This window comes from Sardina pilchardus, chromosome 18 (genome assembly GCF_963854185.1).
Source record: "Sardina pilchardus chromosome 18, fSarPil1.1, whole genome shotgun sequence".
Taxonomy (NCBI): Eukaryota; Metazoa; Chordata; class Actinopteri; order Clupeiformes; family Clupeidae; genus Sardina; species Sardina pilchardus.
This window is the reverse complement of record NC_085011.1, coordinates 31,608,987-31,744,462: the sequence shown is the minus strand read 5'-3', so window position 1 is coordinate 31,744,462 and position 135,476 is coordinate 31,608,987. Positions and strand designations below refer to the sequence as shown.

The 135,476-nt window shown below is 39.9% G+C and overlaps 2 protein-coding genes and 1 long non-coding RNA gene across 3 annotated transcripts; 1 reads left to right on the top strand and 2 right to left on the bottom strand.

Annotated features, from left to right (window-relative positions):
* Window positions 1–16,854: 16,854 nt before the first annotated feature.
* On the top strand, window positions 16,855–77,477 carry LOC134064349 (pro-neuregulin-3, membrane-bound isoform). Its single transcript, XM_062520265.1, has 9 exons — window positions 16,855–18,426; window positions 45,892–46,021; window positions 46,149–46,222; window positions 54,090–54,116; window positions 56,647–56,749; window positions 57,400–57,520; window positions 65,730–65,848; window positions 74,466–74,639; window positions 75,628–77,477. The coding sequence occupies exons 1-9, from the start codon at window positions 17,724–17,726 to the stop codon at window positions 76,190–76,192; spliced, it is 2,016 nt and encodes a 671-aa protein (XP_062376249.1). The 5' UTR covers window positions 16,855–17,723; the 3' UTR covers window positions 76,193–77,477.
* A 4,690-nt stretch (window positions 77,478–82,167) lies between these two features.
* On the bottom strand, window positions 82,168–108,099 carry tspan14 (tetraspanin 14). The gene is made up of 9 exons (XM_062520264.1): window positions 107,821–108,099; window positions 96,157–96,251; window positions 93,803–93,853; window positions 93,344–93,490; window positions 93,037–93,207; window positions 92,710–92,844; window positions 91,972–92,025; window positions 87,221–87,334; window positions 82,168–83,253 (listed from the first exon to the last, which is right to left on the bottom strand). Exons 2-9 carry the CDS (start codon window positions 96,235–96,237, stop codon window positions 83,185–83,187), a joined length of 822 nt encoding a protein of 273 aa, XP_062376248.1. The 5' UTR covers window positions 96,238–96,251; window positions 107,821–108,099; the 3' UTR covers window positions 82,168–83,184.
* Window positions 108,100–125,639: 17,540 nt separating this feature from the next.
* On the bottom strand, window positions 125,640–126,317 carry LOC134064347 (uncharacterized). Its single transcript, XR_009936292.1, has 3 exons — window positions 126,260–126,317; window positions 125,974–126,140; window positions 125,640–125,742 (listed from the first exon to the last, which is right to left on the bottom strand). It is a non-coding gene; the product is annotated as an uncharacterized LOC134064347 (long non-coding RNA).
* Window positions 126,318–135,476: the final 9,159 nt, after the last annotated feature.

Genomic DNA, 135,476 nt, shown 5'->3' with positions numbered 1-135,476 from the left:
CAGCCTAGCATAGATCATTGAATCGGATTAGACCATTAGCTTCTCGCCTGCTAGCTTCATGTTTAAAAGTGACTAAGATTTCTGGTAATTTTCCCATTTAAAACGTGTCTCCTCTCAAGTTAGAAAGTGCAATAAGACCAACTGAAAATGAAACCTGGCGTTTTTCTAGGCTGATTTGACATGGAACTACACTCTCATCTGGCGTAATAATCAACTCCATAGTTCAACATTTTAAACTCAGAATAGCTTCCATTAAAGAAAACAGTTTGTGACCTATTATTTAAGTAACTTTCCATCCACTTTAAAACAGAATCTGAAAAGCCATAGTAATGCAATTTTTCAAGAAGTAACTTATGTTCTATAATGTCAAACGCTGCTGTGAAATCAAGCATGACTGCACCCACCAAGTTTTGCTCCTCTATAGCTCTGAGCCAGTCATCGGTCATTTGAGTTAGAGCTGTTGCAGTAGAGTGATCTTTCCTATATGCATGTTGGTAAGCAGTAATCAAGTTATTTTGAGAAGCATATTCTTGTATCTGATCACATACTGTACTATTCTCTCCATTAATTTGCTTAAAGAAGGCAACAGACTTATAAGTCTACTGTTTGGTCCTGAAAATGGTAATTTTGCATTTTTGGGCAAAGGTATTATCTTTGCAATCTTCCACTTAGATGGGCAAATACTCTTACTGAAACACAAGTTGATGATGTGGCAGATCCCAGGTGCTAAAATATCTGTAACCATTCTAATAAGTTTCTTTTCTAGTCCATCTATGCCAGCAGGTTTGTCTTTGCTAGTTGAGATAATATTTCCTATGTAGCTCTCACTGACATTACTAAAAACAAATTGGCAGTTTTTGTCCACCATGATTCCACTATTTATTTATTCATAACAATTTACACTCTCCATCAAAGGCATTTTAGTAGTTAGATAATTGATTTTTTCAACAAAATGATTTTAGATATGGTTTGCTATATCTGCCGGCTTAGTCAAAAAGAGACCTCCTTTTTCTAGATAAGATGGTGTTACTTTTCTCTTACGACCCATTACATCATTCAGTACACTCCACATTTTCTTGCTATCATTATTTATGCTCTTAAACCTATTTTCATAATATAATTTCTTTTTCCTCCTATTTAAAGATGTCACATAGTTACGGTACTTACAATAAACTTGCCAGTCTGATTTGAGACCAGAATCATTTGCCATTTGTTTAGCTCTATCACGCTCCATCATATGCTCTTTTAACTCATTGTCTAACCACGGTGTTCTGCAGCTACGAACTGTAAACTTTTTCATAGGTGCATGTTTCTCAACCACGGGTATAAATAGATCATCAAATATTTCCAATGCCTTTTCTGCATCTCCAGTTTCTTCCAATACCCTTGATAATGGTAGAAACTTGACTTCTTCCACAAAACATTCTTCTTTTTTTTTAAATGTTCCATCCATGTAAATCTTAAACATAGAAAAACAGTGTTTCCTCTGCGCTTCTGTAATTCACTATCTGGTACATCTACAGGGGAGGCCAAACTGTAGCAGAGAAAGTTTCACTGGAGCTACTCAGATGGGAGATATTTAGGCTATTTTAATTCATATTAGGACACACGTCGAAACGTTTGTCCTTTATGTTGGCACCTTAATTTTTAGCCTAAATAAAATATAAGATCTCCCATCTGAGCTGCTCCGGTGAAACGCCTCAGCTACAAATCTTAAACATGGGGGATGGCTTCTAACCTGGCGACATCTGGCAAGCTTATTGAGGTTTTCCTCTGTCGTGAATACAACAAACCCATGAACCGCATTGCGCTTGGAGAGGAAAGCCTCGCCACCCCACGTCTCGGCCCATTCCCCCTCCACGACCACCTCTTGAAAGGTGGCGGGGATGGGGGGCATGAGGCTGGCCCTCTTTCTCTCCAGCCTTGACCTTACTGCCTCGAACGGGGGCATATAGCCGCCACATCCGCGGCACGGGCCAGGACCTGGTTTAAGGTACCGTTTACTGTAATAACCACTCGGGGCAGCATGAAAACGAAATACATTTAGCATAATATAAAGTTATAAAGTAGATACCTGGTCATATACTCTCTTTGACGGTCAGGATGGATCAGCGGCCACCTGAACAAGCATCTGTTCAATTAAACCGGTGGTGGCCACTAAATCCGCCTCAGCCTCATGACCATGTTGGCCAGGTTGAGATAGTATATTGATGTGGGGATCGTCCCCGTCCACATCAAATACTCCCGTCTTTAGATAAACATTGCACCCAGTCCGGGCACAACGCCAGTATATAGATGCTTGTCTGGATTGGTTTCTTAAATACCGGTAGTTCTCCAAAATCAAGCATTTCCCACCCCGACTGTTGGCAATTTGTACATATGCCATCTCTCAACAGTCATGAAGCTACCATGAAGCTAAACTAATATGGCAGTTCGGCTAACTAGTTGAGGACCCTGGTGTCACGAGGTCATTCCTATTTGTGTGAAAGAGACAGAATAGAACACAATTGAATTTAACAGAAAATAAATGTAGGCCTAGGCCTACCATTGCAAGCACATAAGGATTTATTTGTCATATACATAGGCTATAGCCTACTAACACGTGAAATCCACAGAAATTGCAGAAAAAAAGGAAATCGTAATAAAGTTAATCAACTTTGTTTCAAGCATCATCAGGAAGCTCGTGATGTATGCCCGGTGTTGGTTAAGGATCCGCCTGAGAGAAGTTACAACAAGTAGGCTATAGTAAGAACACACAAACAAATATAGACTACATGATATAGAAGTTTAAAAGTATCGTTTATTCATTCAAAATATAGGGTAGCCTATAGGGGGGTCTTGAAACTTTCTTCTATCAACTAAAACTCTGTTCAAACTTGATTCAAAGACAGTTCGTACTTCAAATGGAATTATTTTCCAACGAAAAAAAATCCAAACCAAAGATTATAGAGTGGACAATAATGATGATCACGATAGCCTAGAGATTGTCATTAGGTTTACTTGCCACTCAAAGTGTGCGCTGTCTCTGGTGGCCAAAGAAATGCATATTCTTGACACGGACAATGTGTAAGCCTACAAGCAAATAGCCTACATTTCCGGACAGATGAGTAGGCTATGTCATCGTGACAAAGCATAAAGGTTATTTGCTGTGAGTGAATGTTAAAAAAGAATGGGGCCATAATTAAACGCATTATGATAGCCTATGGTAGTCTAGCCTACACAGCCAGACGACGCTCATTTGAAGAATGCACGTCCGTGATTATAGGCGACACTTTTAATAAGGCCTATTATTAAATAGGCCTTTAATTAAAAAAAAATAATTGACTTGGAAAAAAATAGGATTTGTTTAAACTGTCGGAATGGGGGTACTAAAATGTGTCGGATTGGAAGCATGTCTAAATAGCAGCATGTCGAAATAGAGGCATGTCTAAATGGAGGAATGTCGTAGTGGTGGCATGTCTGAGTGGCAGCATGTAACCCTCCCTCAGATTCCTCTTTCACTTGGTGAATCCTGATGTTGTTCTGCCTTGATTTATTCTCAAGATACTCAAGTTTATCAGCCATTAAAGTTTGTTGTATCAACAAATGCGTCAGTGCTTCATTCTTTGTAGGTTCTTTATCCTCCAACTCACTGATTCTTAGTTGCGCTGCCACAATTTCACCATTCGTCCTCTTGATCTCGGCCTGCATACCTTTCACTTCCAGCATCAGTTTCTCTATTTCATTTCTTGTTTCGGTAGAGTTCTTATTAAAGTCAGCCCGGAATGCTCCAAGTTCATCTTTGATGCTTAGAATCAAACTTTTTAGATCAGACTCTGCACTCTCCGTTTGTTCGCCTGCCATTGTGTTTGGCCTCAATTTGCACCTCCGTTTGGTTTTTGCTCTAGTTTGTTCGGGTTTCGTCTCCCCCGTACTCAAGTTCATGTCACCACTATACGTTCAATATGATTTTACAACTTTTAACTTTCAATCTTAAACTTCATTGCCACCGGGTATTTTCCAAACAATTTACGGCACAGCCTGTCTCCCGTCAATTCAACCGTGCACCATCTTGAATGGCAATGGAATTAATAGCAGTTCAGCATGCTGTCTTCTACGCAATGCTTCTATAGCCCTTTTCAGACAGGTTTTGCGCACATTTGAAGGTGGAGAAGGCTGCCCTTAATCTGTATGCAATGCAGGCTAGAATTGCGAAACATTATTGGCTAATGTCAAGAGTCAGACACCTTTGTAGGATTGTTTGAATGACGTGAAACGGTTCAGTGGTTTTAGTGTCATTAACCGTTGATTTTGGTCAGAAGATATAATGGTAACACTTTACTTGACGAGTTCGTTCATAACACATTCATAACAGCTGTCATGAACTGCACATGAAGCACTCATGACTGTCTCATGAAACATGACTCAACATTCATACCAACCCTTTCATGAATGTGGAAGACAAAGACGTCAAAAACTTCCAACAATCGCAAAGCAGCATTGCTGTCTTTTGTTTCAGCCAACCTGATCATGTCACATCTTAGGGTGTTTTCACACCTGGTCCCCTTTAAAAGAACCAAACTCAGTCCTCCTTAAGTGGACCAAAAAGTGGACCAACAGAAAAAGAACTCAGTTATTTTTGTGTTCACACTGTGAGTTTATGAGAAAGAGGACTGGGTTCTCTTCCTGGTCCAGTTAAGCTTTGTTGGGGCCTCAGTCCTCTTTCTGTTCACACCAGGTCCTCTAGAGCTCTCAGACCCCTACTGCACTGAATCAGAGAGGGTTAAAGCGGAGCAAGAGGCCCCAACGTTCGACCATTTCCACGTTCTACTATTTCAATGGGGTTGGGAGGGAATCCCCCTATGCAGACCAGAGTAAGCCCTCGCTGCATTAATGTCAATGGGAGACTTGTGGAATGTTATCAATGAATTGGTCAGTATGGCTTTCTGGATTTGTTGACGGTATTTTGGACAATTTTGTCATAATCTGTAAATTGTTCTGATCATTTGAAGCCTCCCGAGGTAGTCTCAGTTCGGTTCGTTTTAAAGGGGTCTGGGTACAGTTGGAGTGTTCACATATGCGCAAAAAATGCTGAGTCATCGATCTGAGTTTGTTTAGATGGCTGAAAGGGACCAAGTGTGAAAACACCCTTAGTCAATGGGAAAGGCCAAGGTCCAGGAGAATTTAGTTTTTTGTTTGTCTGTTTGTTTATTTTACGATAGTAACCTCTGAAGAATGCATAATTGTCTACACCAATGACTATATAGATATATAAAACAGGAATGTCCAACCATTCAGAGGTCCACAGATGGCTAGTTCACTTCCCAATATGATGAATACTTCACAACTCGTATAGTAAAGTGACATTTGAAGTAGACTTCATAAAATATTCATGAGATGTTTACAAACGCTGGAGAGGATTCATAATTCCCTGTATATGAATTACTAGATTGTTGGACTTTTTTGACAAGTTTTCATTGTTTTGTCTTCCACATTCATGAAAGTGTTGGTATGAATGTCGGGTCATGTTTCATGAATAAGTGATGAATGCTTCATGTGCAGTTCATGACAGCTGCTATGAATGTGTTATGAATGAACCCGTCAAGTAAAGTGTTACCGATATAATAATAAGAAGAAGAACAGTGATAACAGTACATTGCATTTACATGCAATGTAACTAGAAAAGCACTCAGAGAGCACAGACCTCCGCCTGTATTGTTCTTCCTACCTAGGTTGTCATACATTTGAACCTTAACTATTCAGATTGCCACCACGTGGCCATACCATGCCATTACACCACTAAGCGAAACACATTAAAGGGATAATCCGGAGTGAAATGCACTTTGGATCAATTTTTCGGACTATTAAGAGTACATACGTTGAGTTGACACCAAAATCATGTCATTCGGATGTATTTTGAGAAAGTTCGAGGTCACCGTTTTAAGCCAAAACTCGTTAGCCTGGAAGTGACCCGGGCATGTCCTTTCGCCTCTACAAAACGCTATTTTATACCTCTTCTACTGTTCCAAACAACACTACACTTACGTGGTAGTGAGTAGAGGGTCCCTAAAGCCAAACCGAAGTATCCCCACGTCTTTATGTGGTCGGATAGAGAGTCGGATGTAGACAACGTTACAAACAAAGTATTCTTAAGGCTCTTGGCGGGTACCATGACGAAAAGAAAGGCTGATCAGGTGCTCCAGAAAAAGGTCTGCCTAACATTTAAAAATGAGTGGCTAGATGAAATAGTCCAAACTGACACAAAAGATGGTCCAGGTAGGATAAAACTTTCAGAGATATTAGTCCGGGAGCCAAATGCCATAATTTAGGTGAACCTGGCTTTGTCGGTTAAAGTTTTTTTTTTTTGCAGAATCTAGTAGACTAAGGGTACCTCTTTAAGATTTAAGAGGGTGCCCGGTGATATCCCTTGGGCAATTTCATATATTAAGCCTTTCTTGTCCAATGTGTTGACTATAAGGCGGATATACTACAGGTGAATAGGGTAGAAAAATGAACAAGCAGATATCACTATGAAACTTCACCAGTTGATTACTTAGATCAATATGAAAAATAAATGTATTACAAGTTTTCTGAAATGTAATGTTTGAATATGCAAATTAGGTATGATGTAATTAAATATGCGCTGATTTGCATAAATGTAAAAAGATCAAATCTGAACATTGGACAAAGCCAGCTTAAATTTTTTTCTTTTCATTTTGTTGACATAAGAGATGAAAAGTATTTTAGAGAGGGAATTATGGATATCTCATTTAGTTATTCAGTAAATCAGAAAATACTATACCAGCCTTTAAAAAATCCATTTTCGCCATGTTTTTTGGAATAAAATGTCATGTAAATCAGGCTAAGAATCATATATCAACAAACCCCTCTGCAAAATCCTTCTAAACATGGTTAGGTATAAGACTGAAAAGTTTGGTGTATGTAGATGCTTGTGAAGTGGAGATTTTGTTCTCCGAGTGAGAGAGGAAACTCATCCATATCCGCCTTATATTCAACACATTGGACAAGAAAGGCTTAATATACAAAATTGCCCAAGGGATATCACCGGGCACCCTCTTAAATCTTAAAGAGGTACACCTACTCTACTAGATTCAGCAAAAAAAAAAAACTTTAACCAACAAAACCAGGTCTGACCTGGGTTGGTTGCAACCTGACCCCATGGCTTAGTGACTGGTCTGGTCTGCCAAAAGCTCACGAGAACCTTAAAGGAACACTTCACTTTTGTCGGTTAAAGTTTTTATTTTTGCTGAATCTAGTAGACTAGGGGTACCTCTTTAAGATTAAAGAGGGTGCCCTGTGATATCCCTTGGGCAATTTCGTATATTAAGCCTTTCTTGTCCAATGTGTTGAATATAAGGCGGATATGGATGAGTTTCCTCTCACTCGGAGAACAAAATCTCCACTTCACAAGCATCTACATACACCAAACTTTTCAGTCTTATACCTAACCATGTTTAGAAGGTTTTTGCAGAGGGGTTTGTTGATATATTATTCTCAGCCTGATTTACATGACATTTTATTTAAAAAAACATGGCGAAAATGGATTTTTTAAAGGCTGGTATAGTATTTTCTGATTTACTGAATAACTAAATGAGATATCCATAATTCCCTCTCTAAAATACTTTTCATCTCTCATGTCAACAAAATGAAAAGAAAAAAAATTAAACTGGCTTTATCCAATGTTCAGATTTGATCTTTTTACGTTTATGCAAATCAGCGCATATTTAATTACATCATACCTCATTTGCATATTCAAACATTACATTTCAGAAAACTTGTAATACATTTATTTTTCATATTGATCTAAGTAATCAACTGGTGAAGTTTCATAGTGATATCTGCTTGTTAATTTTTTTACCCTATTCACCTGTAGTATATCCGCCTTATAGTCAACACATTGGACAAGAAAGGCTTAATATACGAAATTGCCCAAGGGATATCACCGGGCACCCTCTTAAATCTTAAAGAGGTACCCCTAGTCTACTAGATTCTGCAAAAAAAAAAACTTTAACCGACAAAGCCAGGTCTGACCCCATGGCTCCCTGACTATATTTACATATTTGCTTGGAGGCAAAAGCAAAAGGGGAGTTCGCTAGTGGTAAAACTTTGTCCGAGTGGAAGCTTGATTACCTAAAGCAGGGGTGTCCAAACTACGGCCCGTTACGCACTTTAATGCAGCCCGCCGAGCATGCATTAGTTTATCATAGATTTTACCCGATAGGTTATCATTGGCTGTTCGCTATTTTTCCCAGCAACAGCGTTGGTAAACGTTACAGCAAACTGCTTTACACTATTCTTAGAGAACGTTTGCAATGTCAATGTCAAAACAGCATGTTACATAGAGATTATACTCTTGATAATCTCCATTGCAATAGATCTAATTTACGTTATGTTACTCATTTGATTGGGAACGCGTTTGAGCTGGCTTGTCATTGTTGATAACTGATATCTCCATTTTATAAGAAACGTTTAAAAGAAAAACGCAAAGAGTAATGCACTCCTGAGCATTATAATAGACTGTGAGAAGGCCATATAGGCACAGCAGAGTGTGCCGGCAAGAGTCTTAAAGTGACAGTGCACCATTATAAATGAATTAAACAGCATCATATTAACCGTCTTTAACAAAATTACTTTCTCATTATTGTCATGTAAATTATATATGTGTGTATATATATATATATATATATATGGGGGGGGGGCATGGTCATTTTTGGCAGGTCTCATGGTTGTGAATTGCTCACAGCGGTAAAATCTGCGCTCAGAAAAAAAAAAAATTTGCTCAGTGCTGAAAAAAATTAGAGAGAACATTGTCCTCAAGTGTGTTTTTCAGCTGCTGAGGTGGCAGAAATGTGTTGTCAACACATAAATGATGACAATAGCAGTGAAGACAGTGAAATAGGTGGCTTATCTAGTGGAAAAGAGTACGAGTTGGACCGTGAACTGGATGAAGACTTTTGTGACTGACTCCGACAACGACTAGCTGCTACGACGACAACGATGTAAGTAAACAAATAAAGTTCTTGAAACTCAAGATTGTATTTTACTACTACTTACACTACTTACAGCTTCATGAAACATTATATTTTCGTGGGATAACACTCTGAGTAGACTGTGCCTTTTGTATGGTGTGTTTTTTGTCTATCACAACTGAAAGAAATCGCGCCTCGTATAGCCCATTCCGTACACAGAAAAGTAACCCAATGTGCTTAACAAATCACATAGAATTAACAAATATTAAAATAACTAAAATAACTAGAAATGCAATTCCAAGGAATTACCAGTGCATGAAAATGCAAAAATAGATAGATAATGTAGATATGGTTACTAAGGTGTAGCTAGGGTAAACATGGTGGTTGCATAGTTTACAGAGAGTTGATAGTGTGAAGGTAGACAGTTTAAAGATGAAACGTTCCAGTTCTAACTTAACTAATGATTTCTATTCATGTTAAAATGTTGATTAGCTAAATTAGCTAATGATTTCTAGCAGTTACGCTAAAAATGTTTATTATGCTAGCAATGCTAACTTTACTAACAATGCTAACCAGGTTGATTAGCTAACTTAACCGATGATTTCTAGCAGTAATGCTAAAAATGCCAACTATGCTAACAATGCTAAATTTGCTAACAATGCTAACCAGGTTGATTAGCTAACTTAGTTGATGATTTGTTGCAGTTATGCTAAAAATGCTAACTATGCTAACAATGCTAACCATGCTAACTAGCTAACTTGCTAGTGAGGACTTTTATTTTGAAACATTTGTTGCTAGGGTATCCATGGTGGCCACTATCAGGAAACAAGAAGTTACTGCAGTATAATCATGTTGGTTGCTATGGAAACGGTCATAAACACTTAATTTTAATGGTGGCTATGTTGGTTGCTAGGTACATGGAGGTTTCATGTAGTTGACTGGAGGCATAGTGGATGATAACTGACAGTTGGAATGGTTGAACAGTTCAATAGTTGAGTAGTTTCAGTGGTTAAATGATTTAATAGTGTATTATTGCAGTGAGGACCTTTATTTTGAAACAGTTGTGGACAGAGGAAGTAGTGAAACAGGATCTGTAGTCTTAATGAGATTGTATGCTTAAAGCCTGAGACAGAAGGTGCCTCTCATATAGCGTTTACGCGTCCTCTCTCGCTCCTCACTGATCTACATAAAGAATGATGGAGCGGCAACAATGGGATAGTCTAGCCCTTCTTCTATCTTTCTTTATGTAGATCATTGAGGATCGAGGAGCGAGGGAGGACATATAAACGCTGCTTGAGAGGGACCCACAGTAAATACTTTAAAAGTTGTATGTAGATAGTCTAATTAATGTTGATAGACAGAATGTTTAATGGATGTTGATAGGCAGATTGTTTAATAGATATTGATTGACAGTTTAATGGGTGGATGAGTGAATGGTCTGAAGAAGATGAATGGATAGAGGGTTGGATGGAATGTGCCTTATATTCTTGTTAAGAGAGACACTGATACAGCTATCTGAGAGTAGTTGATACAGGTGTAATCAATTTAACTGGCTAGTCTTAAGAGAGCCAGAGTGTACTCTTAAAGCCTGAGACAGAGTAAATAATTTAAAAGTTGAATGTAGATAGTCTAATTAATGTTGATAGACAGAGAGTTTAATGGATGTTGATAGACAGATTGTTTAATAGATGTTGATAGACAGTTTAATGGGTGGATGAGTGAATGGTCTGAAGAAAATGAATGGATAGAATGTTGGATGGAATGTGCCTTATATTCTTGTAGAATGGAGAGACAGCTCTCTACTGAGAGTAGTGGATACAGATACAGGTGTAATCAATTTAACTGGCTAGTCTTAAGAGAGCCAGCCTGAGACAGAGTAGATTGTTTAAAAGTTGAATGTAGAGCGTCTAATTGATGTTGATAGGCAGACTGTTTAGAATGGGTGGATGAGTGAATGGTTTGAAGAAGATGAATGGATATAAAGTTGGATGGAATTAGGAGGACTTATTTTGATACTGTTGTGCGCAGAGGATACAGGGGAACAGAATATGTAGTCTTCAGAGAGGAGCCTGAGAGAAACTGACAGTTGGTGCCCAGGTGGCTGACCAGCTGGGGTAACATTCTAATTGCTGCCGTGATGTCATAATGAGCAATGTTAAGTCTATGGGGGAAATTGTAATAGTTTTTAACTAATAGTTTAAAAAGTATAAAAGTTACAAAGTTGAAAAGTCATAGCACACATGTCCTAAGTAAGACCTACGTAACGCAGTTTGAATGAAGTTTCTACGTTAAACGGTTCTAGCTGATTTGCGTGCGTTAGAAGAAGAATAATAAGAAGAAGAAGAAGCCTAGGAAGAACAGTACAGTGCATTTTCATGCACTGTAATTAAAACACACAAGGCAATAATAATATAAAAATATAGCTGCAAGCAGCGATGAAGGGGCCAAGCAGTAGGCCGGAGTAACCACGGCAACTCAACGCTGTTAGCTCATTGATGCAATGAGACATGTGGCCGTAAGCAGTCAGAGCAAGTTTCATGTCTAACACGTCAAAAGCTACAAGCCAACTTGCATTTGTGCTAATTGCAGGTATCCTAAAGGTCAAAGGTCACCAAATGTCTTGGGTGTCCTCCCAATCGGTTCACGAGTCCATACACCAAGTTTGGTTTTGATAGACGCAAAGGCTGCTGAGATATGTGCTCACTTCCTGTTTGGCGGCTTCACCACCAATTTAGATTGGCTACGACAGGCAAACGCTTCCGTCAATTGTTACAGAAATCAACGCAGTGACAAGGCATTGTCTGAAGATAGTCTGTGCCAATTTTGGTGAGGATCAGATGAAATTTGTGACCTCCGAAAACGTATTAATGTATTAACGCATCCAATATGGCAGCCGAATCAATTACGTTGATGTCATGAGTTGCCATCTTTCGACATAAAAATCTTCCGCAGTATTACCAGACACCACTAGTCCATCGTTATTCTAAGCACAACAGCTGCTACAGGCCAAAAAGCATGTTTCTGAATTATAGCGCCCCCTAGAGGTCAAAGGTCACCAAATTTCTTGAGCGTCCTCCTAATGGGGTCATCAGTCCGTCAGTGAAGTTTGCTTTTGATACATGCAAGGGTTGCTGAGATACGAGCTCACTTCCTGTTTGGCGGCTTCGCCGCCAACTTTGATTGTTGGCTATGGGCGAACGGTAATAGTTCCGAAGACAAAAAGCAATGCATTTATAAGGCATGGTCCGATGCTGATGTTTGTTAAATTTGGTGTCCATCGGACAAAATTTGTGACCTGTGATACGTTAGCTTCACTTTGGCTAAAATCCAAGATGGCGGAAAATCCATCATGGCGTAAAATTACGTCATAGGGTGCGTTGAACTCGGGCAAGTCAAAGGATTCCAACAACACCGGTTTTCTGAAAATCGGACCAACGGTTCAAAAGTGACGTGCGTGAACGCACGTCCAACTTTGACCTGTTGGTGGCGCTAGAGCGCTTGAGCTGCCGACATGAAACTTGGTTACATGACTCATGAGACAAGCCCCAATCAGTGTGCAAAATTGCACAACTTTTCACCAGTCGGTTCTATGGGCTGCCATTGACTTCCATGGCAGAGGAATAATCATACAAACACAATAGGTGCCTCCGCAGCTTCGCTGCTTGGCCCCTAATAAAAAAAGCTGGTCGTTTGCAGGCATATCCATTATAAACATATTGAATCTTGGGGGCCAGGTAGGCCACAAAGCATACACCAGATCCACACTTTTCGGGGGAAAAGAAGGGTGGGTTTATCGGCCAGATTCGAATAAAAAAAATTCAAAATAAATGGGATAGTACTAGTCACGCCACTATGGCGCAACCGGTCTACGAATCCGGCCTTAGAACCATGCAGCCCCTGAAATGAGCAGGGGTGTGATTCTTCCGTTTTTAAACGGAATTCCGTTTTTTTAGGCCTGAAAATGAGACCCACGCAATTCGTATAGATCCGCTGAGTTTTTTTTTAGGGGGGGGGGGGGGGGGGGGGGTTCAGAGGTTTATTTCTGTAGCCTAAACACAGACCATTGCTTTATAATAGGCCGCTGACAATGACGACGGGTTTGGTGCTTCTTTCATTCATATCACTCCGCAAGCTTAGTCCGTTCTCTCACTAGTGGAATTCATTGAAAGTGAAAGCAGACGGGTTGATGAATGTTTGATGCAAGTTCGATGTGTGAGTGTGTGGTAAACTATTTGTTTCTTAGCAGAAGCCATGAAACGGTAAAGGTCAAATTATTTGTTTAAGTACTATTATTAAGTTAAGTAGGCTAGTATTTATTAAGTCTTTGCTTCGCGTTCGCGTCCAGTTTGACGTGTCTGGATTTTCCGATAATGACGACAATCTCCTGGTGCTGATATTGACTTTTAATTTCTGCGCGTGTAAACTAGTCTAGGCTACTGTGCTTGAAGTTAGCTGTGACAGACTAGCCTATTGGTTTTCATCGTTTTCACCACAAAGCCCGTCTACCTTAGCTTAGGTCTACTAAATTGTTTAGTTAACACCTGTCATTCCGCGTTTGTCCAGCCGTTCACCTCCGTGCGCCCCATGTCATTCAAAACATATTTCGGGATAGACATCTCACTATGAGAAAACGTATTATGATATTGCTAAGAGATTGACACTTTGGCATTCTTGGTAAACATCAGTCTTGACTCTTGCACATAATATTGAGCTGATTTATTTTAGTGGAAATGGCCTATTGTAGCATTGTGCTGATACATGGAAAAAAGTTGCCTATTTAAAGGCACATTCTGAATTTTAATTCTAGCTCTCCATTGAGTGTGTGCACTTGAACAACTATGTAGCCTATACCAGTAGGGCCTGCCATTTATTTTAGGAGGAGAGGAGGACATGTTACCTTGGAAGGAGAGGGAGTGGTGCAATTTGATTTTCTTTCCAACTTAAATATCAATAACCTTCAAGCAACCTCTTCAATCAGCATCAATAGGCCTATATTGTACAGGACTAGACGACTGTAAGGGGGCAGGCTAAATGTTATCATAGGCCTATAGCCTACTAAATAATGTAGTCAACATTATAACTTTATGTTGGTTTAAGTTGAAACAAAACATGAACTGAGAAAATCCATAATTCTACATCATTGTTGGCAAAATGATCATGATAGCCTATATTTCAGCCATATCTGCTTTAGTCTTAAGTAGGCCCTTGACTACTTTGCTATAAATGAGTTTTCTTTAGGCCTTATAGACTATTTTGTAATATGTTATAATGTTTGAAATATATGTATCTCAGTCTATCAATAGTTCTCATAAAAGTCATCAGATGTCATCATTTAAGGGGTTATTTTTCAAAATTTTCTCCCGGGGGTGCATGCCCCCGGACCCCCCTAGTAAATTACATTGAAGTGCACAGTAGCCGATACTATAGTACCTTAGCTATACACTAGAGCAGCAGTTCACAAACTTTAGCCCCCAAGGACCACTGACTCGCGTATTAAAAGGGGTGGGGGGGGGGGGGTATATAGGGGTCGGATATATTTTCCTTTTTTTTTGTCCTTTGCCAATCACACCCCTGAATGAGACACATCTGTAGGCCCACCTGAATGGGCCTTCTCAACGTTCAGAGGTGTGATATTTCATGATACTAGGCCACTGACAAGTATAACAAACCACTGTCAAGGAGAATGGGTTTTGTGCTTCTTATTTATGTCTTTCATATCACTCACCAAGTCGTCTGGTCACTTTTTGCAATGGAACTTCATTCAGAGGTGAAAGCAGACGGTTGATCAGCTGTGTTCTAAAGAATGTTTGATTCGAGTTCAGCGTGCGTTGCCAACTATTTGTTTTTCACAATGAAACCATAGCAAATAAAAGTAAAGAGTCATAGCATGTGGAGTTTTTTTCCCTGTTTTGGCAAGTAGCCGTGAAGTAGTCGGGAAAATAAGTCCCTTCAGGAAAAAGCAAGGTGTGTCAGCATTCTGTTCGCCGTGTCAAGGCTTCATAGTGATTGATATAGACTTACAACTATATCACAATATAGTTGTAACGACCATGGTATACCTTGACAGGGTCAAGTCCCTGTAGATTACTCCCCCTCCGGACAATTGTACTACCCTATCCCACCCATAGCATCTATTTATTTGTAAATGTACATACTGTATTTATTCCGTTATTCTTTCATAGCTTACTGCCCTTATTCTTTTTACTGTTTTTCAGTAAAGCTGATTCTGATTCTGATTTTGATCTGGCCCATTCCTAAATACAATCAACCTGTAAGAAATTCCTATTAATATTTGTGTACATTTTTTTTAATTTTTTTTATGGGCCCATCTTCTCTTTTGTCTTTTTATTTCACTTTTATTAAGTGGTGTACAACTGTTTTCCTTGTTTTTGACTTTTGCTTGTACTGTGGTGACAATGTTTGTGTGTGTAGTTTTGTTGTGAAACTTTCAATAAAAAAAAAAAGAAATTCCTATCAAGTGGAATTGTGAAAGATAATCCAATCTCAAAGCAGCTGTTAGTATTAGCCTATGCCCATTTCCATTTAAATGATGTTTACTTCATGGAGAAAGCATACTCACTATTATTATTGTTTAACTACAGAGTATAATTTCATTTTCACAGCACCTATGGCCGCGTGTTGGAGGTTATCTACAGGAACAGGCACTGATTGTATGGACATTGTACTAGTATAATATTAAGACAACCTCAGTACAATCATATCATAAAATGCAAATAAATGTATGCAAAATGCATTTTTTATTATTATTATTTAAACTTACTGATATATAGCAGCTCACATACCAACAAATGACCGATTGGAAAGCCCTGTCATTAATAAACCTGCATCTGTTCAATTCCAATGAAAATGTGTGGGAGACTGCAATGGCAAAACTGCAGCATGATGAAGTAAAAAAAGAGAAACATGGAGACTAAGCATGTATCACATTTTGGAAGTAGGTCTCCCATCCTTTCTTCTTGTTTGTATGTGAAACAGAGGGAGGGGCAGAAAGGGGTTCCTTTATTGGAGGGACACCGAGGCAGACTGTGCTAGCCTATGAACTACTGAAGTCATCTAATGCATCATAGCAAGATTCTTTCTCTCGTTTGTTCATGATGCTTCCATGCAATACCTCAAGCTTTTTTTCTGATGTGTCTCTTTCAGCCTCATTCAGTCTGAGCAAATTGTCTCCCATCTGTACCTATCTCCTCTGTCTGCTTTGGTGCACTGACATTTTAACTGATCTATCCTTCTCTCATATCCTCTCCCTTTATTATTCTGAGCACACATGTCTCTCACATATACACACTCACAGCCCCTCCCATGATGGAGGCGGAGAATATTTCCTGAGCTGGTGGAAGGAGCAGGTGCAGAGCCCCCAACCCCCATCCCCCCTCACCCCACACACACAGCCTGATCCATCCCTGCTTCGTGGCGCCCATTTTCTCTCCTTTTTCCACCCAGCATAAGCTGCAGAGGGAAGCAGCTGTCTCCTTCCGAGGATCATCATAGCTACAGGAAGACTGGAACACTAGATAAACACTGCAAGGGATCGGGGAGTGCCATTGCTGCAAAATCCTGACATGGCTTAGTCATTGACCTGCCATTATTGTGAGTGAGGGGAGCCAAATGATACCCAAAATCATGAATTGGACTGCAGCTTTTTGTCCTAAAGAAAAGAACCATCAACCATCCCCCGCTCTCTCACTCTATTTTCCTCTCTCCCCCTCTATTTTCAATGGGCTGTTCCCTGTCCTACCCCTCCCTTTTTTCTCTCTCTCTTTTTCTCCCTCTGTGGCGGAATGTCGCAAGCGGATGCACACAAGCTACCCACCAAAGGCTGCATTAGCAGGCATTGGAAAAGCACTGCTTCACTGACCTAACTGCACCAGGGGACCATAGCTTTTAGTGGACAGATGTGACAGGATTACTCTGGAGATTGGTTTGGTGACACATTGTCTGTCCATTTCTCTGCTCTCTTTTGATTTTTTTTTCTGCTTGAATGTTAAACTGACGACTGTGGTATATGTATCTTTTCTACGAGGCTTGCATTTTATATTCATGAAAAAGCGGATATTGGATATGAAGATATACCACAGCTAAGTGGTCTAGTCCAGAATGGTGATCAAATGAGGTGGTGTATTCTCCAGCCAAAGAGAAGAAGCTTTCCAGGAGCTGGTGAGCTGACTCAGCGTTAGGAGCAGTAGCAACACCGAGAATGGGCTGCAAATCAATCTGATCCAAACAAGAGCTTTGAAAACGGGCTACTGTATAGCCAAGAAACGGAAATAATGTCATGCTTTTGGGTCATATTGTGGGGCTAATTCAATTCAGGAAAATATAGCCCGCAGAAATACGTGGGGATGTGTAATCTGCTTGGGTGTAGCAGGGTCAAGGAGCGACAACAGGATCCACAAGAGGATTATTTTTTTAGATTATAATGAAAGGTCCTTTCATTTACTTTCTATCTGTCCTTTCTACTGAGATGTTACAATTTTAGGTTTGACACACCTTTGCAGCTGGATATTGGACAAAGGATTAAATCCACCATTGCGACACTGCCAAATGTCTATGTCTGTGAGGGTGTGTATGGTGTGCGGTGCATATATATAAATGCTGTGAGTAAATGTCTGTTGCTGGTTTACGGATTTCAGCTGATGGACAGCACTGCATCACCATCATTTTAGTATTTGATGTTAGCATCCATAATTCCAACTAGCAAATGAGATTAACCCATGCTGCACCGCTGGAAAGATGAGTGAGAGTTCTGGTGTGGGTGTTACCTCCGGGGCCATGATTCTGGAGGAACCAGAAGAAAACCGGAGACCTGGGAGCAACCAGCAGGCTCCTGCCCGGGGACAGAGACACCTGCGCTGTGGTCCCTGTGCCCTGTGGCCCCGGCAGCAGACATGGCTGTGTGTAGTACCCCTCTTCATCGGATTCATTGGCCTTGGACTGAGCTTGATGCTTCTCAAGTGGATTGTGGTGGGCTCAGTGCGAGATTATGTGCCCACAGATCTGGTTAATGCCAAGGGCATTGGGCAGGATCCTATTTTCCTGTCAAAGCCCAGTACCTTCCCAAAGAGCTTCGATACTACTACCACCACTGCTGTCACACATTTAGTCAGCTCGACGATGTCGTATAGCACTACAGCTACTGTGGTGCGAAGCAGAACAAGGCCTGGTGTTCACCCAGTAGTGTCCACCACGAGCAGGGGTACTATGCCAGGCAAACAGGCTACACAAGGGAGCACCACCATGCGTCATGGGCCTAACACCCCCATATTCACTACCACCAGTGCAGTCAGCCCCAACTCCAATGAGGGCATCTCAACTTCCAGTACGAAAAGCTCCAACCCAACAGTGCTCCATGACTCCACACAGCTGTGGACACATAATCAAAACACCAAGTTGCTGGCCATCACGTCCACACCAACACACAACAGAGGGACAACACGTGAGTTTGCATTCTATATTGGATTTGAAATGAATACAGGATGGATGACCATATGTTTGTGACACGTTTGCACTAATATTTTAATCCATTCTTTAGCTTTGTCACGGCATTTGACGAATTTGCTATTTGTTTTTGTATTATAAGCATACTTGCAAATTCTTCAAATATTTCAGCAATAAGACCACTTATTTAGAGGGTAAATGGCAACAACAATCATTCAGAGCCTCTCCTTAATTGTATTTTTGTCAGATTGATGAGCAAGTCTTTATGATTATTCAAGTTAGATGAATATTTGACTCTAGCCTATAAAATTGACTGTATAGTGATGTATATCTTGGTCACTATGGATGGCTGAATCCAAATTATGAAGAAGGCTATTGTGTCTGGAATAAGGGACAGTCTGTAAATGTCCAATGTGGCATCAACTGTTGTTTGAGTTTGATTATCCAACACAACTTCAGGATGTCAGTATGATTTTGATACCTCATTAAAGGTCTTCTCTGGCCTACAGTCAAAGTCATACCTTCATCAATATGAAATAAATTGAACATGTTGTAAATTTACTCTGTAGTTCTGAGTATACTAGGCTAATGCAACAAGGCATTTCTGATATCAAAACTATTACTTATGATGTGCCGTGGACAATGTTCATTCAGCAATGATTTAGAGGCTTTGTTCTAGGGTCTCCTCCTCTATTAAAATGAATTCATATCAAAGATTGCAGGAAGGGTGGGAGCATGAGCAAACGAGCATGAGCAAGACAAGGGTTGAAATATATTAACTGTTTCAGTAGGAGCTTTGGTGCAAGTCCACAGGGTGCCTAAATAGGAACCAGTGCTAAGCTCAAACTGACTCTTTGCATAGGGCACCAAGTGTCAAACGGGGCACCACCATTTTCCAAATGAGTAGGAGTACCTTTAGGCTTTTTCAAACTGCTCCTCATTCTTACTCAAGAGCATCTACAATTTCAAAATGCACCAACACCATGTTATATTAGGATGCTAAATTATTTTTTTATTAACATGTGCACCGCACCAAGCCTAGAATGTACATGAAGATAGGCCAGGCCTCTGATTATTATGTCAACAGCGCTGCTTGGGCGCTGGACAGGAGAAATCCATGGAACTAACTTACTAGTTTAAGCAGCTCTAAAAACCTAATGATTATGGGCACCATTTGGAATGTTGCCAGCCCAGTCACCAGTCGTGTGTGTGATTGTGTGTTGGGGGGATGGGCATGTTGGAGACCAGCAACAGCCCTGTCTGCACATGTTGTGGTTTAAATATGACATGACCTTAATAATAGTGTCATGGATCATGGGATAACAAGTTAAGTTTATGTAGTGCATGTCATTCAGGTCATCCAATGTGCTTTACATAAACAAAAGCAAACAGTAAGAGCAAATAAAAGCATAGAATGGCAATAGTCACAGAATAATTGAAAGGTAAAGATCCTGTTAAAAAAAAAACATGAAACACACAAGGTAAAACTATTTTAAAATAAGAAATAATATAGAAGACAAAATAAAAGACACAAGGTAGAATAATTCAAAGACAGATTCAGAATTTCTTACTCAGTGCAGTTAGCAGAAGGCATCTGAGAAGTAAGGAATTTATAAATAGCTACAGTTAGGGCCATAACAATGTCTTTTTATGTGTTAAGAATGTTTTCAGTGTTGATAAAGGTGTGACATAGTAAAATACAATTTTACATTAGTTGTATTTGAAGTACAGTACAGTACCTTTTTAAAATTGAGTTGGATTTATTCCCTTTTATAGAACATAGATTTTAATTATTGAGGGAATATAAGCATTCAAAAAAGAGGCCCTGTTCACTGTTATGGATGGCTTAGTCAACGTAATTGATTAATTTGTGTTGCTGAAAAACAGCTACTCTTAACTATACTGTATGATCATTTCCATGGCATGGACTCACTCCCCTGGTATTTGCTCTTAAATATTTATCCATGGCACGGTCTGTCATTTGTTTGTTAGAAATACAGAAGCACATACATAGATACTTTATTGATCCCAGGGATATAGGCATTCTGCGGTTTAAATATGACACATATAAAATCAAGAAAAACATACAAGAATGATGAAAATTAAATTGCAAAGTCATCCTCCAGAGTAAATAAAGAATGCTGTGTGAAAGCAATGCATTATATGTCTTGATAGTGCATTATGTTAATGGGGGTAGTGCAAACGATGATTACAGTAAAATAGAAAACCGTGGAAGTTGGTCACGAGGGCAAGAATAATCATTTGGCCACAATTATTAGTTATTAAATATGAATAATTACACACTTCTTAAGAGATTGTTGGTAAACAATAGCTGGATACCGGTATTGACACTTGAAATGGTGCACCTGCACAAATGAAAAGTTCCGGTCCCAGCCCCCCCACTGTCTTTTACTTATGACTGGTGAAATTGACATGGGCTACCAGTAAACAGATTTCTATGTGTTTGTAAGCAGAGTAAATATCACTGATGTGTAACAGTGGTTAGGAAATTAACCAGAATAGTATTTTGTTAACAGTTTCTTTGTTTCATTAGGTAAACATTTGTTGATACTTGTGACAATGAAAATGACTAGATTGCGGATGGGCAACTTTCATGACTAAGAGGGCCACAATTTTTTATCATCACCATCAGAGGGTCAAATGTGGCCGCGCACTTCCGCTAATCTGACATGAGAGAAGCTGCAAAATAATTATAAATAGGAATGAAATTAAGTGTATATGTCGGTATGTTTATTGAACCAACATACATTCATTTCAATTTTGTCATGCTCAAATGCATTTTTAACATGTCTAGACTCTTGAATTTCCCCTTGGGGATCAATAAAGTATCTATCTATCTATCTATCTATCTATCTATCTATCTATCTATCATAATACAAGTACTTTACAGCCACATGAGTGATAAGTATGATTTTTTTTTTCAGTGCAAAGGGCTCACATAAATCACCAATCACCACAAATGATGGCACAAAACTGAAAAACAGTGACCCAACATTAAGTGCAACAACTAGCCTCATATTCAGTGCATTTTTGCTCCCATTCCATTTTTAAGAATGTAACATCCATCACATCTGTATTCTCATCCAACGCGAAGTACATTCAGTCATGCATGATTTGTCTCAGCTTCTCCTCGACATTATCAAAGTTTTTACATACGCCAAGGAGATTTTGTTTTCCTCGGGGTTTGTTGGTTTGTTTGTTTGTTTACAAGATAACTCAAAAAGTTATGGATGGATTTCGATGGAATTTTCAGGGAAGGTCTGAAAATGACCCAAAGAAGAAACGATTAAATGTTTGGGGTGATCCGTTTCACCATCTGGAGGAGGCGGTTATGTGTTCGCTTGGCGGAGGTTTCCGCTCTCTGAGTGCTTTTCTAGTTTCACCATGTTATCATCACCAAAAGCTTTGGCCATTTCCACTATACGCCTTAACAATTTTGCCATCAGACATAGCTTCTTTGCTTTGCAAAAGCCCAAGTGAAACAGCAAAAGACGCCTTAAATGCAGATTCCTGTGCAGTTTTGGCAAGAAGTCGCTGTTGTTGGTGTAGCCTACTTTTGATTTGAGGTCGGCTAGGACAGCGTCCCTAGAAGCTCCGGTGTATAGACTACTTCTGATATTTAAGGTGCAAGGTGTTGTAGTGGCGACTTAAGTTGAAATCTTTCATGGCTGACATTTTCTAAGCAAACTAGACACATGGGTTTACCTTAGCATGAACAGATAGGCCTACTCTGCTTCCATTTTTGACTGAAAGGCACAGATTTCTTAATCGAGTTTTCTTTTCATTTTTCCACTGTTCTTCCACACCGATGGGAAAGGTCCGAGGCCCCGAGATTGTTTGCATAGGAAGCGCTACCTATTGGCGAACAGTATAATTACAATGATGGGTCCGGTATTGGGCTCATTTTTATTATACAAATGATCATGCGGCCAGCGGCCCGCCAGTTGCCCATCCCTGGACTAGATTTAACCACAATCGCACCACTCCACAGTCATGGTCAACCCAGTTCATTTAAAAGGGCTGTATGCAGTTTTTTTTCTCTCTCTACAGAGCTCTTTCTACAGAGCTCCCCCTACTAGCCTGGCATGCCCTCCCAGTGACGTAGCCTTCGCCGTTGCTGTCGCTGGTCTGGGCAACTGCTCATCGGGCAGGATTTCTGAATTCCGCAAAACTGCGGAACTGCCCCCTTTGGTCGAGAACCAATCAACTTTGAGCAGCTCCAACGGCTCTGGATAGAGGCGTGTTCAAGGCAGAGGATTGGTTTAAACTCGGCAAACCCCTTTCTGACATCGACCAGTAGCAAATCGAGGCACTTAAAGAGGCGGGTCAACCAAGCACTTGGAGAAACTGTTTAGCACAGGCTCTTGGTCAGACTAAAGTCTCGCAGAGCCTTGAAAGTTGAAAGTCAGGCTATCCCCCCTACAGCTTGAGAGTAGATATTTTACAACGCTTGTCAGTCTGCCATTTTGTCTTTCTCTGTTCTCTCGACAACAGTTTCTCGCTTTCTACTTCTTTTTGCCGGCTCTGTCATGACAAATGTCTTGAGAAACTCCATTGCTACCTTGTTTTAGCTAGTGCCTGGCGTGTATATGTGTAGTGCCATAAAGCAATTTGTTAACTTGCGAGACCTGAGACTTTCTAAATCCGAGGCCAGCGGTGTGCCAGACCAAAGTTGCAAGGCTGTCGCCAGGCTTAGGCTTCTTCACAGATTCTAGGGGGAAGTGAGACGGCCACCATTCAATCTGGAAAAAATAATATAACCATTCCAATGACTCTGAAGCTAAAACAACTGCATAGTTCCTCTTTGACAGGGAATACTGGGGACAGATGTAACACAAGGACAGTTGTTATTGGCATACGTTCTCAGGTACTGTCTAAAATGCAGTGATGAAACTCAAACACAATGAACCCTATTTTGATGGTCTGCAATATACTGTATGGTCTGAGACGTATGGTGTAAGCACATTTAGGGTGTGTCCAGCCCGGAATTGCTGTCATAATTAGTTCACCAGATACCAGGGGCATTGCTCAAAAGGGTTGTGCTTATGTCTCTTAATTAGTCATGGTTGTGTTTTGGCTGAAATATCCATTAAACCAATGGGAGTGGCATCTGTCATTCCCTTTAAGAGCAAGGAATGCACAATCAAACAATGTGTTGGAATTTTGACAACGAGTGAGCACATCTCTGCAGAAGGAATCTGCTTGCATGCAAGACCGTGTATGCAACACCAAGATCCCACTAAACCTTGCTCTACTAAAATGTGTGTGACTAGCAGTTGCAGAGTTTAGCCAACGCCCTTATAGGCAAATCCCCCCACTAGGCGGCCATCTTGCAACACACAGTTTTCGTGCAGCTATTTTCCCATTCACGTGATTGGGGAGGCATGCACGAAGGGGCGAGATATGTACAGAAATTACTGCCATATTGGCATTATGAACTAACCTCATGCATTTCTATGGAGGATTCTTTGACTAATGTGTCTATGAGAAAGTTTCTGGTAAAGCCCACATCAGAGCTATTAAATTAGTGGTCTGGATTTTACCTGTGACCGCCTGCAAACTGCCTTCAAATTTGGCTTTCATGACTGCTATCAATAAAACCAGATGTACCACATAGCGGTACAAAATATGACCGCTGCTCAGTTCTGCATATATATTCTCCCCACTCATATATAAATGAGTGTGTGCATGAATGACTTTGTTTTTGTGAGAGTATGTGTGTGTGTGTGCGTGTGTTCGTGTGTGTGTGAGTGTGATAGTATCATCCTTAACCAGCAACCATTTGCTCACTAAACGTACACATAATTTTTATTTGTACAATTTATTTATAACCCCCCCCCCCCCCCATGGATGAAATTCCACAAAACTTGGCATACACCCAGAGGATGTCAGGTCAATCATACACGTGAAATTTGGTGCAACATTTCATCTTAAGATAGGGGCGATTAAAGCAATATAATAATGCATTTTAATTTTTTACCATGGGGTGCAAATCATAAATGACTATGTTGATGGGGGCTCTTGAGACCAACATACCATAAACATTTCATCATCCTCAGTGTCACGGTTCAGGTAGTTATTTAGGATAAAACTGCATTTTTGGGGTTTCGTGGGAGCCAGCGCAGGGGTGGAGTGGACCCCAGGGACCAAATGAAATTTTACTGGGGCTACATGCCCACCAGGTTTCATGTGCCCCGATGTTACGGTGTCCCAAGAATCGTTGACCAAAACTTTAGGAAGTAGGGAAAAAAAAAAAAAAAATCTTTGACAACTTCTATATGACCGCTATGCTAGCGGCAATCATAATAAAATGACAGAAGTGATTGGATGCAAAATAGGCTACTAGGCTGTCACAGTTAACCCACACAGGAATTTCCTCATTGGAAGCAGTGACCTAACCTAATGTCGCTGTCAAAAAATAAATACAAAATTGATGATGAAAATCCGCAGTTCCAGTCAAACTTGACTGACTAGTATTTGTTTACAAACTAACTTCACTTAGTTTACATTTACTTTCGCTATTGACTGACAAGGAATTACAATCGAAAGCAGAGCCCATTCAAGCAGATGAGTTGTTGCCTGGGACTTGTTGCCAAGAGCTGCTTACATTTCGTGACAGGGTACCTTCAAAATGCTTTACAGCATTGAGGGTGTGTAAAAAATCCCACTCATTTTATTCATTGAGAATTTGATTTCTGAACCATAATATTATAACCATCCAAGGTATAGACTTAAAACCAGCTATGTGATGATAAAGCAATTGTGTATGATCATGTAGACACCACAAGTTCATATATATATATATATATATATATAGTTCATAGCATACTATAAGTTCATATAGTATATTTCATTTGCGATATCACAGAAAAGCACTTCACTACCAAAAACCCTAAAGTGTAAAAGCAGTCGTAATGAGTAGATCACCGTTGCTATGGAAATATTTATGACTTAACTCCAACCTCAATCTACTGTACATCGGTTTGCTTGTTCAAACTACTTGACTACAGCGGTAGTGAGGAGCAAAGCATGGCCACACATGTATAAACTAATATGTGGCCACTTGAACACAAACACTCTATATTAAGAGTATTTACACACTCATGCCATACTTTGTCAGAGGTTAGTATGAATTAGGCCAAATGTAATTATAAGACTTGACACCAGTTAAGAGGGCCTACATGATTTATTATTTTCAGTTCCTTAAGCCTTTTCATTTTACTTTGACGACATGGAAAGAAATGCTTACACATCAGCAAATCACCAAATTGCATGTAACATCTATATGATATATACATGCTACGACTACTACATCTACTGCATATGATGTACTGTTTAGATGGAAAAGACTGTGGAATACTATACCAAGACAACGAAAATGTGCATCATGTCAAAAGTGCAAAAAAACTGACAGACTTTGCAAAGATTTGGAAAAGATTTTTGAAAGACTACAGTCTCAGATCCTCTCACATCTAAAGACAATTCATTGAGTTTCTAGTCACAGGCCAGTTTCAGATTAGGATTTTGCAAAGACTGTGGGTCACTATTTACAAGACTGCTACTAGATTCCTTCAAATTAGTTCCATTGTGCACTACTAGCCTTCTCATATCAAAGTCAGTTTCTGCAGCGTTGTTTCATGTGTGACATCCCTAACAGATAGAGTTGTTCTGCCACATAGAATAGGCAACGAATTGAAATGACAAATAATTATGGCAGATGCTATTTGCACCCATGGTGCAAATTATGAACATCATTATTTACACCCGGGGTGTCTATAATGGCAGATGCTATTTGCACTCGGTATTTGTAAATAGCGATCACTGTTACATTGTTATTCATGCATAGGGCAAATAGCCATTGTTGCTATTTACACCCAGGTGTCCATAGTCAATAATACTATTTACACCCAGGTGTCCATAGTCAGTAATACTATTTACACCCAGGTGTCCATAGTCAATAATACTATTTACACCCAGGTGTCCATAGTCAAAAATGTTATTTACACCCAAGGTGTAAACAGCATTTGGTGGTAGGTAACGGTAACGGTGCTAGGTAGCCTAACGGTAAACAAACTAAAAGATCGTATTTCTTCATTTTGCTTACAAACGGACGGTTTTACCCGTTCACTGAGCAAACTTTGTGGAAATTTAGCACCACTTTCCCATCTCAAATATTGTTTTAATAATCCTAAATTGTTAGATTTAGGACTTAGATAGGACATCTCCTGCCAAGATGGTCCGTTTCTTTTGTTGTTACGTCACAGGGTGTAAATATCTCAGTTATGTGGCCAAGGCTATTTGCACCAGGGGTGCAAATAGACACTCCGAATAATTATATAGGCTACAGCCAGAGAGGGTTAAAGCGGAGATGATGTAATGAAGGCTCTTTGCTACAGCTGTCACCTATTTTGCCCCTTCCTGTTCGGTGTTGGAGCGAGGTCATTGGTTTTTATTGTTCACGTCACTATTTGCATGACCCACGACTAAAAAGACTTGTGATAATATCAAACATGTTTAGGTCCATTGCTAAGGGCACCTTACACTAAACAATCTAGTTGACGGGAGTACAACTCCCATGATTTCCATCCGACTTTGGAAATTTAGTCGCTGACTGTGTGAAAACAGACCAAAATCATACAATGTAAGCCATCCTTTAGGTGCCCTGTCACAAAATGTAAGCCAGCCCTTAGCAACGAGTCAACAGCTGGTCTGCTTGGATGATTGTCCTTAAGATTTTTGTTCAGATTCAAATATTATTAGCGCTTTCCAGGCTATGTTTTAAATTGTAATCCCTTGTCAATCAATAGTGAAAGCAAACTAGATGCACCGCATAGCGGTACACAATATGACCGCCTCTCAGTTCTGCACATTCACTCCACAAAAATAAATATGTATTTGTGCAATTTATATGCACATATCTCCTACCCTTGTAGCTCATGTGTAAAGAAATGAGTGTGTGCATGTGTGATTTTGCCTTTGTGTGTGTGTGAGTGTGAGTGTGAGTGTGCATGTGTGTGTGTGTGTGTGTGTGTGTGTGTGTGTCTATGTGTGTGTCTGTGTGTGTATGTGTGTGGGCATACGTGTGTGTGTGTGTGTGTGTGTGTGTGAGAGTGTGTGTGCATGTGTGGAATCTGTGGATGTTTGTGGATCTGTGTGTGTGTGTGTGTGTGTGTGTGTGTGTGTGTGTGTGTGTGTGTGTGAGTAGGTCTATGTGACCCTTCCCTCAAAAGCTCCATCTGCAGGCCGATGGGTGCACAGTCACTAAATGTACATAAATTGATTTATTTTATAGGCCCCCCCTGGATGAAATTTTACAAAACTTGGCATACTCCCAGAGGATGTCAGGTTAATCATACACATGAAATTTGGTGCAGTTCATAACATTTCATTTGAAGATAGGGGCGATTAAAGCAATAATATGGCATTTTCATTTTTTACTATGGGAGTCACAAATCACAAATGACTGGTTATAAGCTAAGTTGATGCGGATCTTGAGACCAACATACCATTAACATTTCGTCATCCTCGGTGTCACGGTTCAGGTAGTTATTTAGGAAAAACTGCCATTTTTGGGTTTCGGGAGGGGCCAGCGCGGGGGTAGAGTGGCCCCCAGGGACGAGTGATTTTTCCGTATAAGTCTCCTGGGGCTATATGCCCACCAAGTTTCATGTATCCCGGTGTTACGGTGTCCCGGGAATCGTTGACCAAAAATTGACGGGAAAAAAGAAGAAAGAAAAAAAAAGACAACAACTATTTGACCGCTACGCTAGCTACGCTAGCGGCGGTCATAAGAATTAAGTGTAAGACTTTTGTTGTTGCCTCTGATCCTTGAATACTAGGCGAGTGCGGATGCATGTAGATACTCCACTTGTGTCCCACACTTTTTAGTAAAGCAAGCTTAAGTGGTATCCTGGTATTGCATACACAGTCTGGCGTACAGATTCCTTCAACAGAGATGCTCACTTGTCATCAAAATACCAACATGCTGTTTGTTTTTGCACTCCTTGCTCTAAAAAGAGAATGGCAGATGTCATTCTCGTTGGTTTAATGAATGTTACCCTAAACATACCCATGACTAATTAAGAAACATAGGAACAGCACTTTTGAACAATGTCCCTAGTTTACGACCGCATATTACGCCGTCAAGATAGCTCATTTGGACAGGACACACCATAAATGTGCTAAAACGTTCCAGACCATGCGTTTCAGACCATCAAAATAGGGATCTTCATCTGATTCAAATGAAATATTTCATGCATGTTTGTTAAACATGTGGTCAAACATTATTTGTTTTCATAAATCATAAATCATGCAATTTGTTGTCAGGTTTCTGTGGCAAAAACATGACCACATGATGCTGTAGTCTTTAATATGCTACTTCAAGGATTGTTTTAACAGTGGGTTACTGACAGAAGTCAGTCAACAGTCATGCAGTGTTATGCAGCAAATATAAATCATAGTTAACAGACAGTGTGATGTTTGAGTTTAAATTTAATTATGCAGCAAATATAAATTATGGCCCATCAAACTGTCTAAAGAATTATTTATTTAGACTGAAAATGAAGGCTATAACCTGGTACATACTGTACAAACCAACCTCACAGAATCACATGTAAACCAGGTGCTTCATAGGGAGGCACTGATGAACAAGTATTGCTATTGCACTGATCACCATGGTAATATTTCACACGACACCTCCATCATCTTTAAGATGGTATCTATGGTAACTGCAGAGCCTACACAGCTGCTATAGAGCACAGTTATATTGAGGTCTGATTTATAACAGGAAAGAAAAATACATTCCATTCTTATTTTTTTCCACAGTATTTTGCAAGGTCTTCTTAGTTTACAGTGAACACTGTGTTTTATCAAAACATTTATTTACTTGGGATATAACACATGTACAAAAAATAGATGTACTTCTAATTACACTGATGGTTTGAACACTAGCATAAATAAATTAATTTTGCCAATAAAGGCGTCACAATTTATTTTCATTTGTTTTGTTTGGCCGGTTAATAGTTTTGTTTTTTAGCAGACTCTATTGTCCAACTAATGATAATAAGAACATTAATGTTAACCCTTAGATGCATATGCTACCAATACCAATTAGAATGCATGCGTTTTTTGCTGTAAACTCAAATAATGTCTTTCATTTTGGTTAAAGATGATGATTTTTATCATATATTTGTCAAAATAATAATTATTTCATGTTGGACATATTGATGTATAACTTTTTAAACATTTTATTACAAAACAGCTTTTAGAAAGGCAAAAAAAGGTGAACAACAAAGGTGATACGCCCTGCGTATCTCAACATAGGTGAATAGGGTACCATTTTTAACTTAGAGATATCTTCATGAAACTTTACCAGTTGAATACTGACATAAATAGGAGAAAAAAAACGTATTGCAAGTTTTCTGTATTTATGTTTAAATATGCTAATTAGGTCATGTCTAATTAAATATGCGCTAATTTGCATATATGTTTTGATGCGAAGAATCTGACCATTGGAAAAAGCCAGGTTGAAAATTATTTTTTTGTAGTGTTAATATATCAAACTAGAAATGCAATTCCCGAGGAATTACACGAGGGGATGCAATCTGCTGGGTAGACTTTTATTTTGACACACAGGAAACACTTCTATACTATGTGTAGTTCAGGGAGAGCCAGATCAAAGATCGTTTAGTTACTAAGATGAATCATAAAGGGGTTTTTCAACGGAACGAAATAGCAGCACTTCCTGCCTCCTAAAGGGGCGTGTTCAGTGACGAAATAATCGGTTTAGAAAGGTGTAGAATTATTTCTCCCATATAAATACCTCCGTTTGCCTCCTAAATGGGAGTGGCAGTTGCGTCACAATGAAACCAGAATTTACCCTCATATGAATCGTCTCGCTTTATAAACCGTCTCTGGCCAGATTGTATGCTTAAAGGCAAAGATTCTATAGTGGAGCTCTGTTCTAGAATCTTTGCTTAAAAGTGACAGTTGGATTCACAGGGCAGTGTTCTAACTAGACTGGAAACTGAGAGTTCTGGCCCATTATGACATCACATTCTCCATTAAAGTCTATGGGGGGAAAATACACTTTTAATTACAAATATCTTTAAGCAATAAGCCCCGAGAGGCCGTGGGTTATACTGTATAATCGAACAGCTAAGGGGCGTTGTTAGGCACGACGCGAAGCGGAGTGCCTAAAACCCCCTTAGCTGTTCGATTATACAGTATAACCCACGGACTCGAGTGGCTTATTGCTTTTCTAAAACGGTTACTACGTCGATCTAGCAAGATTTCATGAAACAAAAGCACATCAACGAAAAAGTAACGATATATTCATAGATAATCTTTCTTCCGCCAAGAAATATATTCCCTCCTTATGAATGGTTGCCATGCAACAACAAGACGCAGCCACTGCTAGTTTTGTGCTAGCGCATTACTATAGAAGGATATGCGGTCAAGGTGTGAGTTTATCATGATATTTACAACGGCATCGAACGCGATTCAGCCAATCACAATCAAGGACCGGAACTATCCGTTTTAGAACAAAAAGTATAAACTTCTCAAAAATGTCAAATAGATTGTCTAGTAGATATTTGGAAGATCTACGGAACGTTGTTTCAACCAAGTTTGTACATTAAGCGGTTCGGGCTGAATAGGGCGCACAAAAAGGTATATAGAATAAGGTAACACTTTACTTGACGGGTTCATTCATAACACATTCATAACAGCTGTCATGAACTGCACATGAAGCATTCATGACTGATTCATGAAACATGACTCAACATTCATACCAACACTTTCATGAATGTGGAAGACAAAACAACGAAAACTTGTCAAAATTAAAGTCCAACAATCTAGTAATCCATATACAGGGTATTATGAATCCTCTCTAGCATTTGTAAATATCTCATGAATATTTTGTGAAGTCTACTTCAAATGTCACTTTACTATACGAGTTGTGAAGTATTCATCATACTGGGAAGTGAACTAGGCTACTGACCATTTGTGGACCTCTGAATGGTTGGACATTCCTGTTTTATATATCTAGCCTATTTATAGACAATTTTGCATTCTTCAGAGGTTACTATCATAAAATAAACAAACAGACGAACTAAATTCTCCTGGACACTGGACTTCCCCGTTGACTAAGATGTGACATGATCAGGTTGAACAAAAAAGACAGCAATGCTCCTTTGCGATTGTTGGACTTTTATTTTGACAAGTTTTTGACGTTTTGTCTTCCACATTCATGAAAGGGTTGGTATGAATGTTGAGTCATGCTTCATGAAACAGTCATGAATGCTTCATGTGCAGTTCATGACAGCTGTTATGAATGTGTTATGAACGAACCCGTCAAGTAAAGTGTTACCTAGAATAATAATAATAAGAAGAAGAAGCGACCGGATTTCAATAGAGGGGATGCATCCCCTCTAATAAAAAAAACATTTACAGAGGTGATTATGAATATCTTCTTTTGTTATCCAGTAAATCAGATAATACTGCCAATTGGCTTAAAAAATGGATTTTCGCCCTATTTTTAGGCATAAAAAGTCATACAACTCAGGCTAAGAACGCTATATCAACAAATCCCTCTGTAAATATCGCTTGATGAATTCTGCTTCACAATGATAGGAAGAGCGGACATCGAAGGATCAAAAAGCGACGTCGCTATGAACGCTTGGCCGCCACATTATATGATGATACTTAGATTTATGTTGTGTAAAAATAGCCTTCAGGATGGTGAGACTACTGACATGAGATGTGATAATCAACAGTGAATGTATACCTGACTGCCATAGTTGATAAAAATCAAAAGATCCTAGGGTTAACTTTTGAAATTCCATAGAAAATGCTTGGGGTCATTTTTGACCCCATGTATGCGGAACGGTGGTACTGATACAAAACATGAAATTACTTTAAATATATAACAATTAGACACAAATCCAAATGGCCTCATGTCAAAGACAACCTATTTGAGGAATACATGGAAGGTTAAATGAAAAAAAAAAAAAGAAGAAGAAGATACTGCAAGAAAACAACCTCTGGGGTCATTTTTGACCCCACTTATGCATCTAAGGGTTAATTGCCTGCAGGAATATGTAAAACAATATATAGTTGAGACGCTGCGGAAAATGCAGATTAAAATGGAATTCTATGGTTTATATAAAATTGAGAATAATAGATTCTCACTCGCCTGGACTGAGGATGAGCGAGGACCAACATCAACCAACAAGAAATGGGTTCAAATTTGCTTCACTCGTCTCATTTGAAGTCCATGAGATAGGTCTTCTCATATCTTTTACTGTGTATGGGTGTTCCATAGTTACCTTGCACTATGGATAAAAGCAGCTTCTATGCTTTGCTTGTGGAGCACTTTGGGCACAATTTAAAAAATTAGCATGCGAAGATCGATTTTTTCCAGTTAGCCTATTTGCTTGGTTGATGCTCATTGAGCTCAATGCAAATCAATTAAAATCACTCTGATTCCAAAGGCCAAGTGAACTTTATCAGGATGCATAGTATCCTGGATCCATTAAACATTTCCCAATAAGGATTTCCAAAAAGAATCACACATTTTGGACTGTTTTCCACTTTACTGTCCATCTTAAATGTGCTTAGGCCCAGAAAAGATGGTGATATTACTGTGTCATATTTGAATATGGCTTCTTCTTTGCATGATAAGAGTGTGATTATGTTTGAATGAGCATTTTACAGTGTCTAAACGTGTTTGGAATTGGGTTCTTAGTTGTTGTTATGTTAATGTCAATTTACATCATGATAACAACAAATAGGTTGCTATGCTGGTTGCTGTAGGAATCATATGGTAATCATGGTGTTTAATATGCTATATAAAGCGGTTTCTTTTTTGGTTGCTAGGTTAATCATGTTGGTTGTTTTTGAGGTTGTTTGGTAGTAACTGAACTGGACATGGATGCTTATAAATGTTTTTAGACAGATGGTTTGACAGATGGTTTGGTTGGACATTGAAATTGAATGGATATTGATGGGCAGATAAATTAATGGATGGTGATAGACAGAACATTTAATGGATGTTGATAGACATCCATTGGTTGTTTAATCGATGGATGAATGGTTTGAAAGAAGAAAGAAGAGCCTGTATCCGTATTCCTAGTTCAATGGAGAGAGAAATTGACGTTTTGCTACAGCGCCCGTACCATTTACGGGTCCGAGTGCCCATGGGGACCAAGGTTCGAATCCGGCCTGCGGTCATATCCCAATCCCACCCCATCTCTCTCTCCCACTTGTTTCCTGTCTACCTCTTCACTGTCCTGTATAATAAAGGCAAAAAGGCAAAAAAAAAAAAGATAATGAATATTATGAGAACCATTTTATGTAACTGAAATATTTGCAAGGCCATGGCGATATGGGGGGTGCGGAGACAACCCAGCCACAAGAGGACTTAAGACAAGAAAATCCAAGAGAAAGCGATGCAGCCTTTGTCCAACTGCCAGTGATAGAAAAGTCACCCTCTCCTGCTCCAAATGCACACGGCCTGTGTGCCAGGACCATAAAGTGACTGTGGTCATTTGTGAAACATCCCTACTGTTATGCTGGTAGCTGGTTTGAGCTGATCTTTGCTGGTTTTCTTCCAGCTATTGCCTGTCTTATCTGGTGTAGCTGTAGGCCACCAGGTTGACATGCTGGCGTGACCATCTGAGGAAGTTGGTCATGGCCTGTCGTGTGGGATACAGCTGGTGTTAGATGGTCATGCTGGTGACCAGCCTGCCAAGCTTGACATTGTTGGTGTGAGATGGTCATGTTGGTTAGAATGACCAACATAAGCTGGCATGGCCAGTAAAAACCAACAATGTAGACCAGCAACACCAGTTAAAATGACCAGCTTGAGGTGGTACGACAAGCAAAACCATCAGTTTTAGTCGCATTTACTACTTCTCCACAGTTTGAAAGTTAACCAGTTCTCCAAGTCCTCTCGCTATAGATCTATTTTCACATCCCTCAGACCGTCACCACGGTATACAGTAACTGTGAATGATGCCATCCACAGGTAGACCATGGTGACGGTCTGAGAGAAGTCTCATAGAGCCATAGTTATGGACATAAATTACGTTACTGATGCACTGCAGTTCTGTAAAACATTTTTAGATATAATAACAACTATTTCTAATCAGATTAGTATTAAAAATATTAGAATTTGGTGTTTGTATTAAATTGTTTCTCATAATATTCATTATCTTACTCACAATCACACTTTGCATTTCTGACCCATGTGTTCAATCATTGTATTGTTTCACTAAACTTAGTCACATTCATAGAGTAGTCATAGAGGAGTGCAAATAAGTATTGCTGTTTATTAAAATCTGAATTTGTAATGGTACATTTGAATATTAAATGACTAATTACACTGATTTCAAAGAGTACTGCAAATAAATTCTGATTCTAGGCTAATTTTACATAGGAAATGAATGCGGGTCATTTGTGACCCATGTGTTCAAATGTAATTTAGGCACATAAAAAGAGCTCGAATTCAAGGAGTGTCCATCAATTAATGAAAATAATAAATGATGTTTGGAAGAAACTAAGTAAGTGATGGAAACCTGGAATATTAGATGACAAATTAAATTATTTTCTTAAAAATAGCTAAGAAACCCCAACTCTTCAACAAAACTCCATAGAAAATGAATGCGGGTCACTTGTGACCCATGTTATGCATTACAGGGGTAGTGACAGAAAAAGTGTTTTCATTTAAAAAGTTTAAGAGAAAAAAATAAAATGTAGTTTTGTAATGAACAAAAACAAGTTAATTGAGGAATTCATGGAGTGCTGGGTCATGAAAATAAGTTATAGCTGAGTTACAGAAAAAATAAACTCGTCCGGGTCACTTGTGACCCATGTTATACATCAAATTAAAGTCTGAACAGTGACAGATCTCATGAAATCCGATTTTTGCAAAACGGATCCAGACCACATCCAGGAGGTAGTTTCATATCGCATTCATATCGGATATGGACAGATGCGTCTCCCAACTCCCAGCTCCCAACAATCAGATCGGTTTTGACTGTCTGTGACATGACTTACGTGGCTTTACGCTCCTAACCACCCACCTATTTCGAGTGGTGGAGCTACGTTACGGCTATGTCTTTTGACCATGTTATATTAAAATTTGACTAAACAACACTCAATGCTAAACACAAGGCCGTAGCCATGATGTCAACACTGGGGGAGACCAAATATGTGGCGGGGTCTGACAAAATGTCAACACATTTCATTCTTAACCATCATTTTCCATATTTTTTTCAAATTATCAAATATTTCAGAATTGTTTTTCTCCTCACTCACCTCCAGGTCAGCATGCTCATGCTCTCTATCAGGGAGGCCCATAGCCTACTGTAGACCAGACTATAGGCTATATAAACACGGTAGTTGTTCAACCAGATGAATAAAATAGAATGGGTTTCCCGGTGTCATTTGTAGTGATGTTGTAGACTGATACAACTCACATTCAATACAATAATAGTTAACCTAATTACAGAATCATAGATGTTCTGTAGGCTATCTATCAATCTATCTATCTACTGTATCTATCTTATGCATCAGTCAGGAGCCATAGCCAATTTAAAATTCATGATAAGAATATTGGTGCCAAAATTGTTTTGAAATTGATAATAGGTCAAGGAGTTTGATATTTTTGATAAGTTTGATTTGGGAAGGAAATTGACTTAGCCTACATTTATCTTTAATGTCAAGTCAAATTGAGTGCCTGTCACTTTAAGAACGTGAGAATAATTTGACTTCAGTCATATTTTCGGCTATAGTCTACAATTATGCCTAGGAATATGAAAGCAATGCTTAGGCCTATATGTTCCAATTCTATGTAGTTTATCTAAATGTTAAAAAAAAAAAAAACAAGTGGAAGAACACAATATTCAAGCAATAGTTCATTATTTTGATTGTGTCACAGCCTGAAGATGGAGAACAAGTAGAAATGTATTGCAATTTAAAAACTGGATTACTCGGGAATGGCTTGGGAGTTATTCCACTGCGATGGGCCAGGTGTGGAGATGGAATGTAATATGATTTCATTTTGTGTATTCACGTTGATTTTCTCGCGAACCATTTATTACAGCAAATAGTGTAGCCTAATACCATCAGAAAGCTTGTGATTAGCCTAAACTTCGTGAGCAATCCACCAGATAATAATTGGTGCGCAATAGGGCTCGGGAACAAGCTTTGCATTCTAAAACAAAGGAGTAAAAAAGACCAGAAGATATAAGCTATTATAGGCTATTTTGTTGCTCCGTTTGGTTAGGTCTATCCAATGAGTGCAGAGCCACTGTTGAGCCTTCTGGAGGTGTTGTGGGCCTAATTCAACGAAACAACAGTGAAAGACGGTGCCTGCTTGATAACCCCAGTGAAATGCTGAAGGGGGGTTTTGCCCGTAAAGGTTGCTTCATTAGTGATTTTGGTTTTGACAGTAAATAGGCTTTGTTGTTGATTGGCTGCTGTGTGAAATCCCCTATCTATAGCACAAGGAATTTAGCATCTCTCCTATCTATATTAGAATTATATAACCAGTATTATAATTATTATTGAAACATCCGTAAAACACACTAAGTCCTAAATGTGCATCTTCATGCTTTGTTCTGGCACTCTTCCTGTGGTGTCACCTGCATTGCAGCAGAGCTAAAATTAGAGCTGTCTTAGAGACAGACCAGCCTCTAGCCCTCATATCACTCACAACTGTGATAACAGTCTAAATAGGTTGCTGCTGTAACCAGAAGATGGAGAGATTCACTGGTAAATAGGCAGGCAAACAACAATACATGGACAGTTACCAGGAGGTAGATGTACAGGTACAGTAACAATGAAGGTTGGGTTAATGCTAAAACTAGCTGGTGTAACTAGCATCTGTCCTTTTTACTTGCAACAGATAAATGAGGCAGACTTGTAAAGGAGCAATAATTCAACCTTAGCATATCGGAGTTCTAACTAGAGGTGTGCATGAACAACAGTCTAATCCTGCATCATAGCAACCAATAAGATGCACATTAAACCCAGCTTCATAACACTAGTGATTCCATTAGACCATGTGCTCAGTTTCACATGCTATTTTAAATCATGTGTGTGCCTGACCAAAAAAAGTGAGTGTCTGTGTTTGCACTGGGTTCTGTCTGAGTCATAAACAATTCCAGACCATCAATACTCTGATTTAGGAGCATGAAAGAAAGGATCAGATGTGGCTGTTAACTATTAAAGAGAAATTGAAAATGTTGTCTGCAATTCTGAAAGGTTGTTAAATGTGAGCTTAATTTACCTTAACTGATCAGCTTTGGAGTTTTTGGAATGGTTATTTGACTTATTCTGGGTTGAATGATTGCTGTCTCGCTACGCCTTAGCGCATGTGTGCGGAAAAAAAACATGCTGGCAAGTTTGTGCTGGTGCACTGACAAACATGAATTCTCACAGCCTCGCGATCATGCTCATGAAAAGGCAGACTGACCGAGTGAGGAGTGTTGTAAAATATACACACTTAAGATGTAGGGGAAGCTCTGCAGATAAACCTGCAAGCATAAAACGAGGAAACAGCAAAGAAATCTCCAAACCGGCATAGTTCCTCATGTAAACTTCAAAATCCGCCATGGGCAATTGAAGCAATTCTAATTGAAGCTTTTCTATGCCTTGTGTATATTCAATTTCAAGAGCAGACTATGTTAACAATTCAAACATTATATTGGAACCCTTACCTTACCATGGCAGTTGACCTATCAAACTACAACCCCAAGTTGTGGCATTGTGTAAAATGTGAATAAAAACAGAATGTAATAATGGGCAAATCTCGTAAACTCATATTTAGTTGCAAAAAGGACAACATATCAAATGTTGAAAATGTCAACTTTGTTTATTTCATGGAAAATATTATATTTATTTTGAATTTTATACCAGAAACATGTTTAAAAAGTTAGGACGTTAGGAAGTTGTTTAATGATAAAGAAATCAAAAGGAGGAAGGTTTCAGAACTAATTCACCTTTGGCTAAGTCCCGCCTATCGAACGCGGATGAGCCAATGGCAGTGCAGTAGCTCCGCACATGAAGATAGGGTCCGACAGTTTCACGTTATGGCTTCATAGAGATGCATTGGGAGCCGTGATTTTTCCCCGGTTTTATAAGATTATATAGTTATGTAAATTGAAGAAGGACAGCCAAACTAAATGTGTGGGATTAACGCAACACCGATACACAGAATGATGGCTTTCAATCTTGATTATACTTTTTTTGTAATTATATGAAATTAGATTAAAGTCTCTCCTCCCAGCTATCCCCTATTTTAAGCAAAGGTTTACTCCGTAGCAAACCGTAATGAAACAGCTCCACCACATCTGTGGATTAAGCCACACAGTCAACTTAATGAAAGTAAGATAAACAAGGATATAAGTAAGATAAACAAGGATGTTCTCAGCACTGTCAGCATCGTGTATAATATGATTGTCATTTAGAGGAGAAACTCACGTTAGCATAGTTAGCTAACCGCTGCTAACATGCTCGCCTCAGAAAAGCTTGGGTCTGTGCACAGCACACTGCACAGTAGTGTAACATTTATTCACCATAAACATTTAACATGTTTATTCACCATAACATTTATCACCTTTCCGCGGGTGTCTCCCCAATGCTTCGGTGCCTTGTTTGGTGCATGTCTGAAAGTTGACTGAGAGGGAGGGTATTGCTTACCTGTCATATTGTTGATTTGTTGAACGCACTTCTCACGTGTGTTAGTACCCTTCTTATTTATGAAAGGTAATCCAGACAGACACTCTTTCCCAAGAGCTACAGCTACATCAATTTGTTCAGCAGCTAAGTAGGGTGATATGAATGTATCTCTATTAATTGGCCGAGTGATTTCATTTAGAGGCATTTGGCCACGTTCTTATTATCAAAATGTTTGTTCAATCTTTCAATCCAGTCAATCAAGTGTGAATGCTAGGGGTGGCACGGTTCACAAAATCTACGGTTCGGTTCGTATCACGGTTTAGGGTCACGGTTTTCGGTTCAGTACGGTTCTTGTTGTTATTTTTTCTTTTAATCTTTAAAGTGTAAGTTTGGCGAAAATTGAAAAAAAATGCTATTTTCTGAATGAAAATACATCAACTAAGCCGTGGAGGAAGTAATTTTCGTTCATCACGCAGTACAGAGCTAGCACGGGCAGGAGCTACGGCCCAAAATCGCAAACAGTGGGTTAGCATGGGGCCTACAGTCACACGCTTTCAAAATCGCTTTTTTTAAACCACCAACATTGCTCAAAACAGTGCCAAACCTCATCAGTAGCTTTCTCTAGGTGTCTACACATAAAACGAAGCACCAATCAAACTAAGTAAACTTTGTAATAGTTAGTATACACATCAGAGGCGATTGCTCATTGAGTGCAGGGGAGGCTCAGCCTCCTCTAAAATATCACGGAAAATTGCATGAAATAATGCCTATTATGAGCTACATTAGCAAGCCTAATATTCCAACTAGAACATGCTAAAAACGTGTTCAACTTCATGGCTATATCGTTATAGTTTCGTTTTGCAACAAGGTTTTGCCTGTCATCTATCGCGATTTCGCACGTCTAATGCATTGCTGTGACGACACGATCCATTAAAATCCCCATATAGGCTCGGCCTCACTGGACTTCGATGGCACTACGGAGTGGGCTGGTCTCAGGAAAAGCTAGATTAATATTGGATAAACGCCGCAAAATCGTCATTTCAACGGAGACGGGCTCTGGTTTCAAGTTCAGGGATGCGTGAAAGTTACGGAACCTTACAGGGTTGGCAGGTGAACTCGAGAGGCAAGGCTCAATTTTTTAATTCTATTGCATGTTGTAGGCCTACACAACATATCCTATCAATAAAACCGTAATGTAGTTACAGAGTTCGTGATTTGCATTTGTTTCAGTTGTGTATTTAGGCTAAGTTGTAGGCTAGCCACATAGCTCGCTATAATAACTGTGTTGCTTGGCTAAATTGCTTAATGTTTACTTGAATTTTATAAGCTATTTGATAGCATTCCCCACCATGGGAGATTCCAAATAAACAGCAAGGCATATGAACGTAGAATAGTCACATACTATAACTCTAGTAGGCTACCAAATAGCATATTTAACCCCCCAAAGTGAACTGGTAAAATGTAAGCTTAGTTCTAATCTAACCAAGCCAGCTGCAATGTCTCAGAACCCTACATATCTGACGAATCCAGCGCCGGATTCGTCTATAGGCTACCTGTTTGGTCTATTCTGTTTTAGGATATATTTCCCCCTCAAATAACAATATAGCAGCAATAATATTAATTTAATAGTTGACCATTTTTATCAGAGCTTCCCCTATTCCAATGAGCAGCAACCGCCACTGATACACATAGAATCAATTCGAGACTGCAACCCCATCTGAAGCACAGAAATGTCACGCGAGATCTCACACGGTTCGGAGCATTTTTCAAAAACCGTGCCACCCCTAGTGAATGCTGAACCACGAATAGAAGTTAACTTAAAATTTAGAAAAAATATAGCTCTTTTCAGCAGACATCTCGAACATAAAAAATTCACAAAACTGATAACATTTTTCATATATATATCTTTTTTGGAGCAATTTATGCCTTTTATTGATGGGATCTGGAAATGACCATGGAGTGGGAATTGAAACCGGGTCGCCCACTTGGGTGCAGGTGCCTCAACCAGTAGCGCCACAGCTGAGTTATTTTAATTCAATTGCACCTATGCCTCCTTAGTATGCTTTGGTTTGCAGAGTAATCCTCATGAAAATGTAGGCCAGGCATCACCAAATGGCGGACCGCGGTCCGGGTCCGGACCCAGTGACGGTTCTGTCCGGACCCTTTAATATTGTCGGCCTAATATTATGAAAAAAGCATCATTAGCCAAGCCAATCAACTCGATTGTACGTTTCAGCAACAGAGAATAGGCCTAGCGGGAGAGAGAAAGCAGATGAGAGAAAATGGCTTGCTCAAAAATAGATGGTGAAAACCGAACTTTTAAAGACAATAAGAAAATATGAACTATTAGCAGAGGATGTACTGGCACAGCTTGATGCAGCTGTTCAGAAAGCAGTATTTGTTTTTTCTTAAAGATACACTTTTATTTTATTCAAAATATTCTGAATGTTTTACTTTAGGCTTAGCCTACTTGAAATATAGGCCCATAGTTCAGGCTGCTCAAAGCTGTGTTTGCACTTTATATTTATATTATTCAGAAAAAAATCAGTGTCTGTTGTCTGTTAACTTTATTGAAATGTAGACAACTACAGTATTGTTTTGCATTCAAGTAGGCTACCATTCAAGTTAATACTTGTTGGTATGTTAAAAGCATATTACTTTGAAAACAGTTGAAATTTAACAATAAATTAAATAGGCCTAGAAATGTAGGCCTACATGCGTTTTTGATTTTATTAACATCAGGGTAGCCTACACTAGGGCTGCACGATATTAGGTAAACATGCGATATGCGATAACATTATTGAGTACTGCGATAACGATATAATTTGCGATATTTAAATATTTAATTTTTTTCTCCATTCTACTTGCTGCTAGCATAGACTGATGCAGACTATTAAAAAAAGAAATGCATTGATTCCATTCCAACATTATTTTTATTGGGAAAAATGCGGCTACAATGGCAATGCCAGACATAAATCATCTCGGCCCCTAAAAACATTTTCTGCTACGGTCAACAAAATTAAGTTGAAATAAATAAAAACTTGAAAACTACTTAAATCATTCAAAATTTGTAATAAATGTTAATCATTTAACTGCATGTCAACTTAAAATGGTTTTCTGACCACTAATTTGTTGAGTCAAGAATGCGTAGCAGAATGGGGTATGATGGCTTAAATCAGGGGTGTCAAACTCATTTTCACCAAGAGCCACATCAGCACAATTGCCCTCAAAGGGCCAGATGTAACCTCTAAGATTTGTAGCACCAGCCGTACAATCTTTAGCATCGGTATAAAACTTCTAAAATCGAGAAGTTGAGAAGAGCAAAAGGTATCAGCATGACATGTTGTTTTTTTGGTAGTTGTGTTTTGTAAAAACAAAACAAAAACCACTGTCAGTTCCAGTTTGACTTTTTAATGAGGGTCACTGGTCAGGAAGAGGTCATGCCATGGATTTTTTTTTTCTCATATTTCTGAGTTTTTAGATTCGAGTATATTCAACTTTACTGTCATTGCACAAGTGAAATACCAGTAATGAAATGCAGTTTTACATCTAACCAGTGATGCAAACGAGTAGGCTAACCGACGTGTCAAAAAGTGCATCCATATGCAGGGTTGCCAATTCTCACGCTCCCGCCATGACACTCACGATTTCAGCATCAATCTCACGCTCTCACGCAGACACAAGAAATGTCACGCCAAAATCCATTCTTTTTCTTCAAACCGTTCATAATCAGTTGGTGATTAGACCACAGCAGAGCATATTGTAGACAGAAAACGAACTTAAGGCATGTATAGGCTCTTTAGATCAATAGCAGGTATAGGTATAAGATCTGTCTACAACGTTCTCAGCGCAGAGAAATTATTTGCGGCGGGCGAGGTGCAAAATGCGCACCATTCGTTTCTGTCGGATTGCTCACGAAGTTCACACTGATATGAATGACACTTGACAGAGCGCGATCTTTCTGATGGCGGCCTATTATTATTAGGCTACATTAATGCAATTCCCTGCAATTCACATACTGTATGTAGGGCCTATACCTACCGTCACTACACACACGGCCATCTAGACATTTTCAGTTGTTGTTGCTGATCCTTATTTGTGAAACAACCTACCAAGTGCTACCACAGTAGGGGGGTCCCTCTCTATGTTCAAGCTTTTGAAGATACTCTTTTACCAATGTATCTTTAATGTTATTTCTCATTTTTAAGTCGCTGGATAGTACTTTTCTACACCACTGGAGATCACTGGATCATGGATTTGACTATCAATGCTATGCATACAGTACAATACTCAACTTTACCTGTCTTTCCCAGTGATATCACAAACTACTTACTGCTTGTTGCCTATGGGGACTATTTTCAGATATCACTGTGCCCATGGTACGTTTGGAACTTCCCTTGATTATTACTCCAGATGAGAGTGTAGTTCCATGTCAAATCAGCCTAGAAAAATGCCAGGTTTCATTTTCAGTTGGTCTTATTGCACTTTCTAACTTGAGAAGAGACACGTTTTAAATGGGAAAATCACCAGAAATCTTAGTCACTTTTAAGCATGTTGCTAGCAGGCGAGAAGCTAATGGTCTAATCCGATTCAATGATCTATGCTAGGCTGAAGCTAAAAGTTGTATCGCCAGACTCACAGAATGGCTGGATGAACGGGAAAAAGGTCAATATCGATTGTTTTGCTCGAGGGGAGGTGGAAAATGACCTTATTTTCAAAAATATCTCTTTAAGGATACTTCAGTCAGGATGAAAGATTGGCATACTCAGCTTAATCTCTCAACTAAAGAGCATTCGGTGTTTCTTACAGAAGTTCAAAACAAATTTACATTTGCAGGTGCATTTTTACAATGTCCAAGCATAGGAAAAAAGTCTCTGCACACTTGGATCCATGCAAAAAAGTGTCATTGTCCAAGCACAAAATTACGTTCAACAAGACAAAAATTCAAATAAAATAGAAAATCAACCCTGTCAACACTTTTACCACGGGTTTTTACAACTTTTGCAACTTTTTACAACTTTTACAAGTTTCAACAGAAATTTACAAGCAGCAGAATCGGAAAGGGTAGGTACAATACACAGGAAGTAGTCTACTTCTTGCATGTTTGCGCTTTTCCAAAGGGTGCTTCCTAATGATGACATAAGGGGATTCCTTTAGTTGGTCATGTCAAACGATACATGTGGAGTTCATTGGTGGTGGTGGTGGTGGTGGTGGTGGTGTGTGTGTGTGTGTGTGTGTGTGTTTCATGTGTTTCAAAATGGTTTCATGATCAGCTGGTAATTTTGTTTATGAACTTGCCACATTGTACCTGAACAGTTACCCTGGCCCATGAAGTTCAAGTCTGTTGGCATTTCGTATAGCGTTCCTCGGGGAGTAGCCTAGCTTATCAATTTCTCCAAGAAAGTCTGGCCTCTTTCAATTTGCTTTAATTTGTTTGACTCTGCAAACTTATTTTCACACCATGCAAGGCGACCGTCATATCATATAACTTCATATGAATGTCCTTGATTGAAATAATAAATGTATAGTTATTAATTTATACAGTTATTAATGAAGTTATCTCATTCCTGTTTGTGACAAGGTCGAGTAAGCTACTTCCTGTGTATTGTACCTACAGCACCCTTTCCATCAGATTCTGCTGCTTGTTAATTTGTATCACATTCCATTCATTCCACTCACAATCTTTGTACAGGCCATGGTTATCTCCCAACTAGACTTTTGTAATTCACTGTTAGCTGGCCAGTTTAGCAAGATCATTACAACTGGTTCAGAATGCTGCAACTTGCCTGGTCTTCAATCAGCCAAACAGGACACATGAACTGCTCTCACAGTTACTCTTCATTGGCTTCCTATAGTGGCCAGAATACATTTTAAATCACTCACCTTGGCCTAAAAGACACTTATTGGATCTGCTCTGTTATTTCAATTCTATGATCCAGCTTTACATTCCCAACCACCAACTGCAGTCTTCTGATGAGTGTCTGTTGTGTACACTAACCATAAACACTAGGTCAAATTCAATACTCATGATTCTTCGATGGTGAAATACTGTAGTGCTCTCCGTTCCTGTGATAGTTTGAGGTCTTTCAAGAGGGGTTAATTGACATATCTGTTAAGCATACTTGATTGGTTAAGTGGTTATTATGAGTTATAGTTTGTATATTATGACATCTATATTATCTATTTTCATTAGGCTGTTCATCATTATGGTCTTGTAGGGATTGTCCATCCTGTGTGTGTGTGTGTGTGTGTGTGTGTGTGTGTGTGTGTGTGTGTGTGTGTGTGTGTGTGTGTGTGTGTGTGTGTGTGTGTGTGTGTGTGTGTGTGTGTGTACGTGTACGTGTGCACTTTGTGCTTTTTTGCATTTCTGGTTAACGCACACTGCATTTTGTTGTCTTTGTACTTGTACTCTGCACAATGAAAATAAAGTTTAATCTAACCTAATCTAATTCAAAGCAGTTCAGACTGTATATTTATTATTTGTGCACCGTATTGTTTAGCAATTGTTGAGTAACTAATGAGAGAGGATGGCCAAGACTTGAGGTTTACAAAAAGTTGTAGGAGTAGGGAGTGAAGAAGACTTGGGAAGCAAACTAAGACGTACCATAACGCAGTACATCTAATTGAAGTTCAATTTCTCTTTTTGTGTGCACTGGCATTTCCCTTGGAAAATATATACTGTCCATTTTTTTTTCCGAAAAGAATAACTACATTCCTTCTTGTCCTTTTTGTCTTCCTTTTTTGTTCTAATCCACAGCATCACCCACTCTGCCGCCTCTGCGCTCAGAGCACTTCAAACAGTGCCATGAAAAAGACCTGACGTACTGCCTGAATGATGGGGAGTGTTTTGTCATTGAGACACTGAGTGGATCACATAAACACTGCAGGTAATTCATAAAGTTTAAGAGTTTCTTCACAGCATCATCCACAGAAAGATGTAACTACCTTGAGATAGCTCCTTATGTGTCTTAATTAGTATACTATTTGCCAAATTAATATTTTGTCTGTTTATAGATGTAAAGAAGGATTCCAAGGTATACGCTGTGACCAGTTTCTCCCAAAAACAGACTCAATTTTGTCAGATCCAAGTAAGTTAACATTTGCCTAATTTAATGACACAAACAGCTCTATCTTACACCCGGTGCAACGTGGCGCTAATCACATCACAATTGTTGTTCCTATCTTGCACCCAAGGTAGTGATGAATTGTTCACCATGCACTCCAGTTCCATTGAACATTTGATCCAAAAATCGCTATCTTACATCCACTAAAAATGCATTACGCCGCTGACCAAGGAAAATCGTAGTCATGTATTGTTGTGTCTGAATGTGTGAAAAGGAAAACTGATTATCCACCACGTTTGAGAACATTTGAGAATTCCTCTATCTTGGGTAATTTAGCTATTGAAAATACCACAAGTGTTCAACTAAGAAAACGGATATTGTTAGCAAGGAATTATTGGATTTGGAGTCAGATGTATTCTACTAGTTAAAACAGTTTGGGGTTAGACATTTCCCTTATTGAGCATGGACACAGTGGAAAATATTTCCAATATAAATCTTCATCAACCGTTTTTTATTCAGGGAGAAAATTGACTGAGATTCAAGCTCTTTTTTACAGCAATGCCCTGAGTTAGAAAACATATAACAACAATATTCAAAATAATAAAACAAGAACAATGAATACTACTAAATACTGTGACAACATATTCAGCCTGTTTCATTTTAAGACTTAATTTTTAAGTCTTCAATATCAAGATTATCTTCCTTTAACGTTGATATTGCAATAAGTACATCTGAATGCTTATTCTCAGTGGATGCACTCATCTGTGTAACGCAATGACGTTGGAATACTTAATGTGAACTTAATTTAAGCAATTTCAATTTCAATTTCATTAGAATTGCTTGATCAAATTGGGTAACCAAGGCATGAATCAATTTTGTAAACTGAAAGTAAAATACTGGATTCATTCTAGACATTTAATTCATGAGCAACCGATGTCTGGTGGGCATAATATGACTTAAGATCAAGTCAGTAACTTGAATGAATGCAGATTTGTTGAGTGTTTCCATAACATTTGAGGCTTCAGAGAATTTGCATGCCTTTTTAACAATTGTTTAAATACAATGCAAATCAATGGAAGAATGGTGTTGCAAATGTGCATTCAAGGCAAATCTTACAATTCGATACATAGACTTCTTACCAGTCAAACGTTTGGACACATCTACTAATTTATGGGTCTTTTCACTATGACTACTGTATTTGTTCAATGTACAATAAAACTGAAACTATGGAACAACACATACGGGGTTATGCAGTAAACAAATAAGTGTAAACAGAAACATCATTTAGGCTCTTCAAAGCAACTATTGTTTACTGTGATGACAACATTTCACACTTGTGGAATTCTCTTGAACAACTTTAGTGAGACACTGGGAATGGTTTTCCAACAGTCTTGAAGTTGTTCATGCAGCACTTGCCGGCTAGCCTAGAAATCTAGACGCACCCTAGCGGACAAAAATATTTTTGCCTAGCGGGATGGTCTAGGGTCGCACCGTTGAGGCCAAGCCAAGACTTGGGCTTTTCTTTGAAGTTTAAGCAGAAAGAAGCACTCAAGTCATTTGTTTTAAAGAAGGATGTATTTGCCGTTTTGCCGACCGGCTATGATTGGTCACAAATGCTGGACTATTACGTGCAGAGGCAGTTTGAAAGACAACTGTTCATCCCACCCACAGGCTTCAACTCTGTGAATGGTCCGACCCCAGACTATACATTTCTGTGTAGTCAAGTCAAGTCAAGTCAGTTTTATTGTCAATACTTCACATGTGTTATACATACAAAGGAATCGAAATTACGTTCCCCGCTATCCCATGCGTAGACATACTGTACATCCAGACAGAACATGACACCACCAGGGCAGACAGGACATGACAACAGTAAAGTGCAGAGACATACAATAAAGTGCAGAGAGCTTAAGGCTTGAATGGCAGGGTACACATATTATAAATAAAATAACAAGCAAATATCAAGATACAAGATAAAGTACAGGATAAGAGGTAATATTTGCTTTGCTTTGTTATCAGTGCAGTGTAGTTTGGCTTGCCAGGCTACTTGTCGGCTGCTTTTGTTCACTCATTTCATGAAGCTGGATATGATGATGCCAATAATGTACAAAGCAGTCATGGAGTAAGATGTGTGCTTGAAGAACATAAGTGACTATTTTAGAAATCTGAAATGATTGGTCAGAGACATAATGTTTAAAGACATTTGACCCACTTATACCTAGAAGCGCTGCGGCCCGGTCATTTGACCGCTTTGACGACCTACTAGAAGCGCCGTGCTGGTGTGAAGTACTTAAAGCGCGGCTGAGGCGGTCAAAAGACAGCTGAGTCCTTAGACTGGGAGGCTGTTACTTAGACACAATGATCGCTAGATGGCGCTTCGTGCACAAATCAAATCGTTTGGTCATAAATTCAGTTTGCACTAAGCCATGTGTCATTCGTGTCAGACCGTGTTGTTGATAGTCTGTGGTTGTTTCATTATGACATACAGCACGTTTGAGTTATCTGTTCATTTATTTGTGTTGATTTGTGCTGTTTGAGGTAAAAACTCTGGAAGAGTTCTTGAACAAACCTTAAGCAAACTTGACTTTCAACTTTTTCATAGTATTTCATTTTTTATATTTCGTTTTTACATTTTGTATGCTACTTAGAAATGTTATTTATAGACTATTTTAAAATGGAGGCATGCGTTCTGTGATTAGGAGCCTGACCCGACGGGAGGGGAAGGATGAAAAATGTCGACCCAACACTGGTGTTCACCGGCCCGCAGTTCGGGTTTGGGCAGATAATCTAAGCTCCAAAATGAATGGGTGGCTAGTTCTAATTCACTCCCCAAATTCACTTCTATTCATTTAATATGGTAATGATAAAAATGATAAAATGCCGAAAATGATAATGATCGGACCTGGAACAGAGAGCCTATAGTCTGGTTTCAATTACACCGTAGCCAGGATTTCATGCCGCATTTTACAGGCTACCGCGGCTACTTTCTAAAACAATTCTCATTCATTTAGGGAGAAGCATCTTGTAGGGTCTAGCTACCTCGGAGGGAGGGAGATAGAGAGAGCAGCTATGCTGAGCAGGCATAGGCGCGAGAAGTAGCCTAATTAAAAATGATGAGTGAAAGATGTTCTCCGTTTTGCAAATTTGTAGGCTATGTTTGCAATGTCTGCTGAAAAAAAACTATAGGCCTATTCTGCTCTACAAAGCAAGAAGGCAGTAACTGCGTTTTTGATCAATTTTTTTTAATTATAATTTTCATGACATTCAACTTGTTATTTTTGGTAAATATCAATATTAATAAGTTAATGTAATGTAACAAAACCTCCACATGTACAATAATTCACCTACAACTACTTAGGCTGGACAGCAGGATAACTTTAAGGTCATTTTTTCAGTTTTTTTCAGTTGTCAGTTACTGCCTTTTTGCTTTGTAGGGCAGTATTGTTTCTACAATTTAAGCTAACTTCTATGTGAATTTGTGATTCAGCATTGAGACACACATTTTAACAGTTTGTTGGGGCAGAGCTGTAGCCCACTGGTTCAGCTTCAGAGCTTCAGCCCCAAAACCCAATAGTTGCTGGTTTGATCCCCGACCTGTTCATGGCTGAAGTTCTTTTGAGCAAGGCATCAATAGAGTATATTCTATTCTATTCTTTTCTATTCACACAACTACACGCACGCTGGCGAATTCGAACATTCTGAAACGCGCATATGCGATGAAACATGATTGCGCAATCTTCCACGAGTTGCCTAAACAGCCAGCCTACAGCCTATGCAGGGGGCAGAGAGAGGGGGTGGGGGTGGGGAGGCAGTTGTCCTCAATGCCGCAGTGATGTCTGTAGCCTAAGTGAACTGGTTAGACGAGTGTATGGGGGAGGGGGAATGATCGGTTTCAAATAGGCTATGTTTGCAATGGATAGTGTGTTATGTATAGACCCCGGAGCCATTTGCTTTGAGAATAATGGCTCGCTGATGAAGTTATTGGCTAGCTAGCTGGCTCAGCCAAAACCTAAATGCTGCTGCAGCCGCCAAAGTTTTCGTGGCTGATAATGGCTTTAGTTGCTTGCCACTTCATGTCTACAGATGTCTATATTGTGCTAGATCTCAATACACAATGTTATTGTATTGTTTTGGACAAAGTTCTGCATGTTTCACTTCAGTGTAGACTGCATGCGTTGTGAACAGCGCAGCAATCTCTGGAAACGGTGGAAGTCGCAGTAATATCGCGTTCAATGCTGTAAATCTGTCTGTTCCAGAATATTTGGTTCATATCATCAATCTTTAGTTTTGGTGTTTGTGCAACCGGGCCCTGAAGATTTAACAAAAGTCTGAGTAGCTCATAGGCCTCATGTAGGCCTAGTTTCTAAGCTATCGTTTATTTTTCATGTGTGTCTCTATGATATAATTATTTTTAGATGCAGAAAGTCTAACTGGCTTTGACAAACTGAGTTTGTCAGATGGCGGCTCAATTTGGCTTTGAAAGTTATTGGCTGGCGAAATTATTTTTCGTTAATGGTAAACAGTATTGTGATACATCCGTTTATTTCAGATAGTTTGTTATTAAAGAGGAACTATGCAGGATTGGCAATTTCATCTCTGGTTTCGGTTTTCATTTTCACTCGTTTTATGCTCGCATTTTCTCTGCAGAGCTTCCCCGACAGCTTTAGCGTGTATATTTATACATGTATAGGCTATATTTAAATATATAAATTGCAAGCGTGGTTCTTCGTCTCAGACTTCCAGATGTAAACAAGGAGCGATCGTCTCCTGCAGAAAGTTGCATAGGGTCTCAAAATAATTGTTCATCGATGTTGAAAAACGGACAGTGAATTCAGTCAATATAAGCTACACCATTTCGCTCGTGCCTAGATGTGAATCCGAGTCTACTGCTTATTAGTCGAGGGAGTTAACGTTGCGCCACTGAACGTTTCCTACTGTATATAATTGGAAATGGGTTTTTGACGCGACGTAACTCAGTCAGTCCAGCAAAAATGCTTATACATTAGTCTGAGCTTTAAAAGATAGCCTACAAATAGAAGATAAAATATACAACTATGAATGTACATGTGCATACGCGTCCTACGTACATAAATAGGCTACGATGAATTTCAGCTGAAAATATTTTTTACACACGTAGGCCTGTCGCAACGTTTTCAAAACAAACTTGCATTTTACCACTGTAAATCGCCTCCATAGACTATGCCATGTAAATGAAAAATAGTTATTAAAATAAATCACATATATAATACATATTGCACATATATAAACTATATGTTTTATGGTAAAATATTATTCTCATGCCCGACTGACAAGAAACCCTTGCGACATCTGCTGTGAGAAAAGAGAATAGCAGCCTGGACAAACATGGCCGAACGTGAGACAACATAGTGTTGTCACATAAGTGAGCGCAAAATAGCTCTAAACTAGCTTGTACCGGTGTGCTTTTGATCATGTAAAAATTCTGGGTGACAAAACACGCGTAAAAGTCGTGAACGTAGGGTCCTGGAATTTAATCGAGTGAAAAGATTTTTTTTTTTTTTGTAATCGCTGCGGTCAAATGACCGCAGCCCGGCAGTTCTAGGTATATCTAGGTCAAATCTACACGGGGCTTCTAGTAATACGCATCAGCGGTCAAATGACCGGCGCTTGGCGCTTCTAGTGTTAAGGCATGTCTGGTCCACATTCGCAAATTTAACAGCGGGATTTTGTGATCAGAGGCCAGACGCATTGTTCAAAAGGGTTGTACTTATGTTTATTAATCAGTCATGGGTGTGTTTTGGGCGTAACATCCTTCAAACCACTTTGGCAGAACTAGGCCTATGCTTATGGGAGACCATATTACGTTCATACTAATTTCTTTTATGACCACCTAAGCAAGATTTTGGAGTGAACCCTTTTTAATCTACGAATGTAGGCTAAATGTTGAATAGTCTATGCCAAAGTTGTTTTGAGTCTATATAGCCTTCTTATTCACTCGTTTTGTTCAGGGTGAAGTCAATCAAACTCCCAATTCAGACCATCATAACTTTTTCATTATAATAATTTCTTTATTCTCCTATTTATGTAGGCAACTATCTAATTTCTCTCGATGTTCAATTTGATGACTTTCGATGAAAATCCTGTAGATGGCGCTTGTAAATGAAACAGAAATCCTCTAGAATTGGCAACATATGCTCTTTTCGTCAATCTACGGGTTTGGTCTACTTTTTCTACCTCATGCACAAGCAGACATAAAGCTGACCTAAACCTTGTTTAAATAAATGAGGACAAGATGCAGCTAATTTGAGTTAATGGAACGGCTTCAGCCCCATGTGAAAGCCTACGCTAGTTCAAGCCAGGCTATGTCTTTTAAGCGCCACTTTCTTTAGCGAGGTTGATGGAATACCTCCCTGGGGGGAATTCTCCTGTGTGTGTAAGGGTGCACAAGGCAAAACAAGCACGTAAGTGCGGCATATTAGCCTGTGTGAATTCTCCCCTGTCTCCATCTGTCATTTACGTGTGATGGATGGAGTTACACGTTTTGGGAGGAGCAACCCCAAAATCTGGGCGTTCCTCATGTATACAACTCTTGCTCGCATTCTGCCACTGGCTTAAGCATCTTTTCACTCCCAAGGGCTGTATTAAGGTCGAGTGTCACTACAAGGTGAAACAGCATATTGTTTGATGTCAGCAGTAGGCCTAGTTTTACATGGAGGTTACAAAGGTTACAAAGAACGTTACAAATGAACAAATTTTGATGCTTAATAAGCTGATATGGCTTCATGCCCCCCCCCCCCCCCCCCCCACCCCCCCCATTTCCGTGTCATACAGCGGCATATTTCTCAACATTACCTTATCCATGAGGCCACTGTGCATTGTTAAATAGGGAAAACCCTGTTATAATCACCCACTTTGGATATTGGAGCTTACTGACTGTGGATCTTTAGTTTGAACTTGACGTGAAGTCATAATCCCATAGCCTACTTCGTTGGAATCTGTCCACTTTTCACAGAAGTCATCTACACATTTGCACTTTCAGCTCTATTGTTATGGAAGTTGGCATGTTTTGCCAGTCTCTCTACTGCATTCAAAGCTGCAGGTGTCAGTCTACAGAATCATCATAGATAAATTGATATTAGAAGCACCTGCCATTGAGTTTTTAATTATGAATCTACACACATCTTGAGTCTTTACAAACAAACCTCAAAGCAAAAGTGAAATTTCACAAAGTCAATTCCTTGTAAGGCTATGTGATGACACACCATTTTACTGTAGGCTATTCTCTATTCAGTTCACTATGCTTACGTTTACAAAATCAAAGACTGGTTTGTGTTCTTTCTGGATTTAAATGTCCTTCAGAAGGTCAATGAGAAAGTCCACGTTCCACATTTTCATATCAACCTAAATTAAGGAGGTGGTGGATCAGTCTGGTTCTTTTCTAAATAAATCATGCCTCTTTCATAAGTAATGCTTTTCAGTTGGGTGTAAGATAGTGATTTTTGGATCATCTATTTTTCTACGCTGGTAGCCTACGCAATGTTCAATTTTCAATGGATAGGAGCACAAGATGAAATATTCATTACTGAATAAGATAAGAATTCAGCCTTCCATCGTGTTTAGACCTAGGTTGTGCCAAGTCAAGTGTATGATATAGCCTTTTGTTTTCTTCTGTTCAAAATGTTTTCATGCATGATATTCTTCAATATAGACTAAGTTACAATTAATGAATATGTTTGTTATACATTTGAGTAAAATATTGCATACAAGTTTTATGTGTCTTGTAAATTGTTTGTTAACACACCTTATTATACAAAGCATTGCCTAAATCATTGAATTGATTTTTCTTTGCTCTTTTTCTCATTTTCTGTTACATTATCCACATTCTGTTTTTGTATTCTCTTTATTTGTGCAGCTGAACATTTGGGCATTGAGTTCATGGGTAAGTGATTTTTGTATAATGAATCTATTAACATACATTTCTGCTGGAAAACCTTTAATTGAAAGTAAATAATGGTGAGATGGACTGCACACAACATTGTATTTGTGTGTCAGGTTCATCCACAGACCTATAATTACTCTTCCTACCCAAACTGCAACCTAATATGGAAGGGTGGACTGCAAGATAAAAAATAAGTGGCTGAACCGGTGTCTCTCAGTATTTTAAGTACTACCTCCTCCACCTACTTGTATGGTTTAGTGATTCGCCGGCCAGAGACACAGTCAATGCTGTGAGTCAACTGGGTGTGCCACAGTTCCACTTTTGCATGCAACAGACATCCAATGCCTCTTATCAAGCCAGTAATTACGGTACACACACTGCTAGAACCATACTTCTAGGACCACCATCACCACCATGATGCCATTCAGGCTGTACACAATTGAACTTCCGGACATTATGTGTTAACTCATGATCATCCGCTAAGACTGTGGCATCAAAAGCATTGGATCTGCCATGCTCACATACAGTTGTGCTCATAAGTTTATGAACCCATGCTAAATCTGACTGAAAAGAGGAATATAAAATCATCATTTGACAATTGATCTTAAAATGCTTTAATTTAAAAAATGAGGAAAAATACAACCTTTAAGGACACCAATTTTCTTTGTGGATGAATCATTTATGGTAAACAAATAAATGTTCTCCATTAAAATACAGGGAGTGCAAGTGCCGTATTTTTCAGACTATAAATTCAAATTCAAATTATTTTATTAGAGGATGGAGCATCTCGTTTTCGAGGGGGTCCTCAACATACACCAAAAACACCCAACACACACACACACACACAAACACAAACACACACACACACACACAGACTGAAGCTCTTCATCGTTGCCAAACACCCCAACCCATCTCTTCCCTACCCAAAACAGAATTACATAAGATACAAAAGTACCACAAAAAAGACAATAGTAAAAGTAATAAAAGTAAAACAGAATATATTAAGTACAGTAGATCTTAGATGTTAGATATTACGGGAGAGAACCCTGACTAAATAGAAAAAATAAACAAATACACAAATACACCACCAAGACAAACATATATGTACATACACATACATATGCATACACATACACACACATACAAACATACTGTATATGTATACTGTGCATACATACCTACACACATAAACATACATGTACATGCACACATGCATGTACTCACACATGCACACACACATACACTTTGGAAGAGAGCCATTAAATGAGGAGAGGGTGTAAGTCATAGGCTTACACTGGAAAAACATTTACACTCATCACCTAAGTGCAGATACTGTAGGTTAAGAGAGATGATTTAAAGAGTGAAAAAGAAGAGATTGAAGAAGTAGACCTTAATGAGCAAGGTAAACTGTTCCAATCAGAGAGAGCTTTAAAAGTGAAAGCACGCCTTCCCACTTCTTTTGATATATTTGGGACAGAAAAGAAAAGATGATCATGATGTCTGAGGCCATAGGTTGACCTATATGGGGTTAAGTATTCTTTCAAATAAAGAGGATAATTTAAAAAGATACATTTACTCAGTGACAAGAGGTTCAACTGACAGTACATATGGCAATGATGAGTTAGAAATGGACACCTCAGCACAAAGCGGCAGATACTGCTGTAAACAACATTTAAAGATTTAAGGTGGGATTCTGTAGTAGGCTATTCATATAAACTATATCAGCATAATCAATTATCGGAAATAAAAGTTGAGTAACAATTCTTAGCCTAATCTGCTGTGTGAAACAGTTAATTTATTGATATAAAAGTCGTAAATTCTGAAGTATTTTCCTCCTAATAGAATCGATATGAGGCTTGAAAGAGAGGTTCGAATCAAGCCAGAAGCCCAGATAGGTACATGGAGGTTCCATGTAGTTGAATGGAAGCATAGTTGATGATAACTGACAGTTGGAATCGTTAAAAAGTTCAATAGATGAGTAGTTTCAATGGTTAAATGATTTAATAGTGTATTATAGCAGTGAGGACTTTTATTTTGAAACAGTTGTGGACAGAGGAAACAGTTAACAGGATATGTAGTCTTCTGAGAGACTGTATGCTTAAAGCCAGAGAAACTGACAGTTGGCTGCAGGTGGCTGACCAGCTGGCGTAAGATTCTAATTGCTGCCGTAAGATTCTAATTGCTGCCGTCTATGGGGGAAATTGTAATAGTTTTTAACTAATAGTTTAAAAAGTTACAAAGTTACAAAGTTGACAAGTCATAGCACACATGTCCTAAGTAAGATGTACGTAACACAGTTTGAATGAAGTTTCTACGTTAAACGGTTCAAGCTGAATTGCGTGCGTTTGAAGAAGAAGAATACAAAGTTGAAGTTGAAGCCTAGGAAGAACTGTACAGTGCATTTTTGTGCACTGTAATAAGAAGACTTTGGAAGAACAGGGTTAGGTGTTATGATCAAGGGCACCTCAGTCATGGATGTGGACATTAATATGTGGATTGAAGTATATTATTGGATTTTTTTTCTCTCCAGAGAGTAAAGCAGTTTACAAGAGACAAGTACTTTCTATCACCTGCATCACCACAGGGATCAGCCTTCTAGGCACAGTGTGCATGGCTCTCTACTGCCGCAACAAGTAAGTATGTTGTAGCACTACACAGATATTATGGGACCTTGCATAATAACATCATCTTTGTGCATATTATCAAGCTGGGTCTGCATGACATGTTATTGGGGCCGAAGTAATAAAGCTGCTTAAATCCACTCACAATAATCATTCCAATTCTATTGTAGCCTCTAAAAGATCTTCTACCTGAGCAGCAAAAAACAATTTGGTCAAACAACAAATATCTTACACACTCTAAATTACGCACAATTTCCTTAGTGTGTAAGTCCCTAATAAATTGAATAAAAAATTATCATTCGAGAGAGTGTTAAGGTAAGTCTCTTCATACAAAAAAAAACACCTCAAATAGATTTTCTGAACTGACTAGAAAAATAGCAAGCTCTATCTGGTGCCACGTTTAAGCTTGTCAGTTAGCATAGTGTTGTCATGAACCATTCTACCCCAAATGTTTGAGATTTTCAAATATTATTCACATGTGTTGGTGCTAGGTGGTGGCCTGGGCAATTTACCACAAATTGTCTGTTTTGACTTGTAGGCAATTTATTGTATACTGCATGTAGACTCAGCAACTTTATTATTTGTCAATATCAGTGTTTTTGTGCTCAGTTCACAATTAAAAGTTGTTGAGTCGCTTGTGATATACTCATGATATCCCACAGACGACGCAGGGAAAAGCTCCAAGTCCATTTGAAGGAAGGCCACAGCCTGAAGAACTACTTGGTAAATGACCCCAGCCACAAACTCTGCTTGAGACCTCATGGAAGTTTGCAGCCACAAAATGTGAGTGTTGCATAGCCAAATCTTGACTGTTTTGTGTACAGCAGAATCTTTGTAAGAACATGTTTTTCAAGTATTTACACATAAAGACATACAGACCTATAATGTAGTATAAGGGTAATTTCTCCCCTCTGCCCTTCATTTTGCCCTCTATTTTGCACATTCAGGATTAGGGATTGGGGATGTTCCACTTTTCTTTGGGATAGAGGAGTGGGTTAAATTGTAAGGGCTAAATGACCATTGAAATATATACTTTTCTTGAGAACTTTTTCAGAGAGCTTTATGTAGGCTACACATGGATCAAGGCTACCTCTGGCTGGAATGAAGCCTGTAAAGGTTAATATAGGCTACTCTACTCCATATTCACATGCAAAACAAACATACAATTGGATTGTTATACAGTGCCTATTGAAAACCATCATACCCCTTTGAAATAGTTACTTTATTTGTCTTACAGCCTGAAATCAAAACCCATTTAATTTTTCCAGGTTTATTTACAAATTTAGCTGTACAACATCAAAATAATGAAAAAAAAAAGTCAACATTTCTGAAAATATGATGAACAATGAATAACAGGGTCATCATACCCCTGATTTCTCCAAACATAGCGCTTGGAGCTCAGTGCAAAAACACATCTGGAATAATCTGTTATCATGTGGAAAAAGGTTTATGGTCAGATGACTAAGATTGAACCTTTGGACTGAACTGAATAGGCTTTTATTATTGCCCTTGATCTTAAAGGTACATTATGTAGGATTTTCAGTGTTTTAGTACCTCAAGTCAACGTCTGCATTCATAAATAGATCCTCTTTGGTGTAAAATAACCTATGGCAATGATCTGACTTGTCCTACTGGGCGGAGAATCACTTCTCTGCATTTACATAGAGAGGGACGTTCACCGGAAGGCTTCCATGTCTTTCCGGTGTATAGAACAATATGAAGTGCCGAGAGGGACATAAACACTACCTGTTAATACCGCTGGGGAAAAACACGTTTCACGTTACACAGAGAAGCAGCGTGAAGACGGCCATTTCTATACAATCTAAGACTGCAGATTCGTAAAGAAACGCAAGCACCCACATCATAAGTGTATCTAAATTAGCTATGTACCAAACATGACATTTTACCGTGACTCGAGGAGCTGTAACCAACCTGTAAGGTTGCGTGTACAAAACTGCTAGCTAGCTAGCGAACATCACTTCCCATTAGGCTACGCCTTCGGTGCAAACGTTAGCTAGCTAGCTCGGTTAACAGGCTAAATAAAATGGTTTATTGTGTCTGAAAGTGTGTTTTATTGGTATCACACACAAGCAATGACAATGGGGAAGTTTCGATTTTATGTTATTTCAGGTTAGTTTGCAATAACAAGTTTAACCACAGTCCTTAGCTACCTAGCTAGCCAGCCTGACTAGCCCTTCCCATTATTTTTCTATGTAGCCTACTGTGCTAGCTAGCTATTGTGCTTAGCTCGGTTAACAGGCAAAGTTAATTAATTTATTACGTGTCCGAAAGTGAGCTTTATTGCCATCACACACAAGCAACGACAAGAGAAAAGTTATGTTTTGACTAGGAGACTGGAACTAGGGCCATTGATAGATAGATACTTTATTGATCCCCAAGGGGAAATTGTCTTGGTAGATTCACGACGAGATTAATATACTGCAACGACCTAATGAATGTTTTGCAACGGCTTGCAAATGCTGGCAACGATGTGCAACGTTGAATCATAGACAGTAAAAGAAAATGTAATTTAATTCACACCTCCGCAACAGTTTTGTCTCGTCGCAGATCTTTGGGTTATGTTTTTGACGTGAGATGGCTACCGTAGTCTCTATAGGCTGCAATATAATCCCTAACCGCTAGATGGGAGAATTTCACAATGAAATTTCCTCAGGCTTACATAGTGTCCGTTTAAAACACCATGCAGGGCCAAAATTACAAGTAAAGTAACAACATAACTTTGTTGAACATTTGGGCTGCAAAAGATCAGGAAGTTAAAGGTAGGGTATGGAATTCACGTTTTTGGCCATTTTTGCAAAATCCTATTCCTAATCCATTTACAGCAACTGAGTTGGAAATTAAACACGTCAGTCATCAGTGGAACGGGCAGGGCTCGAAAAACTCCAGCTAATTATATTCTTGACCCTCTAGCATCATTTCACAGCTCGTTCATCAATCTAACGGTCATACTCCTTTTGCGATAATGTATTATAATATATATATTATAAACTCATCTGCCTTTGGGGATTTGTGGAACTATTACCTACAAGAATATAGAACTAGCTAGCAAAGTAACCTGCTTGGGGAGGAAGCTGATGTGAGCGATTGTATGGAGACTTAGTACAGACACCAGGGCTGGCTTTTCATTTTATATAGCTCTACCCCTGTCAAGAGTGCCTAGCCTGGCTTGCTCTCGTGCATCTGAATTCTCGTTCGTGCATGAATGCTCATCCATGTTCTTCGAAGGGTGCAGTTAGGGGTAGGTATTTGAGTTGTGTATTTTCAAAATCTTTAATGTGAATTGTATTACCCTGGAAATCCAAAGTTCTCGCGAGAACACAATTTGAATTGTGTCTGCAAGATACTCTGGCCACGAATAATGATGCAAGTTAAGGAAAGTTAAACTGATGACGACAACACTGCATCATTCAAAACTCAGTACACATTGGTCGTAATGTTATCTAATTGCGTCGAAGTCCGGAATCAGTCAGAGTAAATATTCGTCTACTGTTATCCAATTGCGTGCAGTGAGATTTTCAAATGTTAAAGGTGGGGCTACAGCTTAGCCTGATTGCCATCGACTTGAAAGGCTCTGCGAGACTTTAGTCTGACCAAGAGCCTGTGCTAACACGGTTTCTCCAAGCGCTGGTTGACCCGCCTCCTAACACTAGAAGCGCCAAGCGCCGGTCATTTGACCGCTGACGCGTATTCCTAGAAGCGCCGTGTGGGTTTGACCTAGATATACCTAGAACTGCCGGGCTGCGGTCATTTGACCGCAGCGATTACAAAAAAAAAAAAATCTTTTCACTCGATTAAATTCCAGGACCCTACGTTCACGACTTTCCCTAAATACGCCTGTTTTGTCACCCAGAATTTTTACATGATCGAAAGCACACCGGTACAAGCTAGTTTAGAGCTATTTTGCGCTCATTATGTGACAACACTATGTTGTCTCGCGTTCGGCCATGTTTGTCCAGGCTGCTATTCTCTTTTCTCACAGCAGATGTCGCAAGGGTTTCCTGACAGTCGGGCATGAGAATAATATTTTACCATAAAACATATAGTTTATATATGTGCAATATTTATTATACATGTGATTTATTTTAATAACTATTTTTCATTTACATGGCATAGTCTATGGAGGCGATCTACAGTGGTAAAATGCGAGTTTGTTTTGAAAACGTTGCGACGTTCTATTAGGCAGGCCTACATGTGTAAACAATATTTTCAGCTGAAATTCGTCCGTCGTAGCCTATTTATGTACGTAGGGCGCGTATGCCTACGTACATTCATAGTTGTATCTTATCTTCTATTTGTATGGAGTGAGATAGCTGTCAATATATTCGTGTCATAGATTTGATGCACGTTCGTATTTGTCTGTAGTCGTGCATAAAATACATATTTGTGAGTTCTCAAATGAGTCCAGTCGTGCATAAAATATATTGTGTGTAGCCTATTTTATCCATCAGAATACGGATGGGAAAAAAATACGAATTCAAAAATTACAAGTAGCCTACGAAATCAAACTTTACAGGTAGGCTTTCATTTATGAGTAGGCTACGACTTCGCACAAGTGACTGAACTGTCAAAATACGTCATCGCCACACAACCACTCTCATTGTCGTTGGTGGATGTAAAGAGCAACACCAGCACGGCCCTCTTTTATACTCCAGATTTTGCTGAGAGCATGACTGAGACATTACTTTGCTGGACTAACTGAGTTTCGTCGCAGAACAAGTAAAACGGCAAGTGGCGCAGCGTTATCTTCCCCACCTGCGACGCTGAAGGCCCGGGTTCACATCCTGGCAGTAGCCTAATATTATAGCTCATTGACTGAATTCATTGACCGTTTTTGAACGTCGACGTACAATTATTTTTTGTTAATGTTTTTTAATAACAAGCTCTCTGAAATTTGTTTACCATTAACGAAAAATAATTTCGCCAGCCAATAAGCCAAATTGAGCCGCCATCTGACAAACTTTGGCTAAGCCAGTTAGACTTTGCATCTAAAAATAATTATATCAGAGACACACGCGAAAAATAAACGCGAGCCTATAAACGATTCCCACTGGATACACCATATCAGTAGCCTATTGTGCTCGTTGCTACGATAGGCTACACAGGACTCAGTTGCATGTTCTGTAGACATGAAGTGGCAACTAAAGCCATTATCAGCCATGAAGCCAGCCGTTATTCTCAAAGCAAATGGCTTCGGGGTCTATAGGCTACATAACACAGTGTCCATTGCAAACATAGCCTATTTGAAACCGATCATTCCCCCTCCCCCATACACGTCTAACCAGTTCACTGGGGGGGGGAGGGTCGTTTTGCTACGTGTGGATATGATCTTAGGCTACAGACATCACTGTGGCATTGACACCTCCCCACCCCCACTCTGCCTCCTGCATGGCTGTAAGCTGGCTGTTTGTTGTTTACATGCAACTGGTGGAAGAATGCGCAATCATGTTTCATCGTATATGCGCGTTTTAGAATGTTCGAATTCGCCAGCATGCGTGTAGGCTCGTTGTGTGAATAGAAAAGAATAAAATATACTTTATTGATGCCTTGCTCAAAAGAACTTCTGCCATAGTCTACCCAGGTCGGGGATCGAACCAGCAACTATCGGGCTTCGAGGCTAAAGCTCTAACCAGTAGGCTACGGCTCTGTTCCTTTGCATTGTGGATGTGTGTCTGAATTCAAAATCACGAATTCACAATAGGCCTATAGCTGTTTTTCAGCAGACATCGAAACATAGCCTACACATTCGCAAAACGGAGAATGTCTTTTTCACTCATCATTTTTAATTAGCCTACTTCTCGCGCCTATGCCTGCTCAGCATTTCTGCTCTCTGCTCCCTCCCTCCCTCCGAGGTAGCTAGACCCTAGATGCTTCTCCCTAAATGAATGAACATTGTCTTAGAAAGTAGCCGCGGTAGCCTGTAAAAGCGGCATGAAATCCTGGCTACTGTGTAATTGAAACCAGGTTAGGCTCTTTGTTCGGTCCGATCATTTTCGGCGGCGCGAACATAGACCTATTAAATGAATAGAAGTGAATTTGGGGAGTGAATTAGAACTAGCCATCCATTCATTTTAGATCTTAGATTATCTGCCCAAACCCGAACTGCGGGTTACGGATCTCGAGATCCAACAACACCGGTGTTGGGTCGACATTTTTCATCCTTCCCTCCCCTCCCGTCGGGTCAGGCTCCTAATCACAGAACGCGTATGCCTCCGTTTTAAAATAGCCAATACCGGTATTTCTAAGTAGGCTAGCATACAAAATGTAAAAACGAAATATAAAAAATGAAATACTATGAAAAAGTTGAAAGTCAAGTTTGCTCAAGGTTTGTTCAAGAACTCCTCCAGAGTTTTTACCTCAAACAACACAAATCAACACAAATAAATGGACAGATAACTCAAACGTGCTGTAGACCTATGTCATAATGAAACAACCACAGACAACACAGTCTGACAAATGTATTCAAACGATTTGATTCGTGCACGAAGCGCCATCTAGCTGTCATTATGTGTAAGTAACAGCCTCCCAGTCTAAGGACTCAGCGGTCTTTTGACCGCCTCGCCGCGCTTTAAGTAGTTCACAACAGCACGGCGCTTCTAGTAGGTCGTCAAAGCGGTCAAATGACCGGGGCGCGGCGCTTCTAGGTATAAGTGGGTCAGAGGGGCGCGGCGCTTCTAGTGTTAAGTGCCTCGATTTGCTACTGGTCGATGTCAGAAAGCGGTTTGCCGAGTTTAAACCAATAATAACACTCTTTCCTCTGCCTTGAACACGCCTCTACCCAGAGCCGTTGGAGCTGCTCAAAGTTGATTGGTTCTCGACCAAAGGGGGCAGTTCCGCAGATTTGGGGAATTCAGAAATCCTTCCCGATTAGCAGTTGATCAGACCAGCGACAGCAACGCCGAAGGTGTTACGTCACTGGGAGAGCGTGCCAGGCTAGCTACAGCTATAGTGGTGTTGGTCTGTATTAGGCCCTATGGGTTTAGTTGGGAGAGAGATGCATGAGGATAACATGTCTGTATCCAGTTGGCAGATTTTGCTCAGGATCAAGTGAAAACTAGCCTGGTGAATTTCAGTGCCTATTTATTTTGAATTTTTGAACAGTTTTCGTTTTCCTTTTTTGGAGTGTTTAAAAACAGAAAAATAAAAAAAGGACACTTTTTGAAATCATTTGGCCTTCTCTAGCTGCGTTTCCATTGACCATTAAATTGACCTATGGCTAAGTCCCGCCCCCTCCACTCACTCGGACAAACAGTCAACATTCGGTGACAGACGCTACGGCAGCTGACCCAGTAGGAGACCTACTTAGTAACGCGTTACAAACAGTTACTTAGTAACGCATTACTGGCATCACTGCTTGTGTCATTCTAAAATGTTGAATCCACAGCTCCTCTGTGAACTCGCCGACAACACTTTCCCAAAAACACCGCATACGCAACCGCTCCCACGTAGGCTATAACCCCGCGTTCACACTGACTACGTCCGTCAATAAATCTCTTTCACTTTGCATGGGGCTGACTTGAAATGCATTGTGGGTCCGTCCATTTCTTCAGCTCCGTTGCCTCCGTCAAGAAAGTTGAGAAATGTTCAACTTTTCAGGCAGCGACGGATCCTTCAGCCAATCAGATCACGTGTATGCAAATACACATACGGTAGACACAACCTCCGAGATCCGTTGACGGACGTAGACAGCATGAACGCGGGGTAAGGGGCTTGCAGTGCCTCCAGCAGTCTCATTCGCCTCCTCTGCTGATGGCTGATAATCAGCGTTAGTGCCGTGGTGGCAATTTGAATGTATTTAGTGTAAATCTGGGTTATGTTGATATCCGCCATGTCTCCTAATGACTTAAAGAAGACCCTATGCAACTTTCTGCAGGAGACGATCGCTCCTTGTTTACATCTGGAAGTCTGAGACGAAGAACCACGCTTGCAATTTATATATTTAAATATAGCCTATACATGTATAAATATACACACTAAAGCTGTCGGGGAAGCTCTGCAGAGAAAATGCAAGCATTAAATGAGCGAAAACGAAAAACGAAACCGAAACCAGAGATGAAATCGCCAATCCTGCACAGTTCCCCTTTAAATTACGCTAGAATACACACAATTTTAATTTAGTTTATAGCCTAATGTTAGGGAATCACCGCAATTGCGAAAATTGTGATTTTTGACATTAAGACAATATCGACAAAGTTTTTGCGCATATTAGCAATGGAAACGCGACTTCTGCCCACTCCGCTGCCGTCCATCCTGATTCCTGTTACAACGGCCGTATCTTGAATGGTTAATCAATTATTCAACTAGAAAAGCACTCAGAGAGGGTAGACCTCCGCCTGTATTGTTTGTCCTTGGTTGTCATACATTTGAACCTAAACTATTCAGATCGCCACCATGTGGCCATACCATGCCATTACTCCTTTAACTGAAAAACATCACCGCCTCCTGAATCCAAACGGTGATACGGATCACTCCCAAAATTTGATCGTTTCTTCCGTGGGTCATTTCAGACCTTCTCTGAAAATGTCATCGACATTTTTATTTGTCTTGCTAATGAACAGACAGACAAGCAGACAGACAAACAGACAGACAAACAAACAAATCTAACCTCCTTGGCAATTATCCATTCACACCAGTACCTAGCAGTAGGTTAGGCCATGCTGTCACTGGATGAGTGAAGGAAGCAAAAGTATGGCACCAAAAATATGCTATTACAACCAACTGCTAACAAAATAAAAAATTCAGACAGCTGCATTGGCTAAACATCTTAAACTCCAAATTATTACAACCACTTGGATTATGATATGCCTTTGCTGCTGACATAAAACAGGACCCCTCTCCTTTTTATTCACTTGGACATGGTGGAATTAAATGGAAATCATTCTGCCCTTATTATGCCATTTTTACAGCATGTTTTCTGAGAATCGATCAGTAAAAAGTTGTTTCACTTGTTTACTTTTTGTTTGTATTTTTACAGTATTGTAGAAACAATACTCACAGCCAAGCACATGTTGGAGAGAAGAGTCAATCCAGTTCTACAGAGGCCACAAGAGTTCCCGCCATCCAATCCAAAGACCCTGCAGGAAAACATAATTGGTATGGCTTGTTGTTATCCAATGTGTTGTTATCCAATGTGTGAAAGATTCCTCTAACCTAAGATGAAATTAGCCTGACATTGTCATGCTCAAATTCCTGGTCAGAATTTGAGTCTGATACTGCTTTACTGGGCTGTGCTTATGGGGCATATTTCAACCAAACCAGGAAAAAAAGGCCTCTTCACTCAATTCGATAGACCTACAACCAATCAGAGCAGCATCTTTGGTGATCATCTACTGTTGATCATCTGTCCATCATCATATACAATTTGATACATGACGATTTGATTGGTATGGTCTGAACAGCTCTGGTTCAAGCATAGTTGTGCCACAACGGAGCAAAGCCAGACCGAACTTCCCGACCTCATATGTTGGGATGTCACCCAGGCTAGGATGAAATAGCCGTTTTTTTTTCTTAAAATTAGTTTATTTATTGGATTATATATTCAGCCTAAAATTAATGTTGCCCTTTTTATATGATATACAGTACAGGCCAAAAGTTTGGACACACCTTCTCATTCAAAGAGTTTTCTTTATTTTCATGACTATGACTGTGAAAATTGCAGATTCATACCGAAGGCATCAAAAAACTATGAATTAACTTATGTGGAATTATACTTAACATAAAAGTGTGAAACAACTGAAAATATGTCTTATATTCTAGGTTCTTCAAAGTAGCCACCTTTTGCTTTGATTACTGCTTTGCACACTCTTGGCATTCTCTTGATGAGCGTCAAGAGGTCACCAGAAATGGTCTTCCAACAGTCTTGAAGGAGTTCCCAGAGATGCTTAGCACTTGATGGCCCTTTTGCCTTCACTCTGCAGTCCACACGGTGGTTGGAACCAAAGATCTCAGATTTTGACTCATCAGACCAAAGCACAGATTTCCACTGATCTAATGTCCATTCCTTGTGTTCTTTAGCCCAAACAAGTCTCTTCTGCTTGTTGCCTGTCCTTAGCAGTGGTTTCCTAGCAGCTATTCTACCATGAAGGCCTGATTCAGGCAGTCTCGTCTTAACAGTTGTTCTAGAGATGTGTCTGCTGCTAAAACTGTGTGGCATTGACCTGGTCTCTAATCTGAGCAGGTGTTAACGTGCGATTTCTGAGGCTGGTGACTCAAATGAATTTATCCTCCGCAGCAGAGGTGACTCTTGGTCTTCCTTTCCTGGGACGGCCAGTTTCTTTGTAGCGCTTGATGTTTTTTTGCGACTGCACTTGGGGACACTTTCAAAGTTTTCCCAATTTTTTGGACTGACTGGCCTTCATCTCTTAAAGTAATCTCGTTTCTCTTTACTTAGCTGCCATAATACAAATTCTAACAGTCTATTCAGTAGGACTATCAGCTGTGTATCACCCCTGACTTCTGCACAACACAACTGATTCCCAACCCCATTTATAAAGCAAGAAATCACACTTATTAAACCTGACAGGGCACACATGTGAAGTGAAAACCATTTCAGGTGACTACCTCTTGAAGCTCATCAAGAGAATGCAGAGTGTGTGCAAAGCAGTAATCAAAGCAAAAGGTAGCTACTTTCAAGAAACTAGAATATAAGGCATATTTTCAGTTGTTTTACACTTTTTTGTTAAGTACATATTTCCACATGTGTTAATTCATAGTTTAATGCCTTCAGTGTGAGTCTACAATGTCAATAGTCATGAAAATAAAGGAAACTCATTGAATGAGAAGGTGTGTCCAAACTTTTGGTCTGTACTGTACATGTATGCATTTACAATTAGATACCTTTGATGGATCTACTAATTTAGGCTCTGTTTCACTTAAATTCACTGTGGACATTAGCCAATGGGAAGTAATCACTGCTTCCCACTGTAATGAACTATTCAGGGATTTTTTGCAATCCATAGACTAAATACATGCTCCACAATAAACTATTCCTCTTTTTGTTCTTAAGTGACTTGAACACAGAGGTGGGAAGTAATGAAGTACATTTATTTAAGTACTGTACTTAAGTACAGTTTTTGTGTATTTGTACTTCACTTGAGTTGATTTTTTAAAAAAATGCTTATAACTTTCACTTCACTACATCTGAATGACAAAAATCTTACTTTTCAATGTAGTGAACTACATTTCTCTTAAAGCAACACTAAAGAGTTTTTCGTACATTAAAATAATATTTCCAAAATCATTTCAGCGGTTCATCAACTCATAACCGGGTGAACGACACTTCTGCTTTCACCTCACGGCCCTCTATCGGCAATAAACGCACTAGGTGGGGTAGTGTATCTGTAGTCCGGTGAAATGAGACATCGAAAACTACAAATTTGACTTGACTTGATGTCGCAATACATCATACTTTAATAAAATCATGTAACATATTCTAACTTGTCTGTTATTTTCTGGATAAACAAATAGTGTGTGTGCAACAGAGTAAAAGTGCTTTAGTGTTGCTTTAAGGCTCTCGTTACTCGTTACTTTCAATAGACTAGGCCTATATTGAAAGTCTGTCCCCCCTCCCCTCTCTTCTAAAATGTGAATTCTTCGCAGGTGACAACCTCTCACTTATCAGGGTTGCGTCACATCTGTGCGCTAGGCTATAAAAACAATTTCAACTGAAAACCAATTGAAAAGTGTCTGCTTAATGAGTAAATGTAAATGTAATGACCCCCGAATAATTAAGAGCCCATTCCACAAGGAGTGTGACTCTCTCCTGGGTGGTTTGGAAAGGTGTAATAATAGAACAGACCTGCTTAAACACATGCTGGGCTTCAGGTGACAGGTAAGTAGCAGGAGGGGGGGGGGAACTAAAATAACATAAATAAATAAATAAATACATAGAATTCTTCAGGAGTTCAGGAGTCTAATTGCTGAAGGGTAGAAACTGTTGTTGAAGTGCGTTGTTCCGGTCTTCAGAGATGTATAGCGTCTACCAGAGGGCAGGAGTTAGAAATAGGAATATATCATGGCTCGGATGTGAGGCATCCCTGATGATCTTGACTGATGGGAGGCCACAACCAGTGATGTCGGGAGCTTTGGTGACAACTCTTTGGTAACAACTCTCCTCTTGGTGCGACACTCAGAGCTTCCATACCAGACGGTGACTGAAGATGAGATGATGCTTTCATTGATGGCTTTGTAGAAGAGCACCAAAAGGGTTTTGTGGACATGGATCTTTTTCAGCTGTCTTAGGAAATAAAGTCTCTGATTTGCCTTTTTGATAAGGTGGGTGGTGTTAATGTCCCATTTCAAATTAAGACTGATATGTGATCCAATAAATTTAAAGGAGTCATTTAAGGTTATAGGCTGTTCACATATAATTCGGTTTTTAAGTGATGATGTAATAATGGGATAATAAATATATTTCCGGGTCCTACGGCTTTCAAACTCAAATGTTATTCTCCATAGACAGTAAAATAAACTATTATTTGCCACTATTCTGACTAGTCTTTATGAAAATTGTCATCTTATACGGACTTGTTGCCTCAACCTAATCAAATCTATATTTTTCGCGGAAGCCTGGACGTTACCCATTAATATATCATCTGGCTGCATAGCTACAATCATTACTTTGTTAAAGTTTAGCGATTTTGTTTTAAAACCGTTTAAACGAAGGTGGTGATGACAAAGTTTACAAGTCGCAAAAACCGTCTGGCTGCGCTAATGAACGTCTTTTCACAAAATAGCTGTTGGGTCCGTGACGTTGGACTTAAAGGAACACTTCACCGTTTTTTCATATTAAAGTACGTTATTCGCTTAATTAAGACGAGTTGATACATACCTCTTGTACATACATACCTCTCATACCTCACATACGTTTCAACGCGTGCACTCACTGGGTCTGGCGCGCGGCGCAACTTTGATAGCACTTAGCTAGCCCAATGCATTCATTAGGATCCAAATAGAGATTAAGTTAGAAGTGACCAAACACCTCCACGTTTTCCCTATTAAAATACAGTTACACGAGTAGTCACACGACCAAGTATGGTGAGACAAAATAAAACGTGGTGCCTTTCTAAGCAGGTAAAAGGGATAACTATATTGTTTGGCAGAATAATATTGGGAGCACTTAGACTCTGCGCAGTAATATCCTCACTCCAAAGTGAAACTGAAAGTGCAAGAGTGAGGATATTACTGCGCCACACATTATAGTTATCCCTCTTACCTGCTTAGAAATGCACCACGTTTTATTTTGTCTCACCATACTTGGTCGTGTGACTACTCGTGTAACTGTATTTTAATAGTTATTATACAACAGTTAGGTCGAACGATTTAGCAATATCTGATTGGACGAGACGCGTTCTATCAGTGGCGATATTAAGCAATATTAATGATAATGATATTAATGATATTAAGCAATATCACCACTGGTAACTCTTCACAGCTAATAATCACTCCGCGATGGTTGATTCTTCGCTTTGATTTAACCGAGACGGCATTCCATGTTCTTTGAGTTAGCAGTTGCATAGCAACCAAACGCGTTCTGAGCTAGGTCTACTTCGCATAGCGGAGGAACTGGGCTAAACAAAACAATGGCGAATAATAAATTATCCTTCCTAAAAATGCACTCTGGTATAATTTTTTTGTTGGCAATGGAACTGTTGTATAAAAGCATTATCACACTCAAGGTCGTGGTGTTGCGAACCACAGCTGTGGCGATGTTGGCCAACAACACCACTCCCACTCGTGCGATAATGCTTTATTCTTGCAGTATTGCCCCCACCGACAACGCATGGTATTGCATGCTTCGGTGCGTCGCGTATCAAAAAGTGTGATGACACATTGCTACACATCAATGCATAATGGCGGCCGAAGCGTAGCGATGCGTAACCTCGCGGGTGCGTATGCGTAGCAATGCGTTGACTATGTAAGCACCCTAAGGGGTTGTGCATGTGGGCTAATGTAGCCAGTAAAATCAGTAAGTAGTGTCAACAGTACACAGTATTGTACAGAAATGTCATGGAAATGTATAAGAGGGTGGAGGTGCAGATGGTCTATGCAGAGAAGTCCGACTCTCCTTTTCCCTTTAGTGAAGAGTTGTTTGGCCCTGGGTACAAATGACTTCCTCAAACTGTCAGTTGTGCATGACAGTGAGCGTAGTCTCCAACTGATCAAGCTCTTCTGCTGTATGATAGTGCTGTGGAGTGGATGGCAGTCATTGTCCAGGATGTTGATTAGCTTGTTCAGGGTCCTTTTGTCTGATATTGAAGTGATGCACTCCAGTTCAGCTCCCACCACAGAACCCGCCTTCCTTACCAGCCTGTCTAGTCGCCCAGAATCCCTCTTCTTAGTGCTTCCTCCCCACGGCATAGAAGAGGACGCTGGCAACAATAGACCATTAAAACATCCAGAGGAGCGTGCTGCAGACGTTGAAGGACCGCAGCCTCCTCAGGAGGTACAGACTGCTCTGCCCTTTCTTGTAGAGTGCTTCAGTGTTGACTGACCAGTCCAGTTTATTGTTCAGATGTATCCCCAGGTACTTGTAAGTGTTCACCACCTCCACATGACCCCCCTCGATGGTGACGCAGCAGAGCGGGCTTAGACCTCCTGAAATCCACCACCATCTCCTTGGTCTTGGCTGTGTTGGGTTGTAGGTGGTTGAGTTTTCACAAAGTCCTCCACCAGCCTCCTGTATTCCTCCCCCTGCCCATCACTGATACACCCCACAATTACAGTATCGTCTGAATATTTCTGCATGTGGCATGACTCCGTGTTGTAGCAGAAGTCAGATGTGTACAGGTTGAACAGTGTCAGAGAGGCAGTCCTTGGCCATTCTGTTAGTTAGTCTGCTATCCAGGATACTAGGTGAGCATCCACACCCATGAGATTGTCTGTGAGGGTGAGAGGGGAGGTGTGAATTGGGCAGTCAAGCAAGCAAGAGCAGTGTTCAGGGGTGGTGGACTGACCACGTCCATTGAAGCTGGAGCAGGGCAGTCAAACCTGTTGCAGAAGTGGTTTAACTGGTTTACCCTGTCCAGATCTCTCTCCACAGAGCTGCTGCTCTTCCCCAGGCCAGTGATGGTCCTCATTTCATCTCCGACCTCCTTCACATTTTTCTCCTGCAACTTCTGTTCTACCTTCTTTCTGTTTTCCTCCTTGGCCTCTTTCAGCCTGGCTTTAAGTTCCCCCTCAGCTCTGCCTGGTTCCCCTCTCTAAATGCCATATTTTTCCTATTTAGAAGAATCTTGACATTGCTGGTTATCCAAAGCTTGTTGTTTGGAAAGCAGTGCACAGTTTTTGTGGGAACAACAATGTCCAAACAGAAATTTAGGTAGTCTGTCATGGAGTGTGTGACCACCTCCAAATCTTCTCCATTCTGTAGTACACTCCAGTCCGTGGACTCAAAACAGTCTCTCAATCCACTAATGGTGTCCACTTCCTGTGTGGCAAATGGTAGCCTCTGTACAAGGATACAAGGATGTTTATTTGTCACATGCATATGATTACTGATGTAAAGAATGCAGTGATATTGTCAGTTCTGTGCTTTGGGTTGTACATTGAATGTAGATGAATGAGGTTGTGGTCTGATTTTCCTAGTGGGGGTAGGGGATGGCGCTGTATGCATCCCTTACGTTTGCATACATGAGGTCTATTGTCCTGTTTTTCCTAGTTGACAATCAAAAAAACTGGTAGAAATTAGTGAAGGCAGAATCCAGTGTTACATGATTGAAGTCGGCAGAGATCGCAAAAAAAACATTTGTGTAACACCTTACAGCACGCAGTCTCTTTAACTGTAACATGACCGGGATTACACCATCTGTTGTTTATGTACATCACCAGTCCACCTCGCTTCTTCTTGCCAGAAAGTTTACTGTCTCTGTCCAAACGGGCCACACTGAAACCAGGTAGCTCAACGTTAGTGGCTGGGATGCTGCTAATTAGCCACGTCTCCGTGAGGCATATCAGACTACATTCTCTCTACAGTTTCTGATTTATTACCAGGGCAGCCAGTTCGTCAGTTTTGTTAGCCAGTGTGTTCACGTTCCCCATCACCATCGATGGAACTGGGGGCTTGAAACTCCGCCTCTTCTCCCGCCGCCTTGTCCTCACTTTGAGTCCCGCTCTACGGCCCCGAAAGCACCACAATTCCTCAGGGATGTTAGCGTGAACCACACCGCCATGTTTTCGTAGTGCAAGCAGCTGTTTCCCTCTGTAAACAAGTTTGTTATCGCCAGAACAATGTAACTGATCCATATCCATAGCACAGAATAAAAATACTCCTTAAAGTGTGTAATCCGAAGTAAAGAAAGTCAAACGAAAGTAAACAAAAAAGCACGTAAAAACACAAAAAGACACACAGCTACCAGGATTGCTGCCACTCTTGTTGCGATCAGAACCGGAAGGAGAGAGGTGCTGCAGATAGGTGTTGAAAATATCAGCGAAGACATGTGCCATTTGATCTGCATGTGTGAGCTTTTGATTGCTCACTATTGCCAGGCACCCCACAGGGTATCTCGCAGTGAGTCCCCTATCCTTCCTCTAAACAGTGGAGATGGTCATCTATGGAATATCTGTAAAATATACGTTGTGAATGTAATACATTCATGATTGGTCTTGAATTAATACTTGTAATGTGGGCAACAGTCTGATCATGGTTTCATCGCAATCTAATGTATTTGTATAGTTGTAGACTAAGAGCTACACTATTGAGTTTTAGATACCACACCCACTCTCAGGTAAACAGAAGTCCTGGTGGGTCAGGTGTGGCCTGGATGAATGATAAAAAGGGGAGATGTTTCTCACCTTGCTCTTCTTCTTTTCTCTGCTCTTGGCAAGAGATCATGCTGACCTTTGGCTTCTCTCTCTCTCTCCTTTCTCTATCTCTTTCTTTCTTTATGCTTTATTTGATACATTGTTTTATCTGGTGTATTTGGCATTGTAACTTGGTAAAGTTTAAGTTCAAGTTTATTGTTTGAGGTTAAGTTTACTTTCTCCTTTGTTTCTTAGGTGAAGGATAATTACTGATATTACTTTAATTTCACATTCAAAGGCTCAATGCCTAATACATAGTTAATTTGCCCACAAGTTTACAGATATCTAAATCTAGTGTGCCATGCCATGCTCTGCCATAGTTAACACATTTGGTAATTTATTACAGGTATTAGAGGTACAAGTTATTCATCTTATGGAGTCAGATAAATCATCTTTTATCTCATAAAAATATTACCATCCAACTTCTCAATCTATCTTAATTACAGTTCAATTTAACCTCATTGAAGCACAGGACATAGACAGAACACGTATTTATAAGCGGGAATTCAGTTTGTAACACAATTATACAATACAGTAGACTTCATGTTACAGTATCCTGGATTTAAAAGTGCAGTCGGCGATTGTATATGATTTCATGTTCATTAGACCACTAACCACTGTAAAAACAAAAACTGGTCTCTGTAGGCAGCCCAGTCCCTGAAAATGGGAAGCAAACAAAATAGGGGTGTTGTAGCTGGATTTTTGTTAGCTGGCAAAGACAACTGGCATAGTCTCCTTCTGTTGCAGAGGTCAGAGGCCTCCAGCCTTGGGTAAACGGTCACAGATTTGTCTGTTTGTTTGTTAGTTCAGTTTGAATTTGACACTGCGCATTGTTTGTTCTGCAACTACACGATTGCCGACTGCACCTTTAATGTCATAATCTGACAGCAATTCCTATTGTCTTTTTCAGCGGGGACTCTCTTTCTTTCAGCTCCGAAAAGAATACTGTCGCTGTCAGTGGTAAGACTCCACCCCTGTCCAGAGGAATGCTGAATCCCACTGAGGAAGAGAGACTTTCTGGAACCACCTACCAATATCTCCATGATCCTGAGTTCTCTAACAGGGAAGTTGAATCAGTGATGGGGTAAGTGGTAGATAATATTAGCCTTAAATATGGTATACACATAGATATCATAATATAAAAGAGCAGTAAGTTAATAGGATAATAGACCAGAAAAGCCAATCTCGCAGACAACCCATGAGTTGCAACAAGTGACCAAAATAAAACACCTTACCTACAACATACACAGGAAGCACAATCACAACACAACACAACACAACACAACCATGATGTTGCCTGGTACCCTGCTGAAGTTTCCTTTTGCCTTTTAATCTCTTCATTCTAAGCATAACTAGGAACCTGTGTGGGCAGAGCAGCAGTAATTGCAAAAGGGTTCTCGTCTGTTGTAGAAAGAGATGGCTGATCTTTAATGTAATATTCTACATCACAATCGCACATTACAACTATTAATGGAGTGGAATGGACATTTCTAAACAACCCCAAACTTTAATCCAGAGCCAGTGGTAGAGCCAGCGAAACGAAGCAGAAGGTGACTAAACCGTTGGCAGAGGAACAGGGAAAGAGGAAATGCCAAACTGACCAATTGAGTGTCATAAAATACTGCTGTGGGGGAGCTCTGAAGAGACACTTCCAACCAAAAAGCGAAAACAGCAAAAGAAATAGGGTTTATGGCCAACGTCAGAAGGGTCTAATCAGGTCTGATCAGAAAACAGGTCGAATCACATCTGCTTATCAAGTAATAACAAGAACAAAAATAATAATAAATCATCATATGCAGGTGTATAGGTTATATTTAAAACATGTGTGAACCACTGATTCAGTTGTATACGCAAAGTGTTGGTTGATTCACGTTTTTGGACAGAACAATAACATGACGATTAAACCCAATTTAAAATGCAGCACTCTGATGTTCGCCATACACCCTATTGCCAAAACTGCTGTACTTCAGATAGCACAAAGCCGAATAAAGCCCTGTCAATCCGTGTTTCTTTACCATGTGACAACTTATCTTTACACTGTTCACTGTTTTTTTCCCTCTGATTTCCTGTAGGCATATAGGAAGACAGAGAAGTTACCAAAGACAGAATTCTCTTCTCAATGTAAAGTCAGGTGCTGGAAATAAGACAGAGACACAGTCATGCCAGCTGAACCGAAGCACCTGCATGGTCAAGGACTCATCACCTACCATTCTATCCTCACATCTTTTCTACACCAGCACCGTTCCTATAATTCCCTCTGTGCTAAAAAATGAAGATGACACTTGCTGTATGCAAAGCAGCAACACAGATACAAGCAGAATCAGCTTCACACCACATGAGGGCACCATCACAGTAGTCAAGGAACAGCACCTTCCACCATCCCTCAGCACCTCTCCCAGAAAACATACCCAGATGGCACTACTGCTAGATGAAGCTCAAGAGCAGCTCCAAGCATTAGTCCATGCACACAGAAAACACAACAGTGGTGATACTGCCACCTCATGGGCCAGAGAGACTGTTTGCATCCTACTGGGAAATGGGACAAGTTCAGGGAGTCTGGCCTTAAATGGACCTACTGAGACCCAACTATTGAGCTCAAGAGAAACAAACAAAGACTTTGCTCAATATTGCAAATGAAAGCTGGCTGTGTTAAGGACCAACGGATACTCACTTATGTCTTTAAACCAAGTCAGTAGGAGGACCAGTGGGGAAATATGTTTTTCAATAATAAATATATAAATACTAAATCATAAATGCATATATGTATTAATATGGGAGGCAGTCTGAAATGATCAAAATATTTATTGTTTATTTGCATTTATATAATGAAAACAAATAGTCTGTCATGACCATGGTGTTTTAACTGTAAAAATATATATGAATATATACAAATATATGATTATGTGAAATGGAAAAGGTACCAGGGGAATATTGAACTGTTGTAAAGTTGCTGTACTTTTTGTGTCAACCAACACCAGGCTCAGTAGTAATGATCAAAACTAGTCAACGAATACAATTTTCCACCACAACCTTTTTATGGTCTATTACAGTCTTTTGTCACCCTCTGCCCATCCTCCTCACCCTGCCCAGCCAAGGAATAGTCTCATCAGTTCACAGGATTTAGATTAGTGTGTGGACCTATGGAAAAACATACTCAATGTATGCAACATCATTCTCTTTATGGAATAGTTGGTGAGATATCAAGGTTTTTGCCACAATCTGACTAGAACATGTTTAAGTGGTTTAAGTGCTTAAATCATTCTCAAGCACACACAGACACACTCGTATAGATGAAGAGTGCATAGGCAAACAATTACTGGCATACGGACCAGTTAGTGAACTAGTGAGGAGAGAAATAAGTTTACTTTTTTTTTTTTTTTTTACTTTTTTCACTTTACTTTTTTTACTCCCAGATATCTACATACATGAACATATTTATTTTGTCCTGCAATGACCAACTGCTTGGGGATTCTGTCCTTGGACAAAATAAATAATGTGGATAATGATAGACTGTAACACTTTCAAAGCATCTGGGCATGGTGGACATTGCCAGTGAATAAAAATGTTTCACATTTCTTAAGATTGATACATGTATTAAAAAAAAAATCAGTTCAGCTCATTACCTATTGGTAGTTTTTTTTAACAAAAAAATTGAAAGCCATCAATATTTCCAACCTGTAGCAGAACACTGTGTTGTGATTTATTGTATTCTCTATAAAACTGTTGCCTGAAACAAAGAGATAACAGCCGTTCTGATTGTTTGAGCTAATTAAAACATTAGAAACTTTCGTATATGTATCAACATTCCTTCATATCCCATTTGCAGTATTTCATCGTGTGTGTATACCATCATGACTGTTTTCATTAAAGGTTATGGAGGTTAGTGTAAGATGTGTAATAAATCTTAAATGTTTACAAGATGTATAGAGCCTCTGGTCTCAAAAATACTTAAAATGGCTTTAACGCATGTTTTGTTTCAACTTTTATACTTACATATTTCTGCAATAAAATATTATACAGATTCCTGTATTAGGGTGAGCCAGGGAGAGGTCTTTTTTCTCGTTATGACAGATTTCTGTGATGAACTTCTGGCAGAAAATACACACTTTGCAAACAAAAATAGCAAGGCATAGGTCCATAAAGTGAGAAAAAAAAAGAATGAAATGACTGCATGCAAAAGGTTTGACACATCTGTAGAAAAAAATATATATATTGAAGGAAAAAAGTCCATACAGTAGAACTCAAATACACATTAAATGTCAATGCTAGTGTTTTTATTTCCTTCACACAAGAAATACAGTACACCTAACAGTAAGTCTGGCAGTTGATAACCAACGGAGTCTCCATGTTTTCTTGTAGTCTCTCTATTGTTTTCACCCAATTGTGAGTTCTTGGTTGTAGATCGTTATCATCAGATCCTGGCGATAACATGTGGCCAGATCTACTGTAGGTCAGACGCATGAAGTGAGTAGAGACAGACTGAGGTTAATTAATAAAATATTTGGTTAAAGCCAACCAATAGCAGTTTTGAGCAGTAGCTTTCAATAGAATATGTCAGATGATATTATACAGTTGCCTTTAAATGATTAACCCTTTAATACTTCTGTTTTGAACAAGAAGTATTGTTGTTCAAACAATGAACAACAATAATAACAAACAAAGCCTGAGGGGTATTTCACAAAAGCAGAATTAAGACATCCAAGATAATCGATAAAGCCAGGTTTGACATAGCGTTCTCTAGTCATCCTTGCTAAACTCGTTTCACTAACGCCAATCCAGGATGAACAGGAGCGTCTATGTCAAGCCAGGTGTAAGTTATTCGGGATGTGTGCGCGTTCTCGTTTCTCCCCCAAATAACTCACGGTTGGAATAAAAAAGACGCAAAAAATAGCGTCTTGCACACAAAGTTAACACCGCTTTTGATATAGACAACAACGAGGTAAAGTTTTACTTTTTTGGATGGGGAATCATGATTATTTCTGTTACATAGCGGGAGTAGGTGTGGCAGACCAACTGAATGCAAATTTACGTATGCACCCACGTGTGAGAGCTTCCTTGTCTCGGCACGCAACGTCATTAAGAAAGCGCTTGCAATCATGCACAAAGTATGACTATAGGCCTATATATATCTTTATTCTGTCTTTAAACCAAATTAGTTGAAAACACCTTCGAAATATGTCCCCTCCACTTCCAATCAACTACTACAGTACGCTATTCATCAAACGTCAGTCAAAAAAAGATGCAAACAACGATTTTGTAATTAATTATAAGGCCACCATAATTTAAATGATATCTAAATGGTATTGGGCAGACATTCTGTTGTGTTTTGCGAGTAAATGCAAGTAGCAAATAGTATATAAATGGAATGCAGCTCTTTCAAAAATCGCATGCAGGTCTGATTTGAATGACAGCTAGCTGAACCAATCAGATAATATAATTACCATTAGAATTAACTTATCTTGGCTGTTAGCCTGGTCGGGAGCAGGCTAGCTTCAGAGAATAAATTCCCATGGCAACTTATGTGCATCTCTTTTGTGAAACCGAGTCAAGGGTAAGTTCATCCAGGATAACCAAAAAATCTGGGTTTAATCCCTTATCTAGGTTTTGTGAAATACCCCTCAGGTCAAGAAACATTTTGACCAGGCTGTTTTTGCTTGTCCATGTAGCAATAAGATTTTCAGCCAAACATATGATATCACATATTCAATTACATGAGTCGTGTTGAATGGGAGCACATTTGCAACTTCAGAGCATGGCAGGCATAGTAGGCTACTTAAGTCTAAATATTAAATATTAAATATTTCAAATATTCCACAGAAGAGGGCATCTCTATTAAAATGCCTACAATCGAATCAAGGTGGGCTAACTCCAACGATGCCAAAATAATAACTTTAAAAAGCATAGGAGTGTGTCTCTGATGACGATATAATATCGTCATCTGACATTATTCATTGGACTGAACTAACTGACACACCATAACAATCTAAACTTCCCTGTGCTGGGAGCACCACTGATGAAAATGTGTATACGTACAAGACATGAAATTTGGTGAAGCTCATCTTCAGAAAATCCTGTACAGTAGATATCTTGACAATACTGATACTGACATTTCTTCTCTTCAGGCGGAGCAGAAGAAAACAGAGACAACAATGACAGTAGAACAGGAAGTCACACATTTGTAACGATTCTTCTAATAATACCTTTTTGAAGCACACTAAATACACCACAAATAGCAAATATTTGCAGACATGTACCAGAAGCACTCAAATCTCTTACAAACCCTAGAGGTTGAGGGTTTCCCATGCAATTGCAAACATCATTGTAGTCTCGATTCATAATGATGCCCGGGTTCACAGTTCCAGCTGGGTCATTCCACGTCAAATAAACCAGAGCGCACGCACTTGCGTCTCAAAAAAATCGGAAAAAAAAACTGCATGGTCATAGCAGTCCCTCAAAGTTGATCAAAATATTATTGGAGTTCTTGGCTGGGCTCTGTTTAGGCTTACAGAAGACATATTTTTACTCAACATAGGCTCTTGATTTTTTCCCCCCTTATTGAGATCAGTAGAAACACTCTCCAAAAAAGCAATGAAGAGAAAAGTAAATCCATCAGGGACTGAACAGCAGACCTTACAAGTTTGAAAAATAATTTTGGATCTCATATTCAGAGCACCCTAATACCTTGTGGGAATATATGAAGATTTTAAAAATATTTTTTTCTTTAATCTGCATTACCTCTTCTTTTTGCAAATCTTTCTTTTTCATTTTCCACCCTAGACATGGACAAAATGCACCATTGAGATCAATATGTTTTGTCCCCACCCCTGCAATTTCAGTGATTCAGTGATTTTAGTGGCACCTAGTGGTTGCTCTATACATAACATATCTCTCAATAGATCTCAATGGTGCGTTTTGCCCTTGTTCAGGGTGGGAAATGAGAAAGAAAGATTTGCATAAGACAAGTCAAATTGGTGGTTTTAAAAAGAAGAGGTAATGCAGTTTATAGAAAAAAATAAATAAAATAAATCTTTGTATATTCCCATAAGGTGTTAGGGTGCTCTGAATATGAGATCCACATTTATTTTTCAAACTTGTGAGGTCTGCTGTTCAGTCCCTGATGGCTTTTCTTTTCTCTTCATTGCTTTTTCGGAGAGTGTTTCTACTTATCTCAATAAGAAAAAAAACCCATGTAAAGAGCCTATTTTGAGTAAAAATGTGTCTTCTGAACAGAAACAGAGCCCAGCCAAGAACTCCAATACATTTTTGATCAACTTTGAGGGACTGCTATGACCATGCAGGATCATCCAGACTACTGGTGGTGATTTTACTGCACACTATTCCTATTTATGCACCAGCCTGCAACATTTGAGCCTCCTACAAATTCTAGTTCTTGAGCAATGAGCTTGTGAACTTTGACAAAAAAAAGAGGCAGAACAAATTTGACACCCCCTCCCCCCGTAAAACTTGCTGTTACTTTAAAAGTATTGATCTTAGCACAAAACCATTTCACAGAGTGTCTCCTGGGTAACATAGGTGCACATGGTATTTTTTTCAGATTTTTTTGAGACGCAAGTGCGTGCGCTCTGGTTGATTTGACGTGGAATGACCCAGCTACATTTGAGTTCACCAGGGTTGAGGTCATAACTAACCATTAGGATTCCATAATTTCCACCACTCCATAGATAGTGAAGAGTAAGCTGTCTGACCTTGCTGTTCTTACCTTTTAAATGAAATGATGCCCAGCCCAATTTCCAATACAGCTTGATTTTTGGTTAAAGGAACACAATTTGTTTAATTGAATTAATCACTGAGGTGCAATATCCACCTGTCAGTTTCATTATCTTTGCTAACTAAGTGCAAGAGAATGAGAATGAAATACAGGAAAAACAGAAATAACAGAAAAGGACAACAAGGTCAAGTAGAAACCCTGGAAAAGTGTACCACTGATAAGACACAGGTTCTGTCAGAGACACTGCTGTTCATTACTTGCATACCTGCAAACTCAGAAGGTGTGAAAAAGGTGACAAACTTTGTGGACACCCTCCCCCCCGGTGCACATCTGCCCACTTCACACACACCCACGACCTCTGTAAAAACAGGCTACAACAGGTTAAAAAAATTATACACTTAAGCAATATCACGAGTGAGAGTGGGGTTGGTAATGGATATTCCCACGGGTGTTGTTTCGGCCGTAGCCACGAGGCCAGAGGCCGACTTGCACACACCAACATACTGAATTGATATAAAAAGCAAAAGAATTATGACTGATTGTAGGCCTACTTTTCCTTTTTCCTGCATGACCGCTAGTTAAGTTTGACTAGAGGTGGCAACACATTTTGGCTCATTGGGACTTGAAAATTGACAAGTGCCACACACAATACCAGAGAAGACGGAATCTTCTTGTCTCGCCCTCAACCCCCCCCCCCCCCCCCAAATAGATCAGATAAAACAAACATAACAGTCATGTAAATATAGTTACAAAAAAGGTTATAAAATGTCCAATATAATGAGGACCGACCGAAGAAAAACTGACATTTAATTACATATTTTCCGCTAACCCAATAATAAATATAATGGCCTGTTACAGGGATGAATTTTGATCAGACAGCAACTTTGTTTTTTCCCCATTTTATTTGTAAAAATCATGTAAAATATCAAATACATAAGAGATAAAAAAAGAAGTCTAAGTATGTTAAAGGCACATGGTAATACAAAAGTACAAAATCGGCACTTCTGCGATTATTGGAATCCCTAGTGAAGATGAGCAAGATACGGTTTCAATTAAAAATAATTTCTTGTTGAAAGTTTTTTTTTTCTCAGAACAATGCACCAAAAGGTGCCCTTTACCTCATCTTTACCAGGGTTGCCAGTAGTCGTGAGAGGACAATATGTGGAATTACTCATGTCTTATTCAGATAGAAAGACAATCACTTCAAAGTCATATTTCATGACCGAAAGGATACTCTCAGGTTGATGAGTCTATGTTGCTTTGGGTAAATCCGTCAGCTAAATACCAGTCAACCTGTGCTGTTCCCACTAGCTTTCCAGGATATGCACTATGCAGTTTTGTGTTCCGAGCTAGAGCACATGGCAAAAGTGAAAGAAAACCTTTCACATCACAACCACCAAAAGACACCAGTTACATGTTATCATGCTTCCAACTGTGCCAATAAATCTTTGTATGGTATTTGCAAGGATTCTGCATGCATGTTTGGTAGCTAGATCGCTAGTTTTAGACACACTTGCATAGCGCTACTCAAAAGGAGCTTAACATCCAAACACAAAATTATAACAAGAGACCATGTTGATATTTGAATGAAAAAGAAACAAGCAAACAAAGATTTTGGAGTAACAATGATTTCATGGAAATAACAATCACAATTATGTACATACTTCAAAGTGAACTTGGATTGATTTGTGCTTGCTGTCAGCAGGACAAAATCATATGATATTATCTATCTCATCTGTAAAATAATCTAAAAATCCAAGATTACTTTAAAAATATGAATGCATGGAAACACAAAACCCAGACAAAAGCAAACAATCTCCTCTGTGGATATTAAAAGATGAGGGTATCCAACGCAAGTCGCATGGCCACCACTTCTTCCCCCTTCTTCACTTTAGATACATTAATAATAGTTCAACTTGACCTTTTCAATGTCTCCAATTAAAGTCCGTGACAGGTATATGCCCACCATCTAATAAGACAAACAAACAAAGACATATAGACATTTAACTTACAACACAAAAAAAATAATGAAAAGCGTGTCACAACTGACACACAATATAGAAGAGCCTTAATCTTAACATTGTAATTTTGTTAACATTTTAACGTTTTCTGAAATCTTCCTTGTAGTGCTGACACCACTATTTGATAAGAGTGGTCAAAAGATGTATGCCGTGAATTGTTTTGGATATCTTGAAAATGAATCATGAAAATATAATATCCTTTCAGTCGTTACACTTGAGGTGGACAGCTGAACACGATCTGGACTTCGTTGGAGCGTACATTGACTGGAAACCACACAGCTGGATAAACTCAATCAAAAATCAATTTAAAAAATATCAGTTTTACTAGCTGTACAACAAATTATCTATCTTTTATGCCAGGTGAGGGGACTGCGAGTTCGCTCTGCGTTCCTATCGTCTCTGATGTGAAATCAGCTAATCGATATTTTTACTCCTTCTCAGTGTGTACATACGGAAAATATTATGTGAAATCAGCTTCAGTCTAACATGTAATTATTGCCTTTTCGTCAGGTCCTTAACTCGCCAGGCAGTTTCTTTTGGTGGACTAGCTTGCTAACCTCTGGAAATGACACAAACATCAGACACGCTTGGTCTAACATTTTGTAAGACTGCATGACTTGAAATAGAAGTTACATATTTCTACTCTCAATATGTAGAGAAAAACATGATGTGAAATCATAGATTCTGTAAGAAATGTCATTATTGCCATTGTTTAGGTTGTTTCCTCGGTCAGCTGTTTTATCAGTTAAGGTACACTATGTAACGTTTTCAGTTGTTTAACAAAATCAACATTTCCCAATAATGTGGCCTTATTCATGTTAAATTACCAGCACCACCATTGGAAGCAACCTGTTGGCTTAGATATTGTCATTTACATACATAGCAAGGGAAAAATACGAAATACAGCTGTCTGCATGTAAAGAAAAACATGAGCTTCAGCGATGTAAGTGATGAACCCATTTTCTACAAGCCACATGTCTCCCTAACATTCCAACATTGAAATTCGAAGTTCTGGCCAAAACACGGCAAGCGAAAAGTGGGGGCAGGGAGGTAGACTTTGTTGTTAGACTCCCCTAAAGAGTGTCTAAAGGTCTAAAGCTGCCAGTTACAACTGTCGTTCAAAACAATTTACGATTAGATAGTTGTTTTTATTAAACTGCATGTGTAAAGCTTGATATTATTGGGAGGAATTATTAACCTTATTATTAGCCTTCCAAAGCACTATTCCCTCGGAAAACATCGCAGAAGCCCGCTACTTCTCTCTCCCACCACTCCAAAACAAAACTGTTATCTGTCACAGCAATAGGCAAGTCAATTTTGAATCACAATGGTCAACGTTTCAGCACTTTTTTGGATCGTTCTGACGGTAGCCTACATTTATGACTAGGTGCAACGACTTGATTATTTTCAGCCGATAACTGAATGTTATAGCCTATTCGTAGATTAACTGCACTCAAACTACCGTGTGTGACATTGATTTAATCATCTTTATAACAATCTCCAAAATATTAAAAACTAATATTCATATTTATTAAAAACGAAATAGGCCGATATAAAAAAAAATACTACGAGAGTTCCAGAGTTTTTACCTCAAACAACACAAATAAATGAACAGATAGCCTACCTCAAACGTGCTGTATGTCATAATGAAACAACCACAGACTATCAACACGGTTTGACACGAATGAGACATGGCTTAGTGCAAACTGAATCTATGACCAAACGATTTGATTCGTGCACGAAGCGCCATCTAGCTATCATTATGTGTAAGTGACAGCGTCCCAGTCTAAGGACTCAGCGGTCATTTGACCGCCTCACCGCGCTTTAAGTAGTTCACACCAGCACGGCGCTTCTAGTAGGTCGTCAAAGCGGTCAAATGACCGGGGCGCGGCGCTTCTAGGTATAAGTGGGTCAGAACGGCCCGGCGCTTCTAGTGTTAACCCTATGTGTTAAATTCCCATGGGGTTACATATGGCGCATTTCCACTACGGGGTAAAACCCCGGTGTTTGGGGTAAAGCCTCGGGCTTGACGTCTTTCCTTTATCGGGGCCGGCCCAGGGCCGGGGCTCAAACGGCCTCAGGTCGGCCCCGGAGTTGGGCAGGGCCGAACCGAGGCCAGACCGAGGACTTCCAATGGGAGCGGGAATGGAATCAAACGTAATAATAAGGTTTTATATTCAGACGTGTTAGTTGTGTGGAGAATGAAAGTGGCGTCAGAGCACTGCCTTTTTATCACGCTAGCCATCCGTCTTCACGTCTTCCGTGTGCCTCTCCATATTGCGAGGACAGTAACGTGATGAATAGCCTTTGTCTAATACTAATGGGTATATTGGTATGGAGGTCGAAGTGTACATAGGAGAGCTGTGGGGCAACGTAGCAGCAGTGTGGGGACTGGGGAGTCGCAACGAGAATGATTTGAGAATAGAACCATGCTGATTCACTCCACTCGGGAGGTGCGCGTGGTCAGACAAAATAGGCTACAGGTGTAGGCAGTGTGGGGTAGTTTTTATGTTATGCTTTGCAATGAGAAGTACCATGAAACAGTTAGCAGACCCTCATCATCATAGTTGTCTGGAGAACGAGAGTGGCGCCGGGGCACTGTGTTTTTTTTATCGCGCTAGCCATATGCTCCCTCGACAGTGTCAGTGTGCCTCTCCATAATCGCGAGGACGGTAAACGTGGTGAAGCCTTGTCTTGTCTTGTCTAATATCAATAGATGTGTTAGACGAGGTCGACATGTCCATAGGAGAGCTAGGGGAAACGTAGAGGCAGTGTGGGGAGTCATAACGAGAATTAGAATAGACGGAGCCATGCGAGTTCTCTCCACTCGGCAGGCGCGCATGGCAGATCTAATTGCTGCCGTCAGACAAAATAAGCTACAGGTGTAGGCAGTGTGGAGTGGGTTTTTATGTTATGCCTTGCAATGAGAAGTACCATGAAACACTACAAGAAGTGTCACCTGGATGAATAGGGATTCATTATCTTTACAGCAAAAAGCCTGCCACAGATATTTGCATTCCCATCATCTTGCCATTTATTATTTATTATCTACACTATTGATTTACTATTTCCCTGACCATTTAGTATTGCACATTGCACAATGTGTGTTCTTTTTGTGTGTTCATGTCCTTGTGATGTGTATGTCAACTAAAAAAAAAAAAAATCCTCACAAAAAAAAACACAAAGTGGCAGATCTAAAGGCCATAGTCAGACAAAATACAGGTGTAGGCAGTGTGTGGTGGGCCTTTGTGTTGTGCCCTGCAATTAGAGGTACCACACCATGAAACACTACAAGAAGTGTCACCTGGATGAACAGGGATTCATTATCTCTATGGCAAAAGGCCTGCTACATAAATTCGCCGCATCATCATCATTCCCATCATCTTGCTATTAGTAGCCTATGATGATTTACTATTTCCCTGACCATTCAGTATGGTACAATGTTTGTTCTTTTTGTGTTTTCATGTCCTGGTGATGTGTATGTCTGTCAGCAAAAATATTAATAATAATAATATGAATATTTGTATAATAATATAAAAAAAAATGAAAATTCAAACATCAAGATGGCCGCCACCATATGACATCATTATGACATCATAATATGCAAATTAGTTCGATAAATTTAATCCCTACATAAACTTTGAGTCATCCTTAATATTTCTCCAATTTACAGAAAGTCTCTATCTCTTATCACTTTTCAGTTAAAGCCTTTTGAAATTAATACGTCAAAATTGAACGTTTTAGGAAAAAACCTCTGGCGCCTAAAGGTTAAGCCATTGAAATCACTTTCCAAAAGATGATTTTATATTCCTCTTTTTAGTCAACTTTATCATGGGTGCCAACAATTTCAGCCATGACTGTATGCCTTCAAGAGTGCACAAAGTGAACAAAGTGCATTTACACACAGTAACCCACCTGTAGCAGAGAGATAACCATAAAGACTCCAGCTACAATGTAGATATTCCTTGGCAGCCAGTCCTCCAGCGCTGGAATGCAACCCTTAATGTAGATGGTTTCTGCCCATTTATTCTGCAAAAAGACAGCAAAGTAATGGATGTATGCAGGTCATATTTGTATCTGATATAGAGTTGTCCAACAAATACAATAAATGAATAAAGTTTTTTTAGTTGATTGTGATGAATCGAAAATGCTGTTTGAATTATAAATGGTGCACTTTAAAAGCGTTTACCGGTAGTCTTCACGTTTAATGCCCTTTTGCCAGCTATTGTTTATAATAGCCTTGTTTGTTTGAGCCACATTGATAGCACAATGGAAACGGAAGTGTGTCATGACATGATGCTTCACATTTCTGTTTGCAATTGAGAATTATGAGCCTGGCAGCCACCTAGCTATCTAAGTGGAATGCTTTCAGTCGGCTCGGCGTGTGCTTCATGTACAGTCAACTCCAAAAGTATTGGAACACATGCTTAAACGTACACTATGTAGTTTTTGCTCCCATCTAGTGGTTAAATTTGATTTTGCATGCACGCTCTAGCGCCACACGTTTTTAAATGTGCGTTGCAAGATGGCTAGAACTACGGGAAGTTGAATGGGTCGAGATTCATTCAAGATGTCTTCTACCACTACTTCGAGTTTTCTTTCCAGTGATGATGTAAGCTATTCTAAAGTTCTTTGAATAATTTGTATGATCATGTATGAGTAATTACTCCTCGAGCAACATAGTGACTTACGTTGTCATGCTTATATTGTTTTTACATTAGCTTACTATCGTAATATTAGCATAGCAGCAGCTAACAACTTGACATGACAGTATAGGCTAATGCTTGTATTGCTCTAAAGGCATGAACTATGTCACTAAGTGCAGTGCTTGTCTGTAGGTTAAGTGTGACCGTCTTCACGCTGCTTCTCTGTGTAACGCGAAATGCAAAAACGCGTTTTTCCCTAGCGGTAGTGTTTAGCGGTAGCGGTAGTGTTTTATGTCCCTCTCGGCAGTTCATATTTTTCTATACACCGGAAAGACATGGAAGACTTCCTGTGAACGTCCCTTTCAATGTAAATGCCGGGAAGTAATTCTCCGGCCAGCAGGACGAGTCAGATCATTGGCATATGTTATTTTACACCAAAGAGGATCTATTTATGAATGAAGACGTTGACTTGAGGTACTAAAACACTTAAAATCCTACATAATGTACCTTTAAAGTTTAATATAAAATCATCTTTTGGAAATTGATCTTAATGCTTTAAATGAAAAAATTAGGAAATATTAAACCTTTAATGACATCAATTTTCTTTGTGAATGGATAATGTATTGTAAATAAATAAATGTTTTCCTTAAAATATAGGGGGTCATAAGTATTGGAACGCCCATGTTAAATTCCCATAGAGGATTTTTATTTTTATTTTTAAAGGCCAGTTATTTCATGGATCCAGGACACTATGCACCCTGATAAAATCCCCTTGGCCTTTGGAATTTAAATATCCCCACATCAACACTATACCTTCACCATACTAAGAGTTTGGCATGCTTAATGTCAGTTATTAGCTGTTAGCTGTTGAGCTCAATGCAATTCAAACCAGCGAATTAGCTAACAGCTAATAACTGACATTGAGCATGCCAAACTCTTTCAAATTGGCCGCTTTCACGTGAGATTCTCATGAGACCTTACGCCCTGAATCACGTGTATTTTATTTGTTTTTCCCAAGTGAAACTGCAATGACCCAAACAACCACCAGGTGGCACTTGTGAGCACGGCATTTACCACTAGCCAAACAATCCAAAATTGAATTAAATCCCAAAGCAAGCTGAACATCTTTTCTGCTTTTAATAGCCTAGTCTCACGACAAAACTTGTTATTGTTTATGAAGGTGTCTTCTGTTAGCCTATTTTATGAAGAGGCATCTGACTGTTTAGTTTAGGTTTGTTTTGCTGTCACTAATGGTTTCATGAGGTAACAAGGCCAGTTTCCACTAAAGCATAAGCCTATGTCCTAAGCGCAACTTGTGTTCTCGTTTTTGGGTCAATTCATACATTTTATTTCAAATGTGTGGATAGGCCGATGGTACGCTTGTTTTTATGCTGGCAACAAAACAAAATGGTTCACGAATGTTATTCTTGATTCTAAATGCGGGAAACAATTAAAAAATGAAATGTCCCATTTTCCGACGCACAACAAACCTCTTGCCTAGCCTACGTTAGGCTATGATTATCTGAAATGTAAGCTGGCTGTTGTCAAATTTGTAAAATAAGATAGGCTTATGCTGTTTCATTCCAAACCGAAAGCGAAGGAGGGAGAATGAATTATGAACTGAACGGTTTTGATCAGGCGGGAAACAATTAAATATAAAATGTCCCATTTTCCGAAGCACTACAAACATCTTGCCTATTTAAATATTCTATTATTTGGGCCTATTATAAAAGTTGGGACTTTTTCGTTAGAAAACAATTTCATTTGAATTATGGACTGCCTTTGAATGAAGTTTGATCGGACTTTCAGTTCACAGAGGAAAGTTTCAAGACGCTGAGAAACACGTTTGCCCCGTGGCATTAACGGTGGCTTAATTTATTTCAAAAGGATATGACCTCATGAATCCGGTTGTTTGCCGTTCTACTTGTCTTTTTTGACCTATAATGATTATAGGGGATGCATCTCATATATCACTGCATTGCATTGTAGGCCTATTGAATATTGACAGCTTTGAAAATCGTAACATTAGGCCTATTTTCAATCAATACAAGTTGTCTTCTCCTATATTTTGTTCAGCAAATTTGACAACTGTCAGCTTAAATGTCAAATCATATTTCCTTCCCTTTGTCGCCCTAGTATTGAGAGAAACGCAGAGAAACGAGAGAAATTGAAAATAAACACACAGAGTTTGTGAATACTAAATAAATGTTTGCATGGGAAATGGACAATTTCAAGAATTCTGGTGTACAATAAGATAGCTTGGATGCTCGATTGGATGAACGATGACGAGTGGATGAGCGATTTTTAAAATCAGCCATATGCGATCAGTCAGAGGGTCGTATTCAGATATCTGCTGTGTGTGCGGATTTTTCTGTCCGAACCCGACACAGTTAAAATGTCATTGGTTTCTCATACTTAGGCTATGACAACTTAGGCTATGTTTCTTTGTGTGGAAAGCCTGATTTAATTAAGCAACTGTAGGAAGGCATTCAGAAATGTCAAAAGGTGAGCGCAGAAGCTCACACGGGGCAACAAGCGCCAACACAGGCACGCACAAGAAGCCCAATCATATAGCCACTTGAATTTAAATGAACATAGCTCAACCAAAAATGGGCAATCTAACTGAACAAAACACAACAGGTCCTGTGGACCTATCTAAATGAAATTCTAATCAACACGTGTCGCCAGTACGGTGTACATTTTAGGACATCCTCAGACTCAGGTGTCAGACTCAGGAAAACAACTGTCATCTTCAGACAAAACTGTCTCAGCGTCAGAAAAAACTTGTCATCCTCAGACAAAACTATGTCAGCGTCAGAAAAACCTTGTCATCCTCAGACAAAACTGTGTCAGACAATGCATGTGATTTGATAAACCACTTGTCCGTTATCTTGAATGACGTGCTAGGCTACTTCAAGCTCTTGCCAAACCCGGTCGGAAGAAGAGTGAAAACATCCTTGCCACCAATAAATGTCTTCAAAACCATTCTCTGTTCATCTTTTAAAGAATGAATACTCGATAGATTCGACAAAACGGTTGAAATAGCAGAATCAATGTCAGCACAAGACTCCTCGCTGCGTGCCGCCATTGTTGTTTGAATCAAACACTCGCTTCGGCGCTCCTGATTGGTTCATAATTTTTTGCTCCCTGGAAGGAGTTTGGATTGCCCTCGAGCCCAGACCCTTACCCCGCATTCACACTGTCTCCGTCCGTCAACGGATCTCATTCACTTTGCATGGGGCAGACTCGAAATGCATTGTGGGTCCGTCCGTCGCTTCAGCTCCGTTGCCTCCGTCAAGAAAGTTGAGAAATGTTCAACTTTTCAGGCAGCAACGGATCCGTCAGCCAATCAGATCACGTGTATGCAAATACACATACGGCAGATCCAACCTCCGTGATCCGTTGACGGACGGAGACAGTGTGAATGCGGGGTTATGTGGAGCTCAGCCAAACGCTTCTGGTGGAGCATGCCGGAACTACAAGGGTCTGGCGAGAGTCAGGCTAAAATCATGGTGCTCTGCAACATATTTTGGGGTACACTAATCAGTGGATTGCCTCACCTTGTTTTATTTAATTTACAGTGTAGTAAAAATACCAACTACAATATGTAAATATATTAGGCAGCTTGTCAAAGTTAAAGTCAGCAAGTAATACATTGCTATCCAACACCTGAAAGTTCTATTTGGGTGGCAAACTATTTTATTCTCAGCGGAAGCCACATAATCATAATACATTTTAAATTTCTAATTTTTAAAAACACATTGTGTTCAACGCTCTGTTTGCCTCCTCAGGAATCATTTTCAGACAACGACTAATGGAATGCAATATCTCTTACATATATAACAGTTTTTTTTTTTTTTTCTTTATGTTAATTTTCACATGAATGGTGATATGCACACACCCTGAACCAAGAAACCACACACAGAGCACCCCACTTCACATATTGAATTCCAATTAAACACCCACCCAAACACAGTCGGTGGAGGCAAAACACCTCAAACAAAAAACAGAAAAACTCACCAGTGTGCCAGAGGATCTGACATCATAGCCACACTGCGTGTTCACAACATTATCCTGTGTAGACAGAAAAAAGCTAGTAAGTTGTGAGTCAATACATACAGTGGGTATAGTAAGTATTCATACCCATGCTAAAGTTGACTAAAAAGAGGAATATAAAATCATCTTTTGAGAATTGATTGTAATGCCTTAATTCAAAAAATGAGTAAAAATCAAACCGCTAAGGACACTAATTTTCTTTGTGATTGAAGAATGTATCGTAAATAGATAAATGTTCTTCCTTAAATACAGGGAGCATAAGTAATTGACCCCTATGTTAAATTCCCATAGGAGCAGGAGGATTTTTTATATGTTTTTATTTTTAAAGGCCAGCTATTTCATGGATCCAGGATATTATGCATCCTGATAAAGTTCCCTTGGCCTTTGGAATAATTATGCTCATTGAGCTCAATGCAAATCAAACAGGCTAATAGGCTAACTGGAAAAAGCACCATGCCAGTCTCTAGCTATGGTGAAGGGTATGTGATGATGTGGGGCTATTTTAAATCAAAAGATGATTTTATATTCCTCTTTTTAGTCAACTTTAGCATGGGTGTGAATACTTACTATAGCCACTGTAAATGTCGAAAAAACGGAAGATTATTAAGCTGCCAAACACCATGTGGAAACAGAAGAAATGCAGGCAAAGCAAACAAACACAAACTGTATTAGGAAGGGAGAGATGGGTGGAACAGAACTCACAGCAGGGTCACTAAGACAACAGGAGAAAGGGACTCCACAGCTTTCCCTGCTCTTCTGATGGCTGTTCCCCTGACTACAGTTGAAGTAAACATTTAGATTCCAGTCATTGGGGTCCTTGGCACCACAGCAATGGTTCTGATATTGGGAGAAGTTCAGTATTACATAATAAGAAAATGCATCCACCTGAACTACACAATGTCATGTACAGTATAGCACTATGTAAACCATGCACACACACACACACACACACACACACACACGCGCACACACACACACACACACACACACACACAACTTGACTCTGCCACTAGAATCAGGGATCCTCACCACGCGTTGTAATGAATCAATCAGATTCTGAAGGTCTATGTCTTCACGGTAGGCTTTGACATTCTGGAGAAAGAAATCATTGACCCACTCCCTCACATAGTCTTGGAACATAAATGCAAGCACTGCCACTGTTAGCTCCAGGAAGAAGATTAAGACAATGATTCCTGAAAACTGCATTAAAGACATAAAGAAGAAAAAGTCAATGGCAGAACCTTTGCACAGAAAGATTTAGAGTGAAAACCATTACTGGCTTTATTTTCATGTTGTGGCAATGGATGCATTATGAATGCCCCAAGAGAGAACTCACAAACTTAAGGAGGCATATGTTTTCCCTCAGTGCCCCGACACAGCCTGCAAAACCCAGGATAAAGGTAACTGTGCCGACCAACAGCACCACCCACACTGGATCAAAGCCATGCTGCCTGGTCACCTGCGTCAGGTCCAGCAGTACTCCCTTATGGAACAAAGAAAATATGACTTCCTCCAACATAAACACTATTACATATATTAACATGCAATATCTGCTCCAACATCCTTCTACAGTGAAAATTACCCAAATTGAGAGTCTCTAATTAAAAAAAAAAAAAAAAAAAAAACCATCTATACACATTTTTATCCTCACTGTGTTAGTGTTATGTTTAACGCAACTGGGAATATAAGGTTTAGTGATTATATTTCTCTTTTGGTTTCCCCCGGTTCCCTGCCTACCATTATTCTATGATAAGCACCTTGAGTAAAATGTATTTGTTTGGACATAATATCTCACCTTTTCACTCCAGGCCCAAAATCCAGCACAAATGAAGAGAGCCCCTGCCAGCTGGTTAGGATGACACAAAGAGATGTAACAAGCTTATATGATAAAAGTGATGATGCAAAATGTGCTAAAGTGAAAATATCACGTTGTCCTGGCAACACGATTTCCAGTTCTAAACAAACAAACAAACAAACTGCAAATGGCATTTTCTATTGCCTCACTGTGCTGTTTCTTTCTAAATGAAAATAAATCAATTTTAAGCGGTGAAAATCACTACCATGTCGTAGCGTTTATGTATTCTTCTGGTGTACTAAAAGGAGAAGTTCACACTAGCATGAAAAACATAAAATTAGCTAATGTCAACCGATGTCAACTCGTAAATTGATTCGCGCAAAAACATGCCTTTTTCTGTAAAACAATCATCTGGCATAAGACTTCACATTGTGAATTTGGTTTGTTTAGAACAGAAATTTGGTTGCTACGGAGACATGACATCACACTTACGCGCTCTATTCAGTATCTCACTCTTTGAAATAAGGATAAAAATAATACATTCTAATAAAGCAGGAGAAAAACCCAATTTAAACCAAATAAACAATCTGTCCTGCTATTCAGAGAAGCCTTAATGAATTGTCATCCTACTAATCACTTGTTGCCTCAACCTGATAAAATCACATTTTTCACAAAAGCCTGGATGTTGCCCCTGAATATATCATCTGGCTGCACAGTTACAATACTTACTCGCTCAACATTTTATTGATACTGTAAATGATGTTTTACCCTGACTAAAATGGAGATGACTTTTTATGAAAATCCTGTCTGTGACCAATTTAACAACCAAATCAGTGCACCAGAGCTCTATTCTAATTGATTGCAGTCACTTACAAGGAACTTTTTCTCTGTGTCTCTAACCATTCTCCTTTAACAGAAGGATCTCTGGCAGAAGATACATTGTATCTCAATGGGACCTTTCCGGCAAAATAAAGTTTAAATAATGGCCTGTCACATCGTCATTGGCTAATTAAACTAATTACCCAGCTGTGTACACTGACGGGTTCATCTCACCAAAGCTATAAAATCCCTTTCCCTGCATGCATACGACAAGCTCAGATAGTGACATTAATACTACACCTAGACATTTTATTAAATAATGTTTCAATAGCCTACCATGGAATACCAAAGGATTAGAATATATTATTGTTATGGTTATGGTTATGGTTATTTAGCAGACGCCTTTGTCCAAAGCGACATACAAATAAATAACAATACAAATTAAATTAACAGTGAACAATTACAAAATAGGGAGAATAGCAATATTATCAATAAAACAATCATTTTAAGCACTAACCTAATGAGAAATAAAACTATAAAATTACATCCTGATGAAAAAGGGAAAATGAGTTCCTGATATTCATGACAGCACACTTTATAGCATAGTTGTAGCCTGACTAGCCAGACCCACATCAAGATGTAGGGTCTGGGCACTCACCACAGGCAGGGCTCAATCGGAGGCGTGGGACAAAAAGTTGTCTTTCAAATTCCCTCCCCACTCAATAGGATTAGCGCTACAACGATTCATATTCTTGTTTTCAAGTAGCAGGATGCTTAACGGTCACAACTTCTGGTCGCAGGTCAGTCTCATTGTGTTAAGTCCGTCTACCGACTCTATATGCGATGTCAAGTCAACGAAGAGATGCTAGACTTCCCCGGCAGCAAGGGGCGTCTAGGCTTGCATAGTAGCTAGCTAGCTCATCACAATCTACTGGTTGGACTGTTCAGTTTCCCCATGTGTGCTTAAGTTTCAGGAGATACTTTTGGGATAACGGGCCAGAGTTTACTTAAAGAAAGGTTTTGAACAGGTTTTGAACAGAAGCGCTGTAAAGTGTTGAAACTTTATTTTTTACTACACAAACAATGTTCTCAATGCTGGAGTTCATGTGTAGAGACACTGATGATACTTGTTATTCATTAGCAATATATAAAATAAATAAAAAAAATGATGTGTTATTCACATAAATTCTAAATGTCCAAATTAGTTATGAATATATTTGAAATGTCACAAAATAGACAAAACTTGAAATTTGACCTCGATTGACCTTTAGACCTCAATATTTGCCCTTAAAGGTCAAGTTCCATGTAGGCAACTGGGTAATTCTGAAACCTTAATCCATGCTGACCAGTTTTTGAGTCGTTAGAACGTTAAGACAGAATGAGTTTGACCAAGTGTGGGCCTTTAACAAGGATAATGTGCCAAATTTGGCCCGTGTGCCCCAAATTGGGAAGCCCTGGTCTAGGGTGATATGGTGGTACTGTGTAATAAACTCCAGTATCAAGGTCACATACAGGTCATAGGTCAACATACTTACCCAAAATACAATATTATAGCTGAACATAAGATATTTGTAACAGCAGCTGACTTCAGCACTCTCATAGCGGTAGTAATGCATTTTCCGGTCTTGTTCTGTAAAACAAAAGTACACATACACATACTCCTGAAACAGAATAAATATTGGTGACAAAACAAATCTAGTGTTGTTTATGGCTATGCAAAATACAATGTGTTGTTGTTATAGCTACTAAGCTAAGTTACCCCGTCGATCTTGATTCATCTGACACTGCACAAACTTGGGTGTTATGACTGATGTTAGACTTCAAGTTACATTGTGTAATGTCTTGGTTTTATCTTCCAAACATATGTGCTCATTCATGTGTAATTACTTCCACCAACAAATGAAAGTATTCTCGTAATAGTAGAATCTGCCATTTAGAATACATACGAGCAAGTCTCCAGTATGCCAACAGCCATGTTTCGGCATCCATCTTTATCATACATTTAGCCAAGGAGGCACATACCTGAAATTCTAGCTCTGTCTTTCGCATTAGTCTGTCAGCGACCGGGAAACCCCTCATCGCTAACCCCTAGCTGCCGGGAAAGCCCTAATGTTGAATCTCTGACTCTTCATACGGATATGGAAGACCACATGAAGACCAATGAACTTACTGAGTCTGTTTGTGGATATATTAACTTTTGTGTCGATGTAGTTGCCCCAGTGAAACAGGTCAAGGTTTATGCAAAGTGTAAACCGTGGATGAACGAAGAGATTAGAAGGTTGATAAGACTAAAGAAAAAAGCCTTTGTAAAAGGAGATACAGAACTTTTAAAAACAGTTCAGAAAGAACTTAGAAAGGAAATCAATAAGGAAAAATATAGGTATAAATGTGAAGTAGAAAACCATTTTAGAGAGAATAATATGAAGAAGGTGTGGGATGGCATGACGCTTATGAGTGGGTATGTAGGCAAGGGAAAACCTGAAAGGCATCAACTGAATGGCACCATGGAATATCGCATATCTGACCATCCATTGTTACAATGTTACAAAATGCGCAATCTCTCCATGCATGTAGCCTAAAGTTATAAGTAAAGTGAAAAGCATAGGCATGTATTAGAGATTTCTGTTAAATACATTTTATTTTCAGTTGTCAAAAGTGGTGGGGACAAAATCTGTGTTAACAAGTGCTGGGTAGGCTACATGTACCCAGCGTCGCCGGTTAAAATGAACATGCCTCCGTTTTAAAATAGCCTATACATTTCTAAGTATTCCTATAGCATATGAATGTAGCCTAAATGTCCATCTTGTCCATCTCTTTCTTCTTCGCCTTGACAATAATAGCCTAAATGCGATCTTGTAACCGTAATGAATTCATCCAAGGTTGCCTATCGAGTCTTTCAGGTTGAATTTAAGGCTATTTCCTTCTGATAGGCCTATAGGCGATTTTCTAAAACCATTTTCATTAATTTCAACAATGGTTTATTGAAACGTCGTTTGATTAATTTCGCCAGTCATCACCTTCATTTTAATGATTAAATGAGACGGATTAAATGAGACGGATATGAGGAGCATTTTTCTCCCTCTCCATTGACCAAAACGTTGCTCTGGCATCTCTGCTGGACTGACTGAGTTATAGGCTACGTCACGTGAGAGAGCTGTGAGGTAGGCTGTAAAACATTCGAAAACTCTGCAACTGCAATCTGACATGCCGAACGTCATGTCTCTTTTCTCCGCTTGTCACCAGTGCGGTGTCTTCGGGTTTTTCCGTGTTTTCCGGCATGAGCCGAACCTTCATGTTATTAGGGCGGTCTTATGTTGCCCCCTTGCGGTTGCAGTTTTAATTACAAAGTCCCGAACCTTCGGGATTCCCGATGTGCAGCAAAGAAAGGAGCATTCTCAACCCGTACCATCTGTATCTCAATACGAAAAAAGCCCCAAGAGCCTATGTTGAGTAAAAATGTGTCTTCTGAAGGCCTAAACAGAGCCCAGCCAAGAACTCCAATAACATTTTGATCAACTTTGAGGGACTGCTATGACCATGCAGGATCATCCAGACTACTGGTGGTGATTTTACTGCATGCTATTCCTATTTCTGCACCAGCCTTAGGGGTGGCACGGTTCACAAAATCTACGGTTCGGTTCGTATCACGGTTTAGGGTCACGGTTTTCGGTTCGGTGCGGTTCTTGTTGTTATTTTTTCTTTTACTCTTTAACACTCCAGAAACATATTTCAGCACATACATGTAGCTTAATCATCCACAATTAGGCTAGAGTATTTAGAGAATAGTTATCATGCAATAATGCACAAACTGAATTTGACTTCACATAAAGCACATTATTGTCTGAGGAAACTTTAAGCTTCAGTTGAGATTTTGATAAAGCAAGAGGGAAGACATTGATGATTTCAACAATCTTTTCATTTATTTGGCAGGGATGGTGCACCAGCACAAAATGTAGGTCGTCCACCCATATTTTTCATTGCATCGCCTTTTTATCGCTTTCCTTTCATATAGTGTGAATGATTTTTTAACAAGATGTAAAGCTTGTCTTTATTTGAAACACACACACATTATATAATTATTTATTCATTCTATATACTGACATGTCTGATATTCATAACAGCAAACTTTATGCAGATTATAGCCTACTATTCATTATAACTCCACCTCTAAAATTCAGCTGTCTGGCTGAAGCCTCAAAATATAGTAGGCTAAACAAAGTAGCAGGCTAAGCTCATCATACTCTACTGGTTGGACTGTTCTGTTTCCCCACATGTGTTTTAGTTTCAAGGTAAGCTAATACTTTTTCTCCTTGGGACAGGCCCATTAAGCCTTGGAGTTGAAAACATTGGTATTGAGATGGTCAGTCAACTTGAATGCAAGAGATTTTATCAAATGTCTGATGCTAACCGTTTTTAACAGTAATTTAGCTAATCGTCTTCTGTGCGTCATTGCGTTCACGATTGTGAATGTTCTATTTGGATTAATGTGCATGTCGAGGGCGGGTGTCCATTGAGCGCGCACGAGAGCGGGCCAAGGAGAATGAGTTTACTTCTACTGTTTGGTAAAGTTGCACGCATAGTCTACAGTTGCGGAAGAACATGCTTCCACCCGAGCAGGGTCAGGTGCTAGGGATGATCTCTCGCACTTGCCATTTCTAAAACCTTGCGCGCAGCACTCAAAACTCCATACTCCTACTCTCGCACGTAAGGGAAACACGTCGTCACATATGGGAATCAATTGCGCATGCCATAACTAGCCTGAACCGCAGGACCGTACGACGAAAACACACTCCGAACCGTGACATGCGAACCGCATGGTTCGGAGCATTTTTCAAAAACCGTGCCACCCCTAACCAGCCTGCAAGATTTGAGCCTCCTACAAATTCTAGTTCTTGAGCAATGACCTTGTGAACTTTGACAAAAAAAAGAGGCACAACAAATGTAGTACCCCCCTCCCCCCGTAACACTGGCTGTTACTTGAAAAGAATTGATCTTAGCACAAATACATTTTACAGGGTGTCTCCTGGGTAACATAGGTGCACATGGTATTTTCTTCAGATTTTTTGAGACGCAAGTGCGTGCGTTCTGGTTGATTTGACGTGGAATGACCAAGAGAGCAGTCCATCGCCATTCCCTACAGAATTTGACTGAATTTTAAAAATTCTGCACGGTAGATTGGGCAAATATTCCCCAATCTAGGTGTGCAAAGCTATAATAGACATATCCAAACAGATTGAGGGCTGTAATGAAAGCAAAAGGAAGCTATACAAATTACTAAGTCAGGGGTATGATGACTTTTCCAATCCTGTTATTCTAGTTTTTAATTTTTTATCAATTTTCAGAACTGTTGACTTTTCTTTCATTATTTTGATGTTGTACAGCTAAATTTGTGAATAAAACTGAAAAATATTGTTTTTAAAATGGGTTTTGATTTCAGGCTGTAAGACAAAAAAAAATTATACAACAATTGGGTTCTATGAAGCTGTTTCTTTGATTCTGATTGGCCGAGAGACGTTCCATGAGTTGAAATATCCCACGATAATCCACTCGGACTTTTCACAGCTAATAATAAATCACTCCGCGATACAATGTCATGTTGTGAAGTGTAGAACGAACTGTCAAGTTGCATCCAAGCTGAAATACAGACGCTCACAACATAAAATATGACGGAGGTGGATATTAGCTTGTTGGATGGCATGTAGGCTAAGTAAAATAGTGATGTTTCAAAGCTAAAAGCATGTCCTAACCAGACGCAATGCGAGCTAACGTTTATTAGGCTACATTGCGTGACAACGGGAGAGATAGAACTAACGACTGGCTTTTGGCCATAGCAACGTGCTTTTAGAACTAACGACTGGCCTTTGGCCATAGCAACCATTTAGAACTAGTAACGTGGCAGAGTAGTAGTTCTACAAACAAGACAGTTTTAGCGATTTAAACGTTTACATTATAATGGGAAATTAGCGCAAAAAACAAGTGGTAGAATTGTTGTTTAAAAGCAATATAGCACTCGTGATCGTGGGTTGTTGCTGGATATTCCCACGGGTGGTGTTGCCTGCGCCACTCGGCCTCCGGCCTTGAGGCTACGGCCGAACAACACCCGTGGGAATATCCAGCAACAACCCACTCCCACTCGTGCTATATTGCTTAAGTAACTATTTCAAAAGGTTATAATGACTTTCTATAGGCACTGTACATCTTCCAGAACAGTCACATCTTGATCAGAGAGGGTGATAAGGTCTTTGGCATAATGTCTTTTTCTTTTCCAAGTGCAAAATAGACAGCAGCTTGTTGCTCTAATGATCATGTCATAGCTTGAGTTCCACCTTGTAATGACATCTTGTCGCAAGATGCGGTACTGGATAAAACGGCCGATTTTGTCAATAGGGTGTTTCGTTCAAAGTCCCTACCACTAGTTGGCAGACATGTCATACTACGTCCCCGACTCAGAATTACGTCATGCTTCTATGCAAAATATTCGAGCTAGGGCACTTTAAACCAATGCGAAATATCAGCTGAGCTAGCTTGCGTGTGAGCCATTGTATCAGAGCGGTATTGTGAACGTAAACGAGTATTAGCATTAGATAATCGTCTAAACACATGGAAAAAGTTTACCAGGACAGTTGCTGACAGTTATTCTGAAGGGAATAACTAGAGATGACAGGGATTTGTTTATTCACACGCGTCTCCGCCTAGCAATGCTAAAGCTGGACAACGTGAGAGGTAAGTCTACACCAGGGGTTCTCAAACTTTTTCAAGCTGGGCCCCCCCTAAGTGGGTCAGATGAACTTGGAGCCCCCCCCACCCCGATATATATAGAGATAGATAGATAGATTGATTGATTGATAGATTATAGACCTATATTAATACGCCAATCATCTACTAGGCTAGGCTGTTGTAATTATTAGGCCATATAGGTTATTATTACTATTGTTACTATTGGTTATAGTTATACTGTAGTATTAGTAGGCTATAGTAGGCTATTAGCTAATTTAATATTATTATTGTTGTCGTTCTTAGGCTCCATGATATTATTATCATCATTATAATAATTATTATTACTATCAGCATCATTATTTTCTGGTTGGTGGTAATTATAGTAGGTATATAGTAGTAGGCCTAGCTAGGCTATTATCAATATTATTTTTTTTATTATTATTATCATTATCATCATTACTATTATCATTATCATTATTATTATTATTAGCCTTTGTTATAATCTTTGTCAAAACGTTGTATGTGGTCAATGTGAGACGTGGGCCTGCTTTTTTTGCAGAGATCTTTAATTCTTGCCTCAATGTTAGATAAACATAGCCTCAGGTCATCCTCGATCTGTGCTCGGTTGCGATATTTAGTAGTGAGCGAAGTCAGTTTTGAAAAACCTGCCTCACACAGGTATGTCGATGCAAAACGAAGGAGAACTTTTAAGGCTACGTCGGAGAGTTGGGGGCAGGGTGGGACTACACTTTGGCCTTCATGCCCCGTGAAAAAAAAACCTATCGTACGGCCATACGCTTTTGTGCCCCTGGGTTGCCAACCGTTCCGTAGAATACGGAATCGTCCCGTATTTGACATATAAAAGTCTTGTTCAGTATTGCAATTAAGTGGTGAGCGTTCATTGAATGCATGCGTGTGCGCGTTTGAGTGACAGAAAGTGAAACCAAGCTAAAACGTTGATGGCAAGCTCCGCTTCAACCTGTCGGAAGGCTATTTAATTATTTAACAACATTTAATAGAACGACGTGGATTTTTGCAACTTCCATACAAACAAAGAAAAGACTGTACAACACATTGTTAAGCATTGACGTAGGCCTATTAGTCAAATTTGAATATACATGGTCAGAAGATTGTAGCCTAGTCTTTCATTTAAAGATCTCCAGATTTAGCCTACGCCTATCTGCACGGCCGTTTAAAATAGACAAAAGTTGGTATTGTTTCCTGAATCCTTAGCCTACAATCAGGCATTCAAATGACATTTCATTATAAACCATAAGTTTTCGTTGTTTGAATTCATACAGGCTATATCCGAACTTTTCCTGCTGCTGACCAAGTAATTTTGCCGTAGCCTAATATGCCGCCACAGCTGCTGTGAATGCAATCGCGAAAAAACTGCAAGTGATGAGCGCCCTGCCACTGAATAGTTCAACCTCTCTAACACGCTGCAGATAATGCAGCAAGGCTATATCCTCCTCCATACTCCCGGTGTAATAACTGCACTCTTCTGCTGTCAGCCATGCACAGCTGACAGTGCGCCCGCATTTATTAGCCGTCATCATCTGCCCAGTGAACCAAACGCCCGTCTTTTTTTTTTTTTTTAGCCCTTGATGACTGGTCCGTGTCACGCCCCCCTTGGGGTGTGTTCGCGCCCCACCGGGGGGGCGCGCCCCCCAGTTTGAGAACCACTGGTCTACACCAAGCACAAACGTGGATCCTTTGCCCAATGTCAGTGTTAGGAACATTATTTCACGGGTCTAGGTGTTCATAGGGAAGTTAGAAGACCCTCATCAGACGTGTTATTTGTGTAGAGAACGACAGTATTGGTCGGGGCACTGGCATTTTATCGCGCTAGCTATTTTGCCCTTTCGTTTTCATTGTGCCTCTCCATAATTGCGAGGACAGGTAACGTGATGGAGAATTTGTCTAATACTATTTGGTATGTCGGTATGGAGGTCGAAGTGTCCATAGGAGAACTGTGGGGCAACGTAACAACAGTATAGTCGCAATGAGAATGAGAACGAAAGCCACTCCACTCGGAGGCGCGCGTGGCAGATCCAGGGTGCCGTCAGACAAAATAGGCAACAGGTGTAGGCAGTGTGGGGTGATTTTTTATGTTATGCCTTGCAATGAGAAGTAGGCATATCGTGAAACAGTTAGCAGACCCTCATCAAACGTGTTAGTTGTGTGGAGAACGAAATCTTATGGTCGGGGCAATGTGTTTTTTTTTTTTATCGCGCTAGCCATATGCTCCCTCGACAGTGACCGTGTGCCTCTCCATAATCGGAGGAGGACGGTAATGTAGTGGAGCCTTTGTCTAATATCAATAGATGTGTTAGATGAGGTCAAAGTGTCCATAGGATAGCTTGGGGAAACGTAGCAGCAGTGTAGGCAGTCGCAAGGAGAATGAGAAAAAACAGCCATGCTGATTCACTCCACTCGGGAGGCGCGCGTGGCAGACCTTACCTACAGGCTGTCGTCAGACAAAATAGGCAACAGGTGGGAAGTGTGGGGTGGGTTTTTATGTTAAGCCTTGCAATGAGAAGTACCATGAAACACTACAAGAAGTGTCACCTGGATGAATAGGGATTCATTATATTTACAATAAAAAGCCTGCTACAGAAATTTGCATTCCCATCATCTTTCCATTTATTATTTATTACACTATTGATTTACTATTTCCCTGACCATTTAGTATGGCACAATGTGTATTCTTTTTGTGTGTACATGTCCTTGTGATGTGAATGTCTGTCAACTAAAAAAAAAATAATAATAATAATAAAAAAAAAAAAAACACAAAGTGGCAGATCTAAAGGCCATAGTCAGACAAAATACAGGTGTAGGCAGTGTGTGGTGGGCCTTTGTGTTGTGCCCTGCAATTAGAGGTACCACACCATGAAACACTACAAGAAGTGTCACCTGGATGAACAGGGATTCATTATCTCTATGGCAAAAGGCCTGCTACATAAATTCGCAGCAGCATCATCATTCCCATCATCTTGCTATTAGTAGCCTATGATGATTTACTATTTCCCTGACCATTCAGTATGGTACAATGTTTGCTCTTTTTGTGTTTTCATGTCCTGGTGATGTGTATGTCTGTCAGCAAAAATATTAATAATAATAATATTCATATTTTTATAATAACATAAAAAAAATCATGAAAATTAAAAAATCCAGATGGCCGCCACCATATGACATCATTATGACGTCATAATATGCACATTAGTTGGATACATTTAATCCCTACATACATTTTGGGTCATCCTTAATATTTCTCTAATTTACAGAAAGTCTCTATCTCTTATCACTTTTAAGTTAAAGCCTTTTGAAATTAATATGTCAAAATTGAATGTTTTTGGAAAAAAAATTCTGGCGCCTAAAGGGTTAAGACAGCTGCTGCAGTGGTGCTTCTGTGGAAAAAAGTGACCACTCTCCTGCCCAAAAGACGGGAAACCTGGTTTACTCCCAATCCCTTCTGGGAGGCCAGATCTACAGTGTGGGCAAAACATCCAATGTGTAGAGACAATCCAGCTGCATTTGAGGCATTGACAATGTTCTATGCCTTCTCAGTTGTCACAGGGATGGTTGCATTTTGTCTGTCCATTTCCAGTCCACTACCACTTCCCTCAGCACTTCTGCCAAATGTTCACTTGTGTGAGCTTCATATATGGGACGAGTTTGAAGGACTGGATTTTGAATTTCCCAGTCATCATTAATGTAATGAAGCTCTGTGTTGCTCTGGAGGTCCAGCAATCTAGGCCACTAAATGTGCACTGCTCAGACCGTCAATAACTTTCTCCTTTAGATTACTGAACATGGAGAGTATCACCGTAGCTGTGAGGTGTGTTCTGCTTGGGATTTCGCAGCGTGGCTCTAGCACGCAAATGAAATGCCTAAACCAGAGTTTTCCACTACTGAATAAGGTTGCGACTATGAATACTCCTAAGGCGTTAGTAATTGTATTAGCGCGACTGGAGTACTTGGAAGTTTAATTCCAAATGAAGACGGAGTAGTTTGCGTTGCAGTTGTTAGCTTAACAGATAAATCTATATTTTTGTGGTGCCTCCAGAGTTGCCCTGCCATGTTAGTCGAACTGGCAATGGTTTTTGTCCGCTTGGCAAGCCGACCGGACGTGACATGGGGGCGTGGCAGCATCAATGATTCCATTTTTAGAGGGGATGCATCCCCTCTATTGAAATCCGGTCGCTTCTTATTATTATAATAATTATTATTATTCTTTTTACCTTTTTGTGCGCGCTATTCAGCCCGAACCGCTTAACGTACAAACTTGGTTGAAACACCGTTCCGTAGATCTTACAAATATCTACTAGACAATCTATTTGACATTTTTGAGAAGTTTATACTTTTTGAGATATTTGAAATTAAAAGTGTATTTTTCCCCCATAGACTTTAATGGAGAATGTGATGTCATAATGGGCCAGAACTCTCAGTTCCCAGTCTAGTTAGAACACTGCCCTGTGAATCCAACTGTCACTTTTAAGCAAAGATTCTAGAACAGAGCTCCACTATAGAATCTTTGCCTTTAAGCATACAATCTGGCTCTCCCTGAACTACACATAGTATAGAAGTGTTTCCTGTGTGTCAAAATAAAAGTCTACCCAGCAGATTGCATCCCCTCGTGTAATTCCTCGGGAATTGCATTTCTAGTTTATTTAGAAGTTCGAGACTGTGAATTAATTTCGATCGATTTCAATTTAAAATCCTAGAGATGCACCGATTGCAATTTTTTGGCCGATTCCGATTTGTCATAGAATTTGACATGCCGATAACGATTTTAGCCGATTCAGATTTCATTTCTTCTAACCACTTTACAGCGGACAAAAATAGTTATTTTCTCTTTTCTTTAATAGAACATGTTAATATAGAAATGTAATCAACTTATCAATAATGGAATGGCTGGTAAAAGAATATGAACAGACAAGCTTCTTCTTCAAGTCTTCTTCAGCTGCAGTATCAAACTCAGGGGTGTGATTCCTCTCTCTCTCTCTCACTCACTCACACACACACACACACACACACTCAATACAGCAACAGGTTTTGTGAATTCAATAATCTGAGATGTTCATGTAAGCCTTACGTGCATGATTTACAGTACACATACTTGATACTCTAACATGGATAACGAATCAGAACTGTATTTTCTATATTAATGGCTATTCAGTAGAAAGTCATGTTTATGATTAAACTGGAATCTGACAATGCAGACCCAAGTCTCATCCTCACAAAACATGCTAGTCTTACATGTCACATATTAATATCCAAAATTCAGTATTCATGTCCAAGCTTTACAGTACACCATATCAACGCACTGGTTAAGATTTAAAATATGGATTTCCAATCAGAACTGCATTTTGTAGATATCACAGTCACTTTCATCAGATTAGTCAAATTAGGTGTATATGACATCTAAAGACCTAATATACCTGTCTAACATAGCGTCACCAGCTGTCCAAAGACAGAATAGTTTTTGGAATTTATTTACAAAATATTAGTTACATAAATCTGATGATAGCCACATGCCCAAACTGCTAACCTGGTCTAGTGCCACCAGCTGACCAAATAGTTCATGTGACAGACATTAGATACTATGATAAGGCTGATACTGACATGCCTCACTCATATGGCTGGTGTAGCCCCCCCCCCCCCCCCCCCCCCCCCCCGTCCCCGCAGGTATAGGCTGGAAGGAGATATTTTGAATAACTACCAGCTGTTGTCTGCATTGCACTGCATATCACAAAATGTATGTCATAAACAAATTACTTAGAAGCATGTCATTGTACCCTACATGTTTGTAATGTAAAGCCACCCGGTGACTGCCAACAATGTAAAACATCAAGAGGTGAGCAAGTGCTTCCAATGTATAAAACATGCAGAAACAAGTAGTGATAAATATGTGAATTTCAGATTTATGAGAACGGAGGATTGTGTTTTGTGAATTGTGTCTTCATGTGAAATGTGTTTATGATATTGACAAATTATGGCTAGATTTAGTAAATGTGTTTAGACAACTGGTCATTGGGTAGAGGATTGGCTTTTGTGTTTTAGCATTTGAGAAAAACTGTAATGCTCACACATAGCTAGCTTACAAGATAATGTGTTTTCAGGCTGTGAAACTTAATATCGATTACGGAAAGAGTAGGCTACGGGACAGGATTTTTTTACAAGTCTTGGTTTTGGGTTCCGTTTATGACAGACACGTTTTCACAAAAACTGAGACGGTGCTTGGGCGAACTGCTTTTACCCGATTTCAACCATTCGTATAATAGTCACAAAGTTCATAACTTGGGAGTAGGCTACGTAATGTTGAAGCGTAACGTTACGTTAACTTGTAGCGACATGTTGGCTAGCGATCTTAGATGCTGAGAATTGAATTATTTTCATTGTGTTTTGCGATATAATAAATGCTATTACATTATTTGATGTTTGGTGCTTTTAAAAAATACATTAGTAAAATAACTTACTTGTCAATGCACAGAAAATTAATGTTGAAGTCCCGCCATTTGGTCAGTAACGTTGTCGTGAATGGAGCGGAAGGGTATCGAATTCTCCAACACTGCGAAGTCTTGATCCAAGAAAACTGATTTTCTATATGTTCAACGGAATTTGTTTTGGTCACTTGCTAGAACAGTTCGTCCGCATATAGCTAAAGATTGGCGAAACCACCATGGAAACCACAGACACTTCTGACAATCCACTTCCTGAAAGACTTCGATGTTGCTCTGCGCAACGCTGACTGAACAGCAGCGTCAAAGATAGTAGGCTAGATAGACTCCGCCTGTTTACAAGATGTTATGGCATGCATTCGGGGCCAAAATGCCTAATAAGAAAACGCCTATGCAGTAATGACAACCCAGAGAGCAATCATTGGATCTACATTAAATCAGCATTACTTTGTCAACTTTAACTCTTTGGCCGCCAGGTTTAGAAAATAGTAATAATAAAAATATATATTAATTGAATTTTTACATACAAATTTCAAGAGGGCATATGGCTTGAAAGTGTTCAGAGATAAACATTGAGTGAACAAAGGTTTATTAAGGGGGTCAATTTACTCAACTAATTGGAATATTATGACATCACTGGATGACAACCACATCAAATTATGCACTTTATGCACTATGCATTGTTTTTTTCTCCATTTCACCCACATAACAAACGAACAGGAAAACCAGTAAACCAACAAACCATGGTACTATTAGCCTACAAAGAGGCCTGGTCAAATCAGTTCCTATCGCGGGTGACTTTGGCTTTGTTCACACTGTCAGTCGAAATCTGATTTTTTGCTTATCTGGATTGTAGCTTGAATTTTGGGTAGTCTGAACGGCACAAAACCGCATGAAATGCGATTTTTCCACTGCTAAGGCTTAGTTCACACTGGCAGTCGAAATCGGATGTCTTGCATATCCGATCAGAACCTGATCTTTCTGACTGACTGTTCTCATTGCATATTGCAAGTGATCACATCCGATCACATCCGATCTTGGCGTGCAATGCTCAGATCCGATATAAATTACACGCACCTGGATTCATTAGGTAGAGTTGTACACAACCAAGTCGTCATGGATGAAAGTGGATTTATTTTTTATATTTTCCAACTTATTATGCGTAGCCGCGGCGCAAATACCTCGTCACCCTTAACGTTACAGTTTTCCATGTTTCACCATAAAATAATGACTTGAGTCTGACGTTGGTTTTTGTTTTGCTGGTAGCCCTGGCGCACGCGCTGAATCAATCAATCAATCACTTCCGTCACTCAGAATTACGTTGCAATTGTTTGTCGCAGTGCAAATGACGAAAGGGGCATGTTGAAATCCTATTCAAGTTGTTCGACTGTTCAGATTAAGTCATATCCGATAGTAAGTGATATTGAAACCACCTCCGTATGTGGTGCGAATCAGCATTGCAAAAATCGCATTTCATGCGGTTTTGTGCCGTTCAGACTACCCAAAATTCAAGCTAGATACAATCCAGATAAGCAAAAAATCGGATTTCGACTGCCAGTGTGAACAAAGTCTAATTCGCAGGTGGTTACGAAGGTGGTTTCAATATCACTTACTATCGCATATGACTCAATCTGAACAGTCGAACCACTTGAATAGGATTTGAACGTACCCCTTTCGTCATATGGTAAATGCAAAGACGCGATGTTCCCCTGTCCTTCCTGTTCGTTCGTGCTCGTCAGTCGGCTTATCGCGACTTGATACCAAGATGGCGCCCAGCGGAGAGATTCTATGAAGGCACTGCTCGTAAACAGTCTTTTTTTTAATAAACTTCCTGTGCATTTCCAAAGTTCTCAGTATCTCGTTTTAAATGTCAGGACCCTCAGAAGTCTACCAATGCAGTGTGGAGTTACTTGGAACCTTTTTAATGGTTTAAAAATAGTGATTTAGCTGCATAGGCTACGTAATGCCCAATCTAATAGATTCAAGCCTACTGCAAGCTAGGCTGAAAACGGAGGAGTTCGGAATGCTGGGGGTGAGCGAAGGTGCGTCTTACAACACGTGTGAGTACACCTTAACATGTTTCGGTACAGTTAAGCTCAATTTCACACCGGAATTCTCCTTTAAGCAATCTAGCAAACATGCTTGCAATTATAGGCTACTGTACATGGCTTATTGTTTTTAGCATGTGAGTTTACAATAGGCCTACAGGCTACTGCTTGTGCTAACAGGAAAACATATATTTACCTATCGCATAGGTCTCAGCAGCCAATGCTCCGTCTATGGTTCTATGTCTATGCTCTCGACCACAGAATGTCTTCTTCTTCTTCTTCTTTAGTTTATTGGCAGATTACAGCTCTTTGTTGCATACCGCCACCAACTGTACAGGAGTGTGCAAAGGGACTTGGCATTCTATCTTGGTCTGTTCAATAGGAAATGTTCATGTTATAGATAAAGAAAACAAAACAAAACAAAACAAAAAACCCAAAAAAAAAAAAAAAAAAAAGGATCCTAGATCCTTTTGATTAAGCCTGAGTCATTTAGAAAAATAAATAAGGATTTGATCATGTCTCTCTGCATTCCTTCTTCCTTAAGAATGTTCCCAATCCCATGTTTAGCCTCTCTTACTTTCCATTGCTGTCTGTGTTCTGTGTATTTATTGCAATTAAATAAGACATGATCTACCCACAGAATGTCAAATGAGTGAGAGACTTTTACAGACAATTGAGTTTCATTCCCTAGGGCATCAAACAAATAACCCTAAATAACTCACTTTCTGTTAATGTGTTTAAAGTCAAAATTGCAGCATAGGTTAATATGACTATTAGTATTTGTAAACTCATCTCATAATACTTTAGGTAAAACTATGTGTCAACCACAATCATTAATATGCTATTATAAGTGACAAAATCACAACCACACCAAACAACATCAAAACTTGAATGTGACTGTCACTACAACCACACTATCTAATACTCCATTAAATTTCATCCAAATTAGTCACTGCTTTCTGCCTATAACACCAACTTATTGTTCCTTTTATAAGACACCTAGGTTCAAACCTGTGTGTGTGTGTGTGTGTGTGTGTCTGTGTGTGTGTGTGTGTGTGTGTGTGTGTGTGTGTGTCTGTGTGTGTGTGTCTGTGTCTGTGTCTGAGTCTCTATGTGGAAAGCGGGGGAGGTTAGAGAGACATCCAGCTGGGAGAGAGGGAGGGGTGGAAAGAACTGTGGGGGGAGGGAAACAGTGAGGGAGCCAGACCGTGCGCGGCTAGGCACACAGACCTATAAAAACCTAATAAACCTAAATATCTCACTTTCTGTTAACATGGTTGAAATCAAAATGGCAGCATAGGTTGATATGATTATAATTATTCATCAACTCGCTTCAAAATATTTTAGCTAAAGCTAAAACTGTGTCCACCACAATCATATTGATTTAGAGCTACATTGACTGAGACTTCTATGGGGTCGCCTGGATCTGCACTGACTAACAAATCACATGGTGTAGTGGGCGGGGACAATGCTCTCGACCATAGACATAGAACGCTAGACAGAGCAACCGACGTTCTGGCCAATGGAAGCAAACGAGACGCGAGGCGGCCATCTTGGAAAGGTGATTAATTCCACTCCGTGTAATCGCTTTGGCTGGAGAAATTAATTGTCAGACCATTTTAGTAATAATTCCTCACTACATACCACTAATTTTCACGTTTCTTTTTTGTCATGTGCAAATCTATGCTAAAGGACACACGATTATCTGGTTTTAGAGCAAAATGTTGCACATTTTGTGATTAAAGCTGCGTTTTGACCCACTGTACCATACATCACTCACCTTAATATACTAAATTGCTCAAGGGATATCACCGGGCATCCTCTTAAATCTTAAAGAGGTACCCCTAGCCTACTAGATTCTGCAAAAAAAAAAAAAAAAACTTTTACCGACAAAACCAGGTTTACCTAAATCATGGCATTTGGCTGCCGGACTATTATAAGGGGGGAAAGGAGAAAGATGGGAGGGAATCCTATTGAATCCTGGTTGAGACAAATGCAGAGAGCAGATTTATTCATTTATTTTGGATATGGATAATAGTTCATTAGCTGCAATCCTTTGTTTGTTTTATTATGGTTATAGTTATTTAGCAGACGCCTTTGTCCAAAGCGACATACAAATAAATAACTCAAATTAAATTAAACAGTGAATAATTACAAAAATAGGGAGAATAGTAGGCCTAATATCATCAATAAAACTGTATAAAACAGTTGAAATGTTATCATTCACACTACACTGTTATAGGCCTATATTTCATTCAGCTTGCCATAAACCTATTGCAAGGTCATGCATTGCCTGTTGGATTCAACTGCAACTCCATAAAAAGGTCATAGTAAATACAACACACCAGATTTTAATAAAACAATTTAATTAAGTTTTTTTTTAAACTGCTGTAATAACACTGGGATGATTATTAAACATTACATACACACACACACACACACACAGGTGAGGTGATTTGTTTCAACCATGTATGATGCCTGGCTAGATAAACTTAACTTGTGACAGTACTAAATCTTTAGTAGGCTAAGCTACAATCTATTACAGTTTTTGCCCGTTGCTTGAACACATTTTGCAAAACTTCGCTCACTGTGCCAAAACTCTACACATAAGTAAACAGAACACCACACTAGGAAATATACCTTTCACGTCTATGTCAAATTGAAACTCTACTATCAGTACCTAAACTCTGCTATGAAAACCTAACAATCCTTTGTCAAAATGTAACTCTGGTGAAAAAATAAAACACGCTTGCGTCATATGCATACTCTTTCAGATCAGGAGGAACACACTAGTCTACTTTATATAAAACACCTTGCTGGAATACATTTAGCAAAACTGTAACCGCTCATTGTGCCAAAATCCTACACAGTAAACATGACACAACACTGGGAACTATACCATTCACATCACTATTTATAATGGCTAAACTGAAAGCTTTTTGTAGCTGGCTGATTGGTGTTCAGTTTTGCAAGTAAGTGCCTTCAAGTGTGTATTTGAGTGGTTGCAATTGCCCGATGTGTTTTGTATTTTGGTTACATGTGTTTTCCGAATGGCGCCCTGAGATTTCATTTTTGAACAAAGTGTCTTATGTATGAAATAGATAGTATGCAGGATCAAGTGTGTTGCATAATTGCTTAAGGTATGGGTACATGTGTTTGAGGTATGGTACAAAAAGCTCCAAGTTGTGTTACTTTAGTCTAAGCATGGGTCTATAGTGCATCGGGCAAAAACTGTAAAATGCACTAGAATGCAGGAAATGGCAAACAGCAGAGGAGCAGGTGGACACTGGGTAGAGGACAGTGGAGGAGCAGGTGGACACTGGGCAGCAGAGGACAGCAGAGGAGCAGGTGGACACTGGGTAGAGGACAGTGGAGGAGCAGGTGGACACTGGGCAGCGCAGGACAGCGGAGGAGCAGGTGGACACTGGGCAGCAGAGGACAGCGGAGGAGCAGGTGAACGCTGGGCAGTGGAGGAGCAGGTGGACGCTGGCAGCGGAGGAGCAGGTGGACGCTGGGCAGCGGAGGAGCAGTTGAACGCTGGGCAGCGGAGGAGCAGCTGAACGCTGGGCAGCGGAGGAGCAGGTGGACGCTAGTCAGCGGAGGAGCCGTTCAAACTCTCTGCAGTCCTGTATACTCATGGCCCTGCTTTGGTACAATGTCCATCTTAAGATCTGAAATGTTATGAGGAAAAGATGAATTAGTCAAGCAAGTTATTAAGCAAGGAATTTAATAAAGAGAGTGATAGAGAGTAACAATAACATGATGTATATGACTTTAAAAGTGCTAATTTTCTCTTACCTTATGGTCTACTCAGTGACACAGTGTGTGTGTGTGTGTGTGTGTGTGTGTGTGTGTGTGTGTGTGTGTGTGTGTACTGCTCATATTACACAGAAGTAAGGCCAGTCAGTTATGAGGTAAACACTGAGGGTCTAGGAACAACAGTCGACAGCTAGTCAATTCAGATGTAATAGTTCAACACTAATCCCAATATTACCCCCCTCCAGGTGTCAAGTAAGGTTGGAAAGGGGTTTTCACGCATTTTGTATTACACAACATTGCATTGGAAAGCTATACTGTACTAGCCACTGTCCATCTGATTGTCTAACGTTAGCTGCTGACTGTATGTTATCTTACTATTATATTATTTCAACATCTCTTGTTCCTTCATTGCTTCTGTAATCTCGGCTTCATTGAAAATGAGGGCTACCCTCAATGACTCTTCGAGAATAAATAAAGGTTGAATGAATGAATGAAAGAATGAATGACTAAGTTGCTAACATTAACGTTAGCTGCTGACTAAAGTTGCTAGCTAACAACGCCCCCCACCCCCAACTCAATGTGGACTGAAATGTTTACTCCTATTGGCTTTTACAATATTTAACTTCAATTACTTACTTCTACTTATGATGTTCAAATATGTCATGTTTAATCAGTTTCATTGCCAAGCAATTCTAGCTAGTTGTACTCTTGTGTTAACCTAGAACGATCAATAGTGCTAGCTGTTAACGATGTCAGCATCTTTAACTCTGTGGTAGCTATCGATAATATGATAATATGCTGTTACAAAATACAAACAATAGCACAGTAATGTTAAATCTTACTTGTGAAGTTATCTTGTCTTCCTCATCTCTGCCGTTCGCTCGTTTGAGTAGGAGTATGCAGCACACCAGCCCGGAATCCCGTATCTTCCGTATGTGTTGTCTCTCGACGTTCACCTCTTCAAGATGGCGGCCGTATTTCTCGCGTCTCAGCCATAGACCTAAATCTTGTTTTTAGGAGGAAAGGTGATGGACATATTACTTTGGAACGATAGGGAGTGGTGCAATTTGATTTTCTTTGGAACTTAAATATCATCAAGCAACCTCTTCAAACAGCATCAATATATCAATAGGCCTATTCACTATTATATTGTACAGGACTAGAGCTAGAGGACTAAGGGGGTAGGCTATATGTTATCAAGTAGGTCTATATTAAAACATGTAGTCAACATTATAACTTTATGTTGGTTTAAGTGAAAACAAAGCATGTCATGAACTAGGAAAATCCATGGTTCTACATCATTGTTGGCAAAATGATCATGATAGCTGCCCTACATATTTCAGCCATATCTGGTTTAGTCTTGAGTAGGCCTAGGCTACTTTGCTATAAATTAGTCGTAGACTTATTACAATATAGTCTATGTATATCTATATATATCGAGGGCTGAGAACCACAGGGGCGTAAGTGACATTTCACCAACTTTACAATAGAGCCAAAACAAATCTAACTGCTTATGTTCACAGTTAAAGGTTTTTGTTTTAGTCAATCATTTAATATTTATAAATATTTTACTTCTATAATTGTGTCAGCTAAAAAGAGCTCATCAAGAGCTTTCAGGTGATGTATATAACTCAATTTTGACCAAAATGTCACTTACGCAACTGCCCCTTTGGTTCTCAGCCCTCGATATATGTTATAATGTTTATATGTATCACAGTTTATAAACAGTTCTCATAAAAGTCATCTGATGTTATCATTTAAGGGGTCATTTTTGAAAACTTTCTCCTGAGGGTGCTGGGTATATTTTCCTCTTTTTTGTCCTTTGCCAATCACACCCCTGAAATATGGTGTGAATCAATCTCATCGAGTGCTGTCATTAAGAAAAAGAACAAGGAAACTTGATATGACAGGGCAGCAAACACTCATTTTCTATGCCCCATTCAGTTAACCTAATGATAGTTGCTGGTTCAGTATTCGTCTAAGGTTGTATCAAATTTCCTGGTTCTTTATCCTACAGTGACCTCAAACAACAGGGCTTTGAATTTGTTCACACACAATTTCAATACTGGAAAACTGGTCTTGAAAGTCCTTAAAAAGTGCTTGAATTTGGCCATGACAATGGTGTACAAAACCTGTGCATGTAAATTTAACGGTCTATCGTAGCAATAACAGCAACATTTTCTTTTATTTGGACTTCGAAAAGACTTTTTATGAGGAACATTTAAAACCCTTGAACTAATAAAGTAAATTAAGTGAGAGGAAGTGTGCGGACCTTTCACTCTTTTTTTGAACATTTAAAACCCTACAATTTATCTTCGTGGCAGAAGGCGTACTTTAGAAATTTCACAGACAAAATTGTTTTTGCTACCCCTAGTCAGAGACAAAGCTCTGGTCTAGGGTGTGGCTTAGGGACTCTATAGTGCCACCTAGCAGATTGTGTTGTGGTTGACGTGTACATTCACGAAAATGAAGCAAATTTGGTGGTTTTACGTGTTATTGGTGTCGCTACTGAAAGATAGAGCTCTGGCCTAGGGTGTGGCTTAAGGACTAAGCGCCACCTAGTTTGTTGTCTGTTGTGGTTGACGTGTACATTCATGAAAATGAACCAAATTTATTGGACTTCTTTCGTATTGCTATCGCTAGTCAGAAAAGGAGCTCAGGCCTAGGGTGTGGCTTAGGGACTCTATAGCGCCACCTAGCGTGTTGTCTGTTGTGGTTGACACATATATTCACGAAAATTAGTCACATTTGGTGGGCATGTGTGTTATTGCTACAGCTAGTCAGGGACAGAGCTCTGGCCTAGGGTTTGGCATAGGGACTCTATAGTGCCACCTAGCACGTTGTCTTTTATGGTTGACACATACATTGACACAATTAGGTAGGCTTGTGTGTTATTGCTACCGCTAGTCAGGGACAGAGCTCTGGCCTAGGGTGTCGCTTAGGTACTCTATAGTGCCACCTAGCATGTTGTCTTTTGTGGTTGACACATATATTCACAAAAATGAACCAAATTTAGTGGGCATGTATGTTGCTCATGCACAGGCACACCAACCCACACATGTTGCTTTGTTAGATTCCGAAATGTCACAGGTCTCCGCACCGCAGGTGCTCGGGCCCGCCATCGCCGCTTGCGGCTATATTGTAATATTGACATTGTGGAAAGTTTACATATTAGGCCAGTGTTTCTTAACTGGTGGGTCGGAACCCAAAAGTGGGTTGTGGTATGATCTGAGTGATCTGAGCTTGTGGCTAAAAAGAAATAAAAAATCGCCAATTTAAAATACCTGATCAGATCTATCATTGGCCCGTTATTTTTGATAAACTTTATTCGTAGCCTATATCAGTCATTGCCATGGCAAGGACAAAGGCAAGGTCATGTGACAGGTCATGTTAGATACAATGTTAGGGAGCTAATTTTATAAAAGTATGCATCATTTTAAGATATCATGTGAAACGCAAGTTGGCTGCAACCCTTAATACTTGAAGTAAGATAGAATATGATTCACTTAAATTGAGGACATAATAAGACAGTGTGGGGTGCACATGAGCGCATAAAACCATCCGAACTAAAATGCCACATGGAAACAAAGCACCCCTGCCAAAGACAAACCTGTCGAGTAGTACTTTGAAAGATATCAGCAGTTAAAGACTTCCCAAATGTAATGCCAAATATTTGCATTTTCCAAACAAGTAGGCCAGGCACTTTGCGTGTCTTATGTAGGCTACCTCACCATATTCGTTGGCCTGAACGCTAAATATATATATATACAGTACCCTCCAGAATTATTGCCACCCTTGGTAAAAGTTGACTAAAAATAGGTATAAAAAATAATCTTTAGGTGATTTATTGTACTCCCACAATGAAAACAATGAGGAAAAATACACCCTGCAAGGGAAGCAAATGTATTCTGAGAAAAAGGAAAATCTCATAAAGAAATAAATATTTGTAACAAAAACACGTCACTCACAATTATTGGCACCCCTACTTGTAATACCTTCTTAAACCTCCCTTTGTCAATAAAACAGCGTGTAATATTCTTCTCTGACACCCCATAAAGATTGAGAATACAAAGTAAGGGATTTAAGACCATTCATCTTTACAAAACCTCCCCAGATCGTCCAGATTGCTAGGTCCACACTTGTGCATTCTCCTCTTTGACTCATCCCACTTTTTTTCTATGGAGTTTAGATCAGGGGACTGCAATGGCAATGTCTGAAGCTTGATTTTGTGTTCAGTAAACCATATTTGTTTTGATCTGGACATTTGTTTTGGTTCATTGACCTGATGAATGATCCAATCATGACCAACTTTTAGGGCCTTGGCAGAGATTGTTTGATTTCCTTTGAAAATGTTCAGGTTTTTCTTGGTGTTGATGATACCATGCACCTTAATTAGGTTCCTAAAGCCTTTGGGAATTAAAACAGCCCCACAATAGCACAGCCCCTCCACCATAATTCTGATTAGGCATGTGATTCTTTTTAGTATAGTCATTCTTCTATGTATGCCAAAGACACCATAAGTGTGTTTAGCAAAAGAGCACAATTTTCCTTTCATCTGGCAATAGACCACACTCCCAGACATGTCATGGTACCATTCAGTAACTCCTGCCCTTTACATTGTTCATTAAATGACTGGAGTGGCGTTAACCTGACATGCTGTCTAAATAATCTATTAGCAGTGAGGTCACTTTTGAAGATTTTTGTGGGGGACTTGGTGACCCCAAGATGACAGCTTTGTCTGTAACTTGCAACAGTGGTTCTTATGGAATTTTTTGCCTATCATACCATCCTCTGTACTGTACGTGGGGGCAAAATAGCCATGGGTCTTTGTCCAAGCATGTTTGCCACATTTCCAGATGATTAGAACCTTTTAATCATCATTTTAACTGGAAATATAGGCATTTTCAACAAAATACCTTAGTTTTCATTGACATTCTCTTACTTACAAATGTTAACACACTTTCTTTTCATTTCAATTTAGTGTATTCTCTTGTCTCTCCAATGATGAAAAATGACTAGAGGATTTAGCCTCTGAGTGACGTCATTTTCATACCATAGTCAAAAAGAACGTCATGAACTACTTCTGAAAGTTCACGGACACTCTGATTTACTTTAAAAAGTTGCATTTACATAGGAAAATGCTCCTGTTAAAGTTTGTACATAATATGTTTCAGGGGTGCCAATAATTGTGAGCAATGTGTTTTTGTTAAAAATATTTATTTCTTTATGAGATTTTCCTTTTTTCTCAAAATAAATTTGCTGGCCTTGCAGGGTATATTTTTCCTCATTGTTTTCATTGTGGGAGTACAATAAATCACCTAAAGATTATTTTTTAGACCTATTTTTAGTCAACTTTTACCAAGGGTGCCAATAATTCTGGAGGGTACTGTAGTTGGTCACAACTTTATGAACATGTGAAATTATGGGCTCCAAAACCAGACCAGTTAAGAACCACTGGCAAAAAAAACATTTCACACTTCCACTTCTGCTCAAATGGCCTAATTTCTGAACGGGTTTTGTTCAGAGCTGAAAATGAGCTGAAAAGTGTATTTGACATTTTATCCAATTACAAAGACATTTGATGTTAGAGTATGGTCTTTGTCCTTCTTTGTCCTTCGATTTATGAGTATGGTGCTTGGTGCTTGGTGCATGGTTTTACTCATGCATGTGTGCTAATTTAACAACTTGAGCCTGTTGCTGTTTATCTAGATGCCACCCTTTAATTAACCGGTGCCCCACTAGGGCCACCCTTGTTACAAATCTCTAGAATCGCCACTGCACAAAGTCCATTCAAACAAAGTCACGGAGGTGTTCTGGCCTTTTGATGACCCTGCCACATCTTGAAGTGACAACACCCTGCATCGTCTGTGGGTCAGCTGGAGCCGGAGATGAAGCTGGAGTGGGTGGCGTGGTCACTCACGCTGACATTCTCCTTTTTGGGTGAGACAGGGGACGGTCTCAGGTGTCTCCGATTTCGTCTCAGGACGGTCCCATTCTCCAGTTTGACTGTGTAGGATCTGTCCTTGGCTCATCACGGATGCTGGTGTCCAAGACACGTGGCGGCCCACTTCCGTCTGATTTTGCTTGCATGGCTTTTGTCATAAGCAGGGCTGTACACTTAGCTTTTTCATTAGGAGCACAGGTGCTCCTAAATGAAAAAATTTAGGAGCACAGAGAAAAATTTAGGAGCACTAAGAAATTTCCTTGAAAACCACATGCCTTAAGCAGGATACAGATCATTCACAGCAGTGGCAATCCTAGTCTCTGCTCAAACCCTCCACACACACAGAAAATGGCTTGTCTTGTTTCTATTTCATATTTTGAATTCAGAATTTGTATACATTTTGTTAACAATTTATAGCATTTGCAATATCTTGAATACTTCATATTGATTACACTTGTCTTTAATGATATTACAGTGGTGGTGTGTAGCAGTGATGCGCGGGTACGTGTCTGAACGACCCGCCCCGCCCGCCGTTTACAACTAACCCGACCGCAACTCGGACCGCAAAAAATAATTATTGAAATACTGGACCCGACCTAGCCTGACTCTCGCCAGACCCTTGTAGTTCCGCCATGCTCCACCAGAGGCGTTTCGCTGAGCTCCACACAAGGGTCTGGACGCGAGGGCAATCCAAACCCCTGTGCCAGTGCTCAAAAAATGAGCAACCAATCAGGAGCGCCGAAGCGAGTGTTTGATTCAAATAACAATGGCGGCACGCAGCGAGGAGTCTTGTGCTGACATTGATTCTGCTATTTCAACCGTTTTGTCGAATCTATCACGTATTCATTCTTTAAAAGATTAACAGACAATAGTTTTGAGGACATTTACTGGTGGCAAGGATGTTTTTACTCTTCTTCCAACCGGGTTTGGCAAGAGCTTGAAGAAGCCTAGCACGTCATTCAAGATAACAGGCAAGTGGTTTATCAAATCACATGCGAGGATGTTTTACAAGGACCCGCCTTCAGAAATACATCTCCTATCGAGAAGTCCCAGATCCTTGTGTGAAGCAGACAGCGAACTACAGGATCTGGCGAAAGTCAGGTTAGACCCGACCCGCTTATTGTGAAAAGTAGTCTAACTTAGTCGTAGCGTCATTGAGCTATGCAAAACTGGTATCTCATATGCATGTAAAACAATAATATATATTGCCTAATTATATATAGCCTATAATTGCTTAGAACTTGGGAAACATGCATTTAGTCTACCTTTTTTTGTTCCGTGTCAGCATTCATCCAAAAATTAGGCTCAACATTGACTCAACATTGAACAATTAGCCTAAGGATTTTCCTATACAAATTCTGTTTCAGCCGTTCCTCACATGAATGCCTTGAAGCTCTCCCAAGCATGAAATGCAGGCATAGAATATTATTAAGAAACTCTTTATTAACGTCTTCATCAATGGACCAAAACAAAAAACAAAACCCATAGAGCCCGATTGAGTGCGTCATTGCTCCGCGATTAAATTGCAGCGAGATGAAACCTTTATTGCACGAAAGAGCAGACGTGGGGCTTTCCAACAAGCCACTTAATAAGTTGTGCAAGGACGCACATTGCATGCTCATATTGTAGGCTATGCCTTGATGACATTAAATTAATAAGTATTTCCTGATTTAGGAAACGTTTAGTTTCCTAAATGTTCCGCCTTTTTGAAGCAGGTGTGGCACCGAATCGTGGTTAAATCCATCATTTAGACGACAGAATCAGTAGGATACCATTTTTGTTTCAAGTCTACCAGGCCTATGTCAAATGCAGGCTCGGGTGAAGCTGGCAGGAATTTAACACAGCCTACGGTTTCCACACCATGTTTATGAACCGTGATAATAATAATATTTTAAATAAACACGGTAATATAGTCAACATTTGTATCATAGTTCACCGTTTCACCGGTAATCGCTACATAGTCACCAACTGATAGTGCAAGAGTTGTCAACTCCAGAGCTGTCAACTCTGAAAGATGCGTGAAAATTGTACTATAGGCTACTTTGATCCACTAGGTGTTGATTCATTGTAGGAGCAAAATGCAAATGAAAGGGTTGAAATCAGTATTCGTACGTGTGCGACAATATATTTTTTCAATTCGCACTAATATATATGTACTCGCATTTGCGACGAGCTGCTCGCAGTGTACAGCCCTGGTCATAAGTTTCTTTGCTGTCTTGACAGCAGACTCGGCTTTTCCATTACTCTGAGGATATGTCGGTGATGATGTCACATGTTCAAATTCCCAGGCCCTGCTAAACTGTCTGAATGGCATCATAACACTTATCCCCAAACCGGGTAAAGATAGTTTGATGATTGATAATTGGAGACCAATCAGCCTTCTTACTATTGAATATAAGATTATAGCAAGTGCCTATGCAAACAGACTGAAAGAAGGCCTTGATCTTATTATACATGAAACACAAACTGGGTTTATGAAAAATCGACACATTAGTAACAATATTAGACTTATTCTTGATTTAGTGGATTATGCTCACTTAGTTGGAAAAGACAGTCTCATACTTTTCCTGGATTTTTATAAAGCATTTGATACTGTTGAACACAACTTTCTTTTTGAAACACTCAGAGTTTTTGGCTTTGGGGACAGTTTTGTTAATGTGGTGAAAATGTTTTATAATAATATAAATAGTGTAGTTATTCTTGGAAATAACACTTCACAAAGATTCAGAATCAATCGTGGAGTGCGACAGGGATGTCCATTTTCTCCTTTTTTATTTTTGATGGTTGTTGAGTTACTTTCTATAAGAATACGTGAAGAAAACAGCTTCTCGGGTATTGAGATTTTTGGTAAACAGTTGAAAATTTCTCAATTGGCTGATGATACCACATTGTTTTTGAAAAATAAGGACCAAGTTCCTAAAGTCATTGCTTTAGTGGAAGATTTTTCAAAGGCCTCTGGTTTAACTATTAATTTAAACAAATGTGATTTGCTTCCCTTACATAACATGACAGAGACTTCCATCTGTAACATAGCTGTACGGTCTGTAGTAAAGTATTTGGGTATACATATCACTAATAACAATACTGAAAGACAAAATCTTAACTTTTCCTCCAGGTTAAAAATGGCTAAAATGAAACTGAATAGTTGGTTAGTAAGGGATGTGTCTATTTTTGGACGTGTTCTTCTGTCTAAAGCTGAAGGGTTATCACGTTTTGTTTATCCCTCTCTCTTTCTTTTTGTTAATGATTTTGTTTGTAAAGAAATTAATAAGTTATTCTTTAATTTTATTTGGAAGAACAGAACAGCCAAACTCAAAAAAGGAGTTATCAATAACTGTAAAGGAGAGGGTGGACTTGAAGCAGTAAACTTCTTTGATTTGAATTATTCCTTTAAAGTCAATTGGATTAAGAGACTTTTGTGTAATCCTCTCACGATTTGGAACTTTATTCCTCACAATGTCTTTAATATGGTGGGTGGTATACATTTCCTGTTGCAATGTGATTATTCAATATCTAAACTTCCAATTAAGTTGTCAAATTTTCACCAACAAGCATTGCTATCTTGGAAAATCTGCTACTTGCAAATTTTTTCCCCACATTGTACCTTTCTTTGGAATAACTGTAAGATCATCAGCAAGAACAAATCTATCTTTCTTCAAAACTGGTATGATAAGGGTATCAATCGTGTTATGGACTTGTTAAATGGTAAAGGGGATGTGCTGTCTTATGAACAATTCATGGCTCAGCATTGTTTCCCTCTACCTTCAGAGAATATAAGTTGGTCACAAAGGCTATCCCTTCTGGCCTGTTACAGCTACTCAAATGTCATCTTTGTTATAATACAATTAATGTTATTCTTCCTACACTTTCACTAAATGGCGTTCCTATCACTGACAAGAAGTGTAGTAACAAACATATTCGAGTTATGCTTCAGGAAAGAAATAAGATCTCTCCTAGGGGCAAGTTCTTTTGGGATGGCATAATTGGGCCCATTAACTGGCATAAATCTTGGTTAACTCCTTTCAAGTACTGTATAAGTAACAAAGTTAAAGAAGTGCACTTTAAAATTTTGCACACAATCTATCCAGTACACTTTATTGTTTCTAAATATTGTGATATTGAGGATATATGTACCTTTTGTAAGGCTCATAGCGAAACTTTGACACATTTATTTTACAGTTGCCCTGTCACTTCTAAGTTATGGACAGACATTTTGAACCACTGGTTCTCAGGGAAATACCCTGACCTTACATTTTCTTTGAAAGATGTCTTTGTGTACTATGAAAATAAAGAAGACACTAGCTTAGAGTTTATTTGTAATTTTGTTATTTTAATGACTAAGTTTTATATACACAAACAAAAATTTGCTTTGGCCACCCCAAATATACAGCAATTTAGTGCAGAGCTTGAATCCTTTATTGTGATTGTTAAACGTCTGGAGAACCAAAAAGCTACAACTTTGCTTATACACTATAATAAAGTGTTTGTCAATTCCCCCAGATAATTTTTATTTATTCCTTTATTTTTCTGTAATTTAATTTATTTGAGTTTTATTTACTTTTTACTTGATTTGAATTGTTTGTGCACCTTGTAATATTATTTTGTGTAATTGTGATTCTACTGTTTCACGTGTATCCGTCTGTATTCATTTGTATATTTGCTTTTGTCTTTAATAAAGCAGTTAAAAAAAAAAAAAGCTAAACTGTCTGAATTCCAGGGAGCTGTACTGAGGGCCGTTATCAGAGAACAGCACATCCGGGATTCCGTGGCGTGCAAAGTGTGCCTTTAGCTTGTGAATGACTGTGACTGACCTGGTGTCAGGGAGATGGTCAACCTCTACCTCAACCTCTGTCTGGGACAGAGCCTTTTGCCACCTCCAGAGGGCAGTCTGCCGACACCAACGCTATGCTGACCTCCGCCGCTCCACTCCTCCGGACTTCGCCGTGGGACAGAAGGTCTGGCTGTCCACACGTGATATCCGCCTACGACTACCCTCTAAGAAGTTAAGTCCCAGATTCGTTGGTCCCTTTCACATTGTACAGCAGGTCACTCCTGTCAAGCCTATGTTCCTCCTGTTTCCACAGAGTCAGGCTTGGGCGTGGAACCTCCTGTACCGCTCCTGACTGAGGATGGGCCAATCTATGCCGTGAAGGACATCCTGGATTTCCGGCGCCGTAGGGGTCGTCTCGAGTACCTAGTTGACTGGGAGGGCTACAGACCTGAGGATCGTTCCTGGGTGCTCCGAGACGATGTCCTGGACCCGACCTTGCTTCGCGAGTTCCACCAGCGTCGTCCAGATCGTCCAGCTCCGCGAGGTCGGGGACGACCACGGCGCCGGGCACGGCATCACTCAGGAGCGGCCCCTGGAGGGGGGGGTACTGTCACGCCCTTGCCTGGCTGCTCGGTGACCACGCCCTCTGTTCCTAATGACTCTCCACTTCCTCGTTCTCACTCCCCTGAGTACTAATTGGGCTCACCTGTCCAGACTCCCATTTAAACTCCCTCTCTGCCACAGTTGGTCACCGAGCGTCGTCAACAGTGGCTTCTAGAGACTCTGCTCCTAAGACTCTGTCGTGGTTTTTGGTGGAAACCTTTTTACTGAGATTCCCTGGACTCTGGTGAATACAACTCCCTTATTAAGTTGAGTTTGCTCTGGTTTTGCATCTTTCAGTTGTTACTTTGATTCTGTGTTGAACTACTGGTGCTTAGGCATCTTTTGTTTTGTACTTTGTGGTTCCTCTGAGCTTTTGTCCTTTACCTACTGAGCGTTTGGATTTTTGGATATTTTTTTGTGACTTTGAAACTTCTGTGTGGATCTGCCCCTGTCAGCTCTGAGCAAATAAAGCCTGGTCCTTGCAACTACAGTAATTCCCTGTTTGCCTTTGCCTCTCCCGAGTGATTCCCTGACAGGTAGATTTGTGTTACCTCTTAAAATAGTCCTGTGAGGTAGGTTTGTGTTACCTCTCAAAACAGTCCTGTGAGGGAGGTTTGTGTTACCTCTTAAAACAGTCCTGTATAGGTTTGTGTTACCTCTTAAAATAGTCCTGTGAGGTAGGTTTGTGTTACCTCTTAAAACAGTCCTGTGAGGTAGGTCTGGGTTTTTACATCTTAGTTCTTGTTGATCCAGGAGAGATGATCATCACTTTGGTTGCCACTGTTCCTCTCTGCAGCATTATTCCAGTGTTGCCACTGTCAAACAGAAGCAAGCAATCATAATCATAACAATAAATAAACAATCAGAAATGTACAACACGCATTCCAAGCTAATGCTTATACAGTTAATAAAAGCAGTTCTCTTGACTAGACAGACAGACAGATAGATAGATAGATAGATAGATACTTTATTGATCCCTAAGGGGAAATTCAAGAAATTAAATGTGCAATGCCAGACTGTAAAGAGAGCGAGATTAAAGAGCTCACTGATCTAAATGAAGTTCCATTCAAAGTCAAGGAGATTCTTCAGTAATATGGCAACATGCATGTTGACTGTGCAGGACTTTTTCTGGACAATCACTCCCTTTTTCTTAGAGACAACTTTGCCCCTTTTGGCCTTTGTCCCTCTCTCTGGATTAATTCCAAGAAAGCGCCTGAAATGAAGAGTGGCATATGTACATTCAATTAAATGCAATGAATGAATGAATGAAAATACAAAGAGATTAATTTAATTGTATCCATATAATGATGACAAGGAATTAAGGAGTTTTACATCTGAATGAATTCCAGAGTACAGGTTGCCTCATCCTGATACTGAAGGTTGAATAATGTAATATAGTGCAAACACAGCAGCAAGTCCCGTTGCAAATGTTGGTGTGATGCTCTCAGAGATTACATGGCCCTCCAAGGTGATCATCCAACCTCTAATTGTGATTTTCCCTGCTGCATCTGAAACTTCCAAGTCATAGCAACACGGGAATTCAATTTAATGTCGCTTATAGAGCGCCAATACATTACACATGTCTCAAGGCGCTTTACAGAGTGTTAGACATTCAAAGAGAGCCCATGAGTAACAGGGGCAAGGAAAAACTCCCTAGAATTGGAGATACATATAGGAAGAAACCTCAGACAGACCCACGACTCAAGGGCCCAACCCATCTGCCTTGGGTCAGTTACAGTACAGTCATTTGTAGTTTGAAAGTTACAATGACAATGAAAGTTCAAATAGTCCAGTGTAGGGAATAAATTGTCCATTAGTAATCCATTAGTTATTTCTGAAGGTGATGGGTCGCTGGGATCCGAGGGCCAAAGATTCGGGCAGGGAACCACAGCAGGCGATGTTAGGGCAGTCATAGGGATGGCGAAGGCAATGGCGATGGTAGGGCAGTCAGAGGGATGTGACTTCAGGTGTGATGAGGGACAGGCACAGAGATGGTTGATGGCTGGTGATGGTTTACCTCACAGGTGAGGTATAGGGGAAAGGGAAGAGAAATAGAGTGTGTTAGTATTACTGTAAGTCATATTAAGTATTAATAAGTATATCAATGGTGATATAAATGGTTATACTATAGAGGGTTTACAAAATGCATGTTACCTTGTGGAAACATTTGTAAACTCAAATGGCCGATATGATATGTGCCTATCAAATAATCTAAATCAGCATTTCAGACTGAATTCCGATTTAAAAAAATAAATAAAACATAAATAAATAACAATTCCTCAGTCTACAAACTTTCAAGCCCCCATTCTAACAGTATGCTATCTGAACCTGGTTCTGCACATGATTAGACCTACTGTACCAATAGTTTTGAACATTCAACCAATCATATGCTAAGCCTCGGCTATATTCATTTAAAATGTATCAACTTATCCAGCAGGATACTTTGGCAGTGCGCTACACTGGTCTCTTGCAAAGTTCTAGCCTACTTGTGTAATAAGCTATGATGGATACATTTCTTACAAATATTGTCAAAAAGGCTATGTGAAAACAGTAGCTGCGTTTCCATTACAAATATGCGCAAAAACTTTGTCGATATTGTCTTAATGTCGAAAATCACAATTTTCGCAATTGCAGTGTTTCCATTACATTCGGCTAACTAAATTAAAATCTCGTGTATTCTCGCGTGCTGTAAGTCATTAGGAGACATGGCGGTTATCAACATAACCCATGAACATAACCCAGATTTACACTAAATGCATTCAAATTGCCACCGCGGCACTAACGCTGATTATCAGTCATTAGGCTAAGCCATCAGCGGAGGAGGCCTACGTTTTGGTGGGGCAGAAACATAAAATTAAAAATTACATATTTCACAGGAGTTTGTTGTAGGCCTATGCTTAAATCATGTCACAGCCATGTCAGTGGAATATTTCGTAGATCAGCCCAGAGCCATATAAATACCGGATGTTATAAATATGGCTCTGGATCAGCCCAGTGATTAGTTTCTAGAACTAGAATCTAGAATCTAGATTTCTTTCAGCACCGTTCTCATCACGTTAAACCCATAGGTTAAACCAGCAAAGCATAGCAACGTTGTTGCTATGGGTAAACAAAACTAGTTGAACGGTTGCTTATGCAGCGTTTTTGAGAAAGTGTTGTCGGCGAGTTCACAGAGGAGCTGTGGATTCAACATTTTAGAATGACACGAGCCACTTTTAATGAAAAAAAAAATATTGTTTTACATTATTCCAGAGAGGGTTAAAGCGGATAGTAATGAAGGATCTTTGATTATTCTGTCGGTGCCACTTCCTGTCGACAGTCTTCTTCGTCGGTTTCGTTCCTCCTAACATCCGGTTGTTGGATCACGTGACTCGTCAGATGCGAAAAAATGTTTCCATTGCAGTTTTGCGAAATATACAAATTTCGATACGCTCGAAATACCACCTCACCCAAGCGCAAAAACTTTTTATCGAAAAATGTGAGTTTTTTCGAAATGTGTGTGTTTCCATTAACCACATTTCTTTTCGCAACTCTTAATTTGCGCAATTTAATGGTCAATGGAAACGCAGCTAGTGACAATGTCATCCGAAGTGGAATCTCAATTGCTGGACCAATTGCTCGGGGCCTGCAGAAGATGTTGTCAGAGTTGACTCTCCCTCAGTTCTGGCACAGCATTGTGCACAAATATCCTGCCCTTGGTCACCATCAGAGTGCTTTTGCTTTTTAGTAGCCTACCACCTACACTATATTGCCAAAAGTATTGGGTCACCTGCCTTGACCCCCATATGAACTTCAGTCACATCCTATTCTTAATCCATTGGGTTTAATATGACAATGGTCCACCCTTTGCAGCTATAACAGCTTCAACTCTTCTGGATTAAGAATAGGATGTGATTGAAGTTCATATGGGGTTCAAGGTAGGTGACCCAATACTTTTGGCAATATAGTGTATATGCAGCTAAAGAACGGAAGTGCATTCGAATTTGGCAAACAGTGAACGTTTGTGGTGTGATATTTTCTCTGAACAGTTAAATTTGAATGAGTTGGTGTTAACAATCCATTTATAACTGTAGGCTAATTGCATTGTTATAATCAAACTCACGTCCACTGTATGTTCGCGGGGAACTACCCCTTCAGACTATTTGCGACTGTTTGCAAACGTTGGCCAAGATCAAGAACAACGGAAAACTGTTTACAAATGTTTGATGTTTGCGAATTTGAATACACCTCTGTATCCCAATGTTTAGGCCAATTCGTTAGGCTATCAAATGTGTATATTCATGTATGTGTAATCATATTTTTTTATTTTCTAAAATAAATTGTCAAATTATTGGCTTGATGAATGAGTGAGGTAGGCTAAATTTGCTGTTGGGTCGTGACTGCATTGGTATATTCAAATTTGGGTCATGGGGGTAAAAAGGTTGAGGACCACTGATCTAAATGAAATGCATACCAGGCAGTATCAGACGAGGACTTGGAGGAAGAGTGAGAGTTGTCTCCACATCAGCTCCAGTGGCAGACATCTTGTAGGGAACAAATACATTATGCTTACCATAATAATATAATATAATGTAACAGGGTGTTATTTACTCCATCCCTATAGAGGGAGCCGATATAGATCTCAGCCCTTCAGGGACTGGAGTGGGTAAGAGGAAGAAGCTGATTAACAGATTCAATCAGAGTAGTTCAAGGTAGCAGGTGGAAGCACCTGTACGTGAGTCGCCATTCTTTTGTCTGTACAGCGTGTGAGCGGAGTCGCAGGAAAGTTTGTTAAACTAACCGTGGAATAAACTAAATAGCCTACTAACAGGACGGCTGCTGCAAGCGGGTAACCACTTTATCGGCTGGGTAACAACTTTATCGGCTGTGGCAAGCGGGTAAAACACTTGTCTACGTTTGCCTTGGGCCTTATGAGGTGGGCCGTGATCAGCCCGGCGTTACATTGCTGCTACAGACAACCAGTGGGCAGATAATTGCCGCTTTTCCCCTAGTATTATTTTGTAGAGTAAGGTCACACCTCCAAAGAACATTTGATGGTTTTGTTTTCTTTTATTATTTTCGTTTTGTTTAATTGTGCATTGGGAGACTAGCCTTATTCAGCACTCCATACAGAACCCAGGACAGGCCAAGCCCTGACTGAGCCCCATAGTTTCACTAGTAGCTGTGTTTGCCTTTCTTATAGAAGTGTGTGGTGACTATTGGTTGCTGTGTATACCTTTCTTACGCGTGGTGCAGTATTTCCTAGTTGCTGTGCTTGCCTTTCTTATAAAGGGTGCAGTGTGTTATTCCACAGTGTGATACTGGCTACTGGCCTACCTGGGTCATGTCTTCGGATATGTTGTATTTGACTGGTCCTTCATATTTTAAACTTGCATTTGTGGTATAATAAACTGAATTTTGTATTTTTTGATAAAATCAGCCTCAGTCATTCTTTAAGTAAACTCTGTGGCAGGGAGACCTTGGGAGATAGCATCCATCTTGTTACAACTGGCGTAGTCGGCACTAAGTCTGAGGTTAATTATTATCATTACTTTGTTACCTTTTTTTTTTTTGCTGTTTTGTTGGTTTGTCTGGTTAGATATTGGAGGTGTGTAGGCTAGTGTGGTGGGGAAAAGCGGTAGTTATCCCGGAAGAGAAGGACAACGCAGGATACACTTAAGACTCTGTATCCATTGGTGGTGCGACTATGTCCACAGTGCCGGACGGAATGGACGACCTACAAGGACTGCTAGACCAAATCCGTCAGCTTCAAGCTGAAAACGAACAGCTAAAAACTCAGGAACGGGACAGAAGTAATGGGCCTATCGCCACTACCTCTAACGGTGACTCACGTGATACACCAGCTCCTGCTGGGCCTGAGCAGCCTAACCCAAGTAATGTACCAACACGGGAAGCCCAACCACGTTATGTGTATGTTCCAAGAGAACGTAAGTGTTGCAAATTTACTGGTAAACTGTCTGTTGACTTAGTCACTGTAGATCAATGGATTATAGAAGCCCGTAGATGTTTGGAGGCAAGACCTATGTCTAACGCAGAACAAGTGTTGTTTCTTTATGACCATATTGATGGGGGGGCAAAAGCAGAAGTTGATTTTCATGCGGCCTCTAATAGAAATACAGCAGAAAAAATGTTTAAAATTCTGAGTGATAATTTCAGTTGTTCACAATCCTATGTAGCAGCACAGCTCGCTTTTTTTCAGCGACATCAGAAAGAGGGGGAGACTTTGCGTGATTTTTCACATGTTTTAAAAACGTTGATGGATGCAGTGATAAAAAAGACACCAGGGGGGATTTTAAACTCTGACAGGGTGTTGCGTGATCAGTTTGTTGAAAATGTGAATGATGATATGCTAAGACGGGAACTAAAAAGACGATTGGTATTGGATGCAGAAATGAACTTTCTTACAATCCGTGGCATAGCTATTAAATGGATGGAGGAGGGGAAGCAGGGGACAAGGCCCAGACCAAGAGCGTTTTCTTTTGATATGCGTGTGTCTACTGGGGAAAATCAAGGGGTGGATTCCAATGCAATATCAGCTACCAATGCAGAGATGGCAGAGATAAAAGAATGTCTACGACGTCAGCAGATTCAGTTAGATACCATCTTATCACAGCTTAATTCCTCTCGCTCCCAAAGCATTCCAAGGGGTACAGGGGGTGGCTCTAAGACTTATAGATTTCAGCCTGATGGTAAACCAATTTGCCTCCGTTGCAATAAAGCTGGTCACATTGCAAAATATTGCCGTGTTAACATTGATCCTCCTGGTGGGGGTGATCAGGGGGCAGCGCAGAGGGCCGTGACTCATAATCAGTTGGCTGAATTGCCAATTAATCTGCAGCAGCAGGGAAACTAGCGCCCTCTGGTGTGGGGAGTCAAACACCAGTGGGGGCACAGTTAGGCTCTAATCATTCAACTGGGAGGGGCATACCACAGCTTATAGGTCAGTGCCCAGTGGTTCACGTGTTGATGGGTGGGAAAGAGGTTGCATGCCTACTCGATACTGGCTCCATGGTTTCAACGATAACGGAAACATTCTTTCTGGAAAACTTTTCATCAAACGAGTCTCTTAAATCATGCAATTGGCTTCAGTTGCGAGCAGCAAATGGGTATGAAATTCCTTATGCGGGCTACCTTGAGCTAGATATTACTGTGATGGGAAAATTGCTTCCAAAAATGGGAGTTCTAGTAGTACGTAACCCAATGGATCCGTTTACCAGTCAGCAAAAGCAGGCAGTCCCTGGCTTATTGGGGATGAATATCATCCAAAGTTGCTGTAAAGAACTGTTTGACACACAAACAGCACTTCCCCACCCCAGTCCTGGTAGGGAACACCGGATATGGCAACATGCATTCTCTACATGTCAGTCCATTGAGAAGCTCCAGGGAAAGGGGTATTTGGGGAGGGCAAGAGTTCAGGGACCAGCCGTATTCATTCCCAAAGGGTCTTTAAAGCTTCTCCCCATTGTTTGCCCCAGTGCTGCTAACCTGTCTTTGCATTCCGTGCTGCTCGAACCACCTAATGAAGAGACCCCACTGCCGGTGGGGATTTTGATATCTAAGGCCTTATTATCAGTAACTAATGGCACAGTAGAAATCCCAGTTACCAACGTCAGTTCACAAGACCTTTGGCTGCAGCCACATACTGTACTAGGCGAGCTCCATGTAGTCCAGGTTATGTCTATGGGGTGCTCAGTGAGTATTTTAGAAGGGGGCAGCGAGGAGCAGGTTGCTGTAATCCAGTCAGCCGAAGTGCAAAATAACCCTTCTCTTGATCTGTCCACCATGTCTTGGCCAACCCTTTCCGAAGAGCAAGAGCAGCAGGGAAAAACACTGCTGCATAAGTACCGTGATGTCTTCAGCCAAGGACAGAATGATTTAGGGTGCACTACCCTAGTGGAACACCGGATCCATCTCACCGATGACATCCCAGTGCGGCAAAGGTATCGTAGACTACCCCCCTCACAATACGAACAAGTTAAAACACACATTCAGCAGCTTGTTGAAGCAAGAATTGCAAGACCAAGTTCCAGCCCTTATTCCTCTCCCATCGTTATCGTTCAAAAGAAAGGGGGTGATATTAGGCTCTGTGTGGATTATCGCCTACTAAATGCTAAAACCAAGAAAGACGCGTACCCCCTTCCCCGTATTGACGAATCATTGGATGCATTAACAGGAGCCCAGTGGTTCTCCACATTAGATCTCGCAAGTGGCTACAACCAAGTGCCAGTCGCGGAGGTAGACAAGGCCAAGACTGCATTCTGCACGCCGTTTGGACTCTTCGAATTCAACAGAATGCCGTTTGGCCTTTGTAATTCACCAAGCACTTTTCAGAGGCTGATGGAGAGGATATTTGGTGACCAAAGTTTCCAGTCGCTTTTATTATATTTCGATGATATAATAATATTTTCAAGCTCGTTTGACCAGCATTTGAAGCGCTTGGACCTTGTCCTGTCACGGCTGCAGAGCAATCACCTGAAGTTAAAGTTAACTAAATGCCATTTCTTTCAAAGGGAAGTGAAATATCTGGGGCACGTTGTTTCAGCTGCGGGGGTAGCTACGGATCCAGATAAAGTAAAAGCAGTTGCAGAATGGAAGCCACCAACCACCACAAAAGAAGTAAGATCTTTCCTGGGATTTGCATCCTATTACCGTCGTTTTGTCCAAGGATTTGCCAAGATTGCTGCACCACTGCACCAACTAGTCGCTCAGGTGGAAGCAGGGCAGAGTAGGGCGAAGTCTCGAACCAGTGCTTTGAGACAGGCCTGGACACAAGAATGTCAGCAAAGCTTCCAGCTCCTTAAAGACCGTTTGACGAGCACTCCAGTGTTGGCTTACGCTGATTTCACTAAGCCTTTTGTGTTAGAAGTCGATGCCAGTCATGCGGGGCTAGGAGCTGTCTTGGCTCAAGACCAAGATGGACAACGAAAGCCCATTTCATTTGCTAGTAGGGGCTTGCGCCCCGCAGAGAGAAACATGTCTAACTATAGTTCCCGTAAGCTTGAACTCTTAGCCCTTAAGTGGGCAGTGACCAGCAAGTTCAGAGAATATCTGTTGGGAACAAAGTTTATTGTCTTCACAGACAATAACCCATTAAGTTACTTACAAACCGCAAAGCTCGGAGCTACCGAGCACCGCTGGGCATCAGAGTTAGCCATGTTTGACTTTGAAATAAAGTACCGGCCAGGCTCGGCTAATACGAATGTGGATGCCCTCTCCAGGCTGCCTGCTCCCGTGTCCATCAATACAGTGGCCCCAGGTTTACTAGTCCCCTTCCTGCCCCAGGATGCTGATGGTGAGAGGACCAGTGTCTTGTGCCAGGAGTCCAGTGCACTGCCGATCAGACCAAAAACTAATCTGCTTGCCTTACAGACGGAGGACCCAGTCATTGGGCCGTTCAGCCGTTTCTGGAAAGAGGGAACTGTTCCTGCAAGGGCAGTACGAGCCACCCTGCCCCCAGGCACACAGAAACTTCTCAACCACTGGCCAAGGATCCGATGCCAAGAGGGAGTGCTGTATCGCAGTGTCCGGCTACCGGGAGATGCTAGGGAAACACTCCAGCTTCTCCTGCCACAGTGTTTAAAACAAGAAGTCCTGAGGAGCCTACACGATGACCATGGACACCAAGGTATAGAACGAACAATCAGTCTAATTCGGGAGAGGTGTTTCTGGCCGGGAATGTCTCAAGAGGTGGAGAAGTACTGTCAAGATTGCGGCCGCTGTATTGTGGCAAAAGCTGTACGACCCCAGCCAAGAACTTTCCCAGGTAATTTACTTGCCTTTAGACCTCTGGATGTGGTGGCGATTGATTTTACAACCCTGGAAATGTCCACAGATGGTCGTGAACATGTGTTGATTGCAACTGACATATTTTCAAAGTTTTCACAGGCATATCCAACACGTGACCAGAAGGCCAGCACTGTGGCCAAAATACTCACAGAAGGGTGGTTCTTCCGCTATGGGGTGCCAAGGCGACTACACAGTGACCAAGGCAGGAGTTTTGAGGGAGACCTTATAAAACAGCTGTGCCAAACGTATAACATCACAAAGAGTCGGACAACGGCATACCATCCACAGGGTAACGGGCAGTGTGAGAGGTTCAATCGCACACTGCATGACCTCCTCCGCTCGTTACCCTCTGACCAGAAGCGCAAGTGGCCCCAGGCATTACCGCAAGTCTTGTTTGCATATAACACCACCCAGCATGCCTCTACAGGTCATTCCCCCTTTGAACTTATGTTTGGACAAAAAGTGCAGCTGCCAGTGGATTTCCTACTGGGAAAAGCGGAGGGAGATACAGGGAATGAAGATGGAAGAAATGCCCATGATTGGATGCGTCGCCACCAAGACAGCCTTAAAGTTATGTATGCCCATGCCCGAGACCAACTAACTCGCGCTGCGGAACAGCGAAATTCGCGAGTGCATCCTGGAACGAGTCCCCTATTGCCCACTGGCACCTTAGTGCACAAACGGAACCACCCCCTGGGACGTCACAAGATCCAGGATTTCTGGGATGCAACAGTCTACAGGGTAGAGGAAGTGCTGGACCCGG

Coding starts and splice junctions, on each gene's coding strand:
- LOC134064349 (XM_062520265.1), top strand. CDS start 17,724: ATGAGTGAGAGTTCTGGTGTGGGTGTTACCTCCGGGGCCATGATTCTG. Junction 18,427..45,891: donor ACACAACAGAGGGACAACAC/GTGAGTTTGCAT, acceptor TCTAATCCACAG/CATCACCCACTCTGCCGCCT. Junction 54,117..56,646: donor TTTGGGCATTGAGTTCATGG/GTAAGTGATTTT, acceptor TTTTCTCTCCAG/AGAGTAAAGCAGTTTACAAG.
- tspan14 (XM_062520264.1), bottom strand. CDS start 96,237: ATGCATTACTACCGCTATGAGAGTGCTGAAGTCAGCTGCTGTTACAAA. Junction 93,491..93,802: donor TTTGGGCCTGGAGTGAAAAG/GTGAGATATTAT, acceptor TTGTTCCATAAG/GGAGTACTGCTGGACCTGAC. Junction 87,335..91,971: donor TCAGATCCTCTGGCACACTG/GTGAGTTTTTCT, acceptor GTCTTTTTGCAG/AATAAATGGGCAGAAACCAT.